General features: G+C 35.1%; 3 protein-coding genes across 5 annotated transcripts; 2 read left to right on the plus strand and 1 right to left on the minus strand.

Annotated features, from left to right (window-relative positions):
- Positions 1–32948: 32948 nt before the first annotated feature.
- FAM210B (family with sequence similarity 210 member B) lies at positions 32949–48974 on the plus strand. Its single transcript, XM_051976621.1, has 3 exons — positions 32949–33310; positions 44952–45124; positions 46026–48974. The coding sequence occupies exons 1-3, from the start codon at positions 33098–33100 to the stop codon at positions 46240–46242; spliced, it is 603 nt and encodes a 200-aa protein (XP_051832581.1). The 5' UTR covers positions 32949–33097; the 3' UTR covers positions 46243–48974.
- Positions 48975–58938: 9964 nt separating this feature from the next.
- Positions 58939–79075, minus strand: AURKA (aurora kinase A). The gene is made up of 9 exons (XM_051976625.1): positions 78667–79075; positions 73175–73224; positions 71669–71945; positions 70817–70871; positions 69405–69596; positions 67657–67795; positions 64527–64675; positions 62900–63074; positions 58939–59715 (listed from the first exon to the last, which is right to left on the minus strand). The coding sequence occupies exons 2-9, from the start codon at positions 73217–73219 to the stop codon at positions 59530–59532; spliced, it is 1218 nt and encodes a 405-aa protein (XP_051832585.1). The 5' UTR covers positions 73220–73224; positions 78667–79075; the 3' UTR covers positions 58939–59529.
- A 112-nt stretch (positions 79076–79187) lies between these two features.
- Positions 79188–91539, plus strand: CSTF1 (cleavage stimulation factor subunit 1). Of its 3 annotated transcripts, XM_051976623.1 has the most exons (7): positions 79243–79297; positions 80645–80804; positions 81903–82093; positions 82599–82876; positions 83275–83472; positions 84352–84742; positions 88487–91539. In XM_051976623.1, exons 3-7 carry the CDS (start codon positions 81925–81927, stop codon positions 88744–88746), a joined length of 1296 nt encoding a protein of 431 aa, XP_051832583.1. In that variant the 5' UTR covers positions 79243–79297; positions 80645–80804; positions 81903–81924; the 3' UTR covers positions 88747–91539. The 3 variants fall into 3 exon arrangements, with proteins under 3 accessions (XP_051832582.1, XP_051832583.1, XP_051832584.1); XM_051976622.1 differs by lacking the exon at positions 80645–80804 and having other exon boundaries at positions 79188–79297; XM_051976624.1 differs by lacking the exons at positions 79243–79297; positions 80645–80804 and adding an exon at positions 79313–79565.
- The last annotated feature ends 52640 nt before the right edge of the window (positions 91540–144179 follow it).

The following is a 144179-nucleotide window of genomic DNA, read 5'->3' on the forward strand; positions in this document are numbered from 1 at the left end:
AAGAACCTTAAAAAGGGGGAGTTGTTTAAAGATACTGATGTGAATGTATAGAGGATTCACTTATCAACTTTGATTTTTAAAAGATTTACAGACTATAGAATTATGGACCAGTAAGAGCAGATGAGTATAGAGGTGTGACACACAGTCTTGTTGAAATAATGTCTGCTGAGGCTGGCAAGAAAAGGTAACAAAAAATGGAATTTTACCTAAATTGGGTAAAAAAGTAAGCTCAAAAAAAGAAATATCTGATATTTAAAATGAATGGGGCACTCATAATGATGAGAGAGAAAGTCAAGATGTTCAGTCCTTATTTTGTTTCTGTTTTCTCTGTCCAGAATGATCAAGAATAAAAGTGGGTAAGAGAGAATTGATATCTAAGATAAGAAAGGCAAGAACAAAGTAGTGATGCCCAAAACATGAATTGCTTTGCCCAGGAGTCATACAAGTAATAAATAGCAGAGTCAGGGTTTGAATAGAGATCCTCTAACTACATATTCAGCATTCTTTCTACTGAATTAAGTGTAAATTTTACAAAAAGCATTCATTAAAGTGCCTCATGCTCCACAAGATGGATGTGCTTAGATGATAGCCTAATTAGGTGAAGTAAGGATGGGTTGAAGGGACAGACAAAAGTAGAGTTATATCTCCATGTCAACCGAAAGGATAACTCCAGTGGAGGGTCCTGGGAATTTGGGCTCAGCTAGGTTCTATGTAACATTTTTTTTAAACCAGTAATTTAGATAAAAGCATAGCTAACATGTTTACAGATGATATAAATCTGCTAGGGACAACCAGAATACTGGATGACAATCAGGATTCAGATTTTGATAGGCTAGATAGACCACTAGAACAAATGGAATATAATGAAATTCAACAGGAGTCCTTTGGAAGTTTAAACCAGCATTGCAAAAAAGAAAATCCGCTTTCTAAATATAAGGAGTGTTTCGGCTTCTGAAAAAAGATGTGAGTTTTTAATAGACCACAAGCCCAATACAAATCAAGAATGTGAACTAGCACTCAAGAAAGTTTAATTCATTCCGAGATTGTGTTAAAGAAGGCAGTAGCTTCAAGAAATAAGGAAGTGAACCTATCTAATTAAATAAAATAATACATGCTCCTCAATTTAGGAATGGCTAAATAAACTGTGACACATGATTGTGATGGAATACTGCTGTGATATAAGAAATGATGAGCTGATTGATTTAGAAAAATAAGAAAAGACTTGGACTTATGAAGGAAGATGTTATCTACCTCCAGAGAAAGAACTGACAAATAGAAGTATGCATAGTATGCATGCGTGTATGTTTATGGATCTGTATGTATATATGTATATACATATATATTCAAGTTTAATTATAACCTTTTCTGGGGGGAAAGAAGGAGAGGGAAAAAAATAACATAAAAAGTGCACAACAGAGAACGAAAGAAAACCTAGAAGGAAAAATTAGGTAGCTTTGAAAACAACATGTAGCATTCATTGCATAGGTTTTACATAGACTGTATATATTGCTGAGGCAATTGGAGTTAAATGACTTGCCCAGGGTCACACAACTAGGAAGTGTTAAGTGTCTGAGGCCAGATTTGAGCTCAGGTCCTTCTGACTTCATAGGCTTTATTTTTAAATTTTATTTTATTTACAATAGGATCTATTACACAGGTATTTTATAGGTTTTCATGAAATGCAAATTTGTTGTTTTATACCAAATCCTCTCATGTTCTACTATGTGTGTAGAAATGATCTTTTGGGTTTATTTGGTTTTGTAGTTATGTCTAAAATGAATAAAAAAGAAACAAGAAGTGAGCAGCTTGCTCAGACCACATCTCAAGTGTTCGTTCAGTTTGGTTCATCATATTTTAGGAAGAAAGTTGATAAACTGGAAAATGTCCTGAGAAGAACCAGAATAATACCTTGAGTCCACACCACATGAGGATGAATGGAAAGAACTCAGAATCTTTTAGCTTGGGGAGAAGGAGGCATGGGGGAGAGAAGAATAGCTGTGCTCGAGTATTTGAAGAGTTTTCAAAGAGAAGAAAGACTAGGCTTGTCCTATTTAACCCAGAGGGCAAACCTAGCAGCATCGTATGAAATTTGCAGAGATAAATTTAAACTGTCCAGGAAGAAGACTTCCTCACAATCAGTGCTTTCCAAAAATGAAACAGGCTGCCTGGAGAGAGAGTAAATTTCATCTTGTTCCAAGTTTTCAAGCAAAGCCTGTATTACCACTTGTCCAGTAGGATGTAAAGTCCAGTCTTGTTAGTTAGGTTGGGATTGGGTAGTATCTGAGGTTCCTTCCAATTTTGAGATTCTGTGATTCTGTAAACTGAATTGATATGCATTGAATCAAACTTGAATTCACAGGAAGAGACATTAATTCCCCTGACCCCAGAAGGGAGAAAGAATCATAAGATCAGAGGATCATGACATGATAAGAAAACAGATCTAGGCACAAATCTCAGGGGTCATCAAATCCAACACTTAGATGCGGAAACTGAGACCTTAGGTTGATCAAATGACCTTGTTTCAGATCATAATCTGGGGAGAATATATAAGAATTCCTATAGCTTTTTTTTGTTTGTTTTTTTGGTTTTAAGTTAGAGAAAGTTTACATCTGACGACCATAATCACAGTAAAATAGAAAAAGGAGGCATTATTAGCTGAAAAGGGTAGAATTCAGCCTCTGAGGATCCAAGGAGGTTATGACCCAGATGCACATAAAAAATTGCCAAACAGTAGTGAGGACCCAGCTGAGGAGTAGCATGAATTTATAGTGAATAATAAAGAACCAGTGGCTACTGGGTACAACAAGCATTTTCAATAACAACTGGCTATCTTTATTCTGTTTTTGTGGTACAGTTCTCTCCATATGTTTAGAAAAACAACTCACACAGACTAACAAAGTGGCTATTGACTCTGAGGTGAATTAGTAAATCTGTTTCCTTGGTAACTGAGAACCAAGGATTTCTTCTCAGAAAAAGTTCCTTCTCTAGTTCTGCAGTCCCCCTTTCCCTCCAACACACATACACACACACACACACACACGCACACACACACTCAACAAGCCTGCTCAATTCCCAGTTCTATTTTTCTGTTAGAAAATAATTCATCGTCAAAATGTATAAAAAGTGCTTCATAAATCTTAAAGCATTACTTAAATGGTAGCTATCATAATTGTAGGCGGTGTTATTATGTGGTTCCCAAAATTAGTCACTTTAGCATATGTCCAGAACTTGGGCTTTGTTTCAAGAAACAGATGAGTGTTGTGGAAACATCATGTAGTGGAAAACTGTACCAGATTTGGAATCAGAAGACAGGCTTGAGTCCAGCCTCTTCCACTTACTTGCTATTCAACCTTGGGTACCTAATATAGTTTGACCTCAGTTTCCCCATCCCCTTCTGCCCAAGTCTGAAAGAAGATGAGACTTGTGATTGGCTATGAGTATCCTGAGCAACACATAAGGCTGCTTAAAGAGTATTTTTTTTTGATGGCTGAAGGATTTAGAGAAGGATTCAGGTTGCCTCAGCTCTGCAAATGTCCCTTGACTTCCAATATTTACAGTCCTACAGACTGCTAAAATCAGACTTCAAAATCTTCTCTCATTTTGAGCTGAGATTTTATCTCATTCTCAACCAGAGAACTCATTCAAAACTATGTTGCTTGTTCTAATTTAATCTGTATAGATTAATCTGAGTAGTTTTCCAGACTTCTGTTTACTGCTTACTTTGATAAAGAGATTTACTAGTTATTTAAGATTATCTTCTATGTGACCAGTGTTGGTTGCAAGTTAAAACATTAAATATAAATTAAGCATTACAATTATCCCTTCTACATTATGACTTTCTCCAACATGGATCTGAAATATTGCAGGTTGGCATAAGAAATTAAGTGGGAATTTGAGGGGAATTTTGTGTAAGCCACAGATAACATACAAAGACCAGCAGACAACACAATAAAAAAAAATTTTAGAAACTCAGAAATGAATTTTTCCAGCTCACAAGGACACCATTTCCCTAATCCCCATGATGTGGAAGCGTTAACTGTACTATCTCCTAGAAAACAAATAGGAAAATAACTTTTTATTTTGAGCCTGTTGTATCCCTTGATTACTAATATTTGAGATGTGGTTTATAGATATAATTCTAGTTCAGTACCAGCAGCATATGAGAGACAATTTAAATTTGCTAGAAAAAAACATTAAATTTTCAGTGTGAGTATTTACACTTCAGAAAGCTGCAAACTAATCAAGACTTGATTTATTGTTTTGTTTATTGTCTATAATTAAAAAAGTTATGAAGAAAATATGAATAATGCAGATTAAACTTTAAAATGTGGCACACATACTTTCCACCTTCCCTAGCCAATTACTAAACATTTACCAGCATATCCCTCTGATCTCTCTCTCTTGGAGATAAAAGAGAGAAAAAAACAAGTAGCCAGTCCAACTTTCCCTAATGATCCCCACAAAGATGGAAATAAAGATCTTCTTTGGAGAGAGGTGGAACAAATACCAGATACCTATTCCATATCATAGATAAGATGTCATTATATTTAGACAGCCAGTGTATTATGTATGCTCCAAAATGGACATAGTTTTGTAGATGTATAAGTTAACCCTGGCAAACAGAATTCGATACCATTATCTTGTAACATTAAAATAAGAAGTTGAAATTTAGTATTGACAGGTGAAGTGAGAGTGACTGTCCTATGCTATCCTACAAATCCTATACCTTTTATCCCACTCACATCTCTAGTACTTCATATGGCCCTAAGTCTTTCTAGCTTTCACCAAAGGTATCTTTCCTAGGAATAAACTCAAACTTTTTTTCTTTGAAGTACTTTTTTGAAGTTTCACTGCAACATTGTTCAGCATAATTCTGCAACATTTACATCACTTTTTATTTCTTTCCCCTCTATATCAGATGCACCAGATGAGAAAAACATCAGACACAGAATTCTAGGGACTAGAAGAATATTATTTGCATAAATTGAAAATGTCTGATTTGTTTTCAAAACATTCAACCTCATCAGTTGAAGTAATGTGGTTTAAAATGAAAAGCTGTTAGCACCATAAAAAATGCTCTAAATCACTTTTGATTAGAGAAAAGCAAATCAAAACAATCCTAAAGTACCACCTCATACCTATCAGATTGGCTAACATGTCAGAAAAAGAAAATGATAAATGCTGGAGAGTGGGGAGAAAAGTATACTAACGCAAGTGAATTGGTCTAACCATTGTAGGTGTGTATCCTCAAAAGATCAAAGAAAGGGGAAAGGACTCATATGTGTAAAAATATTTATAGCAGCTCTTTTTTTTTTTGATGGCAAAGAATTATCAACTAAAGAGATGCCTATCAATGGGGAAATAAGTTGTGGTATATGACTATGATGGAATTCTTTTGTTCCATAAGAATACACACACACACACACACACACACACACACACACACACACACACACACATTACCCTGAAAGTGATGGCTTCAAGAAAAACTCGGGAAGATTTAGTGAACTAATACAAAATGAAGTAAAATTAAATAAAAGTAAAATGAGAAGGTATTAAAAAACAGTAACAAATAAACTAAACTTGGCAAAACCTCTTAAGTCAACATTCCCCCCTATATACCATAGATATTTAAATATATGTATATTTTTATATTTGTGTGTATATATATGTTCTCACTTATTAAAAAAGAGGGGGAAGGTTAGATGAGGTGACTTTTAGGGTTTCTTCTAGCTCTAAATCCTATGATTCCAATTCAGATCTTCTGTCATAACTGATTACTAATTTATGACTTTGAGAAAGACTCCAATTCACTACATCTCATTTTCCTTAACTACTATACTACTTTGCATATTATCTATGTTTTCATAAAAGTAGAGACTTCCCTCCTCTGATGAAGATCTCAACTCCTTTATCCCTTTATAGAAAGTCTTCATTTCTGTGGCTCCAAACACATATATTCCCCAGTGAGGAAAGAGGGAAACGCATTTATAAAGCACTATGTTTCAGACATCGAAGTGCTTTTCACAATTATCGTTTCGTTTGATTTTCACAACAAGCCTGGGAGTTAGATGCTATTATTATCCATGATTTACAGTTGAATAAACTGAGGCAGACAGGGATGTTGCTCATCCAAAATGAAACCCAGATCATTGGTTGTCCTGTTTCTTTTTCAGGAAGTTGAATCATGCAATTATGTGAGGAGATTCAAGAAGTCATGAAGGTGGGAAGTTGTCCAGGAAGAATTCACAGATTTAGGCCAATTTTCAGCCAAGCAGCAAAAGCTTTTTGTCACACTTTGTGGACCAAGTTCCTAATGAACTGGCAATTAACAAGAGGAAAGGGAGGACCTTTTATTGTAAAGGAATAACCTAGGCTAGAGGAAGAGTCTGACATCCAAACCTGGCCTTCCATTTGTGTACAGTAATTAAAGGGTCAAGATAACCTTGTCAATGCAAGGAATTCAAGAAGGGTTCACTTAAGGACAAGGTAGTCCTCCCTGGGGTCCACCTAGACACTGGATTGCTAGCAGAGACATGGCCTTTTGCTGGGATCTTATTCACCCTATGACATGACAGCTATTTCAGAATACTCAGAGCACTCAAGAACTTTCCAGGTTGCTCATGTGACACAATCACCTGCAACCTGGCTCTGGTGACCATAAGTAAATGGCACGGCAAAGAGCCTCCCAAAACCAGCCCTGAACTTTCTGCATAAGTGGCAGCATCCTCTCTGCTTTTTTTTTTTTTTTTTTTTTTTTTGGTTTGTTTTTAACACTTTTTTAAAATTTGTTTTTAACACTCATTTTTTTTTCTTTTGCATTCCAAATTCTCTTCCTCCCTCCAGGCTGTCTCCCACCCATTAAGTAGGAAAGCAAAATAAAAAAAATATATATATATATATATACACATATATTTTTAATTAATGGGGGAAAAAAGGCAGGCAGTATTATTCCATTATGCATGTAAAGTTGAGGTTAGCAGATGTCAGAGTCCATTTTCCCCCTTCCTTCCACATCTCTTTCCCTTTTCTTTCCCTTCCTACCTGGTCCCTTAGATTAAGCAAGTTGCTTAAGTATAGAAGTAGTTGTGATGTTATACGTGTGTGTGTGTGTGTGTGTGTGTGTGTGTGTGTGTTTAAGGAAAATGCCACTACTGAAAAAAAGAAACCACATTTCTTTTAAACTATCCAACTCACCTATGTGTTTTTCAGCACTCGATTATTTAATTTATTTTGTACTCAACAGAAACTAATAAAGTTTAAGCAAACTTTTAAAAAATGGAATATAAATAGTCTGATTTCAGAGAGGTTGAAGAATTTAGCTCAGAGACAAGATCTGATTACATGGCTCCCACCCTGCTAGGCAACTAGCTCTCCTATTTAAAAAAACACAATTCACTTTAATGAAGTTTTTCCTTGCTTCTCTTAGAAAGAAAGTTCATTATCATGTTCTGTTCTCTTATAGCCTTTATTCAATTATATTCATGATGCACAATTAATTATCTGAGAAAATGTCACATTGGTCATCCACTCTTATGAATATGCAACACAGTCCGTCATTCACAGAAGATTTGGCATTATTATTAAAGTGTTCAGTGCTTGAATTATCTTTCACTTTGATATTTAGGTTCTTTTCACAATTGAAAACTGACCTTGGTATGTTCTGTCTGTTTAGGTGTTTGCTTTACCTCCCATCTCTAAAACCAACAAATACTGTGGCCTACTTGCTATTCAAATATTTGGGATTGTCTCCTATCTTCATGTCTTTTTATAGGTTGTCCCTCCATTGTCCAAAATGCACTTCTCCCTTACTGTCTCCTAGAATTCTTGGCTTTCTTCCAAGTTTAGGCCATGTGTCACCTTCTAGGAAAAACCATTGTGGAGCTTCTAAGTAACTAATGTTTTCTCCCTAATTGCTTTCTACTTACTTTAAGTATATACTTACTTAGCATGTCTATATATTGTATCTCTCTAGTTAGTAGAATGTAAGATCCTTGAGAACATGCACTATTTTATTTTTGCTTTGTATTCCTGGTCCTAGCAAAGTCTTATAAATAATGTTATTCAGTCACTTCAGTCATGTCTGACTCTTCATAGCTCCATTTGGAGTTTTCTTGGCAAAGATATTAGAATGATTTGTCATTTCCTTTTCCAGCTCATTTTACAGATGGGAAAACTGAGGTAAATAGGAATGAATCTTCCTGATTCCAAGGCCAGGGTTTTTTGCACTATGGCACCAGTTAATTGCCTTATAGACAGTAGATAACTTAATAATTGTTTAATAAAGTATCATAAAATCAGAGTTGAAAAGAACCAGAGACAGCATCCAGATCCCACCATCTTCTATATCCTCTATTGGATTCTGGATACTTCCGCTTTCTCAGCAAGGGGAAAACTACTAGATTTAAAAGCAATGGGCCTGGGTTCCTATCCTAACATAGCTGTGTAATCTTGAGCAAATCCCTCAGTCTCTCTGAACCTCAGTTCTCTCATCTGTAAAATGATAGTTAGACCTGGAAAATCTCTAGGAGGCTCTTCAGCTCTAAATCCATTACCTTATGATTCTCTGAGGTCATCCATTTAGGCAGCACTAATTATGGAGTATCTCTTCATCAGGAGGTAATGAAAGTAGCAGTGAATTTGGAACCAAAAGGCCTGAGTTCAAATGCCAGCCTTACTGCTACTTAATTTTGGAGGAATCCCTTCTATGTAAAATGAGAGGTTTGAGCTAGGTGGGTGATCTCTAAGCTCCCAGATCTAAATCATATAGACTCATCATCTAAACTTTGTATCTCTTCAAGTGCATATAATCTCTCAATATTTGTGTAATTTGGGGTAAATCACTGAGTCTCCTTGCACCTCTCTTCACAAATACAGAATGAGGCATTCTAAGATCATGGCATCCCATTATTGACAGCTATGAGTGTCTTTGGAAGGATTCCCCCCTCAGGACTAACAGATGAGAAGAGCTGTGAACTCTTTCTTTACATCTTCCAGATCTTGGAATGCCCAGATTCCCAGGGCAGAAGAATTGGAACAACCAATATGGCTGCTCACACTGTTTGAATGACTTAGAGGCACTGGTTACAATCTCTCCAGTGAGATGCAGAACCATCAGGTCTGACCAGATGCCTTGCCAGAGATGCTCCAAACTTTGTCCCCTGACTTAGGCCCTGAAGGTACTGGGGCACTGCCATCTGACCTATAAATGGACCATGAGGACCCTTGCTGCACCTATAGCACCACTGGACCTTTCCACTTGCCCCACCAGTGAATTCTCTGATATATTATCTTCTCCAATTAAGCACTTAGCATATAATACTAATTATATATGATAATTAATAAATATTGTTTATTCATTCATTCTATTAAAAAAAAGAGTCAAAGTGAAGATAACATCCCTATGGTGATGTTCTCTAGGAGCAACTTTTTCTGGAAGTTATTGTATTGTTCTCATCCAATCACAAAACACTAATAGGCTATGGATTTAGAACTGGAAGGTGCTGAAGTCAAACTTTCTCATTTTACAAAGGAGGAAATTGTGGCACAGAGAGGTTAAGTGATTTGCTTAAGGTCATACAGCCAATACATTGCAAAGACAGAATTCAAACCAGCATTTCTGGCTCCATATCCAACCATCTGTCCACTGCCTCCTGTAAGATCCATGAACATTCAAAAGATATCAGCCTACTTAATCCATACAGGAAGAACCAAGTCAATAAAGACTGCTGATGGCCCACTGGAGAGACTTACATGAATTGATGCTGAAATGATGGTGAAATGAGCAGAACCAGGAGATCATTATATACTTCAACAACAACACTATATGATGATCAATTCTGATGGACCTGGCCATCCTCAGCAATGAGATGAACCAAATCAGTTCCAATGGATCAGTAATGAACTGAACCAGCAAAACCCAGTGAAAGAACTCTGGGAGATGACTAAGAGCCATTACATAGATTTCCCAATCCCTCTATTTTTGTCTGCCTGCATTTTTGATTTCCTTCACAGGCTAATTGTACACTATTTCAAAGTCCGACTCTTTTTGTACAGCAAAATAACTGTTTGGACATGTATACTTATACTGTATTTAATTTATACTTTAATATATTTAACAGGTATTGGTCAACCTGCCATCTGGGGGAAGGAGGAGAAAAATTGGAACAAAAGGTTTGGCAATTGTCAATGCTGAAAAATTACCCATGCATATAACTTGTAAATAAAAAGCTATGGAAAAAAAAAAGAATGCTGATGGCCCATATGATGACATGCCTTGGGGTGAGCACCTTATTAAGTTGTTACATCAGTCCATACAGAGTGTCCCAAAAGTCTTAATGCAGTGTGAAGCAAAGCTTAAATCAGCATACAATAAATGTGATGTGAGTTATGAGACCTTAGAACCAAACCAATCTTCTTGCTTTCCTTGCTTTCCTATTAAGCATATTACTTGTATCCATAAGTTCTTTATTCAAGTTTGCCTGAAACTACAGCCTACTGTTCATACAAAGCAATATTTAATACTGCAGTGTGGTGCAGTAATTAATACACAGCAACAACAAGACTCTACAATGATCAGTTCTGATGGACGTGGCTCTCCAACAACGAGATGATTCAGACCAGTTCCAAGACTTTGGGGACATCCTGTGTGAAGGCACATGGTATAAGGATAATACCTGGAAGAGGAGTTTTTTAACCTAAATTTCTCTTGGAAATTGTGCTGTGTTTTAGTGATTCTTATGTTGAATCATAATCTGCCCACGGTAATTTCCCCTAATTGATTCTAGCTAATTTCTCTAGAACCACCAGAGTAACAGAGAATTGAGACTTACTTGAATATGGTGCAAGGTTTTCAGTCAGGAAATCTGAGCTCAAGAATAAGTTTTACTTTCAACTAAGAGATTATGGGCAAATCACGTCTCTCTAGAACTCAATTTCCTCATCTGTAAAAAGCACAGTTTGACTAAATAATCTCTATTGAATTTCATAACATAAACACTATCACACTGATTTGTATTACAGGCATCTGTGCACCTGTTCCCCTTCTCCACTTTCCTGTAAGTTTCTCAAGGCCAAGGATCACATCTGGTACAACCTCATGTCTCCCACCAGATTCAATTCAAATTCAAAATACTCAAATTCATTGGATAAATGAATTAATTAATGAATGATGTAAACAAAATGCATGCAAATAGCCCGAAGGTAAAAGTACTGAGACACTGGATTAGCCCAGATCTGGGATTCAAATAAGAGAAACAACATCTCTGACTACCCAAATCCAACTACAGTGTTTATTGAAAATATACCCACACATGGGCAAAAATGTTTGTGGCAGCCCTGTTTGTAGTGGCAAGAAACTGGAAACTGGGTGGATGCTCATTAATTGGAGAATGGCTGAATAAATTATGATATATGAATGTTATGGAATATTATTGTTCTGTAAGAAATGACCAGCAGGATGATTTCAGAGAGGCCTGGAGAGACTTACATGAACTGATGCTGAGTGAAATGAACAGAACCAGGAGATCATTGTACACGGCAACAAGAAGACTATATGATATCAATTCTGATGTACATGGCTCTCTTTAACAGTGAGATGATTCAAACCAATTCCAATTGTCCAGTAATAAAAAGAGTCATCTATACCCAGAGAGAAGACTGTGGGAACTGAGTGTGGTTCACAACATAGCATTCTCACTCTTTTTGTTGTTGTTTGGTGGCATTTTATTTTGCTTCTCTTTTTTGTGCAGCACAATAATTGTATAAATATGTATACATATATTGGATTTAACATATATTTCTACCATGTTTAAAAAAAAAAAGAAAATACACCCATACCTAGTGGTACATATGTGTGGAGAGGATACAAGGATGTATACTCTTCTGACCAGATTCATTTCTGTCCAATTTCTCAGCTATCTATTTTGATCATGTAGCAGTTCCCCCCAAAACCAGCCCAGTCCAAAACTACAAACTAGATCAAACGGGCAACTGTAATTGGGAAAAGTACTATGTTTTACCTGGACATGTTTTTACAAATGTACCAGTCTAGGGCAAATGGATCCCAGGCACCTTTTAAATTCATACACAGAAGTAAGCTAGATAAGGATGCATATAGAGTTGGTAGAGAAATTCATTTGATATTTATCAATCATTCTAGATATTTCTGTCTACCTGCTTTCTTCACCCTTTCCTCTGTGGGAGAGGATCACCAGTCAAAGGAAATAGCTAGAATGGTTGATGAAGCCATAAGAGTAGCCAATCTGGTTTATTTCTAATAAGTTTATTTAGAATTGGCTGAGATTGTTTTTAAACCCAACTGAGGACATTTGTATAGGATACTTGTTCCCACTGTTTACTCCTGAATATGTAAGAATATGAAAAACAGTGTAAAATAGTGAATAAAAAGATCATTTCCTTCCTCTAGGCAGGAACACACTGGTTGTGTGAGTTATTTAATTTCTAAGTGCTCTAGGTAAATCTCTTAAGACAATAAAAAAAATCAATCAATAAGCAATTATTAACCTCCTAGTGCAGTACCAGACACTACACTACTAAGTGGCAAATTATTGGCCATACTGGTTTGGTAAGAGGAATTTTCTCAACTGTGAATTCTCTGTACAGGTGAAATCACACAACCATCTGGAGCTTGGTGGTGCAACGTATTAAGCAATGGGACTGCAATCAGGAAGACCTGAGTTCAGATTCTCACCTCAGATGATTACTAGTTGTTATGCTAAGCAAGTAGTATCAACACTGTTTGCCTCCATTTCTTCATCTGTAAAATTGGAATAATAACAGGATGCCTGCCTCCTAAGTTTGTTGTAAGGATCAAATGAGATAATATTTGTAAAGCACAGTACCTGGTGTGTAGTAGGTTGCATATATTTATTACTAATTACTATTAATTTACCAGCAGAGAAGCTGGATGAGGCTTATAATAGGCCACAGTGTTCAGGAACCATTTTTGGACCTTATGTGGGCCTTGACCTCTCCCAGATCAATAGAAAAAGGACCCGTAGTTGCACACTTATACATCCTTTTTGTATCTTTTATGTTAATAAATCACAACCAGTTAAGTTTCTAGTGAATGTGAGTTTAGTGCCCCCCACCACCGTGTCTGTCTGTCTCTCTCTCTCTCTCTCTTTCTCTCTCTCTGTCTCTTTGTCTCTCTGTCTCTGTCTCTCTCTGTTTCTGTCTGTGTCTCTCTCTGTGTGTCTCTCTGTCTCTCTCTCTCTCTCTCTGTTTTGGTCTCTGTCTTTCTCTCTTTCTCTCTCTCTCTCTTTCTCTTTCTTTATCTCTTTCTCTCTCTTTCTCTATCTCTTTCTTTCTCTTTCTCTCTTTCTGTTTCTATCTCTGTCTCTGTCTTTCTCTGTTTCTGTCTCTGTCTCTCTTTCTCTCTGTTTCTTTCTCTCTCTCTTTCTCTGTTTCTGTCTCTGTCTCTCTCTCTCTCTCTCTCTCTCTCTCTCTTCCTCTCTCTCTGTGTGTCTCTTTCTCTCTCTCTCTCTCTCACTCTGTCTCTGTCTCTCTCTCTGTCTCTCTCTCTTTCTCTCTGTCTCTGTCTCTCTCTCTCTCTCTGTCTCTCTCTCTGTGTCTTTCTCTCTCTCTGTGTGTCTCTTTTTCTCTCTCTGTCTCTCTGTTTCTGTCTCTGTCTTTCTTTCTCTCTCTCTTTCTCTCTCTCTGTCTCTCTCTTTCTTTCTGTCTCTCTCTGTCTCTCTCTCTTTCTCTCTGTCTCTCGCTCTTTCTTTCTCTCTGTCTCTTTCTCTCTCTCTCTCTTTGTCCCTCTCTGTCTCTCTCTCTTTCTTTCTCTCTGTTTCTCTCTCTTTCTTTCTCTCTCTGTCTCTCCTTCTTTCTCTCTCTTTTTCTTTCTCTCTTCTTCTTCTTCCTCTCTCTTTCTTTCTCTCTCTCTCTTTCTCTCTCTCTTTCTCTCTCTCTCTCTCTCTCTCTCTCTCTCTCTCTCTCTCTCTCTCTCTCTCTCTCTCTCTCTTTCTCTTCTTAAACAAACTGACACACACTAACTACAGTAGTAGAGGGAAATGATCAGAATAAAACACCTTGGACACAAATTTACAAACTACAAGTTTTTACAGCAGCTATATGGAAATGCCATGTCCAGCCATCAGGTGGCATCTCTTTAAAATATACCATATTCTCAAAACATCAGAGAGGAAAGCATGAGAACCACTTAGAGCAATGCAAAGAAGAAAGGCTCATTTTTGGAAGAAGGAAGTCTCAGTGTGAACCTCATCTCTGCTTCTTATTATCTTTATTTCCATGACTAATCATTTAAATTATCTGGGCCTCAGTTCCCTCATCTGTTGGATTAAATAACTTCTAAGGTCTCTTTTAATTCTAAAAATATTTCTCCTCCCTACCTCAAACTCTGTAGCAATCCATCTTCCCCACGGTAACCAGAGCAAACTTCTTAAAAGACAGACCTAATCATGTGTGACCCCTCTACTTGGTCAACTCCAATGGCTCCCTACTACTAGCATCAAATATAAACCCCTCGGCTTGGCATTTAAAATTTCTTTAACCCAGCGCCTTCCTGCCTTTTTAATCTTCATGTGTATTTTTCGTCTCTATGGAATGAGTAATCCAGATAAGCTGGGCTGCACATTATTCCTCATATATCATTATCGAGCTGCAACCTCAAAGTAATGAGCTCTCTCTTTACTTCTGCTTCTTGGAATCCCTGGTTTCCTTCAAGACTTCATTTAAGAGTCAATCTCTGCATTAAGGCTTTTCTGATGCCTCCAGATTCTTCCTAAACCTTTTGTTGTTCTCTCAGCATTGTCCAGTCTCTTTATACCTCAGGACTTTCCCATATGCCTACTCGGATCTAACTCCCCTCCCTTCACAATCTCTATACTTAAATTCAATTCATTGTTCTACTCACAAGAACCCTTAGTCCCCTATCTTAGTTCCACTCATAATGATACATATATATATTACATATACATATGCATATATATTGCTATGTGTATATATATTTCTATATACACACAAATGTACATATACATGTAGATAATGCAGATATATGTGCTTTTATATATATATATACATATACATATTTTGGCATTTATTTTTGTCTTTTTAACCCCAGTACTTATAACAATGATTACACATACTAAGCACTTAATAAATGCTTGTTAATTTTGTGCTTTGATTTCATAAGGTATCACTAGAATCCTAGTGGCAAGAATTGAGCCCCTGACTTTCCCTGCCTGGCCAACCCTTATCCCAATAAATTCTACAACACATTGTAGAGACAATTAGGTAATGAAGTGGCTAAAGCACTGAATTTGGAGTCAAAAAGCTTCAAGCCCAAATCTAGTCTCAGACACTTACTAGCTATATGAACCTGGAAAAGTCACTTAATTTCTAACTGCCTCAGTTTCCTCAATTTTAAAGTGAGGATAACAATAACATCTACTTCCCAGGGTTGTTGTAAGGATCAAATAAGATATCTATTACTTGCAAAGTATTTTTCAAACTTAATGCATTATATATAAATGCTATTTTTTTGAGATTCTATACCATGTAGACCTGATATTAAATGGCAATAGAACAACAGATTTCTAACAGAACGATACAATGATTAATCAATTAGTGGATTATCTACATGAGACCTGAAAGAACAAAACACAAAGACAAATACCAGGATCTTACATCTTTTTCCATGTGAACAGTGGCAACTCTTCAGTCTAGTAATATTAATAGCAAGATCATAGGATTTTAGAATTTTAAAAGACTTTAGAGATCGTCCTCCACATTTTACAGAAAAGGTATAGAAGGTCCCACAGCCAATATGTGCCAATGGCAGTACTCGAATCCAGCTCTTCCTTGCTCATAGGTTATCTAGGATATTCCATACTGCCTTTCACATTTTCTCACGTGAATTAAAGTCAGATTTCTGATTCTAGGGCTTCTGACTTCAAATTCAGTTCTTTCTATTCAATTGCATCACACTAAGAGCCCCACTTGATGTGTGTTACTGATTTATTTAAAAGAAAAAAGAAAAACATTTAGTGAGTGGGAAGAGAGAAACAAGAAGAGTGTGACCTACCTCTCGATTGGGTACATTCTGTTGCTACTTCAAACGGTACAGATTGACTGATTTATTTAAAATTAACAGTTGATTCTACACTAGAATAAAAACTGTTCAGGTACTGGAACAAGCTACAGTAAATACATCTGTTGTTTTAATCTGCCCCAATTAATGCAGTTTTCTATTTTCTTTGGGCAGCCTGTCATAAACACCACAGGAATCCTTTTCCCCCAGTGGTAAGTATCAGCAGAAATTATCCTAACTAGCATAAAGCAGGCAATTAAATTTGTAATGGAAAGGCCTAGGACACCTTTTATGTGAGGATATAATAACAATAACTTTGGAAGGGAGCCTTAATACCTGGTCTCCTGATTTATTTTGAGGTAGAGTGACCTAGCAACAGTGGAAAATATTCCACTTCCAAACAAAAACTCGATTCCCCTTGACAATCTATCAAAACCTTCAGGATCAGAATTTGGTTTAAAAAAAAAAAGTTACAAGTTACAATTAGAGCCCAGATATCAAGGCCAGGCTCTCCCACCTGCCTGAGGCACCATCTGGTTCTCAAATTAAAGTCAATTGGCTGCATGAGGTAGTTATTAAGACAATTTTAAATTAAACACATTTTCAATTCAATTACTTTTATTTTCAAGGCTTATCCAAATGATTGAGTTGCTGCTGCTGCTTAGTCATTTCAATCTATTTGTGACTCCATCTGGTATTTTCTTGGCAAAGATACTGGAATGGAATGGGAAGGCCATTTCCTTCACCTACACAGATGAGAAAACTGAGGCAAACAGCTTTAAACGACTTGCCCAGGATCACACGGCTGGTAAGTATTTGCAGCCAATTTGAACTTAGGAAAAGAATTCCAGGCCTGGCATTTTATTTATTTCTACTACCTAGCTGCCAGTGATTGAGGTAGGGCTGCCTCAAATCTTTTTTTTTTTTAAATAGTCAGAATTTGTTTCAGTCCAATTCAACAAACGTTTGTTAAGTGACTTCTATTTCAAGACACTGTACTGCAAATACAAATTATTGTTGTTCATCTTCATTCCCTAAGGAAATACAAATATAAAATATTCCTTAAACTCATTTAGCTTACATTTTACAGCTGTAGAGAAGATAGCCAGGGAGGGAATACTATAAACATAGAGTAAATAAAAGTAAGGTCATTTAAGAGATCACTGACCCCTAAGAAGTCGGGAAGGCTTCATGAAAGGGGAGCTGCCCTAGATGAGATTAAAAAAAAAAAAAAAAAAAAGAAAAGAAAAGCATTTTAAAAGATCAACAAGAAGGGAATATATACATAGCACAGAAACCAAAAGATCGAGTAACATGTAATTAAAAGAGAATAATGTAAAATGAGGCTGCAAACATAGGTTGGGCTGATTTAGGAGTTTCTTAAATGTCAGACTAAAGAGTTTTTTTTATTTATTTTCAGCATAAATTATCTACTTTAAGGGTAAGAAGAGTAGCTAAGCATGTTAAATGCATTTTTGGAGGCTTTTGAATTTATTTTGTGTCCTTAATTAAGATAATTTCCCAATTTATAGGAGTGGATGTTGATTTAATTTGGAGGATTTTACAAAATCATCTGAAGACTATGTCTACCACTTCATTCTCAGCATCCAATATTAGTAGATGAGCTACAATTATTTTCATGGTGATCTTTTTGCAATAAAGTTTGTTTGATTGTGCATATTTATTACAAGGGTATTGCTTTTCTTTTTCAATGAGGGGAAGTTAGAAGGGAAAGAAAATCAATTTTTGTTCATAAGAATGAATTTAATTTAAAAACATTATAATGGTAAAATGTAATGACCAAATTTCCCTTGAGATAATGTTTCTTATTGTCTTTGGAAATGCAATAAAATCCAATTTACCAACTCCTTTCTTTGCCTCTCTAAGGAATACTTATGAGCATTTAACTGTAACTTCCTTCTTTCTTCTAGTTTTGGTTTTAGCAGAAATGTCATGACTGATGTGAATTTAGCTCCTCCATCAATAAGTCCAGTTTGGAGTATTGAATAAGAATTTAACATTTAAAACACCAATATCCAAATTAAAGTTTATCAAAGGTTCAAAAACTGCATGAATCTTTGCATCCTCTGTTCCTTCTTTTATCAATCTGCCACCATTACTTCAGTAGTAAAAAGAGGGCAGAGAGATTTGGGATCCATTTTAAATTTTTCCTTTGTTTCATGGTTTGACATAGCCAAAACCAATAGGTGCTGTAGCTCCCCATAATTACCTAAGATGGTTCTTGGGCCAACCAACTTGATCTGTTGCCAGGGTCATATTCAAAGCTTTTAGTATATTTAGTAGAATGGTCCATCATTAAAAGCTTCTGGAACTTAAAGTCACCTCCACATAACTGATGGAGCCTCAGAGAGGGTGTGTTTTTTTAATTTCTTATAATAGCTTTTTCATTTTCAAAATACATGCAAAGATTGTTTTCAACATTCACCCTTGCAAAACTTTATGTTCCAAATTTCTCTCCCTCTTCTCCCCTCTCCTCTTCTAAAGAGCAAGTAACCCAATATAGGTTAAATATGTGCAGTTCTATACATATTTCCACATTGTATAGAATACTCCACAAGAAAAATCAGATCAAGAAGGAAAAAAGAAAAAAATCAAACAAACAACAAAAGAGGTGAAAATACTATATTGTGATCCACACTCAGTCCCCACAGCCCTCTCTGGATGCAGATGACTCTCTCCATCACAAATCTATTGGAATTGGCCTGAATCACCTCATTGTTGAAAATAGTCAAATGGAAAGTATGTTTTTGATCAGTTGTTTCTCTTCTGGTCCAACTCTTCATGACCCCATTTGAAATTTTCTTGGCAAAGATACTGGAATGGTTTGCCATTACCTTCTCCAGCTCATTTTACAGATGAGGAAATTGAGGTGAGCAGGGTTAAGCGATTTGCCCAGGATCACATAGCTGGTAAGTATCAAGGCTGGATTTGAATTCAGGAAGAAGAGTCTTCCTGATCCCAGGCCCAACTTGTTAGCTACCTAGCTGCCCCTTTCCCTTATATAATTGAAGGGAAAAAATGACCTTGTGTTGTCCTTTCCTTTTCTAGCCAACCTCAACTCATTCTAAACTTTAGTAATTCTGATTCTATCCTTTTTTAAAATAATAACTTTTCCTTTTAAAAATACATGCAAAGATAGTTTTCAACATTCATCCTTGCAAAACCTTTTGTTCCAAATGTTTCTCCCTCTCTTTTCCTCTGTTCTTCCCCTAGGCAGCAAATAATCCAAGATGTTAAACTTGTGTGATTCTTCTATCATGCTTATCATGCTGCACAAGAAAAATCTGATTCTATTCTTAAAGGACCATGCTTTTCTTTTCATTCTCTGTTTCTTGTGTTACCAGAAGAATATTTTCCACTGAGTTCATTTGATAGATAACTGTTGCTGGATAAATCTTTCACAATGCAGAAATTCCAGAGATTAAAATTTAGGTTTTATTATACGTAAGCATAGATTCATAACTCAAAAATTAACTTTAAGCCCTGATCAGGGCTTCTAAGGTGTCTTTTCAGGGAATTTTACATCAGAGAATCAGCAAAATTAATTCCTTTTCACATTGCAATCTCATAGGTTCTTCTAGGCTTGAAAAGTTTGATATGAGAGATAGAATCAATCTCATATTTCTTTCAATGTCATCAAGATTGAACAAACTAAATTAGAACAAATAAATCACCAGATTGTTACAAATTAAATACCAAGTTTGCAAAATCCTACACTTATTAAACTACAAGGTTACAGTTTAAAGAAGGCACAAAGGGTTAATTAGAGGAAATTAATATATCACAAAGACTACCAAAGGATCTGATCCCAAGAGATTCTTCCACAAATTAGATTTGTGGTTCTTCTCTCAGAAATTCCAATAAAATCTTTTCTTCCTTTCCATGAGTCAGGTTAGTAAAGCTTGGTTGGCCAAATCTCTAAAAGAAATGACTTTGAGAACAATTTGGAACTGTGCCCAAAAGGCTGTAAACCATGCATGCCCTTTGAATCCCGCAGTGTCTTTACTGGGTGTATATCCCAAAGAGATCATAAAAGAGGGGGAAGGACCTACATGTGCAAAAAAAAAGTTTTTAGGAGCTCCTTTTGTGGTGGCAAGGAACTGAAATGGTGGGTGTCTATCATTTGGGGAATGGCTGAATAAGTTATGGAATGTGAATGTAATGGAATATTATTGTCTGTAAGAAATGATCAGCAGACTGATTTCAGAAAAGCCTGGAGAGATTTACATGAATTGATGCTGAGTGAAATGAGCAGAACCAGGAGTAACACAGTAACAAGATTATGTGAAGATCAACTGTGATGGACTTGGCTCTTTCCAATAGTGTCATGATTCAAGGTAATTACAATAGACATTAGAGTGGAAAATGCTATTTTCATTCAGAGAAAAAATATAGAGACTGAATATGGATCAAAGCAATGTTTTCATTTTTTTTTATTGTTGTTTGCTTGCTTTTTTGTTTTTTCTTTCTCATGGATTTTTCCCTTTTGATCTCATTTTTCTTGCACACACAACAAATATGAAAATATGCTTAAAAGAATTGCACATATTTAACCTATATCAGATTTCTTGCTGTCTTGGAGAGGAAAAGGTAAGGGAGGGGAGACAAAAATTTGGAACACAAGGTTTTATAAAAATGAATATTGAAAATTATCTTTACATGGATTTGGAAAAATAAAATACTATTTGAAAAAAAAAGAAATTACCCTGAACACCAAATAATAAAATCCAATGAAATGAAAGAAAAAAAACTCAACCCCTACACTTGCTTGCAACTTCTATATATGATCCTAAAATTTATGCTAATTGGCAAAATATTCTCTGTATTTTATCTCTTCAGAAAATCACTCTTTTTCTTCCTTATTAGAATTTGTGTTACATGATGATTAGACTCAATTTCTAAGGTTTCCTCCTGCTTTAATATTTCTGTTATTTGGATTGTTCTAAGTAAGATCTTCTATGTCCTTTGAGCTGGGAAATTCTCTACAATTCCTCTCAATTTCCAGCCAAGATTCAATGTGTTACTCTCTGCTGCCCCCAGCTGGTAATCCTTAAACATTCCAATCAATTTTTTTTTTTTTTAAGGTGAAAAAGCAGACTTTACAACTCTATACTGGAACAGGTAGATGGGGCAGTGGATAGAGTGCTTTTTTAAACAATAACTTTTCATTTTAAAAATACATGCAAAGATATTTTCAACATTCACCCTTGCAAAACCTTTTGTTCCAAATGTTTCTTCCTCCCTTTTCCTCTGCTCCTCCCCTAGGCAGCAAATAATCCAAGATGTTAATGGTGGTTCTTCTCTCAGAAATTCCAATAAAATCTTTCCTTCCTTTCCGTGAGTCTGGAGCTGTGTGACCCTGTATGACCCAGCATCTAAATGAACTGGAAAAGGAAATAGCAAACAGAAGAAAAACCTCCAAACAGGGTCACAAAGGTTCAGATACAACTGAAAACTACTGAACAACATAATAATAATTTTATCCATTAATTTCAAAACTCTCCTTCTTGTCTGTGATTCCTTCTGAATTTTCCCTTCTGTATGATTTTGTAAAAATGTTTTAACAGCCCATCTAACCTTAGAAATTAATTAGGTATGTGATCCTGGGCAAATCAATTAGTATCTTTTTACCTCAACTGTAAAGTGGGGGTTATAATTACACCCACCTCTCAGAGTTGTGGTGAGCATCCAATGAAATAATCAGTTAGCACAGTGCCTGACATATAGTGAAATTATATAAATACTTATTTCCTTCTTCTTTTGCAGGGGAGGGGGGGAGGGAGAAAGATCATTATAGCTGATCCCACCTCTCTTTTCCAGTTCTTCCAATAAAACTCCCCTATCCTACAAATCTCCTTGGTTTTCACTGCATACTTAAATCCAAAAAACAGTTATCTACTTAGTTCATATCGGCAAACATTAAACACCCAATATATAGAATATAGAATACTGTGATAAAATTTGGGACTGACACAAAGTTTTTAAGTAAGACTTGGTCTCAGCCTTTAGGAAATCACTTTTGGCAGAAATAATAATTCACATTTTTATAATACTTTGAGAATTATAAAGAGCTTTTTTCATTATAACCCCCCCAAAAAAAGAGATTGAACAAATGTTATCCTCATTAAATAGATGAGAAAACTCAGGCTCAAGAGAGGAAAAAAATTGCTTTCCAATCCCTTACAACTAATAAACAGTATAGCTAAATCATAAATATTTAGGATTTAAAACTTAGAAACCACTTTCTAGTCCTTTTAGTCTAATCCCCTCAATTTAAATATAAAGAGACTGAGAAAGTTATTTTTTTTCAAGATCACACAGACTATAAGCAGCAAAGGCAGAATTCCAACCCATATCCTTAATTTTAAAACTTACTACACAAACAGGGCTTGTTTTACATCTTTGGCAAATCTTCAAGTTTATTTTTTTCTTCTATTTTTTAATGTCAATCTCATCTTGCTACTGCTGCTGTTTCTACTAAAAAGAATGCCACTGCAAACCTCTGCTATGGAAAGGAGGATTGATTCAGCAGAAGGCAGTTAGATCAAAGCTTCTTAAATTGTGGGTCTCATCACCCATGTAACTGTATGTGGAGGTGGCAAAAAAAATTTAGTAAAGTAAAAGGTGTCAAATATTCCAACAAGATTTAATTATTTATGTAAAATTAAACAAGCACATCCATCTCATTAATGTGTACCCCTAATGGGGGGTGGAAGAGAAAGACCTGTGGCAGTGTGGGAAGATCTTAACACTTATATCTAAGGCTAAGCAGTGAACTGTAACCTTGACAATGAGGGATAATAGCGATAATGTACCAAGTTTGATTCATAACAGGACTTCATGACTTGAAATATTTCTGGGATTTTGCTATGGCTGAGAACATCCAGAAGATGAGCACAAAGGATTGTTATTTTGCTAAACTCAGGGCACAATTTGCTTGTTGGGTCTTAACTTTGGAGAAAAAAAAAAGGATGTCTTCTAAAATCTTGACAGGAAAAAGGGTCAAGATCACTGCATAGCTTAAAAGAAAAAGACAAGGCCTCCTATCCATAATCCTCAATCAAAGTTCTGTTTTAGATTTGTTTTGTTTACTTGTTGGCTTCCCAGGGATAAAGAAATTTGTTTTTTCCCACGGTTCCAAAGCAGCCTTGCGTGAGTGAAACCACATAGCTTCTAGTTTAGGAAACAGGACATCCAGAGGACACTGCAGATCAGCTTAGTTGTCTATTCTTTATATTTCTTTGAGAAGTAAGAATTGAGTATGAATGGAAAAGCAGAACTGAACTCTGTAAAGCTATACTGAGAACTGAGATTGATGGAATAGGAGGCATTATGGTAGCATGGCATGAATACTACCTGGAACTCCTTGGTGCCCCTTCTGCCACTAACCTTAGCTATTTCTCTTCCCTAACCCTAATTCTTCCTCTTTAAAATTAAAGGATTAGGCTAAATGGTCTCTAAATCTCTACTAGATCTAATATTTTATGACGTTGCAGGGGCAGGGGCAAAGGAGGAAAAAAACCATTAAATCCTGCCCATTTTTTCCCCAACTTTACAAAGGGGGCCAATATATTTACATTTTTAGGGCTCTTAAAATAGAATGGGAGTGAATCTTTCTGCTCCTGGTCCTGGCTCTACCACAAAATAAATGTGTTCAATGGGATAAGCATCGGCTTAGCCCTTGCCTTGAACCCTGTCCTGTGGAAAATCTGCCCAGCAACAAACTTTGCCATTTTTAAGACTCAGGACATATATGACCAGCCATGTTTTCATATTCTTTGAAACGTAGCACCACTCAAGCTTACCTGGCTTGCCAACCACATCTTGTTTTTCTATTCCTTGTGGTTAACTGCTAATTCAGCCTGTGATACCTGATCCAGAAATTGGTATAAATATGGGAACCTTTGTCTAGCTTGCTGCTTGTCCATTAAGGACTAAGCCCACACTGTCATTCACGTTAAAATCTGCCTTAACTGAGAAACTGGATGCTTCCAAAAATTCTTTTCCTGAGTGATCCCAACTCATCCTGACCAATCTTCATCACTTTCCCCCTTCTGAATATCAATTTTTGCTTCTGTAATAGGATGCTCTAGTGAGACTTTAGCAAAGATTAAAGGTTTGGGGGTGAAAAGACTGAAACATTGAAATATAAAGATATGGCCTTTAGATTCAAAATAAACATTCTATATGGATGGTCTAAGACTTGAATTGCTCAACTGCATATAAAGAAGTCAGCAATCAAAAGATATGAACAGACAATTTTCAGATAAAATAAAACCATTTCTAATAATATGAAAAGATGCTCTAAATCACAATTGCTCAGAGAAATGCAAATTAAGACAACTCTGAGATACCACTACACACCTCTCAGTTTGGCTAAGAGGACAGGAAAAGAAAATGACAAATGTTGGATGGGAGATGGGGAAACTGGGACACTGACACATTGCTGGTGGAACTGTGAATGGATCCAACTATTCTGGAGAGCAATTTGGAATTATGCTCAAAAAGTTATCAAATTGTGCATACCCTTTGACCCAGCAGTATTTCTAAGGTCTTATATCCCAAAGAGATCTTAAAGAAGGGAAAAGGACTCATATGTGCAAAAATGTTTGTGGCAGCCCTCTTTGTAGTAGCAAGAAACTGGAAACTGAGTGGATGCCCATCAATTGCAGAATGGTTGAATAAGTTAAGGTATATAAACATAATAGAATATTATTGTTCTTTAAGAAATGATCAGCAGGATGATTTCAGAGAGGCCTGTAGTGACTTGCATAAATTGATAATAAGTAAAATGAGCAGGACCAGGACATCATTGTACATGGCAACAACAATATTATATGACTAGCAATTCTGATGAACATGACTCTTTCCAACAATGAGGTGGTTCAGACCAGTTCTAATGATCTTGTGATGAAGAGAGCCATCTCCACCCAGAGAGAGGACTATGGGAACTAAATATGGATCACAACATAACATTCTCACTCTTTTTGATGTTGTTCACTTGCATTTTGTTTTCTTACTCATTTTCTTTCTTTTTTGATTTGATTTTTCTTGTGCAACAAGAGAATATATAAATATGTTTACACAAAAAAGAAGTCAGCAAAAGTTATAAATTTGTTTCTATGACACAAGCCATATTCCTATTTTTGTCCTCATTCATCTGCCTGAAAGGAGTCTGGGAAGTTAAGTGACTGAATTGGGACTGATCACCATAAACTAAGAAGGAAATACTTTTTTGGGAGAAATTACTTTGAATTAAGAAAAATTGTTCCAATGGAAAGGCTAGACCTTTCTGACCTTCTCATAGAGTTAATCAATCAATGAACATTTATCAAACACCTATTATAGTGCCAGGTATTGGACTAGGATAGAAGGAAGGAAGAAAAATTGCTTCCCTATAAGACTCATAATCTAATGGAGAAAACAATATGCAAACAAATATGAAATAACAAGCCACACACAGGATAAGTAAGAAATAATTAACTAAAAGAAGACCCTAGAATTAGGAGGGATTGGGAAAACTTTCCTATAAAACGTTTTTATGATACAGGAGCCACCTGCCAGTGGCTGCTGGAGGTTTAATTCAGACCTGTAGAACAGATCTCTTCATGTGAGAGGATGATGATGATACAAGGAGACTGAGAGGCAGTTGTATTTTCTGACCTCTCTCCTCTTCCCTCTGCCTCCAATTTATTTCATTACCAATCCACAAGGAACATCTAAGAAGGCTGCTTTGCAACTTCTTCAAGTGTTACGATTCACAACTGTGGAGGCTCTTGGAGAATTGACCTGCCCCTTCACCCACGTAAGGTCCAATAATTCCCCGTTTTTTGTTTTATGGAAAGGCAATTATTACACACACACACACACACACACACACACACACACACACACAGAGTATGGTCAGTTTGTACATTAGCTGTTATCTGAGTCTGCATGCTAGAAAATGCAAACAGCACTATAGCAGGTGTTGAATCTTGTAAGATGTTGTGGAGGCAAACTTTCAAATAAAGAAGAGGACTATAGTCAGAACAGGCATTTAAGTCTCTCATCAGTCTCCTGTCTTGGCTCTTTGATGAGTCTTACCGGGTCTCTTCTCCCTTCCCTTCCCCGAAGGTTACTGAAGGAACTCTGGGAGGATCCTAGTCAGGAAGCTCTCAAATGCTGTTGCTTTATTTCTTGTGTTTCTTATATCTTTGTTCTGCCACCAAAAGGTGAGATTTTAGCTTCAATAGGAAGGAAGCCAAGAGATAGAGATGATGAGGGAGAGCATTCCTTGCCTGACGGACAGAAAGCTAGTGAAATACTTAGTCATTCTTTGTTTTGAAATGGCTGCTTCATATTTGATCCTGGAAGTAATAAGGAGTCAATGGACTCAAACATTTTATAGTTGAAGCTTTGAGGGAGACAAAGGGGAAAGCCTCCTATTAATCAGACTCTAAATCTTAGTTTAACTGAAAGCACACAAGAGCACTTTATCACTCAATTGGTTGTTTGGTAGTTGTGCTTCATTCTTGAAGAGAACCAAAAATGACATCATTGTGTCAGGATCAAGGTACAGTGTGTCTAATTGTGGCTGATCAAAATTGTGTAAGCTTAAAAGACACAAAAAGTCAGGCACAAATAGTCCATATGGAGCCGACCCTAAATACGTGCATCTCTTATCTCTTTTGAGCCACTGCACTTCTGCTTTGCATATAAAGTACAGTGCCTTCTTCAATTTGGGCAAATCATACTGGGTGCTGTTTCCTAAATATCACCATTGATTCCAAAGTCCTTCAGAGAGATTTTGTATCACTTCTCCTGACATCCATGTGAGTTCTTGTCTTGGTGAATTCTCCATAAAATAGTCTTTTAGGCAAATATATGTTTGGCATTTGAACAATGTGCAGCTGGAGTTGTGCCCTCTGCAGTAGAATCTGAATGCTTGGCTTCAATGCTTGGCAAAAAAGGATCTCTATATTTAGTACTTCTCTTACTAGGTGAACTTCAGAATCTTCCTAAGTCAAATGGAAGAGAGTCATTTTCCTGGCATGGTACTGGGACTGTCCATGTTTCATATGTATATAACAATAAGGCCAACCCAATGATTCTGTAAATATTCAGTTTGGTAGACAATCTAATAGCTCTTATCTCCCACATTTTTCTTAAGAATTTCCCAAACACTGAGCTAGCTCTAGCAATAAAAGCGATAACCTCATCCTCTATGTGTACTGAAAAGTACACTGCCAAGGTAAGTGAACTTATTCATAGGATTCAAAATTTCTCCATTTGCTGTAACTGGTGGTTCCATATATGGATGGTGCTGACTAGTTAAGGACTTCTGTTTTCTTACTGTTAATTATAAAGCCAAAATTAGCACAAGTGACAGAATTGATTCATACTCTTATATTTCAGCCTCAGGAGTTTCATTGAGTGCACAATCATCTGCAAACAAACAAAAAAACAAACAAAAAAAAAATTGGTGTACCAACTATCCTTCTACTGTTGTCTTGGCTTGTAGCCTTTTCAAGTTAAATAATTTACCGCTAATGCAGTAGCTGACCTTGATGCCATTTTCACCCTCATTGAAAATATCTAACAACATTGCTGAAAATACCATGTTAAAGCACAAAACCTACTTCACTCCATTGGTGACTGGAAAAGCCTGAGAGCATTTTCCATTATCCAGAATCATACCAGTATGCCATCATGGAATTGGAGTATAATACTGATGAACTTCTTGAGCAATCAAATTTAGCCATGATCTTCCACCAACTCTCATGACTGAAAGTATCAAAAGCTTTGATCAGATTGACAAACTGTGTATAAACCTCTGGTCTATTCCTGGCATTTCTCCTGGAGTTATCAGGAAGCAAACACCATATCACCTTCCTTGGCCTTTTCTGAAGGGCAGGGTTTTCTGAAACCATACTGGCTCTGAAGCAGATGACCATCCGCCAGGTGAAGGATCAAATGATTAAAGAAAACTCTGGCAAGAATCTGACAAACAATGAGTAAGAGAGAGTCACCCCCTACTCAGTACCCTGATTGTCATGAAACAACTTGTTTTCTTTTCCTTTATGGAGGTCAATAGAGGCATCCTTGAATTACTGGAGAATTACTTCCTCTTCCCATGCAACCCAGATTTCAGTTAGATTTTATTGAGTAGTGGACTCCCTGCCTTGTAAATCTCATCTGAGTAATATCAGTACAAGGTGCTTTGCCACATGAGAGGAGCATAATGGCATTCAAAACCTCTTCTTCAGTGGGAACTTCAGATAGAGAAGGACTGACTTCACCCTGATCTGTTGAGAATGCCATGGAAATTATTTAACATGTAAAGGACTGCTTGCCATCTTGAAAAGGGGGTGGAGGGAGGGAGGGGAAAAATCGGAACAGAAGTGAGTGCAAGGGATAATGTTGTAAAAAATTACCCTGATAGGTTCTATCAATAAAAAATTATTTTTAAAAAAAAGACAGATATTATTTATCAAATTAAAGAAAGCTTTGTCAAAAAAAAAACTTATGATTAGAATATGACTGTGGAAGGAAATACTTTGTTGAAAAACAAAATGTGAAATAAAGAATTAGATTATAAAATAAATAAATTAATTAAAAAAAAAAAGAGAGCGAGAGAGAGAATGCTATGGAAATGTTCAGCCCATATCTCTGGGATCATGTCCTTATCTAATTAATATGACTTCGTCAGTATGTGTAGTTGAGATGCACCATAGATCTTTGGCCCATAAATCTGTCAGGACATCATAAAAGTATAAAAGCATAAAAGCACTTTGGATTGTTACTATCAGAGTAAAAGTGAAATTTCATCTGCCTCCTTGCTGAGCCAAAAATTTTCCATCTCTCTAAAAACTTCGCTTTCAATTTAATTTTGATGAAGGTAAATAATGTCTTCTTAAAGATGGACAAACTATCCTGCTGGTAATCCCATGGAATTCTCATTTTATTTATTTATTTATTTAGCAGTTTCTGAATTTTCCCATCATTTTTGTCAAACCAACTTTGATGTTTGCAAGAATTCTGGCCCAGCTGAGTAAATACAGTGCTGTACACCAAATCTCTGAAAGCTGTTCACTCCATTTCTTTCTGCTCCTTTGTTGCCAATCATGTATTGACTCAATTTTCATTCTAAGTTAGCAACAAATTGTTCATTCAAGGCGAAGGGTTCTAATCTACTAACAGTAAGTCTCATGATAGTTGTCTTGCCTTGAAGGTCACACTTTTGATGAATGAAAATGTTTATCTTAGAGGGGAAAAATATATGATCTGTCTAGCACTTGCTCCATAGATCACTTTCATCAGTCTCACATCTTGTCTGTCTCTTCTCCTTACAATGATATCGTCTATTAACTGCCTATATTTGCTATGAGAGTGCATCTACAAAGTTTTATTGCATTTAAATAATTGGTAAGCTGTGTTGGCCATGTGGTCATGAAATGCACAAGTCTTCACTAGTAAGTGACTGTTGCTGTTGCTATTTCCAACTTCATTCCTCCCAAAGACTCTCCACCATATGTGATAGTCCAGTGCCTACACTGTCTTTTCTTCTTTGATGATGAAAGCCTTCAGATCTTTATAAGATTTTTCTTTAACATCATCAAGGTTCATTATGTTGTGAGCATAATCCCTGATGGTAGTGACATGGTACTTTCTTGCAAGGAGCAATCATTTTGTAAAGAGATTGTCATTTACTCCTTTTGGGAAGCATACAAGCTTATTGACTAGATTAGTTTTGATTGCAAAACCTACACCAGCTTCATGGTGTTCCCTTTCACTCTGGCTACTCCAGAAAAACTTGTACTCAGCTGACTTCATCCTTCATTTGCCAGCTTTATTTCACTCAAGGCTGCCATTTGAATGTTATACCTGCTAAGTTCTCTTGTAATAAGAGCTGTTCATTTTTCAGGTCTACTGAATTTTGTGTTATCCATAAATATGTACACAGTCCAAGTACCAATGGTGAGAGGAATCATCTTTACAAAAGTTTTTATACTTTTTTTTTTTTTTATATTTTGACTGCAGGTGAGACTCCCTGCCTACTACATTAAGTAAGCCAAAATCAGGTTAAGTGAAGTAGACAATTTTAGGGCACCTTTTCCACTCCCTTCCTCACATCAGGAAGTGAGCCGTGAGGTCCTTACAAAAAAAAAAGTCTGTTCAGACACACAAGAGGCTACTTCAATTCAGTGAGAAGATGATCCTGTGGCATAAGGCACCTGTGTACAGAGTTGTGACTACAGATATTGTATCCACATTTGCTGCTTTATCACTTGCCCATCACCACAGGACTTTGAAGTGGGTAAAAATGGTAAAATGGTATGAGCTACATCTTTTGACTTGTGCTAAATTGGATTTAAGTCATATCTAAGTCTGACTTAGAGCTGCCCAAGTCAGACATCTGGCAATGACTTGGAATTCTTTGGCATCCTCTCTGTCTAATCAAGCTCCACAGGACCTGCTTCCACTGCTTCATAATCCATTGGAACAAATTGTTCACATCCATCTGTTGCACTAGGGAAGTCTTTACATGTTTGAGTAGATACTCTCTCCCAACGAACCAATGGGCTTAAGGCCCCTTGGTTACCCTCAAACTGGTTTGGCCTGTCTGCCAAAATGGTGATCGGGGTGTGGCTGCTGCACATGTGACAGCTTCTTACAGCCATAGGTGAGGGTTGGGTAGCAAGTGAACACCAAAGGTGGAAAGCAGTCCTGAAAAGAGCTCTGCAACTCTCACACCAGAGGTACTAGTCTTACCTCAATACACCTGAGCATTCAACTGCATTCATTAAAAACTGAGCTCAGGGAGTAGAATAGGTTAAATCACATAACTAGCTCAGCCCTTTCTGGCAGCTGCTGCTCCAGTGGCAAAGCCCACCAGTAACCCAACCCAATGAGGAGCCAAGCAACCCGTTTGAGCCAAAACAGCACCATATTGACTTATCCAAAAGAGATACTAAACAGAGGAGTGTACTTATTCATCTTTCACCCACTCTGGGACAATGGGAAATATCTTGAATCCCTTCAGAAAAAGAAATAGTATTGGAGTTCATCAGTTCTATAGTTGTGAACTGCCTCAGCCTTGAATGTTCTCTATATTTGTTCCTCACAATATAATCTCGATCCCAACAGATTCTTGCTTGTTTGAGGGAAAATGTGTTCCCCATTTTGGGGAGTGGGGGAAATACTTTGTAATTACTATGCTTACTATAATTTGAATAAACTTTTTTTTTTGCTAAAGAATTGAGTCAATTGGTTGATTACTAAGAGGAAATAGACTGATGGTAGCAGCTAGATGGCTGGACATGAAGTCAATAGGATCTGAGCTCAAAATAAGCCTCAGACATTTACTAGCTGTGAAACCTTGGGCAAAGAGACTTAACTTCTGCTTACCTCAGTTTCCTCAAGTGCTAAATGGGGACCTGGAGAAGGAAATGACAAAGCACTCCATTATCTTTGCCAAGAAAACCCCTGATTTTTTGTGAAAGTAAAGACACAAAAAGTCAGACATGGCTTAATAAGAATGATGATGGTTTGCAAGCTAGTGTATAATGTGGATTGTTTACCACTTATTACTATTGTTTGAATCTGGCTTTATGTGGCTAGAAAGTGGCATGTAAGTATTCTTTACAACCATCTGGCTTCCCTGGAGGTTTCTGAGGTCCACTTGATCTCTACAGTAAACTTTTTGGGTCAGACAGTTTTCTAACTTCATATATCTAAGTTTAAATCAACATTAACAAATGATAAATAATAATCCACCACAGCTAGAATTACCAGTAGGACTATAAGGGGAATAGAAGTAACTCATTTGAGAACACAATCTGCCAGTGTGTGGAGAGGAAAAGAGGAAACATACTTTTATAAAATTAGTGTTGAACTTAAAGTTTCATCAATTCTAAATGCCTTAAAGTGATGATAATAATAATCTAACATTTATATGGTGTTTTTGGAAGGTTGTAAGTGATATTATCATCATTTTACAGATGAGGTAACTGGGGCAAAGAGAAATTAAGTGACTTGCCCAGGATCATACAGTTGGTCAGGCCTTCCACGAAATTTGAATTCGTGCCTTCCGAATTCCCTTCGGGTGACAAGCACAGTATAATTATATTTAAAAAAAAAAAAAAAAAAAAGTACTGAATTTGTAAGTCACGAATCTGACTGAATTTGAAGGCCAGCCCTGATGCTTACTCTCAGTGTGATCTCGGACTCTCTCCTGGGTCAGCAAAATGAAGGTTTTTGGAGAAAATAGACTCTCAGGTTCCTTCCAACCCCAGACCTCCGACTTTAAGGCCACAGGAGTGTAGATATAGAAGGGACTTGAATCCCCCGTTCCCCCCCCCCCAACCTACAGAAAAGGAAACTGGGGGACAGAAAGTTGAGACGTGCTTGACCGGATAAAGCTCGGTCTGAAGCCGGAGCCAGGGAAGCTCATCTTTAATCTGACCTCAGACACGACCTGACTGTGTGATCCTGGACATGTCACCGGATTTCTGCCAGCCCAGGCTCCCCAATTGCATGATGAGGGGGAGAAGGCAAAGCGCTCCAGGATGTTTGCCAAGAGAAGCCCAAAGTGGGTCACGAAGAGTCAGACAAGACCGGACACACACAGCCAAAGCTGAGGGTTCTTTGCGCCCCACTTGGCATTGTTCTAGTCCTAACAAACTAAGGCTCAATGAAGAAAGTCCCGTTCTCCTCCCCTCAGTCAAAAACCACCCATTTTGAAAGTTCATAAGTCTTTCTAGAGGCACCTTCCTCAGCCGGCGTGGGTTCCCAAGGCCTCCTCCGTTTGCCCGGACCCCCGAGTGAGCCGGGACGGAGAAGGTACGGTCTCTTTAAGGGGGGAGGAGGGGACTACTGGGAAACACCCACTCGGCCCGGTTCCCGGGAGGGAAAAGGAGAGAAAGGGCCAGGAGTGACAGGACGGGGCGGGGCGGAGCGGAGTGGGCAGGGAGGTGGCCCCTAACGCTCCGGTTCACCCTCACCCTGCGGGCGGACACCATGGGCTGGCTGCTGGCCGTGGTCGCAGGCCGGGGGACCGCCGGGCTTCGACTCCGCCTGGGGCGTCTGCTAGGCAGCCCTCTCGGGGCCGCCGCCCCCCCGGCCCCGCGCTCTCCGCTCCTGCTCGGGCCTAGCCCGGTGCACGCTCAGATAAGCCTTCTTGGAAGCGGGGGCGGCCGGAGCAGCGTTCGCGGCAGCACCACCGGCCCCCAGGTGAGACCCTTGCCTGTCCCAGGCGCGCGGGCATTGCAGCCCTCTCGGCTCTTCTCTCCGCTCCCACCACCCCCAGAAGTCCTGCGTGCACCCGGTCCCCTCTCCATCCCTCCCGCGCCTCCGAGGGGGATTGCACAGCCCAGGCTCCCTGCTTCCCCCTTCCCCACCCCCACTATTTAGAGACGCGAAAGATAGGCAACATCTTGGGGTTCCATGTATCCAATGTTCGGGACGGACTGGAGGAAAGGGAAGAAAGAAATGAGCATTTATTATTAGTTCCCACAACACTCCTGTGAGGTAGAGACTGTTATTCCCATTTTACAGATAAGGCAACCGAGAAAGACAATATAACTTGCTCAGGATCGCACATAGACTGAGTTTCTAAAGTTGAATTTGAATCGGCATTCTCCTGATTCCAGACTTCCCTCTATCCTTGTTCTATATGGCTGCCTCTGAAGGAAAGGGTGGGGGTCGACTCTCGGGTGGGACTGCTGAAAGGCTATGGCTTAAAAAAAAAAAAAAAAAAAGGACTAGACTTAAAAAGCCAATGCCTTTAAACTTGTATTTATTAAGCACTTACGATGTTCTTGGTACTTTAAGGAGAAGGGAATGGGCATTTATCTAGTGCCACTGTGTGGCACTTTACTGATTTTTTTTCCCATCAGCTGTGCCAGTTAGTTGCTAATTAGGTTATTAATCCCCATTTTATGATTGAGGGAAACAGTTAAGTGACATCATCAAGTGTCTTCCCTTCTCTATGCATTAGATGCCTCATTAAAAGATTTCACCTCAGATCCCGTTCTCTTGGAGCTAATATAGTGGAGGCAGCATCAGGATCCAAATAACTTTGATATAAGAAAAAAATGAGATAAATGTGAAGGAGAGATGGAGGGAGTTCCTGGTCAGGGTCAGGATCAAGGAAAGTGTCAGACAGAATTCAACTGAGGATCATGGAGAGATTAACAGTAAAAGGTCCTAATCAGGAGAAAGCTGGGGAAAAAAGGGTAAGTTTCAACCCTTTCCACTTATCAGCTGTTTAACCCCTGAATAAGTGATTTATTTTCTGAGATCTTCAATTTCTTCCTCTACAATCACAGTAAAAAATACTTTTACTTCCTAGCTCATGGGATTATTTTAAGAAAAGTATTTTGTAAACTTTAAAACACTGTATCAATAAATGTATAATAGTATTGTTCTCCTCTTCACTGATCCTGAGATCTTTCAGAACAGAGCATGGGAATAGTAAACTGTTGCCCAGAATTACCTCCTAAGTTAGGAAATCTGTGTTTTAGTTCCAGTCCTGAACTAAATTCTCTACTATTCCCTCTTCTGATACACAAACTGAGCAGACTATGCTAATGACCCTGTGGTCTGCTCTGAACTCCAGGCCTACTATTGCAATAGGTCCACCTGCCAGAATTTGAGTTGAAAAGGGCTTTTGGTATCTAATCAACCTCAAAGAATCATTATTTTTTGTGTAGGGGAATTTAGTCAATTGTCTAGCCTTATAGATTAAGCTTCCTCCTGTCAGCTCTAGCCTTCAGATCCATGCTGATTAGAATGTCCTTCCATGAGAGGCTGGGAAAGAGTCGAAACTTTTAACAGTCTAGGGGAAAAAAAAAAAAAAAAAAATATATATATATATATATATAACATAATATAACAAATATATATTATATCATATACATATAATATAATAAATATATATTATATCATATACATATAATATAATATATATATATATATATAAATAAATGAAAGGCTTGGTTGTGATTGCATTGCTGAACCAAAGGGGAAAGAGCTTTTTTTGAAACTTTCATGAGATACTGTCCTTGATTTCAGAACAAACTGTTAGGAACACAGAGTAAGTGTTTTTAAGTTGTTCATTTCCCATCTGTACATTCCCTAAGTATGTAGAAAAAGGGGGGAAGGGTAAATGAGAGCCTGAAAGTTCCTGATAACACCTGCCTATCTTTGAAGCCCTGGACATTTGAGAGGGCTGTGACAGAGAGATTTGGCTCTAGATAATTCAGCTCCCTGGTGTGTTCTCTCCCTCTCCCTTTTCCTCTCCCTCTCTCCCCCTCCTTCCCTCTCTCCTTTTCTCCCTCTCCTTCTCTTTTCCCCCCTCTTTCTCCTCCTCTTCCTTTCCCTCTTCCTCTCTTTCCTCTCCCTCTCCCTCTCTCTCTGTCTTTCTTGCTCTCTCTTGCTCTCTTCCCTTCTCTCCCTGTCCTTTCCTCCGTCTCCCCTCCCTCCCCTATCTTCCCCTTTTTTCTTTCTTCCTCTCTGCTATACCCCCCCCATCCACTTTGCAACTGACTCTCCCAGACATATAAAACAGATCTTCCCTTTATTTAGAAGAGAAAAAGAGCTTTAACTAGTAAATACAGAATATAGAGTCCATACTGAAGAGTGCCTGTCTGGGATATGAATGAAATCAAGGAATTGAGTCAGATCTCCAAAAACACACTCCCAGCAGAGCCACAGCAGCTGCTACACTCTTGGTCAGAGAAGTGGAGGAGACATAATATAATGAGAAGGGAGCCAGACCTGGATACAAATCCCATTGCTGATGATTCCTAGCTGTATGATCACAAAAAAGACCCTTATCCTCCCCGTTTCCACTGTATGGAGTTGTCCTAAGGCCCATATTAGATGATGTGTTTAAAGGACTTTCTAGATATTAACATACTTTATAAATGTTATTAGAAATTGTTGTTAGTACTTTCCCTATCCTGCATATAGCTGCTGAATAAGAGACCTTTGGGCACATGTGCACTGGGAGGTCTTTTCAGCTTCTCCCTGTGCATCAGCATGGCTACTGTGATGGTTACCCAGCCTTCTCATCCTTCCTCCAACTTTTGCACCTCCTGCAAGGGAAAACTGATCTGTTTTACATCACAAAGTCCAACTCTCCAATGCAGCTACTTCTCAGAATATCTTTGCCCATCTTAGAGCTGTGGAATAGCAGAAGGGGATGGGGAGAATGTTTCACACCCCCTAGTGCTTCCTTTTAGTTTCTAAACAGGAGTAGAAAAGTGTGATACAATGGGGAGAGTTGCTTTTTTAGACTTGGGATCTAGATTTGATCCTGATTCTTCTATTTAGTATCTATATATTTCTAAGCAAGTCATTTTAGGTTTCCTAAGCCTATTTCTTCAGCTCTAAGATGAGAATATTGGACTAGATGACCTCTGAAGTTTCTTCCAATTTTAAGCCATGGATAATGAATAAATTGTATTTCCAGGTTGATTCTCTCTAAAAATCTAACACAGGATAATGGCACAAAGCCTAACTTTAGCATAACACCTGACATGTATTCAGTTCAATGAATGGATAATTAGTTTAAACAAAGCTTTGGAAAGCAAGTTTGAAGTAATAAGGAATTGAGAGAGTACAGAGTTAACTTCATTTAAATTCTAAATGTTGTTAGCCTTATATAGTTTTTGTTTGGTCCTGAGAAAAATTGCATAAAATGTAAGAGGAAAAAAATAGACTAAACAACTCTATGGTAATGAATACCATCTAACAGTTCTGTCTTTGCCAATGTTAAATGCCTATTAGAAGATAGAAGAGGGAAAATAAATGGGATTTTTAAAAAATCTCTTTCCTCAAAATCAGAGTTTCTTAACCTGAGGGCTTTGTGTATTCCTTGGAAATCTATAACTAGAGTTTTAGAGGGTCCATGGATTTAGGTGAGGAAAAAAGATAACGTTTTTTATTTTCATTCATCTTTAAATAAAATCCAGCTTTCCCAAAGTTAAAAAAAATTATTCCAAGAAAATGTCTTTGGTTTTCATCAAATAATCATAGGGGTCCCTTACATACAAAAAAAGGTTAAGAACCCCTGCTGTAAACCATCAAGTTGTCTATCATCCTTGAATTTTAAAAGCCTTGCTCTTAATTTGTAGGGACTGAAATAAAAATCCTTTGGGATAACTAGAACATCACGTATCAAAATTGTGCCAATTCTATAGTGAAATATCAAAGGAAGAAAGGGCCTTTGGAATGCCCTAAATATCATGTTAGACTGAATACTTCTGCACTTTTCTCCAGAAATCTAACTTTTATAAAAATTGTATGACTAAAATGGGTATTTTTTGGGGGGGTTTTTTGTTGTTGTTGTGTTTTTTTTTTTTTTTTTTTTTTTTGCTGTGTATAGGTATATATGCATGTTTTTCCCTTTCAAGGTCTTTTTTGAGATCTGTGGTATGTTAGAAGGCATTCTATATTGACATTAGTACATTATATTTGAAATGTCCTCAAATGAAACTGCAGAGTGAATTTTGGAATGGAGGGACAGTTTAATTTTAGTTTAATTTTACTTTGGCATCTACAGCAAAGTATTGAAAGAATTAAGAAAAAGTAGTTGAAATTCCAGTAGATTTGGGATGGAAAATATCATCCTCATCTAGAAAGAGGATTGTGGAGACTAAATGTAGATTGCATTTTGGTCTGATTTTTCTTGTGCATGACAAATGTGGAAATATAGTATATATGTAAAAGGATTGTACATGTTTAAACTATTTCAGATTGCTGTCTTGGAGAGAGGAAAGGTAAGGGAGAGAGAAATTTTGGAACACAAAGTCTTACAAAAATGGATATTGAAAATTATTTTTACATTTTATTTGGAAAAATAAAATACTATTGAAAAGAGAAAAAGAAAAAGTGATCCAAGCTTTGATTCTTTTGGGGGAATCTATTTTGGCATGTTTCTTTACCAACAGAGAAACCTTTGATATATCTTCCTTAATTTAAACAGACTAAGAAGAAAAATGGCCCTTATCTTCATTAAGACATGGGACTCTATTCTGAAACTATCTTCTGTGTTAACATAACTTGTCATTTAACTCATTCCTATTGCATTTTGCACCATCCCCTAAGAAATGAAATCCCCTTTTGTATGAACTTTAAGGTGAATAACACAACTTCTCTTTAACATTAGCCTGATTTAGTATTTAAAATATGTGGTAAAAAAAAGTTTAGTTGATGCTATCCAAGACTGGAATATAATGGAGGATTATATAATGGAGGAATTGTGGATTATGAGAGACTCAGTAATTCTGGACTCAGAATACTTTTATTCCCACAATTGCTGTTGCTCTGTTAACTGTTCACACCCCACATACTCTTGATTATTCACACAAAACAGATATTATTAAAACCTACCCCTGTGATAATATTCTTGTCTTCGACCATTATCAAGTACTCTTTGGATCACCTACTGGTTCCTAGGTTCTAGACCCAGAAGCTTTGCCATTTTCTAGCCATTATTAATACCTTTTATTGTTGTAGGTCTGTTGTCCCCTGTTAAAAGATTTGGTTAGATGGTGTTTAAGATCCTTTGAAGTCCTCAAAATCTGATTCATTGCTTAACAGTAATCGATCAAGTGATCAAGTTATTTCTTAAAAGTTAATATGTGTTAGGCACTGTACTAGTCTCTGGTGACCCAAATACAAGTTATAAAACACTCTGCACTCAATCTGGGCAATATGAGATTATAAAAACAGAAGGAAGTGGTTCCTGCTAAAGAATTGTTCTTTTCAGAAATTTTGACAATTCTTATTCTGGAGTAAAACGTGTGAGTATATAAACTGTCATAATATGTACCTGAGACCCTTTACTCTCAGGCTGCTTCCTCCTTAAATCATAGTCTGGAAGCATAGATGGAGGCTAGAGTAACCAGGAGTAATAGGGAAGGAGGAGAGAGGGGAAGAAAAAGGAATGAAGTAAAGAACTGAAGATAATGTAGAGACCAGTATTATCAAACTCAAATAGAAGATTAGGAAGTCACATAGTAGGGACAAGTAGGGTCTTTGATACCTTTGGTGATGGAGTTGGTATTGTTATTCATTATTAATTTTTGATGAGGATTAATGATTTCTGAAGGGTGATATCTTGACTTGCAAATGAATTGGATTTAAGTGAGGGAGTGCTGGACAAAGTCATCAATTCACTCCTCCAGAGCCATCTAGGTCCAGTGGCTAAATATGGATCAGGATGACTGAAGGTGATCTTAGATATGTGGGAGACTTTGGCCTTTTAAGCTAAAGTCTTTTCCGGGTCTCAGTTTGTCTGAGGCAACACTTATTCAGTAATTAAAGGCTAGCTAAGGAATTGAAAGAATACCTCACTTGTATCCCAAAGAGATCATAAAGGAGGGAAAGGGACCCACTTGGGCAAAATGTTTGTGGCAGCCCTCTTTGTAGTGGCAAGAAACTGGAAACTGAGTGGATGCCCATCAGTTGGAGAATGGCTGAATAAGTTGTAGTATATAAATGTTATGGAATATTATTCTGTAAGAAATGATCAGCAGGATGATTTCAGAGAGGCCTAAAGAGACTTATATGAACTGATGCTGAGTGAAATGAGGAGAACCAGGAGATCATTGTATACAACAACAAGAAGACAATCAATGAGATGATTCAAACCAGTTCCAATTGTTCAGTGATGAAGAAAGCCATCTACACCCAAAGAGAGGCCTGTGGGAACTGAGTGTGGTCCACAACATAGCATTTTCACTTTTTTTTGTTGTTGTTTGCTTGCACTTTGTTTTCTTTCCCATTTTTGTCCTTTTTAATCTGATTTTTCTTGTACTGCATGATATTTGTGGAAATATGTCTAGAAGAACTGCACATGTTTAACATATATTGGATTACATGCCATCTAAGGGAGGGAATGGGGAACAGAAAGTTTTGCAAGGATAAATCTTGAAAACTATGCATGCATATGTTTTGAAAATAAAAAACTTTAATAAAACGAAAGGCAGGAAGGAAGGAGGAAGGGAAGGAGAGAAGGAGGGGAGGAAAGGATGGAAGGAGGGGAGAGAGGAGAGAGAGGGAGGGAAGAAAGGAAACTCCAAATGGAGGATATCCTAAAAAAAAAAAAAAATCAGGTGTTCCACTCTAATACAGCCCAAGAAGGCTAAAAAGCAGGACAGTTCATTAGGTACTTCAAAGGTATGTGAGATGTATATAGTATATATGGTATAGGACAACTATCTAGCTCTACCCCCTTTCCTCCCATCAAAATGCCAAATGAATTGGGTCCATGCAAAGTTTGTAGAAGATGAGGAAGCAGATAGTTTTCTTCAAACACAACTATGAGAGAAGGCATGTCTAGATCATTTGCACAACAGTCATCCTTTCCACCATCTTGATTTATACATACTTCATGCTCTATAATCTTTTTTTATCCAGAAATTTTACAAGACTATAGGAACTCATTTCATTAAACACCTGCTGTGTCTCTATGCTAAATGCTAGGATTATTAAAAACAAAACAAAAAACAGGAGCTTACAGTTGGAGAATGGCTGAATAAGTTGTAGTATATGAACGTTATGGAATAGTATTCTGTAAGAAATGACCAGCAGGATGATTTCAGAGAGGCCTGGAGAGACTTACATGAGCTCATTTGAGCTACATCTTGTAAAACAGTACTGTCAAAAAAAGAGAAAGCATTAACAGCTAAGGGAATTGGGAGATGGCACCCAAGTGGAATCTTATAAGAAGTTCTAGATTCTGAGAAGTAGAGGTGAGGAGTAAACTCATTCTAGGCCGGGGGACCATTGTCTGCAAAAGCATGGAGAAAGGAGATGAAAGGCCAGGGAGCACTCTGGGAAGGGGAAAGTAATATAAATATCCAAATGTCCATAATATTTGATCATCTTGTTTAATAGAAATAAAACTAAGACCTCATCCTTCTTAGCTCCACTCCTTGCTTTTATATATAGATTTGTATATGTATAACTATATATAAATACACACCTGTATGTGTACAATGGATAATCAAAGAAAATTAAATGTTATGTAATCCATTATATAATAACTAATAATATATATTTTTTGATTTTCATTGATTATTCATTAGGGATATTGGTCTATTATTTTCTTTCTCTGTTTTGATTCTCCCTAGTTTATATATATATTCAGACCATATTTATATCATAGAAGGAATTTGGAATTGGTTTTTCCAAACCAAATATTTATTCTTTAAAGGTTTGATAGAATTCCTTTCTAAATCCATCTGGCCTTGAAGAATTTTTTGGTTTTGGTTTTTTGGTTGGGTTTTTTTTTTTGGGGGGGGGGGTTGGCTTTGAGGGTACATTTATGGCTTGTTCAAGTTCATTTTCTGTGATAGTATGTTGTTTTATTAAGTTGGGCATTTATATTTTTGTAAATATTCATCCATCTCATTTAATTGTCAGTTTTATTGGAAAATAAATTTGGTGAAATAGTTCTTGATAAATGTTTTCATTGTGAACTTTTAAAATATTTGATACTAGTAATTTGTTTTTTCCCTTTTTAAAAAAATCAAGTTAGCTAATGTTTTATCTATTTGAGAGTAGGAGTGGGGAAAAGCCTTCAAAAAACAAGCTTTTTTAGTTTTTTAATTCATTGAGTCTTATTTTTTTAATTTCAGTTTTATTAGTGTCTTCTTTGATTATCAAGACTTCTGTTTTGATATTAAATTTGTGTGATAACTTTTCTGGTTTTCTTGAATTTTTTTATTTACAAAACCAATTCATTGAGCTTCTCTTTGTCTCCTTTGATTATGAAAATGTTTAGAGATATAAATTTTCACTTAGAAGTTTACTTTGGCTTCATCCCTAAATTTTTATGTTTTTTTATTCCCATTACCCTTAATAAAATGATCAATTGTTGAAATTGTTCTTTAGCTAACTCATTCTTAGAATTCAGTTATTTATTAGTCATTTAATTTTAATAATTTTAGTGGCCCTTTTAAAATATAATTTTTATAAATTTTGTGATACACAAAAGATACATTTAATATTTCTTCTTTTCCACATTTACTTGTGAAGATTTTATGACCAAATAAGAGGTCAATTTTTATAAGTGTCTTGTATATCGAAAATATGTGTGTGCTTCTTTTTATTCTCATTCATTAATCCCCAAGGATCTGTCAAAATTTCAAAAATTGTTTTCAGCTTATTAACTTTTTTATTAGATTTACCTGGGACTCCCATTATAATAGTTTTGTTGTCTCCATATAATTTAATTTTAAAAAGTATTTTAATGTTATGTCATTTGACATGTATACATCTAATATTGGTATTAATTCTTTATCTGTTACCTTTTAGTAAAATGTAATTTCTCTCTTTTAATTCAGTCTGGTTTTACTGGGGTTTTTTAAATCTAAGATCATGCTTGTTATCCTTATCTTTTTCTACTTCAGCTGAAGCATGATAGATTTTTCTCCTTATTTTAACTTTGTGTACTTCTTTCTGTTTCAAGTATTTTTTATAAACCACTGGGTTCATTCAGCCCATTCACATTCACTGTTATGATTATTAATTGTCTATTATCTTCATTTCTCTATTTGTTTCCTTCCCCTCTTTATAAAGCAGATTTGTTTGTTTTGCTTAGAATTAAACTTTCCCTTAGTTTACCCTTCCCCTTATTTCCTCCTTTTTCATCTCCTATTTCTCTTCTATTTCCTTCTGGAGTTAAATGTATTTCTATATTCGTGTGTGTGTGTGTGTGTGTGTGTGTGTGTGTGTGTGTGTGTGTGTCTGTGTCTTCCATTCTTTAACCACTTCATGTTAGAGTGAGATCTAAATGTTACCTAGTCCCCCAACCTTTCCTCAATTTTTGTGTAGACTTCTACTTTGCATTCCAACTATGCATGATAATTTCCTCCATATTTTCTCTTCCTTTTTCTCTCTCCTGTATTTTTCTTCCCCTCACTTTCCATTTTTCATTTAGGATTATCAGATCATATCAAAACAACTCCTACACCCTCTATCTAATTATGACCTCTGATATCACTATAGAGTTCTGAGAAACACCAGTATCTTCTCTCCATTTGAAAATGAAAAGTGTAGGAGTTGTTTTGCTATGTTTTGAAAATACAGGGGGCAGCTAGGTGTGCAGTGGATAGAGCACCAGCCCTGAAGTCTGTGTGACTCTAGGCAAGTCACTTAACCCCAATTGTCTCAGCAAAAAAAAAAAAAGAAAGAAAAGAAAGAAAAGAAAAGAAAATACAAGTAATTTATGCTTGTTTAGTCTCTTATTATTGCTCATTATGTTGACTTCGTTATGTTTCTTTAGTCCTGTATTTATATATTTTTTTTTCTGTATTTATATTTTAAAGTTTCTATTCAACTACATTTATCAGAAATATATAGGAATTCTATAATTCAACAAAGGTTCAATTTTCCCCCAGTTTTGCCTGGTGTAAGGAGTATGAGAAGTTAAAATATTTCCAGCCAGTCACCACATGAATCAAGGAACTAGCTAAACAACAAATTTTCTGATAAAAGGGCCTGAACTGGCCCAAACCAGCTAGACTACATGATAAGGCACAAGCCTTTTGACATGTGGAATGAATGAATAAAAAGGATTGTAAATTTTTGAGATCCACAGTGCCTGACACATAGTATACTCTTAATAAAGATTTTATAATAAATACATTCTATATTTCATCTCTCAATTTGATATTTTCTCCACTTCCTTGGCTTTTGGGGATGCCCCAACTATAAATTCATAAAGCAGATTTCTTTCTTCTATAATGTATTAGCATCTTTTATTTTCAATCACCTTTAATTTCAAATGTATCCCTTTCTCTTTCCTCTCCATATCAAGCTATACCTTGGGATAAATAAAAAAGAAAGCGGTGGGGAGAGAATTTCCCAAATCCTGTAGTGATGTATGGTCTGAATCTCCCATTTTTCAAAGAAAGGAAGTGGCTTTCATAGGAATCAAATTTGACCATTATACCCACACAGCATTTAGCTTGGGGGGGGGGGGGGAGGGTGTTCTTTTCACTTATATTATGTATATTATTTTCCTGGTTCTACATTTTGACTTTCCATCAATTTATGCCAGTCTTCCCATTTTCCCTTGAAATAATCATTCTTACACCATAGAAATACCCCATTACATTCTCATACCACAATTTGTTTAATCATTTCCCACTTAATGAATATCTACCTTGTTTCTAATTTTTTACTACCATAAAAAAGTATTTCTCTCAATATTTTGGTATATGTGGAAAATTTCTTTATAGCTTTAATTGTGGATTATATGCCATAAGCTAGGTGGATTCAGGTGGCATAGTGAATACAGTACTAACCCCGAAATCAGGAAGACCTAACATCAGCTGCAGCCTGAGACATTTACTATATGGGTGACCCCAGGCAAGTCACTTAACTTATATTTACCTCAGTTTTCTCATCTGTAAAATGAGTTTAATAATTGCACCTACCTTCCAGGGTTGTTATGAGGATTAAATAAGATAAAAATCAGAAAATAGCACAATGCCTAGCACATAGTAAACTCTATTTAAAATGTATATACTATGTAGATAGAATATAGATACCATAATTTACACCATAAATGTTAGCTATTTTTATTATTATTAAAACACTTAGCACAGTGCCTGACACATAGTAAGCTCTATATAAATGTTAGGTAAAACTATTAAATTAATAAAGATAGAGCTAGAATCTTGATCTTCCCTGACTCTCAGTTCAGGGTTTTTCCACACTATTCCTGCTTTGTTATTTCCCAGAATTTTTGTGAGAATCAAATGAGATAATGCATTCAAAAGCCCTCTATGTGGGATTGGATATTATTACTAATTTTTTTTTTATTTCTAACCTTTCTCCCATTTGCATACAGGATCCAAAGAAAACAGAGAAAGCACTCCCAGATGCCAGCCCTGGGGATGAGAGCAAACAAAGCAAACACCAACAGCTGAGAAAGGTTTTTAAAGAATATGGAGCCGTGGCTGTTTGCCTGCATATTGGGATCTCATTAATATCTTTGGGAATATTCTACTTGGTTGTTTCAAGGTATGGCCATACCTTTTTTTTTATATCCCCAATGCTTTGCACACTGAGTACTTAATAAATGCTTATTGACTGCCTATTATAGCATTTGTCTCACATGGTTGTTGTGAGGATCAAGTGAAGTAATATATTTAAAGCATTTTGCAAACCTTAAAGATATATGTGTGTACATATATACATATATAAGCTGCTGTTATCACCACCATCTTCAATATTGGTTGGAAGAAGCCTTAGAAGTCATCCAAATTATTTCCTTCCTTTTATAAAGGGAAAAACTGAGACCTTATGATGTTGATTTGGCCCTGGGCAACATAGGAAGCAGAACCAGCCAGAATCTGAACCCGGGTTCTTTGATTCCAAGTCCACTCTGCATCCCACATTTCTACCAGATGGGACTTGGCATAGTGCAAGTGTACTTGCTCTAGATCAAACCCCCCCACACTCAACCAACTCCCATCCAGATGTTTGCTCTTTATTTCCAGATGTGCATTTTCTCATATTTCCTCTGTACTGCTTCTCTTAACTTCCAGTCTGTAACTATAAGATCTAGATTCCATTTGAATCTCACTTTTTTTCAATTATAAGCACGGATAATATCCCTGTACTCTTTTTCAGAGTGTTATTATGGGGCATAAATAGGATAATGTAATCAAGGTGCTTTATATCCCAAACTTACTCTATTCATATATACTGTTAAAATGAAAGCACCTCTCACATAAGCATATGTATAAACTGAATTCATGCTCACTAGCTTAGTTTTTGCTCACCTCGCTCTTCTCAACACTTAGCACTGCAGGAAATTCTTTTTCCCTCTGTTAAGTAACTTCTAATAATAAGTGTAATTCCCAAGGACTATAGGGTCCTGCTGTGATAATTACATTTTTTTATCTTTTTCTTTTTCCAGCGGTGTGGACATAACTTCCTTTCTCTACAAACTCGGCTTTGCAGAATCGCTTTACAATTCTAAAGTTGTCGCTGGCACTAGTACATTTGTGATGGCTTATGCTGTTCACAAACTGTTTGCTCCAGTAAGGATTAGCATCACGTTATTTTCTCTGCCATTAGTTGTCAGGTACTTTCGGAAGATGGGTTTTTTTAAGGCTCCAGGGAGCAAGCCTTGATTCATAAACACAGCATACAAACTTGTGTCTTAACTCTTAAGCATTTTGTGTGTGTGTGTGTGTGTGTGTGTGTGTGTGTGTATGTATCACTCATTACCATCCCTAGTTTTAAACTTGAAAAACAAATCTCCACTTGACACTGGATAATAAAAATTTGACATAAAAGAAATACACCCACTCAAAGACTGCAAGACTGAGATTCAATGACTTGGCTAAATCAGGACCCAGGTTATGATCCACCTCTTCTGGCTTCTGGACTAGAGGATCTCTGAGTTTCTTTCTGACTCTGATACTCTGTGTTGAGTGAATATCTATACCTCCTATAATGTCAGCAAAACTTAAAAAAAAAAAAAACTGATCCTCAAATAGAACCACTAGATAACTCAATGTTGCTTTTGGAAGGAGATTGATGAGTCTGCACGACTGAAGAAGGGAAAAGCAGCTGATCTCTGAGTGAGTTCAAAAAAAACAGTGATTGAAGCTTACTTTTAGAAATCCTGTCTTCTCTGATACTTGGCAGATTGCCTGTGGATAAATGTGGAATATTGTTTGTGCAGAACAGCTGCACTTCTATGATTAATGAAGGCAAATTTGAGGCTTGACACCATATAATCAGGATCCAAATTAGCAGTCACACTTTGGTGACACTCATTAGTTTTGTTTTGGAACATTTAAAAAACAGTTCCTGGTAATGTTTGCACTGATTTCCAACAGAGCACCTTGGAATGTAAACATTTCAGGATGCTGCCTTCCTTTAATTAAGTTTTCTGGTGGATCTGGGCCCAGCTGCTATTGCATTTCTTTATTCAGGCAAACTTGGGAAAGCATTTTTTCAATAGGAGCTTGGGCATACAGGGCCATTGAGCATCATTTATAGAAACCCTGAAATTAAAGGGATCATAAGCTTATCTGGTTTTGCTGGAATTGAACTTCTAACAGTTTTGAGTTTTATGTCCCAGGGGCTTTTCAACATTAATATATGACCATATGGAAAAACAGCCTCACAAAGTAGTAAATGAGAATTTGACCGTGACATTTGCTTTGAATTGTTCTTGTCAATGTTTAGGCAAGTTTGCGGCTAGGTGGTAAAATGAGTCATCATCTGAATTTCAAAGCCCACTTTAGACACTTAGCTACATGTTCCTGAGCAAGTCACTTAAGCTTTTTCAATCTGAGTTTCTTCATCTGCAAAATATAATAATAGTAGCAAACTCCTAAATAAGATGAGTATCCATGAAATATACAAAACAAATCATGAGAAAACTTTAGACTCTGAGGGAAAATTGTACTTTAGTTATAAAAATTAGCTTGCTAGATTTATAAATTTTTATATTTTGCAAACTTTAGCTCTCATTATTGCTGAAAGAACCATTATGAAGAGTTAGATGACTTTTCTTTAAAGCAATGTATCTTGCACTGAGGGATCTTAAATGGCAATAGATACTTGGTGTTCTGGATTTTAGGGAATTGTTCTTCTAAAAGTGGGTCCACTAAAATGGATAATTTTTTAAATAGTTTAAAACTTTGAGAATTAGACATTTTCTTTTGTAGAGCAGAAGCCTCAAACTCCTCCTTAAAGGCTTGGTTTTGCCTACCACAAAAGGGGAATGTATTAGAATAATTAGTGAAATTGTACTTTCTAGCCTTTCATTCCACTCCCATTTTACCTGCTTCACTACTTTCAAATATTCAGATGCTTGAAGGAGGACTGGAATTTTAAAATACCTTGAAGGACCAAGCTGATTGATGCACAGTATTTTTTGGTTTTTTTGTCCATAAAGCAAAAAAAAAAATAGTAGGTTAAAAATTTTATTTTAAAATAATCAAATTTTTGCAATAACTGATAGGCCTGATTCCAATGTTGAGGATTGTTGTGAAGCTCTGATAAGAATGTGAAATAAAGTATTTTATTTTTGAAAAACAGCATAAATCCTATTGTGGCATATTGTGCTTCAGAGCCCATCTATGTAGTAGTTACAGCCTCTACTAATGGAAAGCACAAATCTGCTGCATGCTTTGAAAAACTGTTGTGTGAATTTTTATGGCTGAAAAATGAAACACTTGGTAATCCACCCATCAGTGATGACTATATTCAGTCAGGTTCAATCTTCAGGTTCACACTCAAGAATTTTCAGCTGGATTGGTACTGCACTGACCCAGCCTTCAGAAAGCCAAGACCATCTTCACATCACTATGAGACATCAGGTGAAGAGCTGAGTAAATGAAGAAGAAAACTCTTAATTGCAATGGTGATTATAAAATTATCTCACCAAGTTTACTGCCATATTACTGTCCAAGCCACCATTCCATTGAATTTTAATTCTCCTTTCTATAGTCAATAAGTAGAATGAATAATCAAAAGGCTTTGGACTCTGAGGGGAAATTGTACTTTAGTTATAGAAATTAACTTGCTCAATGTAAAATTTTATATTTTCATAGTTGGTTTTGAAGGAAATAATGAAAAAAAAAAAAAAGCTAAACTTCAGTCTGCTTGTAAGAACAAACTAAGCTGTTTTTAAAAAAAAATTTCATCCAGTCAGTTATGTCTTTGGGGAAAATAGGATGTATAAACTATTTGAAATATGTATAGAGAAGGCATTTTTGTAAGGCATATTTTGTGTAATGAGAATATTTTTCATCTTAATAATTGTTTGACTTAAAAAGCAGTAGCAAAAAAGAAACTATATTGTACTAGGAGTGTTGCAGAATTATAATAAAATGTTTTATTAGAACCTGTCTGTTTTCTTATCTGGAAAGTTTGTGAGTTAGCCTCCAAAAATTAATTTAAATCTTATGAAAGCCTATGCGTCCTATACACAAATATTTAAAAAGGGCTGGGTTTGGAATTGGGAGACCTGAGTTGTAATCTTGGCTCAGTTGCTTACAACTAGGAGATGTCACTTAAACTCTGTGGACCTCAGTTTCCTCTTTTGTAAAATGAGAGGATTGGACTAGATGTCCTCTTAAAGTATCTTTTAATTTTTAAGCCTTTGCTGAGGGATAGCTAAATGGCAAAGTAGGTAGAGCATAGGCTCAGTCCTCCAAGTTCAAATCCAGCCTCAGATACTTAATATGTACTAGCTGTGTGACCCTAGGCAAGTCACTTAACCCCAACTGTTTTGCAAAAAAATAAAAAAATTTTTAAAGAATTGTGTTACATATATTGTATCTAGGATATACTGTAACCTATTTAACATGTAAAGGACTGCTTGCATCTGGGGGAGGGGGAGGAGGGAGAAAGGGGAAAAATTGGAACAAAAGTGAGTGCAAAGGATAATGTTGTAAAAAATTACCCTGGCATGGGTTCTGTCAATAAAAAGTTATTTAAAAAAAGAAAGAAAGAAAGAATTGTGTTACAGGTAGGGACTGGACCTGTGAGGTCATTAGTATAGGGAAGTCCTAGGTGAGAAAATTCCTCCTATCTGTCATTGTAGGTTTTTCTGCAACTTAACGTTTTAGAAAGTTTTCTGGCACAGTAAAAGGTCAAGGTTAGAATGTATCTAGTATGTGTCAAAAGCAAGACCTGAATCCAAGTCTAATTACTTTCAAGTCCAGCTCCTCATTCACTATATCATTCAGCACCATTTTTCTTCCTTTCTTTCTTCTTCCCTTCCTCCCTCTCTCTCTGTCTCTGTCTCTCTCTGTGTGTATGTCTATTTGTCTTTCTCTCTCTCCTCTCTCCTCTCTTTCCCCTCTCTTTTCCTTTCTTTTTGAAGCAGTAGGGATGACTTGAGTTGCCAGGGTCACACACCTAGTAAGTGTCTGAGGCAGAATTTCAACTTAAATTCTCCTGATTCTAGGACTAGTCTTGGCTCCAGTGTGCTACTTGGCTGCCTCACAATGCATCTTATATGCATAGACAAAAAGGTTACTTCAAATGGGAGAATTTCCACATTGTGATATTCTTCCTTAATCATTACACTATTAATCATCAGGTTCAATTATCAGAATAAATTACTCAATAAATATGTCACTCTCATATATATATATCACTATTCTGGACTTTGAGGAAAAAGAATAAAACAATTTCTACATCTAAATTCCAAGTTTCTGGTGGATTTTTTGTAGATAGCTGATGATAGCTTTGATATCACCACATGAATAGATTTGGAATTATTTCCTCATACATTTTTAAAGCAAAAATAGCAATTCATTGGCTTATATTATTGTTATCTGCAAATCATAGGAACTTTAGACAGCATGTAATAAGATCCAATTACAATTACAAGATTACAGTGTAAAATAACTGATAATGTCAATACAAGTAAAAAAGCATTTACTAAATCCCTACTATATGCCAGGCACTGTATTAGGGCAAAAGAAATAAGCATGTCTTATTCCTAATCAACTATTCCATAACAAAAAAGTTTATGGGTTTCTTAGGTAGAAATAAAGAGGTTTTTTTTTTCCCCTTCAGGTTTAAAAGTAGCTAGCCTTTCACAAGCATAACAAAATCTGTTAAGATAATTGGCATACAAGGCCTATTAAGAATTTAAGTAATGTATACCGTCATCTATAAAGTACAAAACTCTTGGGAGGATTAGAAACAATAATAGTATTTACTTAATGAAGCCTGGAATACAGCTGGCAGTCTGCTCCTTGTTGTTAGCTTCATGGCATGACTGAACATGTGTGAGCAAGTCCCAAACCTTCACTGACAAATGGCATAAAGCCTGGAAATTGACACAGCAAGCAAGACAATTAATAGCTTCTCACTTGCCTTCTCTACCTCTCCAAATAAATGCATACTTTATTATCAAAACATATTGTATGATTTATACCAAAATGCATATCAGTCAGCAATGGTGGGCAGCAGAGGAAATTGCGTGCATTTTTCAAATTCCCAATGAAAATATACCTATAAAACACCAAGAAACATCTATGTGGCAAAATGTCGACTAATTAAGTTTTCTTTTCCGTTGTGTCCAACTCTTTGGGATACTGTGGATTGTAGGGTCCGTGGTGAAGATACTGAAGTTGTTTGCTACTGGAAATGTTCTCTAATAGATTAAATTAAACAAAGATTAAGGGACTTGCCCAGCATCACTCAGCTACTGAGTGTCAGAGGCTTGATTTTCTTGATTCCAGACACAGCATTCTATCCATTGAGCCATTTAGCTACCCAACAAAGGTTTTTTTATTGTTATCCACCATCTTGTATGATTTTATCTTGTGCATGGAAAACAGCATGTAGGAAGAGAGACTTTTAGGCTGCATTCTATCCTGGATCCTTCTTTCTTTCTACCACTACTTAATTTGGTGATTTCATTAGCTCTTCTGTCTTTAAATACCATCTCTATGCTATTGATTCTCAAATCTACCTATACTCTCCAGGGAATCTCTAATCTTACTTCTCCAAATGCTTTTTAGATATCTCAAACTGAATGTCCAGTAGACATTTAAACTCAACATATTCAAAATTATAATCATTACTTTTCCCCTTAAACCCTCCCTCAACTCCACGCTCCCTGTTAAAATAACACTATCCTTCCAGTTTTCCAGGCTCACAGCCTAGGTTTCATCTTTTGACTCCTCACTATATATCCCATGCTCCCCATCGAATCTGTTGTTTAACAATTTTGCCTTTGAAACATCTCTCAAATGTGCTTTCTTCTCTCCCCTGATACTGCCTTCATCACCTCCCATCTATACTACTGATGTGACGTAATCTCAGAAATACTGTTTGAAGGGGAAATGTCCCATAATACTGGACTGAATTCTTATCTTTCACAAGCTTGCTAACTTTTAACACAGAACACAGAGTTCAAAGCAGAATCCATGCAGAAATCTATTTCCAGCTTTTACCTACAGATTTAGGTCTGACATACTCGATTAGTCCTGGGAGTACCCTCCCAATTTTCTTCCCTTTCTCTTTTGGTGCTCCAGAAAGAGGAAAAAAGGGGCGGGGGGATGGGAGGAAGAGGGGAGTACTTCTGTTTTACTATCCTGAGGTCTCTTCTTTTCCAGTTCTTGTCTTTCATTTTTTGCGGAGGCAATTGGGGTTAAGCGACTTGCCCAAGGTCTCACAGCCAGGATGTGTTGTGTCCGAGGCAGATTTAAACTCAGGTCCTCCTGACTTCAGGGCTGGTGCCCTATCCACTGCACTATCTAGCTGCCCCAGTTCTCTTTCCAGGGAAAATCCCAATTCAGAGCTAAACACAAAAGCTACCAGAAGTTCTGGTATGGCACCATTTGTCCATATAGTAACACAGAAATTTCATATTTTAAAAATTCTTTTCCCCAATTAGCCTGGTGATAATCTTCTTACCCTTTTACTATGCTCCACTCTCTTTGGTAAAATGTTGCTTCTACTCTTCCATCTCTTGTTTGGACATTGCTTTAACTCTAGCCTGTTTGAGCCCCATTTGCCAGTAATTGGTGTGAATATTGGACAAAGCAGTGAGTGAATTGAATATGAATGGGACCAGGCTAGTTCAAGTTTACATCTTGGAACTATTTCTTACAGCTTCCCTTTTATACCCCACTATAAGTATATTTTTCTGTTATACATTACTCAAATGCCAGAAAACCACAGAAAGTATAACCAAGGGCTGTGATGTTTCCTTGTTCTTTTAGTCAAGGTTTATCCTGTTTTTTATTTTCTTTTAAAAGATCCTCTGTTCACAAAATAAAATATATTTGGTCATTTTGACTTTATCTCCAATAAACCAAGGGAGCTCGGATATGCATTATTAGCTGTGAAACTGGCTTACCAAGTCCCCTTAAATTCTCCAAGGGGTCTCTCCTTGCTTTGGTCTTCCAAAGGACTTATAGCTGACTCCCCACAGGAAATGATGTAACTGTAATCTCAGAAATGCTGTGCCATTGCTCTAAATTGTCTTGATCATTTAAATTGTATTAAGTATATACTTTTTGTCTCCAAGATGGCTGGCCATAAGTATATTTTACACTTATTATTTTTAGATTATAATTTTATATTACCAAGATATTGACTTCAAAAAGGACACTGGCCTCCTGGCTATTCGAGGAACAAGTTACTTTATCTCTCAACTCTGGAAATTTCTCTTGCTGTCCTCTCTCCCCCCTATGCCTGGAATGCTTTTCCTCCTCATCTCTGCCTACTGGCTTCCCTGCCTTCCAGTAAGATCCAACTAAAATACGGTCTTTTAAAAGAAGCCTTTCCCACCCCCTCATAATTGTAGTACCATCCCCCTGTTAATTATTTAATCTATGTATAACTTGTTTGTACATTTCTCTTTTCTTACTGTCTCACCCACTGTGAGCTCCTTGAGAGCAAGCACTGTATTTTGTTTTGTATCCACAGTACTTAGCACAGTGCCTGGCACATAGTAGGCACTTGATGTTTGATTAATTGAAATACTTTTTTCCCAGTAAAGTACAGTGGGAGTTTGTATTCCTTCTCATATTTTTAATAATAGTCAAAAAACATTTATTAAACATCTACTATGTGTTAAGCATTGTTAAGCATCCAAATAAGAGACAATTCTTGCCCTCAAGCAGCTTACAAGAAGACAACACACAAAAGTATGCTGAAAAGCAGGGGGTGATGGGAAATAATATATCCTACCTGGGAATTGGTAGAACCCAGTTCAAGGAGTGTAACTGTCGGGGGAGGGGTGAGAGTGGGGAGAGAATGGTTAAGCTGTGAACTCTCTTTAAATGGAGACATTGGGAGCCATTCTTTACTCTGCTCTTCGATCAGAGGAGCAGAAAGTACTAAACATACTAAAGTGATGAGAACAAAGCTGATGTAATTTCTCTTCTTGTTACTTTATTTTTAATTTATAGATTAAAACAAGCATTCCATAGCACAAAAAGATGATCACACATGAAAGGGCAAATCTATTATGTACAACTTGCTATTCCTTTTAAATGTATAATAGTTATCATGTAAAATATTTTTTTCTTCCTCCTCCCATAGCTATTAAACAGACATGTATGTATGTAAAATCATTTTGTACATACTCCTGTTTATTAATTCTATAGTGTTTTCCCTCACACATCCTTTGTAATTAAGTTAGGTGTTTATAATAGTCAAAATGACTTGGTCACTCTGTTCTTAATATTACAGTAACTACATGTTCTCTTGGTTCTGCTCATTTTACTCTTCATTATTTTGTACAAATTTGTGTTTTTCTAAGATCATCAAGCTCATCATTTCTTACAGTGATATTCCATCACAATCACATACTATAATTTGTTGAGCCATTCATTCCCCAATTTACTGACATCCTCACAATTTCCAGTTTTTTGCCACTACAAAAAAAGCTGCTAGAAATATTTTAGAACACATAGGTTCTTTCTCTTTTTCCCTAATCATCTTTGTAAATAAAACTAGAAGTGGTATTGCTGGGTCAAAGGGTATAAGCAACTTAACTCTTTGGGTATAATTCCAGATTGCTCTACAAAATGGTTTAATCATTTCACAAATTCCACCAACAATAAATGTGTCCCAATTTTTCCACATCCCTTCCAACATGTCACTTTCCCCTTTAGTCATTTTAGCTAATCTGATAGGTGTAAAATGATGTTTTAATTTGCATCTCCCTAAATCAATAATGATTTAGAACACTTTTTCATATGACTATAAATTATTTTGATTTCTTTGTCTAAAAACTGTCTTTCATATCCTTTGATCACTTATAAACTGGAGAATGACTCATAGATATTACAAAGTTCTTTATATAACTGGGATATAAAACAGTTGAGAAACTGCCTATAAAAAGTTTTTCCCCAGGATTTTCTGCTTTCGTTTTGATCTTGATTACACTTGTTTCATTTATATAAACCCTTTTTAATTTAATGTAATTGAAGTTATTCATTTTACACCTCACTTTGATCTCTTATTATTTCATAAATTGTTTGCCTATCCATGGGTCTCAAAATTTTTAAAAATGTTTTTGTAAAATCTTTCTTAATATTTAGGAATGCAGGGATGGGCTGGTTTAACAAAAGGAAATGTTACTATTATATAACAATAGTAATAGTAAAAAAAATCATTTTATCAATAGGTGCAGAAAAAGCTTTTGATAAAGTTCAACTTATTTCTATTAAAAAAACTTGAAAGTATAGGTATAAATGAATTTTTCCCACAAACATTTCTTCATACTCATTTTTCCTCTACCATTAATGTTTTGAGGTGATACTCCTCATAATCTTATTGTCCTGTTAGGTTTTATAAATAACTACATTTCAAACGAGTGTAACTTTTAATTATCATCTATCTTTCCTTGGTAATTAAATTGTGAATTGAGGCAGTTTCTGGGACTCTTTTCATCTCCTCCTGAGTGTCAACTGCCATCAGTTCATCTTCCCCTAGAGATGGCAATAGTCTATGTTAATGTTTTTTACCTTATTTCATTTCACATTTTTCACTAATACCTTACTTGAACTATTGCAGTTGTTCACCATACCTTCCCATTTTTAAACCTTTAAATTGCTGTTGATTTGTAGTTTGCCTATAATAGTCCCATTGTCTCTCTGAATAAACACCTGATTTTTAAATGAGTCCCATATTGATGACTAGCAATTTTCTGTCTGTTAAGGTGGAATTAATTTAATTTTTTATATGGTTGTTTTGTACTCTCCACATTTGGGACGTTCAGTTTATCTTGTTAAAGGAGCCATATGCTTTAAATACTTTAAAGTTTTGGTGAAATCTACAAATTTTTCACCTCATTATTATTAATCGTGTACCATATTTCCCAACATTTTTCATGATCTCCTCTGAAATAAACACTAATGTATACACACATATATAAAGGCAGTTATCTACACGACAAAATAAATATCAAAGCATTGTTCATGGCTTTGTATATCTTTAATATCCAGCATAATTTTTGAAACAGTTGTTAGATTTGAGCAATTGTGAATTAGGAAGGAGTAAATCACTCCTGAAAATGAGATTTGGGCTTAATTTTTTTTGGGGGGGGCGGGAAGAGGGGGGAAGGAGGGAGAGAATTGAAGTCCAGTATCACATGCTAGTTAAGTACTGGACTAGAAAAAGATGGACTTGAACTCAAGTCCTCCTGTGTCCAGACCTGGTGCTTTATCCACTGTGCCACCTAGCTACCCCCTATATTAATTTTAATTTAATTTAAAATGTCTATTTCTCTCCCTTTCCTCTCTATTTGGATCATGGAGCTAAACCATAACATAAGGAAACTCCTCAAGATAAGCAATGAATGACATAAGATTTAAGAAGCCTCAATCCAACCTGTAACTGAACAGAAATCTCTTCTACATAATACCCCTATTTTGTTTGAAGACTTCAAATGGCAAAGTGTGGGATAGGGTAGGAGTGAGGGCAGTGAGAAGGGAGAAAAACTCACCACCTCTCAAGATAGCCAATTTTCACTTTCAAATAACCCTAATTGTTAGGAAGTTTTTCCTTAGTTTGGGTCAAAATCCACCTCTGTAATTTTCACCCATTGCCCCTCATTCTAATGAAACAAAAAAACCAAAATTAAACAGCACAAAACCAGAGATGCTTGGGATATGACATTAGAGAACTATCCTTCAACTACACTTCTCCCATTCTCCCACAGGTGAGATCTTTCCATGGGGGTGTTCATTTTGGATATGGACCCTGGCTGATGATGCTTCATTGCCCTCCTTGTGTGCTTCTGACTTTCGGGATTTCACCACCTTACCTTTTCTCCCAGTCTCTCCTTTTCAACTTTCTTATGTCTTTCCCTATTAAAATGTTAAATTTCTTAAGGAATTTTTGACTTTCTTTCTATCCCAGGTACTTAACAAATCCACTGGAACAAAGTAAATGCTTGTTCCTGCCTTCCAAATTAACTGAAGCATTAATTGCTGCCTGAGGTCCAATTATATAGCCAGTTGCAAATCCATAGCGTTATAATATTGTTTAGTTCACATCTTTCCGTCTTTTCCACAAGAATAATGAAATTATAAAATTACTTGCTACAAAGTAGTAATGACCTAATATCCTTGTCAAAAAAAGAAACTAAGTTAGTGTGGCATGACTTTCTTGAGTCCATGTCAGTTTTTCAGTCATTGATTTGCTAAATCAGTTGGATGCACCTTTAATTGTTTGCAAAGTCAACAATATTTCCAAAATCTGAGACATTCCAATTCCTAACAGTAAATATGAATAGAGATAACCTGCATAAGCATTAACTTTTTGGATCCTCCACAGTTTAAGTATAAATGGGTCTTGAGATGAAAAAGTCTGAGATTCATTCACAAACCATCCCTTTAATTATATTCAAGAATTCTCCCAGGAATTGCAACCTAATCTGTTTTAGTAACACATAATAGCAAATCACACTTGACACATTACAGTTTGCAAAATGTTGCAAGCCTTATTTAACCCTTACAAACATGAAGTTGCCATTTTCCTTATTTTACAGATGAAAAAAATGAAGCAGGATTCAAATCTAGCTTTTAATGCCTAGAACAAGAACTCCACCCACTATAACATGCTAATTTCTTTTAATGATAAGGGTTAACTCAATCTTGTTATAGTTGAATTCATATTTTCTCTTGTTTTTAGAACTCTTATCTTGCTCAAACACAAATTCAGGGCATTTATGTGGACATCAGAAGCTATGGACTTTTACTACAGACTCCTCTTCCTAGATCTTTATTTTTATTATTTTCTTATCTGTGTATGTTTCAACTAATTTTTTCTACACTATAGCTACTTTTAATGCTAGCAGAATATACAAAGTTGTCTTTCTGTCTCTTTTCAGACTAAAGTCTTAAATTTATACAACTTCAGATAAATAAATACCCTGTCCTCATTAGACATATACCACCTCTGATTAAGTACCTATATTCCAACCCAATATAGAAATCCAAATCCTATTCTTAGACTACAACACTCCTTAGTTAGGAGAGACTTAATTCCCAAATCTAAAGCAGTTCCTCTAAAGTTTTTAGCTTCTTGATCAAGACTTAGTAATCTTTAGCTTTACTATCTGGGTTCTTTCTGACAATTCACCATTAAGTGTATAATAATATTTCCATTTAACAATTCTTAGAATACATTCTACCAAACAAAATGACAAGATGACAACAAAAAAATTTGCTAGCAAGCTGGCATATTGCTGACAGTGACACCTCAGCAGAGTCACGCTGATCATCATCCATCACTTTTTCCTATGATCCTGACATAGGAATTTCACACCACTACTTTAAACTTTTACCCAAATTTCATTTTATCAAAATTCTTTAGCAATCATAAAACTTGTCAGTGAAAGCATTCCCTTTCAGAACTAAAATGTATGTTTGGTATAGTAAGAAAGAGTAACCAGATTCTTATTGAACCTTTAATTGCCATTATTGATAGCAATCAATAATAAAGCTAAAACTTTAGTTTAAAAGTTTGACTTCATTAGTCTAAGTGAAATTAACAACATTAAAATTTATTGAAATTCTTTTATTTTGTCAGTCAATATTTTTACCAAAACTTATAATCATGGTATAAGGTAAATTACTTTAGCAAATGATTCTGGTGCAGTTATAAAAACTTCATGAAGTGGTTACAGTAGTCTTTCTTTGCAACAGACATTATTCCTAAATATACGTAAGTAATGATGTTGTTAACTTTCAACCCTGAGCATTTTCCCTGGCTTGCTTAGTTATAAAACATAGTAAACCTTTAAGATATCTGTTGGCTGCAACTATAAGAAAAACATATCCTAATGAGATCCTTGTTTTTCCATTCATCAAGTACAAAGAATATACTTTGAAACAAGTCTTTATTTAATAAATTGGTAGGACAGTCAACATTCAAACAGAATAGAAAAGAAAATCAGTGTTCATAGGGTTTACTAGTTTTGTTCAGATTCAGACCACATGACAAAAGCCTCATCTGCCCAATAAATTAAAAAAACAACAACAACACTTAGGGTTATTGGAAAGTTATTGCACTGTCCTTTAAAAGACACCAAGATGAGGACAACTATAGTCCAACTTTCTCAGCAAATTCAACATTCTGTGTCTAGGCCATCTTAACATAGACTCTTTGGCAGCTCCTCTGTGTCAGCCTGCCTCAGAGGACTGAACCAGTATGCAACAGGAATTTTTATTTGCTTTTATTCCTTCAACTGTCTTATTGCAGAACATTTAAGTGTAGTTGAGTTTTCTCACTTAACTTACAGAACTGAAGAACAGAATGAGTACAAGTTAAGGTATTGATCATTCAAGTTAATTTTTTTTCCCTTTCAACGGCCCAGGGAGAAGGCAATTTCTCAAAACTACTTCCCACTTCAGTAGCATTTCTTGTATGGTAATATAGTAATCTTGGCTCAAATTTCCCAGAGGGTAAGAATCTTAAGACTTTACACTATTTGATTCTTTGCTTTTTCGGTTGCTTGGCGATTTTGAAGAATTTGCTATGATCCAAGGATGTTCAAGGAGCTCCTTTAGTGTCAGCCTTTGGTAAGGATTATGCTTCAAAAGTCTTGAAATGAGATCCCTAGCCCCTTCTGTTACAAAGTCAGGGAATTTATATTCAACCTAGAAGAAAAGCAGATCAATTCAAAGAGTATAGTAGAAATGATTTCCATCAACAAGTGTATATAGAATAAAGTGCCAAACACTGTAAAGCAAAATTTAGAATAGTAGGAATTTACAGCCTAGTACAAGGCTAAGATGCCAGAAAATGCTATATAATATTATGAACCTTTGTAAAGTTTATTGTATTTATAAAACAAAGTACTATGAGGCCTAAAGAGGGAGTTCACTACTTCTAAATATCATCTGGAAGAAGAAAGGGAAGAGAAAAGAAAACTTGGGGAAGGATTTCTGGAGAAGATAATTTTTTATTAGTTTTAAATAAGGAGTTCAGCAGAAGAAAATTGTGAAAAAATGAATTCCTGGTATAAAGAATAATACAAGCAAAGCTTCAAAAAAAAAAAAAAAACATTTAGAGAAAAGAGAGATGTCTGGTTAGGTAGGAGAGGATATGGAGGCAATTAAGTGTTGATTAAGGAGGCAAGTAAGTGTTGATTAAGCTGTAAAGGCAAGCTAAGGCAAAGTGTCACCAGATTGTGAATGTACCTGAATGCTAGGCAAAAGTATCCTTTATTCAGAAGATGAAAAGATAGACAGAATCCAGAAATTTTGAGAAAGAGTAACAAGATCTGATCTCTATGTAAGAAAGAATATTCTTTGAAAGACAGACTATCAGAAGTAGCAAGCCACCGAAGTAGGCTATTTTCATAATTCAAGTACATAGTGTGATAAGTTCCTTAGGGAAAGGAGAATGAGAACAGAAAAGAGTGGATGGATATGAAGCAAAGTACAGATGACAACAAAAGGAACTACTCAGAGATTATATGACTGGTCACAGAGAAGTAAGCCAAAGAGACAACCCAAAGTTCCACAAACAAGAGACAAGATTGAGGAAATGTGATTCTTTGGACACAAAGAATGAAATTAGGAGGAAGAATGTGTTATGAAAAAGATAATCTTAATAGATAAAGAAAAATCATTTAACAAAACATAGCACCCATTCTAAATAAAAACACTAGAGCGCATAGGAATAAAAGGAATTTTCCTTAAAATGATTAGTAGAGTCTATCTAAAATTATCAGCAAGCTAGGTGGCACAGTAGGTAGAGCACCAGCCCTGAAGTCAGGATGTTATGAGTTCAAATCTGATCTTAGACACTTAACACTTCCTAGCTGTGGGATTCTGGACAAGTCATTTAACCCCAATTGCCTCAGCAAAACCCCTCCAAATTCACATAAATAAAGCTAGATCTAAACAGTTGGAAAAATATCAACTGCTCACAGGTAATAACAATTATGCCTTCATTAATCTATTTATTCAGTGCCATACTGATCAAACTGCCAAGAAATTGTTCTATAGAGCTAGAAAAAATAATAACAAAATTCATTTGGAAGAACAAAAAGTCAAGAATATCAAGGGAATTAATGAAAAGAAATCCAAAGAAAGATGACTTACACCAGACATAAAACTATATTATAAAGCAGAAGTCATCAAAACCATTTGATACTAAGAAACAGAGTGGGTAGATCAGCAGAATAGGTTAAGTACACAAGATACAACAGTCAATGACTATAGTAATCTACTGTTTGATAAACCCATAGACTCCAATTTCTGGCATAAGAATTCACTATTTGACAAAAAAATTGCTGGGAAAATTGGAAAATAGTATGGCAGATATGAGACATACAAATCCTATATTAAAATAAGATCAAAATGGATCCATAAGGATGATACTATAAGCAAATTAAGAGAGCAAAGAATAGTTTACCTATCAAATCTTTGTAGAAGGGGAGAATTTCTGGCCAAAGAAGTACTAGAGAATATTATGAAATGTAAAATGTATAATTTTGATTACATTAAATTAAAATAGTTACCCAAACAAAACTAATGCAGCCAAATTTAGAAGGGAAGCAGAAAGCTGGGAAACAACTTTTATAGCCAGTGTTTTTGATAAAGGCATCATTTAAAAAATATATAAAGAACTGATTCAAATTTATAACAATATAAGTCATTCCCCAATTGATAAATGGTCAAAGGATATGAACAGTTTTCAGATGAAAATATTAAAGCCATCTACAGTCATATAAAAAGGCTCTAAATCACTATAAATCAGAGAAATGAACATTAAAACAACCTTGATATACTACTTCACAGCTATCAGATGGCTAAGATAATAGGAAAAGATAATGATAAATGTTAGAGGAGATATGGAAAAACTTGAGACACTAATCCACTGTTAGTGAAGTTGTAAACTGAGAGCAATTTGGAACTATACACAAAGGGCTATTAAACTGTGCATATCCTTTGATCCAGCACTCTCATTACTGGATCTGTATCCCAAAGAGAGGATACATAAGAGAGGGGAAAGGACTCGTGTGTGCAAAAATATTTGGAGCAGCTTTTTTTTTATGGTGGCAAGGAACTGTAAAATGAATGGATGCCCCTCATTTGGGGAATGGCTGAATGAATGATGGTATATGAATGTAATAGAATATTAGTGTTCTATAAGTAATGATAAGCAAGCTAATTTTTAAAAAGCCTAGAAATACTTACATGAACTGATGATGAATAAATTGAGGAAAACCAGGAGAACATTATACAAAATAACAGCAAAATTGTGAGATGATCATGCTAAACTTAGCTCTTCTCAGCTATACAGTGATCCAAGACAATTCCAATAAACTTGGAATAGAAAATTCCATCCATGTCCAAAGAGAGAACTATGATGGATGAATGTGTATTGAAGTATAATATTTTCACCTTTAATCAGTAGACAGAAAGGAAAAACGAAAAGACACAAGCAAGGACCGATGAAAAAATAAAAGCAAGGTACTAAAAGAGGTTCAAAAAAGAACACTGCTGCACTTAAGATAAAATCTTCTTAAGTAAAGAATGGCTTCTTATGGAATATCTCTCTGCTTTGAGTGAAGCTCAGGCAGAGAACTAAATGTGATTGGTAAAGAGAAGAGAGGAAAAAAGGAATGAGATCACAAGTCAACAAAGTAAAAATGGAAAAACTGTAAAATAAAAGAACTGGCAGAGGTTATATATCATGAATCTATAGTGGTGAAAAAGTATTTTAAGAATATACTATGTCCTAGCAGACCTAATTAAACAGTGAAGTGAAAAATCATATTACAAAAAAAATTACAATTTGAGTGATGGACTCTTTTCAGTTATGTTTTACCTTTGAAATGCTTCTGTAAGTTTCTTGATATGTTTCTGCCTCAAAAGGAGGTTTTCCTACTAGAAATTCATAGCATAGAACTCCAAGACTCCATAGGTCCACCTTTTCATCATGCATTCTGCCTTCAATCATCTCAGGAGGTAGATAGTCAAGTGTGCCACAAAGAGTTGTCCTCCTATAATTGAGAAATTAGTTTTAAAAAAAAAAGCATATTGCTGAATTCCATTTTCTTATTCACATTCATAAAATAAAGACTAAAAAAATCTTAATTTCTCAATTCAAATGAACCTTGCAAGTTTCCTAATGTTTTTGTAAATTTTATATATTCCCTTGTATCACAAATGCTAATTAGCTTGAATGACCAGCTGACCAAACACTGAGCAATCTCTTAAAGAGAGATTTTTAAAGCCTTAACTTTGAAATCCAAGAATCACATGAGTATAGCAGTCATTGAGAGTATTTTACCATAAGCTATCTATTGTACAATGAGGTCATACTAAAGCCAGCCCATTTATTTTTTCAATGCCAAACAAGTTTATATTCTAATTTCTGCTCTGCTGCTAGCTAACTGCATGACTTGTTAATCATGTCACCTTTTTGGGCCTCCTATTATAACCTATAAAATTAGGGGATTAGCCTAGAATTTAGGGTTGACAGAAACACGGCATAAAATACAGTGCTCTAGTCTTAGAATAGGAAGACTTCAGTTCAAGTCTTGCATATGGAATAATAGCTCTATAATCATGGCAAGAAAAGCATTTAATTTCCCAGTGCCCTGAAAGACTCTTTAAGATTCTATCTTAGATGAATTCCTGATGGGCATCAGTGGAAGAATTGTTAAACTAAGCAATTCCTACATCAAATGATGCTTCACATTTTCAACACACACACACACACACACACACACACACACACACACACACGACTAAAGGTTTAAGGTCATCTCCAGTTCTTATTTTGCACTTCATACTTAATGGTTACTACTAATGATGTTGTTTGAACAGAATTTGCTTTACCAATCATTACCTCAAAAAAGGATGCTTAGGAAAAGTTAAAATCTATGTCAACTTTGTTTAAAAAAATGTCAAATTGTATTCAATGATTCCTTGTTTGAGGTACTTCCAGAGTGAAAACAGAATCAAAAAATTCACATACCCTTTTTATGATTAAGAGGTTATATATAGCCTATTCAAATTCAAAATTTGACTATTTGAAGATTTTTTTTTGACTGTTGCAATATTAATCCTCCTGAAAATTTTATTCATTAAGTTTTCAAGTTAGATAATGTTCTTCCTTGTCATAGTGGTACTAGGCACATAGCTTAATAACATAATTTAATAATCCCCCAGTATACCAAGAACAATACAGCACAGTAAAGAGAAATCAAACACAGGAAGAAATGAAGTAGGTAATTTATAAAACTAGGGTCTTAGAAAAACTCGGGTTCCAAGTTCAGATTCTAAAAGCATACACATTATGTAAAATCTCCATGCCAGAGAGCAACTCTCAAATAGGCAACTTTAAGGAGTCTCACCCAAAGAAATCAGAGGCCCAGAATATACACAATCAAAGAAGGCTTGTGCCAAACAAATCAAGTTTAAGTCCTAGTTTAAAGTAATACTCTTACCTAGATGATGGAGCATGAACTGACCAGCCAAAATCTGCAATCTTCAGCTCACCATCTGATCCAAGTAGTAAGTTCTCTGGCTTAATGTCTCGATGAATCACCTTTTTTGAGTGGCAATATGATAAGGCATCTGCCAGCTCTGTGATATACTAATAAAAAAGATCATTGGGAAAGTCAATATTTAAATTATGTCAAGCAGTTTTAGAAACTTCTTTTGTGAAAAACCTCAATATTACATATTTTCAAAAATCTTGAAAAAAAAACTGATTAAAAATCATAAGTTAATCATAAGCTTCTTGGCCCATTTTTGTTAATGATTTACATATTCTTAAGTGTTATTTATTAGGAAAATGTACTAGGAATCATTTGATCTTTGATAAGGGAAGAGAGAGCATAAGGCAGTAACAGGAAATTAATCAAGTATTATATATTCCCCCAAATTTGGGAGAAATATCTATTTCCATCAATCCCTACTAACATCACAGGATTTTGAACTCTGTCAAATTTCAAATCAGGGACAAAATTAAATTTAAGTTGGCTGTTGCCAAGTTGTACAAAGATTTAAAACAAAGAAGATACTCCCCAACTTTACAAACTCTGAATTGTTACTTTCTAGGTAAGGTAGACTGAATACCCTTGCATTCAAATCATTTCTTGAAATGATTTCATTTTGAGTTGATTCAATTAAAAGAAACCTATATAAACTGCTTTGATTTTTCCTAAGTTAAAAACTTTATATATGAAAGTGTAGAGGGCTGAAACTATTGAATCGATGCACTGAGGTCAGGACTGCTGAGTACTTGAGGCTAACTACTGATTGGACAATACTCTATGGGCATATGCTTGGAAAATGGTCCTTCCCACTATCCATACTGACTCAGTGATTGGTGTATAGAGGATTGTAGGAGGTTCTAGGAGGTGGAATAAAGCTAGCCAGGGACACACACTCTTGGCACGGTCACAGAAATTCTGCTTTCATCCTATTCAATGCTACGTCTAAGACCAAGAATAAAGATGGACTTTTGCTTATCCTGACTCTGGCTGATTCTGGGGTGTCCTGGGTGCTAGCATGGTTGTCACATGAAAGTCTCTAATAAAGTCCCTATAATTATTCTGTTCAAATAGCCAATGCAGCCATTTTATTGTCTTTGGAGTCAGAAGATTTAGATTCAAATCAATTTGACATATTAACCTTCTGATTGGTCTCTCTGCTTTAAATCTCACAGCACTTCAGTCCCTCCTCTACTCAGCTGCCAGAGTGATCTTCCCAGGTTATAAAGTTACATACCTAAGGTACACAGCTGACCATGTCAACTCCACCTATTCAACTCAATGTCTCCCTATTAGAATCAACTATAAATTCCTGTTTAGCATTTAAAGTCCTTGATAATCTAGCCCTTTCATATCTTTCTAGTCATTTTATAACTTTACTCTTCCTACTCTATTATCCAGTTTCACTGATCTACTCATCTTTCTCCTACCCTACACTTGGTTTCCTATAACTGTGCCTTTGAACCAGCTGTCCTTCATGCTAGAATGTTCTTTACTTTTTTTTTTTTTTTTTTTTTTAATCTCCCTGGGCTTCCTTTAACACTCAGAACTCATCCCGCCTTCTGGGTAAAAAAACCTTTCTTTGGTGTCCCCAGCCCTCCATGCCAGGCCTTTTCCTTTTAGATTATTTCACATTTACACCATACATATAAAGTACACAATTAGTTGTATTTTGTCTCCCCATTAGAATATGAATTCCTTGAGGACAGGAATAATGTTTTTGCTTTTGTATCCCTAGCACATAACACACAAAATACATGATGTTTATTGACTGTTTTATATTTATATGCTAGAGATATTATATGTTATATTCTCTATCCTAGAGAAAGCTACTTATGCTCCCTGATTACTCCTCATATGTAAAATTGGGAAGGAAAATGGGAAAAGAGTTTGGACAAGATGACCTCTGGGGATCTCAAATCTTCTATGGCAACTACTTTGCCTTAGTTTAAAATCAAAACAAAAATCGAGATTCTCAGATTAGAGATTTAGCAATGGAAGATTTAAGAATTTTTTGTTGTTCAGTTATTTTTCAGTCATGTCCGATTCTTTGTGATCTAATTGGAAGGTTTTGGTTTTTTTTTGGTAAAGATATTGGGAGTGGTTTACTATTTTCTTCTCCAATTCATTTTACAGATAAGGAAAGTGAGGTAAACATGATTAAGTGTCACAGAAGTTAGTTGAATATCTGACACCATATTTGAGCTCAGAAGAATGAGTCTTCCTGATTCCAGGCCTGACACCTAGTTGCCCAGATTTAGGAATATTTAGCCTGGGAAAAAAGATCTCTAATTACTCAATATCTTGTGTCATGAATAAGAAGGTCTTTTTCATGTAAGAATGGGGGTTAAATTGTTCTTGTCGCCAGAAATGCAGAAAAAAGTAGTTAGATGAAAGATCCAGTCACGAGTTTATGAATTTTTTCCCCTTCCAATTAGTTTTCTTCAAGGAGAATGAACTACCTTGGAAAGTCCTCCAAGTTTAGAATGTTCTCTGCCTCATTCCTTTGCCTCTTAATTACCTGGCTTCCTTCCAAACTGAACTCAAGTCCCACCTTCTTTAAGAAACCTTGCCTGGTGCCCCCACTAAGGAACTTCCTTCTTTCCACCTTCCCACCTTATCCCCATCCCCCACCCAAATTTATCTTCCATCTACTGTTTCTACATTTTGTACATGACTAATTTATTTTTTATATTCCCAATGAGAATGTATGCTTGTTAAAGGCAAATAATTTTTTAACTTTTGTTTCTTTGTGTTTTCTGTTCTTAGCATTGTCCAACACATATTCGAGGCTTAATATTTTTGTTTGATGGAGAGGATTTTTACTGATGTACTAGTTGGAATAGATGATCTCTGAAAGCCCTTACATCTCAAATTCTGTGAAAATCCCATTATCACATTAAAATACTTAACAAATTGTTTTGGCTTACTCATCTAAAATAATTACCTTTTTTTGGGTAACTAAGTTTAAAATGCAGTTTATTCTATTACAATAAAAGTTATGTTGCTAAAGTACCTAAAAGAGGGGGGAAAAACTTTAGAAATTATTTAGCCACTTAGGCAATTAGCTAAAACTTACAGTAGCCGTTCTTTGTTCATCAAACTTTGAAAGCTTTTGAAGCTCTCTATAGACTTCTCCACGAGGTGCATATTCTAGAATTAGGTAAACTCTTGTGGCATCATGAAAATAACCATATAATCTCAAAATATTAGGATGCCTGCAACAAAGAATAAATACTCTTCAAAAAAAAAAAAAGTATCACCAATAAATGGAATCCCCACACTATTAGCTGTTTTTTCCTTTTAATAACGACACAGAATTTAGTATCCTAGCTTAGAAAAGATAAACATAAAATTGAGAAAATTTATTATTTTTGCTAGAATGACTTTGATACTTAAAAAGTCTTATGGTAGAAAGACTACGTGAAACCTCTAAGACTGCGATATGACATATATCCTTAGATATCCCTTAGAAAAAACCCAAAATTGTTTTTTAAAAACAATTAAAAGGTAGCATACTTTTAGTATTAATTTTTTTTTCAATCAACAAAACTCTAATTCATCTCTTTATCCATTTAAAAAGTAAAAGCCAATATAAATTCTGGCATTAAAAATGTCCAAAAAATATGTCAATCTGCACCTTGAAACCATTACTTCTCTCAGGACTTGAATAGCATTTTTCATTATGAATCCTCTAGAATCATGATTGGTCATTGCACTAATCCAGTTCAAAGTGTTTCAAAGTTGTTTGTTATTACACTGTTGTGGTTTTCCTGATTTTGTTCACTTTACTCTGCAATTTATACAGTTAAAATACACTAAAACTATCTCCTTCATCATTTCTTACAACAGTATTCTACCACATTCACATGCCATCATTTGTTCATATTAACACAACTAGTGAGCACACCCTTACCTTTAATTTCCAATTCTTTGACACCATAAAAAGAACTATTCTAAATATTTTTGTACATATGGGTCCCTTTCCTCTTTTATATCTTTGGTATATTGATCAAAATAGTATATTTTGGGGCAATTTCAAATTGTTTCTCAAAATAAATGAATCAATCCATAGGTCAATCAACAGAGCATTAATGTTTTCCCACAGCCCCTAAAACATTTGTCATTTTCCATTTTTTACATCAACTTTGCACATTTGATGGATATAAAACAGAACCTCAGAGTTGTTTGTTTTCATTTTCTCTATTTTTACACAACTACTGACAGTTTAGCCAAAAACTGTCCTTTCATATCCTCTGACCACTCATCAACTGGAAAATGGCTCTTATTTTTACAAATCTGAATTAGTTAGAAATGAAGGCCACTATCAGAGAAATTTGCTGTAATGGTTTTCCCCCTACTTATTTGCTTCTCTTCTAATTCTAGATGTACTAGTTTATGCAAAAAAATTTAATTTCATGCAATTAAAATTTTCCATTTTACCTTTCTATGATCCTCTCTTTGCTTTGTTTATTTGGGACAATAGATTTGAAAGGTAATTTTTTTTCCTTCTTCCTCTAATTTGTTTATTGAACCATTATGTCTAAATGACAGACCTTTCTGGAACTTCATCATGTTATACAGTGGGAAATATTGCTTTATACCTAGTGACCTTGAAATATTATTTACATTATCAAAGAGTATCTTCACTTTATTTTCAGTGAATTCCTTAGTCCTATAGGTATAAATGTGATTTATACATGATTTTTAGAAATAATAATTTAATAAGTCAAGGCATGCCATAACTTTTAGTGAGCCATGAATAAGACAGAACATGCATTAATTTTCTTTACTCTCCTTTTCTTACCAATATTCTATAACACTTACCTAAGATGAGACTGTATTTCTACTTCTCGCCTCAGTTGATGTTCAACTCCTGCTTTTTCCAGTTGGGCCTTAAAGAGTACTTTAAGAGCCAGGATAAACTTGCTCTGCTTCTCTCGTGCCAAGTAAACATTTCCAAACTTTCCTTTTCCCAAAGGGCGACCAATTTCAAAGTCATCCAATGCCCACTGCCTTCTACAAAGAGTATTTAAATGTTTCAATTTAGAGAAACAAAACTCCTTTCTTACAAATAAGTGGTATGCACATACATGATGCATTTTATACATTATGAAAAATACCACTATCTTAAAGGGGCAAATTATTTATCAACCCCGCCTGCCATAAGCAACAAGGATTTTTAACAATAATTACTTATGAACATCAAGGAAAAAGAATTATACACAAATGATTCTCTCTAGCTTCCAAGTACTTATAATTACTCTAATAATTATATTAATGCCAGAAGCTAAAAAGCTTTAACCAGAGACCTAGAAAGAGCCTCATGAGAGAATCCAACACCTAATTTTACAAATGAGGGTAAACAACTCAGCTAATGTTACACAGCTAGTTATTGACAAAATAAAGCATAGAATTCAGCACTGGACTCTCACAGTCCAGTGTTTATCATATAATGAAAGAACCTGCCAAAGTTAATTTAAATAACTATGCCATTTAGAGCTGAAGGAAACAAGTGGTCACTGAAATGTTCAACTTTTGTATTTGATAAATGAGGAAATCAAGGCCCAGGAGTTACTTAACCAAAGTAGCTGTGGCTGTCCCATGGTGTTTTTGGTATGTGCTTACTCCATATATCCCTTTTGTAGTCAAATCTTCTCTTTTCTATCTCTACAACATCTCTTTTATGTCTCTTTTGCTCCATTCACATAAGTACAATTGCAATTCAGGCCCAAAGCACTTTTCACCTCCACTAATCTAATTCTAATTATGTCCTCTAACTGTTCTCTCTCTTCCCTAATCCATCTTCCACTCAGTTGCCAAGGTGCTTTTTCTAAAGATTATTTCTGACCATACTTCCTATCTACCTCCCCATTCCTCTCAAGAATGAGTTGCAGTGACCCCCACCCCCTCCCTCCTTGTCCCTCTCCCCCTTTCCCCTCTTCCTCTCCTTTTCTCCTCCTTCCCTTCCCCTCCCCCACCCTGTCCCCCCTTCTGCCAACCACACACACTCTCTTTATTGAAGGAAAAACAATTTTGAATCATAGCTAAACAGTTTTTTGATTAAAAAAATGATACATTATTTAGTTGCTATTTCCTACAGGATGGTCACCTATGTTTGTAAACAAATTATAGTAATTATCTTCCCCAAATTCACTAACAGACATTTAAAGAAAAATGGATTATCCCAGCAGTACTCATTTAGCCTTAAAAAAAAAAAAAAAAAAAGTAAATCTTACTTTTTTGTTTCCTCGTTTTTCTGCCTTGGTGTCTCTCCCTTTCCAGGAGCACTTGCTATTTATAAAACAATTTTTAAAAGTCAATATATTAAAAAAAATTAATAGATTAAAATTTTCTTTGCTACTCATTACATATAGAATTTTTAAGATTAATGGGAGAAATAGGAACAAAGTTAGAGCCTCAGAGGGGAAAAAAGGAATTTCAGGAGAAATACAAAGTTAAAGCCTTAGAAAAACCACTACTATCTTAGGATCAACATCTGCATCATGGGATATTTAGAGAGTAAGCTATTTTGTTCTTGAATCTTTTAATTATCAGGCCTATATTTCTAACTGTATAACACTAGGAGATTTTTTTTAAAAGTCATCCAATTTAAGTGATTTCTAGCAAAGTTAATAGATTTGAGGAAAGGGGGGAAAAGATAAGAGAATATTATAGATATATATACATAATCTAGCCCTAAAAAACAAAATTTTAATCATGTCTATAACCACTTCCTCCACAACAAATTGCCATAGGGAAATATAGAAATCAAGAATATTGTGACACACCTGACTATACAACAATTCAATTATAAATGTCCACAAAGACAATTCAGTGACCATAACAGAAACATTAATGGATTTTTTACACAGAAATCAGCAATGTGAAATACAGGTGAAGAGGAACAGATAGCTATTATTGTCACTTTAGATTACAAACTTTAAATGGAAATAAGCATGTAATCTGAATATTATACTCACTCATATGAGAGAGAAATTTAAAAGATAATTCCCCAAAAAAATGATTTTTTTCTACACACTAACTATAAAGGATGAAGCTACCCAAAAAGCTTCAAAAGTCTTACATACCAGATACTGCTGTCTGAGACTGCTCAGTGTTTTGAGTGTTATTTGGTGGTCTTGATGTAGGAGGAATTACCGCTGCTGGCTGTAACTTCTGTGACTGTTGAGTCTGAACTGCTTTGTGACTAGAGACATTCTTTTGTGTCTGAGAAGAAACTAGAAGAGTATTTGAAGGACATAAGACTCGTTGAGCTTGCCCACTGCTTGCAGGTAACCGATTCTGAGAAGAAATATGCTGAGATACAGGCACACGTTTTGGACCTTCTCCAAGTAGAGTTGTTGTCTTTAATGTAAAGAAAGGAAAAGGTTTAAAATTATGCACTTAAGACAATTAGACATATCAGATTTAACAAAAATTTCTGCAGAGAATGATAGTACTGTTCCTAAGTGTCCTGTCAGGACAGATAGTATACTATTACATTCTAGATATTTTCTAATTTGTTTTTATAGGAAAAAAATGTTTTTAAAAATCCCTTAATTTTCCTTTGGTTAATAGGAAGTATATGTAAAAACTGATTATATGAAAAAAGTTGAGGCGCTAATTAGAGTAAGCTATTAATGTCATTTGTGATGTTAAAATGATGCTTCAAGTTTCTTCAATTTAATCAGAGAAATAAATGATTAGGAATAAAATTCTTTGGAAATCAGATAGTAATTATCATCATCTTGGCCCTGTCTGAAAACTGGGTGATTCATGATATAGTAAAAAAACATGCCCTATGAATTGGGAGACCTGTGTTCTGGTCCCAATTCTGCCATCAAGGAATTAATTAGTTTAATAATCCTCCACAAATCATTTCCAACTTAAAAATTCTATGATTCTAATTTCCTATGTAGAAATTTAGCTTTGCATACTGTAAAGAGCTGCTATCCCTGTCCTGATTTCAAGAATAAAGCATACATATAAACATAAACACATATATATTCTATTATAAAAAGAAAAAAAAAAACATAAGTAGGTCACATTTTAAAATGTAAATTAAGACTAATACTTCATTTACTTGTTTTAAAAAATTAGCTATATATTACTTTTTTCTCCTTTCATTGATGTAGTTTGTTCATAAGAACTTATGCAGGGTTCTTCCTCTAGTGAACATGTAAATATCATATTACATAGAAAATGGAATTGTATTGGGAATTCCTTAGATCTCTCAAATTTATATTATTTCCAAAAGCACAGTAGATGAAAACAGTCAAAATAAAATCTACAAATATTATTAAAAGAAAATGTACTGAGTGTGGTGGGGTGGGAGCAAGGGGTAGAAGTTACTGTTCAAGTTATTCTTGAAAAGCTACTATTCTACCCTTCATCACATTTTCCTCCAATCTGCTGACCTGCACAAGCAATGATAAATAAAACCACTTTCAACTTTAGAAACCCATAGATAGTTCAATTAAAATGGAATTAGTAAGTGAAAGAGCGCAAAATAGAATCACTACTATGTATCATTTTGTGGCTAGAGGTTTCATAACTGCTATTGCAAAAGTTTTGATGTTCTAATAAAGTTTTACCTTGTTGCTAGGTCCTGAAACACTGTTTTCTTTAGATTTGTCCATGTTGCCTAAGGGAAAAAAAGTTTAGAGACAGAAGAGATATAAGACACAACACATATTATACCTTACAAACCAAAGGGGGGAAGGGAGGAGTGGAGATGACAACACATATACTCAGTATAAGAGTTTTATCTGTCTCCTTCATGAGGGAATACTGTGTAAAAAGCATTTCCCAAGGAGATAAAATGTGCAATGGTACTGCTTATTTTTACAATTTCATGATAAAAGTTAATTTTTATAATGTAGTGGCAGATTTTAAATTTACAATGCAACTTTATAAAAAGGTTGTAATCTACAAAATAAACCCACATAAGTTATCAGCATTCTTATATATCACTAACAAAACCCAACAGTTAGAGTTACAAAAAGAAATTCCATTTAAAGTAACTACCGATTGTATAAAATATTTAGAAATCTATCTGCCAAGGGAAAATCTGAAACTTTATGAGCAAAACTACAAAACACTTTCCATACAAATTAAGTCTGATCTAACCAACTGAAAAAATATTAAATGCTCTTGGATTGGGCGAGCAAATATAATAAAGATGACAATACTACCTAAACTAATCTATTTAGCGCTATACCAGACTCCCAAAAAACTACTTTGATGACCTAGAAAAAAAGAAAAAAGTTCATATGGGAAAACAAAAAGTCAAGAATTTCAAGGGAATTAATGAAAAAAAAAATCAAATGAAGGTGGCCTAGCTGTACCAGATCTAAAATTATATTATAAAGCAGTGGTTACTAAAACCATCTGGTATTGGCTAAGAAATAGACTAATTGATCAATGTAATAGGTTAGGTTCAAAGGACAAAAGAGCCAATAACTTTAGTAATATAGTATTTGACAAACCCAAAGATCCCAATTTTGGGGATAAGAACGCATTATTTGACAAAAATTGCTGGGAAAATTGGAAATTAGCATGGCAAAAACTAGGCATTGACCCACACTTAACATTGTACACCAAGATAAGGTCAAAATGGGTTCATGACCTAGGCATAAAGAATGAGATCATAAATAAATTGGAAGAGCATAGGATAGTTTACCTCTCAGACCTGTGGAAGAGGGAATTTATGACCAAAGAAGAGCTAGAGATCACTATTGACCACAAAATAGAAAATTTTGATTATATCAAATTGAAAAGTTTTTGTACAAAGAAAACAAACGTAAAAAGATTGTAATCAAAACTAGTCACCACCGTGTTGCTCAATTATTCCATTGTTAATATGTGGTGTGTAAAAACCATTAGGAGTAGAAGGAATCATTTCAAATATATTAACTTTTTTTTTATTTTTATTTTTTTAAATAACTATTTATATATTTAAATAGTTTTTTTATATATTTATTTTATATATTAACTTATTTTATTTATTTAAATATATAACTTTCCCTTTTATATAGGCATTTTAAGGATTCCTTCAGGTATCTTAATATTTAAAAAGTACATCTTCACTCACCCATGCCCAAATTTAATTACTTTGCACAAAATTATATTTTCTAAGAACAAGTACATCTTTGATTTTTTTTTTCATTTTTATTCTTACTTCACTCTAGAATTATAGATTTCATAGAGCTCTATAAGACTTTAAAGATCATCTAGAACAATTCTCTCATTTTACAGATAAAGAAAAAGATTACTACTACTCAGATAACAAAGTAAATGGAATGGAAGTTGATATATGCTAAATATAAATTTAATGTGTGGATGTGGGCAGTTAGGACTTAAGCATGAAAGTAAGCATATGATTAAATATCTATCAAGTTATGGCAATAAAAGCTATAGGAATTAAAAGAAAGATCACTGTAGATCCTTAATGATGCTCCTTGAAATACAGACATGAAGAAAGGAGGAAAAGGGTTTACCTTAAATTGGATGGCAGGAACAAAGAGAAACAGGAAGAAACCAGGATACTTTGTGGAACAATCAAGAAATTTAGACTATCTAAAACTGGATCATTACCTTGGGGGAATGATGGAAAAGAATCTCACACTATAAAAAAAGCATGGATAGAGGTAATAATAACAGAATAAGTTTAGGTTTCAGCCATACAGAAACATCCATCAAACAGTTAAAGAGGTATACAGATGGAACTAGAAAGGATGCAAAGAAAACTAAGCCGAGGAAGAAAAACTTGGCTGGTAATATTAGAGTATAGGAAGAAAACTTTTAAGACTTTAAGATTGCCAAATATTGTACAAAGAATAGGTTAAGAGGTTTGAGAAAGGACTTAGTAAATGGAGACCTCTAAAAAATATAGTTTCATTATAGTGGTAGGAGTGAAAGTCAAATTTTAGAGAGAGCAAGAATTATTTGCAAGAATTTATTATTTTCAGGATAACTTAATAGTATTGTATTTTTAAACACCATTTGCTTAAAATATATAAGTACACAAAATGCTAGGTCCTACCACCATAACCCATATGCCCAATACCATGTATATCTGATATTTCACAATAGGGAATAGTCATCCTTTAATATCACTTTATGGTTCATATTTGTCAAGTTTATTTTTCCTAAATAGTACTTACAAACCTGAAAGATGACTCTATATTAACACAAATTTTGTATTACTTTGATAGTTTGCAGCAAAGATAAGTTCAAACATTATCTTTAAATTAAAAACCTATTTAGTATGTGTTTAGGATAAATACTTGCTCAACTTATAAATTACTGGATTTAGGAAATCAGCTTTTCTGAATCAATTTTCCATGGACAGAAGAGCTATGAAATTAATAAAATATTTGCATATATTATTTGATATGCTCCTCTTATCAACTTTGTGAATGAAGCAAGCATTACAAATGGAGAAATTGAGACTTAGAAAGGTTAAATAATTCTAAGGTTACATAAGGATAAGCTGGAACATAAAACAAGTTCCAAATGCAGTCTTTCTACTATGCTACATCTGTTCTCTAATTTTAGAGGCCTACTAAGCACAAAATGTATGCCTTTTATCATCTGAATTGTTTTTCTAAAATTATCAGCTTAAATGTGGCATTGAAATCTTGGAGGTGGCATGAAAAGCAAATACATTTTTATTAATCAAAATAAAAAAAACAATTTAAGTAAGCTTGGCACAATGGACATTAGCCAAAAAAAAAAAAAATTTTTTTAAAGCTAGAGCCAAGAAATTAGTTTTGAAATTCAGTAAATTACTAGAGGCAACGAGACTTGTGTCAGAAAAGACTTAATTTCAAATACACTTTATGACACCAGCTGTGAAATCATAAGAGGTGCTGGTCACTCTGCAAAACAGTAGGGATACAAAAAAATGACATGATAACCATTCCCAAGAAGCTTATATTCTAGGAGGAAGTTCATAAAATACAAATATATAAAGGGAATGCAAATAGTTAAATACAACATAGTTTGGGAACAACACATTTGAAGTTGGATGGTAGAAATGGCTTTATGTAGAAAGTAGTGATTGAGCTGCATCTTAAGAAGGGAGTAAATTTCAGAGGGGCAGTAAATTATAAAGGCAGAGATGGAACCAACATATGGATTTTCAAGTGTGACAGAATTTAATTTGGTTGGGTTCCAGAGTGAGGAGGGGAGGAGGGAAGGTAAAGAGAGAAGAGGGAGTAACATCAAATGAGACTAGAAAGATAATCATGAGGCATGGTTATAAAGTTTTAAAAGTGAAACTTTGTATTTGTTCCCAGAAATCAAAGAGAGAGTTTTGGAATTGACTAAGTAAAACAGTAACATAATTTGCAGATTTGTATTTAAATGAAAAGAAAACTTACTTTGTCAGGAGGTTAGATGACAGGAATGGGGAAGGATTTAAGGCATAGCAAATAGGAAACTATTGGGGCAACCAGGTTTCAAAGTGGAGTAGGAAAATGCATCTTCCTGAATTCAAATCCAGCCTCAGATGATTACTAGCTGTGTAACCCCAGGCAAATCACTTCACCCGGTTTGCCTCAATTTCCTCATTTGCAAAAAGAGCTAGAGAAGAAATGGCAAACTACTTTAGCATCTTTGCCAAGAAATTCCCAAAAGGGTCACAAAGAATCAAGGCAGGACTGAAACTCATCAGCAACAATCAAGAAACCATTACAATTATGTAAGTGAGAATTAATGAGGAACTGAATTAACCGAGTGGTTTATTTAGAAAAGTTTAAATGCAAGAGATGTTACAAAGAGAAAAATGGTAATATTTGGCAACTGATTGTAGAGGAGATAGAAAATGTTAAGTAGAGGAATAACAACAAGGTTACAAAACTGGTAAACTGGAAGAATAGAGGTGCTTACTCTAATGGAATCCTGTATTATCCATTTTAAATGCAAAGTACTTTATAAATAATAAACGTCAAACATTTATTATTACTAATTGTCATAAAGGAAAAAAAACTATATTGTTACATTCAAATCCATCTTCTATTTCAGAATGCTATTTCCTCCCAATTTTTCCAAAATAGCTCTAAGAAACAAATTTTAGAATTTGAATTCATCTGAATTAACTCAGAGGACAATGACCTTAATCTCATCATTTTAAAGATAAAGCAATTGAGACCCAGAAAAATTAAGGATCTTCCCCATGGTCATATAGTTAATAAACGGCAATGGCAACAGTCAAAACAAAGCCTCCTCGTTCTTGGATATTCTATTCACTACAACATGTATTTTGTTGTACTCCTAATCATAAAATGCACATAAAGCAATTATCTGAAAAGCTTCAAATATCTAGTATTATGTGGTATTAATAAATGAGCACCAACCAAACAGTTGTAAATTAGGTAGGATCCTAGAGTTATTTTTCTACGCTCACCGGATTCCCAATTCCCTTTCCCTATCTCAACATCCAAAATAAGGCCTTGCACAGTAAACGTTAATTGGATTAAGTGGTTAAAAAGTTATCTATAGACTTGATGAATAAGGTCGGTAAAAATGAAAATGGAATAATGTATGACAAAGGCCATCAAACTCGAATATATAGCCAACTTCCGTTGGATATAAAATATCCATATATAAGAAGATATCCTTATATTTCCCAGAAGCATATCTGCTTTCTTTCTATAATCCTAGAAAGCCTTGTCTTAATCCCACTCTAATAAATTCTGGAAAGCAAAACCGTGGATTTGGTTTTACCCCACTTCCCCCACCTTTCCGGGTGTCCATCATTTCCTGCCCAGTGTAGGGATTTAATAAATGTTGAATAGAATTCCATCACCTCCCCTTCACATACACCCCTAAACACTCCCTCCCCTGCACCATCATCATAAGAAGGGCCTTAGGAGATTCACAATTTTAAACGCTCAAGAAAAACAGCTCCCAAGGCCCCTAAGGCCTTCTTCTGTCGAGCTCAGCCTTTCCCCTCTCAAAGGGCCCGACTCTCTTCCCCAAATCCACGCGACTCCCTAACATTGCACTCATCTTCCATGCATCCCAGTTCCCTCAACAAATACTTTTCCCCAGAAAGAGTAAACTCCTGGAGGCTACAAACCTCCTTCCTGCCTTAAGCCTGGTCCGTTCAGAAGGTTGCTGGAAAAATAAGACAATTTCTACCGTTTAAATTCAAATAGTCCCTCTTTTAAATACACATTTACGTCCAATGCAAAACGAGCGCTGATTGGACGCAGTCCCGAAAGCGTCTCCTCCTATTGGTTACGAGTTGGTCCACCTCGGATAGACGTCCGAGACGCTGCGCAGGCGTATAATAAACACATTAGGGTTCCCAGGTACAATATCACTAAGTTGTCTAATCTAACACGCTGTGATTCTGGGTTTCCCGCTAGTCTCCAACATTGGGACTGATAATGAGCTCTAAATGGAGAAATATTTATTCCTGAACGTCCCCACAGTTGCTAACGGGATGAACCCGGAGCAATGTCATGAACTCTCCCTCAGACTGACATGCCAGGACCAAAAATGGCAGCCGAAGCGGAGGAAAGGAAAAGGGTGGGACTCAGCACCGGCTTGTCCTATAGGTATCGAGGCGCACGAACTCCAGCCTGCACGCATGCGCCGTGGGGGTGGTGCTAGGAGGCTCGTTCGAGCCTTTTGCCACCATTTTACAAGCTCAGCTCTTGGCGCTACTTTAGTCAGGCGGCAGCGGACCAGTTTCCGGAGACCAGGTATGAGCACCTAGCCGTGAGCCGAAGTCACAACTTCTGCAACGCCGGGGTATGGGGGGTCCAGGATGCCGGAAAAAGGGTCTGGAGTCGTACGTGCGCTATCTGGAAGTAGGAACCGAACGAGGGGGCGTGCCGGGCCCGGGGAGGCCGGGTACGTGAGAGGGTCCGGGCCGAGGCCTGAGTCCAGAGAGGCCCGAAACCGGCCCCCCATGGTATCCTCCAGAGTGGTTTCGAGACGGGTCACACGAGGGGGCCGCAGAGCGGAAAGGTAGGGGCTGCTACGGGTTTGGCAAGATTAGGGAGGAAGCTGCCCCGGGACCCGGCATGGTCGAGCCTTCCCGCCTCATTCGCGGCCCCAAGCAAATACCAACCACCCCAAACTTCGTCTGTTGTCGGGCCCCTTGCGCATTCCGACAGATGTAGACTCCGTACTTAACGTTGACTCCCCCGCCGGTACCCAGGGAAGTAGTTTAGTCCAAAGCTTCGTAAACTGTGGGTCGCGACCCCATAACTGTATGTGAGGGTCTCGAGAAATTTGGCAACAGTAAAAGAAAGTAACACATTTTCCGACAAGATTTAATTCTTTTTATAAAAGTAAACAAGTATATCCATCTCATTAGTACGCGTTTGTTTTAGCCTTTAATAAATGGTAAATTTATGCTCAGACAAGATAATTTTTTAAAAATAAATTTATATTTTATTATCAGTAAGCGTTTGATTTATAAATCTACTTGTTATGATTACATATTTGTAAAAATTTCTCAGGCGAAAAGTGTCCAGGAATGGAAAAAATTTAAGAAGCTCTGGTTTAGTTAACAGGAGGCATGTTATGATTTTAATATTTGAATTGAAGTTCCTTCTTACCCATCACTACCATCATCATGCCTGACAGATATCGTTGTGTACTGGGAAGGAATTGGGGATAGAAATCCTAGATGGGAATTAGGAGTTCTGCTCCTTGGTGCCTCTGAGCCCTTTGCCAAGGTTACTTTCCTCTCTCTGGGCCATAGTCTTAAAATTTGTCTGACAGATGTCTATTAAATTCTTACTCTGTGCTAAGTGTGCAAAGACAGAAATCCCACTATCAAGGAACTTAGATCTTACTAATTTGTGACAGTAACCTGTAAGGTGTGTGATTTCCTGTGGCTTAAGATACCCTGACTTAAGAGAGGAAAGAGAATCATGATGCTGGTCCAGAAAAGAGTCATGTTTCCTTGTCTGCAAAGTGAAGCTTATGACTTCTCATAATAATGTTTTTAAATGGGTAAAATAAGATTGCAAAGAAAATAATTATGTTGAGATGCATTTGTCAAAGGTCCTTCCTAACTCGGCTTTCTTGTTGTTCAGTCATTTTTTTTTTCAGTCCTGTCCAACTCTTCATGACCTCATTTGGAGTTTTCTTGGCAAAGATGCTGGAGTGGTTTGCCATTTCCTTCTCCAGCTCATTTTACAGATGAGGAAACTGAAGCAAACAGGGTTAAGTGACTTGTCCAGAGTCACAAAGCCAGTAAGTGTCTGAGGCCAGATTTGCACTCAGGAAGATGACTTCAGGCCAAGACTATCCATTGTACCACCTAGCTGACCCCAATTCAGTTTAGCACAGGACAAAAAATGGTAGATTTGAATTCAGACTGTCAAATCCTTATTTTGTCCATTGTATATCACTTCTGGACCTTGGACAAGTAACTTAATCTCTCCATGGCCTCAGTTTCCTCATCTGTAAAATGAGGGAGTTGGTCTAGATGGCCTTTGATTTTCTTTCCAGCTCTAGGCTTATGATTATGTTCCTACCAGCCTTAATTCTCTGATCTAAACGATCTTAGGATCCTGGCCATCTAATTTTTCCTCTCCAAATATACCAACCTAGGGTTGTCAAAATCAAAACTCATAAACCTGCCATAATTTTCTCATTAGTAAGAAGTAATGAGCAAAACCATCCAAATACCACCCATAAATAAGCTACTTCTCCCTCTTAATAGATTAAAACCCATGTCAACTTATTCTTCTTCCTTATTTCATCCTCTAAAAATCTTTTCCATTTTCCTCTAACCTGGGATGATCCCATGTCATCTTTTTTTGCTTTTCCCAGATGGTCTCCTGCCTGAAAGTAGCCTGAGGCATATCTTTTTACCTCCCCTTAGTAGTACCTTAACTTGACTGCCTACCTACCTGTAAACACTTTGCCTAGGGGATAGGGAAAACTCCCTATTTTTCTGTGTAACTGTAACAGGGGTTCTTAACCTTATTTTCTATCATAGTCCCTGTTAGCAGTATGGTGAAGCCTTAGGATTTCTCAAAATAATGTTTTTAAATGGGAAAAAAAGATTATAAAGGAAAAGAATTACATTGAAATGTAGTTTTCAGAATTTGGTGAGGTTTTGATTTTGGTTTGGTTTGGTTTTTTGAGAATCCCTGCTCTTTATCATTACCTTGAGATGAGTAAAGTGCCCAGTACTACAGAAGTTATTCATCTTTACTTAAATGGTGTAAGGGCTTATCTTAATTTAGAAACATAAACTAAGTATGTGAAACAAAAAAAGATCATATTTTGGTTTTGTGGGTGTTGTTATATTTGTTTTCAGTTTCTGGCTTTCTTCATTTGCAGGTGAAAGGTGATTGTCACCAAAATGTATAGGACAAAAGTGAGCTTAAAAGATCGCCAGCAACTCTATAAACTGATCATCAGTCAACTGCTCTATGATGGGTATATCAATATTGCTAATGGTCTCATCAATGAAATCAAGCCTCAGTCTGTGTGTGCACCCTCTGAACAGCTCCTTCATCTCATCAAACTAGGTATCTTGCGATTTGGAGCATGGGTTTTTTAGATGTGCATTTGAATGTATATTTATTGCTCTAACTATGTAACAGATAAGAGTATATTACTTCTCGAAGAATATTGTGAGAACTGAGTTCCTGTAACTTTTTTTAAACTTGGTTTGATGGTGATCATTGTAACTGATTCCCAAACAAGGGGTAAAAGAAAACAGGTTAGAGAAAACAAAGTATAAACAAAGAAAAATAAATTCTCAAGAGTATTACTATCATGGTGGCAGACATTTTGAGCTCTAAACGTCTCCTACCCCCTGTTACTGGGCATTATCACTAAGAATATCAGAGAAGAGCTTTAGAGAAGGAAGAAATAATTTCATGCCAGGTGTGTTAATTCTTTTTTTTTTGGTTTTCTTTTTATCCTTATTTCCTTAAGTTGTCAGCCAATAGTCCTTTTTATTCCTGCAGTTTGGGAGCCCATAAATTTAAAATTTTGAAATAAATGTTTTCCCCTAATATTCTCTTTCAGGAATGGAAAATGATGATAGTGCTGTTCAGTATGCAATTGGACGTTCAGATACAGTTGCTCCAGGCACAGGAATTGACCTGGAATTTGATGCAGATGTTCAGACCATGTCCCCAGAGGCTTCAGAATACGAAACTTGCTATGTCACATCTCATAAAGGACCATGCCGTGTGGCTACTTACAGTAGAGATGGACAGTTAATAGCTACTGGATCTGCTGATGCTTCAATAAAGATACTAGATACAGAAAGAATGTTAGCAAAAAGTGCTATGCCAATAGAGGTATGGTCATAATATTTTTACCAGATGGAGCCATACTTTAAGACATTTTAAATAATTTTTTTTTATTTTTTGGCTAAAGTTCTGACTTCATTTATAAAAGGATCCTATCATAGTATATAAAGGATCCTCCCTTTACTAAAATAGACTGACACTTTCCCTACTGTTACTGAGATTACATAGCTTGAACCCAGTTTTCCTGACTTCTAAGTCCAATAAAAATAAGGCCATTCCTAAATAATTGTGTCATACTGCCTCACAGATAGGTTTTAAGATTGTATAACTTGTTTAAGTGTGTGTGTGTGTGTGTGTGTGTGTGTGTGTGTGTGTGTATACACACATATACATACACATATACATTCTGCTTTTCTGGATATGATTTTTTTCCCCTTTGCCTCTAGGTGATGATGAATGAGACTGCCCAGCAGAATATGGAAAATCATCCTGTCATCAGAACTCTATATGATCATGTGGATGAAGTTACATGTCTAGCTTTCCACCCAACGGAGCAAATTCTAGCATCAGGTTCAAGGGACTATACTCTTAAGTTGTTTGATTATTCCAAACCATCTGCCAAAAGAGCCTTCAAATACATTCAGGTTGAAAAATGTTTGATACTTGTTTTGGGTGCATATATTTAAATATTAAGTACACTGATGACAGAGGCGTCCTTTTTCCCCCTCAAGTGATTAGATAATTAAAAGCCATCCACAGTGTCCAACCTTATATAGGTTCAGCAAAATACCACAAAAATTCATTTTCATTTCACTTTCTCATATTGATAAGTACCATCATTAGTAATTAGCCTTAAGAAAAAAAAATTTTTAGAGGCTGGAATCTTAGCATTTTAAAAATATTATTTCTATCCCCATCATCTCAACCCATCTTCTATGTACTATATAAACTTAACTATAAATTAGGTTCCTCGCTACAAAGAGACCAGAAAATTGGTTCATTTGAAACCACCAAACTCTTTCTGAAAGGTGACATCAGTCTATGACTAATCAGGAAATTAATTATAAGGGGCAAATAACATAATATTCACTTAGTAATTCTTTTCAAAATGATCAATACTCTATTTAAATTTTGGGAAGTAATGGGACCAACTAAGGAAATGATTAGATTTGGAATATATACTTAGAGTTGGAAGGGATCTAGAAAGTTAGTCCAACTTCATTATTTTATGGTTAAGGAAACAAATTGAGAGGCGAAATAACTTGTCAAAAATCACACAGCTAGTAAGTGGGAGTGTCAAGGTTTGAAGCTTATTCCACTTTCCACTGTCATAACATTGACTGTGTTGTACCAAAATACTTTCTATATCTACCAACCTAATTTTACTCAATTGGATAGTCCTTTGCCTACAGTAGTGCTTGGGAGAAATTGTTTAATGAGTTTCGTTCTAAAGCAACATATTTCCCATAATTAACATATTTGTGTGCCACCTAGTCACATAAGTCTAATGTTCTCTTTAATAGGAAGCTGAAATGTTACGTTCAATCTCATTTCATCCTTCTGGAGACTTCATACTTGTTGGAACCCAACATCCAACCCTTCGGCTTTATGATATCAATACATTTCAATGTTTTGTGTCTTGCAACCCTCAAGATCAACACACTGATGCAATATGTTCGGTTAATTATAATCCTAGTGCCAACATGTATGTGACTGGTAGTAAAGATGGCTGCATCAAATTATGGGATGGTGTTTCAAATCGTTGTATTACTACTTTTGAGAAAGCACATGATGGTGCTGAAGTCTGCTCTGCAATTTTTTCCAAAAATTCAAAATACATTCTTTCAAGTGGAAAGGACTCTGTAGCTAAATTATGGGAGATTTCAACAGGACGAACATTAGTCAGATATACAGGTATGTGAAAATACATAATATCACTATCTTATGTTTGTCATGTGTTTTAATGTTTCAAAATACTTTCATATTATTTTGCTTGAGCTACACAGCAACCCTGTGAGTTTCCTGATACAAGTATCATGTCCATTTTATTTTTTCAAACTTTTTAACATTTCTTTAAAATCTTGCATTCCAGATTCTATTCCTCTCTCTCTCACTCTCTTCCTTCCCTCCCTAAGATGCAGTTAAATTATAGGTTGTACGTGTGCAATCATGTAAAACATTTTTATGATGATTCAAATAAAAGGAAAAAAGAAAGTGAAAAACAGTATCCTTCAGTTTGTATTCAAATATCAGTTCTTTGGGAGCAGATGGTATGCTTCATCATTAGTTCTTTGGCATTGTCTTGGATTCTATTGCTGAAAATAACTAAGTTATTCACAATTCTTCATCAAACAATATTGCTATTACTGTATAAAATGTTTTTCTGGTTCTGTTCACTTTGTATCAGTTCTTGTAAAGCTTCCTAGCTTTTTCTGAGATCATCCTACTTGTTTCTTCTACACAATAAATATTCCCTTGCAATCATACATAAACAGCTTATTTAGCCATTCCTCCAACATTTGGACATTACTTCACTTCCCAGTTCTTAGCCATCACTGAATGATGAACTGTAATATTTTTTAACACATAGGTTTTTTTTTTCCCCTTCTTTTGGGTATCTTTGGAGTTTAGACCTAGTAGTGGTATTGCTGGATCAAAGGGTACAGTTTTATAAGTTTTGGGGCTTGGTTCCAAATTGCTCTCCAGAATAATTGGATCAATTCATAATTCCACCAGCAGTGTGTTAGTGTCCCGGTTTTCCCACTTCTCCTCCAGTGTCCAACATTTTCCTTTTCTATCATTTTAGCCAATTTTATAGGTGTCAGGTGGCACCTCAAAGTTTTAATTTGCATTTCTCTAATGATTTAGAGCATTTTTCATGGTTATAGATAACTTTGATTTTTTTGAAAACTGCCTGTTCATATCTTTTGACTGTCAATTAGGGAATGACTTATAAATTTGACTCAGTTCTCTATATATTTGCCTTTATCAAAGAGATTTGTTTTTTTAAAAAGCCCCCCATTTTCTGCTTTTCTTATAATTTAGGTTACAATGATTTTGTTTTGTGCAAGGGGAGGGTGGAATTTAATTTTATGTAATCAAAATTACTTATTTTACATTTTGTAATGATTTCTTATTTTCTTTGGTCCTAAATTCTTCTCTTGTGTATACATCTGACATAGTGTTCCATGCTCTCTTAATTTCCTAATGGTGATATCCTTTATGTGTAAATTATGTATTCATTTTGAACTTTTCTTGGTATGTGGTGTGAGATGATGGTCATTCCCTAATTTCTGCCATATTGTTTCCCAATTTTCCCATTAGTTTTTTCAAATAAGAGGTTTTTTTTCCACAAGTATAGAACTTTGGGTTTATCATAATACTAGATTACTATGGTCATTTGCTATATTGTAGTTTGGACCTAATCTAGTACCCTGATTCACCTTTCTTAGTATCAGATAAGTATCTGCTTTATAATGCAGTTTTGAGATCTGGTGGGGCTAGACCTCCTCCTTTTATATTTTTTCCTTTAGTAATTCCCTTGATATCCTTGAGCTTTGGTTCTTCCAGCTTAATTTTGTTGTTTTTTCTAGCTGTAGTTTCATTAGTATTGCATTGAATAAATAATTTAGGTAGGACTGTCATTTTTATTATATTGGCTCAGCCTATCCATGAGCAATTAATATTTTTTCCAGGTGTTGATCTATCTGTGTGAAAAGTGCTTTATAGTTGTGTTCATTTAGTTTCTGGGTTTGTCTTGGCAGGTAGACTCCCAAATATTTTTACATCTTGCAACTTTGCGAAATTTGTTAAAAATTTTAAATAGTTTTTTAGTTGATTCTCTAGGATTTTCTAAGTACATCATCATAGCATCTGCAAAGAGTGGTGGTTTTGCTTTCTTATTGCCAATTCCAATTCCTATAATTTCTTTTTCTTTTATTGCTACAGCTAATTATCTAGTATAATATTAAATAATAGAGATGATAATGAGCACCCTGGTTGTATTGATATCCATTGTATAAGTGAGAAAACAGAAGAAGTGATTTGCCTAAGACCACACAACTAGAACATAGCAAAACTATACTGGAGCATACTTTACTCTGTAATGCCATTGGTTAGATCATCTAACTACTATAATTAAGATAATGATCCAAGACAGTTCCAAAGAACCAGTGAAAAATGCTCCACCTCCAGATGGAGAACCTAATGAATTCTGAATGCAGATTGATGCTTGCTTTTTGTTTATCACTTTATTTTCCTTGCTCCCCCCTCCCCCACATGATCAATATGGAAATATATATTACATTATTTTACATTGCATCGATATCATATTGTTCACCCTCTTAATGGATAAGGGAAGGGTTAAGGGTGAGAAGGAAGGAAGGAATTTGGAGCTTAAAATCTTAAGAAATGAATGTTATTAATATATTGTAACAAATTTAACATGTATTGGTCTACCTGGAATCTAGGGGAAGAGCGGGTGCGGGGAAGGAGGGGAAAATTTGGAACAGAAGGTTTTGCAAGGATCAGTGTTGAAAAATTACCCATGCATATGTTTTGTAAATAAAAAGCTTTAATTTTAAAAAATCATTAGAAAAAAAATTAATGTTAAAAGGGGGGGTGAGGAGGGTTACATATAGAATTATAGTTTTAGAGCTGGAAGATACCCTTCAGAGATCAATTTAGTCCAGCCTCCTCTTTTAAGTTAAAGAAACAAATCCAAGGTGATTGTGATTGCCCAAAGTTAAGCGTGTACTGTCAGAACAGAAGTTGGATTTGAATCCAGATCCTTTTAACTCCACTGCTAATGCTCTTTCCATTATGCCACATTATTAGAATTGAATTCTGCTCAGTCTAAGATGATATCGCTCATTTTAAAAACTTGGTAGTGTTTTGATTCTTTTCTATGAAATGGAGCAATCAGAATCCAGAAAGTACATGAAGTATTGAAATATGACCTTAAATTTACTGAAAGTATGAGTAACCATTAAATAGCTGATATAAATAACATAAAGTAATTAGAATACTTCAAAAGAATTGAATAAAAAATTAACCAATAGGAGGAATAGTGGAAATAATCATCTAGCATCTGTATCACATAATAGTGTAATTTAGTATTTAGTATTTAATTCTGCTTATTTTCTAATAAAATACGTGCAGGGCTTTGCAGTGTTTCTGCATAGGACTCTTAGTTGAGTTGTTGGTAATCATTTATCCTGTGATCCTCATTTTGTAGATGACCATATAATCATTATAATCCTTTATATTTTCAAAGTACTGAGATCATTTTATTTGTTTGGGTATTTATTTGTGAGTTTTTTCGGCCAGCAGGGTGCAGTATTTCATAAATTGGCCAATTCTTTTTGTAGTACATTATTAGTATTGTGCATTCTGATTATGTATGTTTATCATATCATTATATATCATTAAAACAAAGTTTGTTGTTTTACAATGAATAGCTAATTTTTTGGTGGTAGTGATGTAATTGACCTCTTTTGCCCTATGAGAATATTTGAAAGAGCTGATTAACTTTAATTTATAATTTGGAAATGATGAGCTTTTATGGAATTAAAGTGCTTTAGCTCTTTGATCAAGTATGAAGTTATTTCATGACAACTTAACACATCTTCAGAAGCTTAACAATCTAATATTTTACAGGTGCTGGCTTGAGTGGACGACAAGTACATAGAACTCAAGCAGTCTTTAACCACACAGAAGATTATGTATTACTTCCTGATGAAAGGACAATTAGTCTTTGCTGCTGGGACTCGAGAACAGCTGAACGAAGAAATTTACTTTCCCTGGGGCACAACAATATTGTTCGTTGTATAGTACATTCTCCCACCAACCCTGGCTTCATGACTTGCAGTGATGACTTCCGGGCTCGCTTTTGGTATCGGAGATCAACCACAGATTAGAGATTCCTTCTTTGAATATTATTCTTTTCTCTCCTGCTCCCCAATTTGCCCTGTTACTTTACATAGTATATATATATATATATATATATAAAAAAACTTTTTAAAGTATTTCTTAATTCATTGTACCATCTTATGGCAATCGTGATGCCAACACTAGAACCTTCCTGAATTTGTACAAAATTCTTTTTTACCTTGATTTAGAATCATGGTGGAAAAAGTTGGAAATGCAGATATATATATGCAGTTGTTCCACATTCACTGATTATTACAGTGTGATCATCACTAAGTACAGTACTTATCATTTGCTCACAATAATTAATCCTTTTTTATAAGGAAAAATTTTTACATTTTTTCTAGTTCTTGAAAAATCTGTCATCAAGAATTTTCTTTTGGCCTAATTGTCATCTAATGCACTGTTATCCCATTACCTTGAATTACTTTAGGGAAAAAACAACTTTGTTAGCTGCATTGGTGCATTGGTGGTCCTGCATTTCTGAGAACAAATAATTGTGCCATATTTAAGACCTCTTTTAAAAATAGCAATTCTACCGGAAAATATTGTTCTAGTAATAAAACTCAGATCTGCAATACCTAAGCATTACATTTTTTACTTCATTACAACGAATTTTTGTCCAAGATAGATTTTAATAATACCATCCATGTGAAACTTTTATCTGTAGTTTTTGCTTTTCTTTGTAGTATCTTTAATAAGGCTATAGTATGTGACCATGGACTACAAGTTGTGATATCAACATGTTATTAATATCTGGAATACAGTAAAAGTTAGGCATTAGAGATTATATTAATCTCTGTAAATTACAAATATTGATTGGTCTTCCTCATGAAACATTTAAATGATATTTTTCAGTTATTTTTCAAATGAATCTTAACTATCTTCATCGTAGAGGCACATAATACCTACCTCCTATCTTTAAAGATTTGTGCAGTTAACCAATTCTCTCTTTTTTTAAACCTTTTGAAGATAATTTCTACTGATTTAGTTAACTGTATTAGCAAGATAAAATACTAATGTTGACCTCACTATTCTGTCTTCCAACTAATTGCTTCAGTTTAGGTTGTCCCAAAGATAAAGTGACAATATACCAAAGTATGGGGACATAGAAAAATGCTTTTGACCAAAAAGTATTTTACAAATATAGGCAAACTTAATCTTGTAGGAATTAAAACTTGAGAACAAAGTCCCTACATAAATTTAATATGTTATATAGCTTTTTGTTTTAAATTCAGCTTTGTTGGATATGGTAGTACTCCTAAACCACTAAAGTGCTCATTTAAGAATCATTTCAGACAAAACTGGTTTGCTTTAAAGCATTTCTAATATAGGGTTGCAATAAAATCACAGAGGTCTTGTTTTTGGATTGGCATAGAGTTCCCAAAGATTACACTTTAAGAAACTACCTTCTGTCCTCAAACTCAATAACTCAAGGTTTTGTTTTAAATCTTGGTGTGTAAATATGTAAATTAACTATCATCAATAGATATTCTGAAGGATTTGAAGCAAATATATTGCAAAAAAATCAGAATCCGGAACTTCTGAATTATTTTTAAAATTTTGCTTTACAAGGTGATTTTTAAGGAGAAGATGTAATTTATCTTCATTTTTGCACTTCTTAAGGCATAACTACTTGAACTGGATGATCACATTGAACATCTAACAAGTTTATTTGAATGTTCAGGTTCATAAATTATAAAATTTCTTGAATTAAAATGATTTGAATGTCTGCACTTCTCGAAGCTTTATGTGCTTTGTTGAATCTGATCACAAAATATTTTTAAATATACAGATTCACTGAAGAGTTTAAAATATATCAATATTCTGAAGTCATATAACTACCAGGAATTATTTTATGGCATGTGTCATCATGATTTATACCACATAATACTAGCATTCAACTATTGAATAATATGCAACCAGGATATTACTGTCATATTACATTTTTTAAGACTAAGAATAAGTTTCATTTGTATGATTCTGTTTTGAACTCAATCACTTGAAGAAATTCAGTTGGCCAATATTGTAGAAGCTATATTTGTTTGATACTTTCACTATTTTTGTTACATAAGTATTATTAGTACCTACATCAAATTTTTTTAAGTGTAGAGGAGACTGGCCCCAAACATAGATATTTTTGCTACAGCATTTGGGTTGGAAGTATGGAGAAGTGAATGGGAATTGTAATCTTTCTTATTTGCCGGAGATGTTATATTGAAAAGTTATATAAATATAATATCAAGTCTCAGTTCTCTATAAAATGAAGCCATTACCTAGACAGTCCCTATGGTCTTTTTCAGCTCTATTATGTATGTAATAAACCATGCTGGGAAGTTCTACTGATGGCAAAGTCCTTCCTTACTTTAGATGAGTTTATGGTTACTGTGACCAAACTTTTAGAAATGAGTCTTTGAGGTTAGCTAGGCTATTTTGTTGCACATGACTCAGGCCTACACTGAAGTGTCACCAGTTTAATATTGAACCTATCACAATTTGTGTCCAATTAGAATAACTTCCAAAAACTCAGTGTCATACTTATAGAGGCTTTTGGAAATTTCAGCAGAGGAGTATTTGGTTATATTACTTTCTACCTATCACTCTTTAATATGTTTTTAAATGTCTTCTTTCTTCATGCCTTCGATCTCTTTACAGACAACCCACCAACTATGCTCTTAATCTTTCTCTTGGTTTGTTTGGGGTTTGGAGTTTTGTGGGTTTTGTTGTTGTTGTTTTTGTTTTTGTTTTTTTTTTTAATATTAAATGCTTGCTTTTACAGAAAACCCTTCCACTCCTTTACTCTCATCTTTTTGATAGGTGAAAAATGACAGGAAATTTTAACTTTTTTTTTTTTTTCCTGCTCTGTGTTTTTTTCCCCCCCATCATTTTCCTATGTTTCCACATTCATCCTTTCTGTACTCTTCTTTCATATTCGCCTTAATCCCATCCTTCCCTTTCCCCAGCCATTGTTTTATAAACGTTTACTATTACTTTTTTATTCTCTCATCCATGGGATTAGATTAAGAAATCTAAATTTCACAATGATGACTGAAGGGTCCTTATCTACTCAGACAAAAATCAAGAGAAAGGGGCTACCACAGAGAAAATACTTAAGGTTTTTGTTTTTGTTTTTGTTTTTTGTTTTTTTTTAGGACCTGACAACTCTGGATTTGACCTATAATATTCCTGTAAGTTTTTATTTTGGTATTTCTTTTAGGAAGTAACCAGGAGATCCTTTGTTTCTAGATCTTTATAGTTCAATTCCCCCAATCCCCTTCTCCCTCCCGCCCCCAATATAATTTCCTTAAATATGATGTTCAGGTTCTTTTTGGAGGTAGAAAGAGGGTATCATACCTTTTAGGTAGTTTAATGATTCTTAATATTTTTCTTGCTGATCTGTTTTTTAGGTCAGATATTTTTGATAACTTTACACTTTGTTTTCTACTTCTTGTGTCAGACTGTTAATTCTTGTTCCAGTTCTTTTTTCTATAATTCTTATCTATTTTCCACCAGCATCCTGATTTTCTTTCCAATTGTTTCTTCTAGCACTTTCATGGATGAAATCATTTTTAGTTCTTTTTTTTGAACCCTAATTTAATCTCTTATAAGTATTTTAATTGATCTTGTGGGAAAGCACTTTTTCCTCTGAAGCTTTTCTTGTAGATGCTTTAGAATCATTTTGTTCTGGGTTTGTGTCTTTTAAGTCTTGTGTTGCCTTTTTTTTTCCCTAGTAAATTTATTTATTTTTAATACACATTGCTTTATGAATTATGAGAGAGAAAAATGAGCAAAAGGGAAAAACCATGAGATATTTAAAAAAAAAAAAAAAAACAGAAAAAAAGAAGTGAATATAGTATGTGTTGATTTGTATTCAATCTCCTTAGTTCTTTTTCTTGATGCAGCTGGTATTTTCTGTCCAAAGCCTATTGAGATTGATTTGAATCCTTGAACCACTAAGAGGAACCAAGTCTTTCATAGTTCATCATCACACATTCTTATGATGATGTATACTGTATACAGTGTATCCCTGTTCTGTCTCTTTCACTAAGCATCAGTTCATGTAAATCTTTCCGGGCCTCCCTTAAATTAGCTTGTTCATCAATTTTTTATAGAATGGAATTTTCATGCTTTACCATCACTTTGATTTATATTTCTTTTCATTCTTCATGACTGTTGTTATCCAGCTCTGAGGAATGATTAACATCTGTTTCTAGTCTCTGCACAAAGTCAAACCCCTCATGCTGGTTCTTGGCCTCTTTCTGCTCTGGTATATAGCTTTTTTTAGTGCTCACACTAGAAGTTTCCACCTGTGCTGCTGGCTAAACCATCAATCTCCCAATATTCCCACACCTTCATCTGTCTCCTTAGGCCAACCTAAACCAGAAAAAGGATAGTGACTTTTTTTCTCTTGGGTTTTCTGATCAGGATTTAATGTGTTATGCTATCTTGGTTTTTGTTTCTGATCTCTGAGAAAATGGCTAAAGGATTTTTGTAGACTGGTTTGACAATGATTGTAAAACTAAGAAAAGATGTAAAGCACTAAGTGACTAAAATTGCTAAAAGGAAAACAACAAAAAAAGCACAAAATACTGGATGGATTTTTAAAGCCACCAGATTTCCTAGAACTATTAACTTGCAATCATTGTTCTTATTGTACCACATTACTTGTTTTTAATGAGGAGCTTGTAAAATCCCAACAATATTCAAAGCTGGCTCTTAAGAATTTTTGGAGATAAAAATTTCTTGGTTTCTTGATAAATCTGGGAAGTTTGAATTTTTCAAAACTACTTAGAGATGTAAATGATTCTTTGACATTGGGAAAATACTTTTATAGAGAATTTTTGCAAAGGGACTATAAAATTCTCCCAGACCAGTCAATATCTTAACAGAAGATCTACTGATGCTCAAATTTTTATGCTTTCAAATAACAAAAAATTTACAAATATTTAGTGGTATAGGGCCAAGCACAACTTTGTGAAGGAAGACATTTATCACTGACCCCACTTTACAGGCCAGAATACATGACTTGGGTGATGTGGCTTTACTGCAAGGTCATACAGCTAGTAAATGTCACAATCAGAATTTGAACCTAGTACTGATTCCAAAACTATAGATCTTACCACTAGATCATCATTCCTTTTTTTTTTTTCCTCTTTTCCTTTCTTTTCAGTATTGGGTGTATATCATGTGTAGAGACTAATCTGGGAGCTAAGAGAGTTTAGAATGGGAACTTTTTATAAAGTAATCAGTGACATAAACATGATCCATGTATGAAATTGAATAAATAAGTAAAAAAAAAAAAAAAAACAGCATCTATGTGTGCTAGAACTACAAATATAAAAAGTTTCTGCCCTCAAGTCAAGAAAATGCCTGAGACTAGGGAGAGAAGTGAAATATGACTTAAGATTCCCAGAAGAGAGGGCAGTTGATACACAAAGCAGAGCATCAGGGTCCTATGGTCAGAGTTCCAGAATAATATGCTACATATTTGATAAGTGTAACCAAAATAGAATTAATTGTAGAAACAAGTCGAATGCTTGTAATATGCAAAACATAAAGCTCTACACATTTTTTATGCTTAAAAACCAGTATAAGCAGATTCCCCTTTCCCTTAACCCACACTATCAATAGATGCTCCCTTCACTTTCAGATTTACTTAGAATAACTAGAGATCTTTTGCCTCGTTGCCTATACACAGATTTACATATATTTGGGATGTATACATACAATTAGATACCAATAGTATCTAAGGCTGGCCCATGGACATTTTTGGAAAAGAATGAATTATAGGAAAATGCTTGAACTGATCTCCCAATTGTATTATTCTTCCTCACAGATAAACAAAAACGAATTAAAAAGTCTAAGCATGAAAGGATTTCTACATATTAAACAATCATTTGGACTTCTGATGAATAATTTAATTAGAATATAGCCTATTCTGAAAACTTTGGCCTTGTTCATGAATATTGTATTGATGAAGTTATAAGAAAAAATTAAGAGAAAAGGGAAAGGAATGTTCCTCCAAAAGATGATACATTGAAACATTATCTGCTACTTTACTGTTGCTTTATGCTTGCTCATAAAGTATTTCTTATATTTTAAAAGGATCCATGAAGTCATCACTGTGGCAACTCTGCCTCCTGTGCAACTTGATAGGTTTTCGATAAACATTTACATTTCTACTGTGTGCCAGGCACTAAGGATACAAATACAAAGAAAGCAACAGTTCCTATTCACAGGAGCTTACATTATCGGGAGAGGCAAATACACATGAATAAATGGCATAAGTAGAAAGTTAATAAATACAAATGATCATCCAGTTGTACCCAACTCTTCATGACACCATTTGGGATTTTCTTGGCAAAAATAATTCATTTTAAAGAGGAAGTTGGAGCAAGTGGGTGTAGGTGACTTGATCAAGGTCACACAGTAAGTGTCTGAGACCAAATTTGAACTTGGAAAGAGTCTTACTAACTCAAGGGCAGATGCGCGAGATCCATTGTGTTATGCAGCTGCCCTATTTTTCTAGTGATAAACATGAAGGGCAAGCACTAGCAGCTGGGGAGGGAAAAAAGAAAGGATCAGGAAGTTTCAATTGAGTGATAAAAGTCAAAAGCAAGATTGCAGAGTTTAGATCCGAAATGAATGCAGCAAGTGTAAATGGCTTTTTTGGAGTTTGAAAAAGGAGAGATAGATGACATTAGCTTGAATGGATTGTAGCATGTAGTGAAGACTGGGGTTTTGTTTTTTTAAGGTTGGAGAGAATTTGGGGGAAATGGAAGAAAAGTAAGGAAAAAAACAGTTGATAGAGCTTGAAGATTTAAGAGGAAAAAGATGAATGATTGAGAATGCAATATACTGGGAAAGAAAGGAGCAAGAGGGATCAAGTGAACAATGAAGGTTTAGCAAGAAGGACCAAATTCATTATCAGAGATTGGGAAATAGGAGAAAAGAGTAGGAGATGATGTAAAAGGGATATGAGATAAAGAGAAGGGGAGAAGAGGAAGCTCACATTGAATGGTTTCAGATCATTGATTATAACCTGAGCACGTAATGAGAAATGGAAGGATTAGAAGAGATTTAAATGAAATGGAATGACAGATTTAGGAGGAATGAAAATGATCAGAGTTTATGTAAATATAGGGGTATGTCAGAGTTTCCAACAGTAGAACATATGTAGATAATATTGAAATCTAAGTGTAAGGGTGGAGATCATTGAGTTAGTTGATCAATTACCTATATTTTAAAGGATAAGAACTTACACCTGTAACCTAAACTAAGCGAAAATATTTGTCAGAGATTTTTGTTTAGGCAGGTAAGTGGCATACTGGATATAAAGCTACGTTTGGAGACAGGATAATGTGAATTCCAAACCTGTCTCACTTGTTATGTCAACCTCTCCTAGTCTTGGTTTCTTATTTGTAAATTACTCAAGTTCTCTTGACTCTTGGGTTGGTGCACTGTCCACTGTGCCAGCTAGCTACCCTATGACTCATTGTTTTGAAGAAATAAAATCATAGTTCATGAACAGGTTTCCTCAGAAAATCTGAATACTTTAAATGTTACTACAATTCATCCAATAGCTTTCAAGGGGTTTTTATAATTAAGATTTATGTATTCTCACAACTACCTAGTGAAGAAGAAACCATTACATAATTTTCTCATCTTTTTTGTTTGTTTCTTGATATCTCAAGGAGTCATTGGTTTCCATTGCTATGAGATTCTTAATACTTACTAGCTGTGTTGAACTTCACTTAATGCCATTTGCCTAAACAACAACAACAACAAAGCCAGCTTTGGAACTGAAACATTTGCAGTAAATAATGAAGGACCCTTTCAAGAAGTGGGTATGGGGTGGAGTGGTAAGGGAAGAAAACAGCTTGTTTTTGACTAGGCTTCTCTTATTTCCCCATACCTTAGAAGATTTGGACTTTTTCATTTTTATACTAGCAGTATCCCTAGGATAGCAACACCTGGAATCAGTAAATTAATAAACATTTAATTTCCTGCTATGTGCCAGGCACTGTATTAAACAGAGATACAAAGAAAGGTTAAAAGATAGATCTTGTTCTCAAAGAGTTCACAATTTAATGGGGAAGTCCCCCTCTAGAAGTTGGCACTTAACTTGAGCCTTAGAGATGAAGAGTTGAAGGTGAGTAGAGAGAGCATTCCAGTTAAGGGAAATATTCAGTGCAAAGTCCCAGAGGCAAGAGATGCCTCTTGTTACTGGGTTAATAACAAGTAGACCTGTCTGGCTATGTAGATTGCTATCTTTCCATACCTTCGCATCCTATATTAATTTCTGTTCATATTTTCCCATAAACCTTCCATAAAGGATCTACCAACACCTTTGAGACTTTCTTTTGTTCTTTAAATGTTTTGTAGATGAAAGTACAGAATGGAATCCCTCGTCTTTTTTTATGCTTCATTCTTGTAACATGTCCCTACTGATGTCTTTTTTTTTTTTAACCATTTTTTTTTGCATATAAGTTATCCTTTATAATATGCTTTGTTCTTGCTCAGCCTATCTTTTAAGACTTTACTTTGCCTTTCAGAAAACAGAAGAGAGATTATTCTGTCTAGATTTGAACATTAATATTTAATAGTGGGAAATTGGATAGAGAGCATGGGATCAATGATTTAATATTTGTGTAATGTTCAGGGTAGCTTTCTGGAGGTTTCTAGAAGGGCCTTGGTCTCAGCAGGGTAATCACCATCAGGATGGAGTCTTTATTGGATGGAGTCTAAAGTCTTTATTGTCTCCTTCACAGTTTGTTTCCATCACAGTTTGTGTCTGTCATAGTCTGACTCAGTTCTTTCAGTCCTTACAATTACCTTACAATTACATCATTACAGTTTACTGGGTATAAATCAATATCTAAAGTGATTATATTATTATATCAAACTATAATGATTATATCATATCAAACTAGAATGATTATCATTATCATACTAGATATATGTGAACTAGAGAACCATTATATCATCAATTCTACTGAATGAGTTAACACCTTATTTCATGTATACTTCTCCAGAGTTCCAGCCCTCAACATATTCTACTGAATGAGTTAACACCTTATTTCATGTATACTTCTCCAGAGTTCCAGCCCTCAACATATTTGCTTTTAATATTTCCCATCAATTTAATCAGTGTAAGATACTTTCTCTAAGAGTACAGATTATAACTTTTCCAAGTCTTCTCATTCTTTCCAATCCTCATCCTTGTCTTTTTGAAAATTACTGATTCACATTATATACTGAAGGCCTTTCTCTAGCTCTTCCAACAGTTCAAAAACACCTATGTGATATTTAGAAGTATCCTCTATCCCCTTCTCTACTCATCAAAATTGTAAGATAGAAGAAACAAAATCTAAGAAATATAATACTAAAAACATGTAGAAAAATCAAACACTATATTACTAATCATAATATAATAAAAATTATTTTCAATAAAAGGCCCTTTGAGATTAAATACCATAATGCTAAAGAACAAATGAATCATAAAATAAAGTATAGAAATAATAGAAAACCTCAGAATTGAGCAATGGAAGCCAATGACTCCTTGAGATACCAAGAAACAAACAAAAAAGATGAGAAAATATGTGAAAATGTTAAATATCTCAGAAAAACTAACCTAGAAAATGGGTCAAGGAAAAATAATTTAAGAATTATTACCTGAAAGGCATGGTAAAGAAAAAAGAAAAAGTCTGGACATAATTATCAAAACAACTGTACTAGAACCAGAGGGTAAAATAGAAATTGAAAAAAAAATCCACCAATCACCTCCTGAAAGAGATCTCAAAAATGGAAACTCCCAGGAATATTATAACCAAGTTTCAGAACTCCCAGGTCAGGGAGAAAATAAAGCAGCTAGAAAGAAACAATTCAAATATGGAGACATAGCCAGGATTGTATAGGATTTAGTAGCTTCTACAATAAAGGTATAGAAGGCTTGGAATATGATATTCTAGAGGGCAAAGGAGCAAGGATTATAACCAAGAATCATCCACCCAGGAAAAATAAATATAATCCTTCATTATAAAAAACAAATCTTCAATGAAATAAAGGACTTTAAAGCATTCCTGATGAAAAAAAACAAAGTTAAATTGAAATTTTTATTTTAAAATAAAAAACTCGAGAGAAACATTAAAAGGTAAATAGAAAAGAGAAAACACAAAGGATTCAATAAGATTGAGTTTACATTCCTACACAGAAAGATACTTATAATTCTTATATCACTATTAAGGCAGAAGTATGCATAGACAAAGTACAAGTGCAAAAAAAAAAAAAAGCAAATTAAAAATCCCCAATTAAACACTTGAAAATCTTAAAAACCAAATAAGAGATTAATAAAATTGAAAGTAAGAAAACCATTAAACTAATAAGCAAAATTAGGAACTGGTTTTATGAGGGGAAATTATTAAAATATATACATTACTGGTTAATTTGATTTTTTAAAAAGTAATAAGAAAACCAAATTAGCATCAAAAATGAAAAGGATGAAATCTTTATTACTAAGGAGGAAATTAAAGCAACTATTAGGAATTATTATATCTAACTATGCCAATCTGACAATCTAAGCAAAATGGATGAATATTTATAAAAATATAAAACGCCCAGATTAACAGAAAAGGAAATAAGAATACTTGCCTATCTTAGGAAAATAAGCCATCAATGAACTTCCCAAGAAAAAAATCCTCAGAGTTAGATGGATTCACAAATTGATTCTACCAAACTTTTTTTTTTTTTTTATTCTAACACCATATAAACTATTTGGAAAAATAGGCAAAGAATGAGTCCTATCAAATTTTTCTTAAGACACAAATATGGTACTTACACCTAAACCAGGAAGAGTTAAAAAAAGAAAAAAACCTGTGGCCTAATTTCCCTAATGAATATTGAAGGAAAAAGAATTAAATAAAATAGTAGGAAAGACATTACAGCAACATAATTCAAGGATCATACACTATCACCAAGTGGAATAACAGGAATGAAACTCTTTTTGTAGTGACAAAGAATTGGAAACTGAGGGAATGACCATCAATTGAGGAATAGCTAAACAAGTTATGAAGTATGATTGTAATGGAATACTATAATGCTATAGGAAATGACAAACACAGGATGACTTAAGAAAAATTTGGCAAGACTAATAAGAATTGATGGAAAATAAAGTGAGTAGAACCAGGAGAAAATTTTACATAGTTACAGCAATATTGTATGATGTTCAAGTTTGAATGATTTAACTATGCTCAGCAAAAACAATTCCAAAGGACTTGTGATGAAAAATGCAATACATCTCCAGAGATAGAACTAATAAATTCTAAATGCTAATCAAAGCATACTATTTTTCCTTTCATTTGGGGGAGGAAGAGTTTGTGTCTTCTTAGACAGCATGACTTAATATAGAAATATGGTTTACATGATACATAACCTCTATTACCATCTCAAAGAGGGGGCAGAGGAGAGGGAAGGGAAGAAGGGAAAGAATTTGAAAATCATTTTTATATTTAATTGGGAATAAAATAAAACATTTTGTTTAACAAGAAAAAAATTCATCAAAGAAAATAGCAATATTAGAACAACAAAACAAAACTTAAAGAATACAACAGGGGCAGCTAATTGGTGCAGTGGACTGAGCACTAGCCCTGCCTGAGTTCAAATCCGGCCTCAGATACTTAACACTTCCAAACTGTGTGACCCTGGGCAAGTCATTTAACCCCAATTGCCTCAGCAAAAAAAAAAATATATATATATATATATATATATATATATATATTCTGGGGGAAAATTACATGTCTAAATGTTATCACGAGAAAACCAAAATGAATTGAGCATGCAATTTTTAAAAAAAGAATTGAATAACAGTAAATAAATCCCTAATCAATAAAAATGAAATTATTAAAATTAAAAGCAATAAGACCATTGAAAATGGTAAGTTAAACTAAAAGATCTTTAAAACAAAACTATATATATATATATATATATAGCTAACCTGATTTTTTTAAGAGATTGAATTTAAAAAGAACTCTCAATAGCAGTAGAAGAAATAAATTACTTTGCACAATTATTTGTCAACAAAATTAATAACTTATGAGTACTTATAAAAATCTAAAGTGCCCAAATTAACAAAATGAAAAACAAATTCAATAACATAATAGCAGAAAAAGAAATTAAACTTCCAAAGGAAAAAACTTTAGAACCAAATGGATTTACAAATTAATTCTAACAAAAAGTCAAAAAAATTCTAATACTACATAAATTATTTGCAATAACAACAAAAGGAATTATCTCTCCAATATCTTTTTATGATATAAATATGATATTGATAACAAGAAGAGATAAAGTATAGAACACTACTGACCAAATACATCTAATGGAATATTGATGGAAATTTTAATTGGAAAATTTTAAATAAAATATCAAGAGCTATAGTAGCAAATTAGGAAAAGTATATACTATGATCAGTTTGGATTTATACAAGGAATATAAACTTATTTCAACCTAAGGAAGAATATAATAAACTTAAAAATTAAAATAATAAAAGCCATCAATAGATGCTGAAAAGACTTTTTGTCAAGATAAATTATCGATTTTATTACAAATTCTAGAAATTAAAGGAATAACTGGATCTTCCTTTAACATAGTACATAGCATTTCTCTAAATCCAAGCGTAAACATATATGTAAAGGGGAAAAAAATGGGAGCCTTTCTCTGGTGGTCTTTTCTTTTCTAAAATATGATCGTTTTCTGTGGAGCAGATTTCTTGGGGAGGTTTTCTGAAGGCAGCCTTAGTTTCGGTTCAAAATAATAATCACTTCAAATACAGCCAGGAGTTATTGTCTCTTCCAAAATAGCCCAGTTAGTTTTCTTAGAGGCCTATCTTTTTCCTTGGTTCCAAGAGTTCTTGTAGCTTGTCCTTTGTTGCCTCCAGCTCCCTCCTCATTCTTCGTTTTGCCCAACTGCAGTCTCTAGCTTGTCAATCTCCCGAACTGACTGACTGACTGAAACTCTAAGAGCTTCTTATATATGATCTCTTAACGGTGTGAACCCAAAGGTTGACTCCTCCTCTGAGAGAGTGGGATTGTGGATTTCTGACTTGTGAATCTCCCGAACTTGTGAACTCCAATGTGTGAATGTGTGAACTCTTAAAGGTGTGAGTTCTAATATGTGAGCTCTAATGTGTGAATTCTCCCAAAGGTGTAAATCCTAAGCACACAAGCATTGTGTCCATCAATTCCAGTAAGTCAACACCTTGTTTCAAATTCTGGCCCATAACATCTCCCACTTTCTTTTGATTTAGAACATAGGTGGTCATGACCTCCCTCACTTCTCAAGGAGGTGAGAACTCCCAAAAGAAGGTGATCACGCCTTCCCTGACTGCTCAAAAAAAGGAAGTGAAAACACCATAAAAAGAAGGTGGTCACAACCTCCCTGACTTCTCAGGAAGGGAGATGAAAACACCAAAGGAAATGGGAAATCAAATCAGGTTAGTGGGTTTCTGAAGGGGCTCACTTGAAACAGGTATACATAAATCCATTAATATGGGAGGCATTACACATAATTACATAAGCACATAGCAATACAACACAGGCTAGTAGTAATGTAACAAATAACATGAATCAACATGAGAATTTGTACATTTCCATAAGTCCTAGAAATAGTCCAAAAGGAATCCATTGTCCATTAGTTCATGTGCCAGAAATCCAATAATTCCTGCAAGCTTTGAAGTACTTCAATAGTCTCATCAACAATTTTTCATCTCAAGGAATCCAATGATTCCTACTAGTTTTCAAGTCCTTGAAACAGTCTCATCTTGTGTTAGGGAATCCAATGATTCCTGAAGATTTTAAAGTTCTTTTAACAGTCTCATTGTCAGCCATGTTCTTTCAGTGTCAGATGTTTCTTAAATCTTCTCCTTTGTTTTTGAGGTTTTTCTCCTTTTCTGTCTCTCTCCAGGTCTCGTTGCCACCTATCTGTTTCCTTCTCTATCTGTAGGAACACAAGCAAACCCTCTCTCCCAGGCAATTAACCTATTTAATTCCCTTCTCTTTACCACTTTTGGGATTTCTCATCATCATCTGGCAATTACATTGGAGCTGTTTGCACTGGACACTGGCCTCTTGGATTAAAAAGCCTGTATTCTCCCCAACTGTAATTCTGATTACTTTTCTGTTGGTTGATCACATCAGAGTCCTAAACTTCTAAAGACTCTCTGGGTGTAACCTCAGCTGCCATCATGCCCCATCTATCTTTTGTATATCTTGGAGCTGGGCCTTGCCTCTCATTTCCTTGGGTCAATCTGCATTCTGAGGCCCAGTGGAAGCCTCAGTTGCATTTTGGACATGGGGTTTTAGGTTTTCTCTCACCCTGTCTTCTCACTCCATCTCCATATCTACAATGAGCTCTCAAATGTCCAACTTTTCCAAACTGAAAACATTAATGAGTTTCTCTAGAATTCCTTTGCCAAGAAGGACCCTGTCTTCCCATGTTCATCATAGTCTGGGTATAATAAGAACTTGTTCCCACTGTGGCACAGCATCTTATTATCTCCTCTAAAGGAGCATTTTTGTCTAGTCCCCATATAATTCTTTTGCAAACCTCATTGGCATTTTCCTTAGCCAGATGTCTGGTCATTATTTCTGTGGCTACATTATCTCCAATGGTTCTTATTATAGCTGTCTGCAAACGTCCCACAAAATCTGCAAAAGGTTCATTGGGACCTTGCTCTATTTTTGTGCAGGCTTTATTTCCATCTTTCTGTCCGGGGAGGAAACCCCAAGCTTTTATTGCAGCCTTTGAAATTTGCTCATAAATTACCCTGGCATGGATTCTGTCAATATAAAGTTATTATAAAATAAAATTAAATTAAAAAGAAAAAGAAAAAAAAGAGAAATTTGCTCATACACTGATATGGGATAATAAATCTGTTCTGAATTCTCTCCACACTGACCTTCACCTGTTGGTTGGTCAAAAGTGATTTGTACATAAACTCCTGTTTGCCTGTTGTGTTGGGCTTTTCTCCTACATAATTCATGATACTCCAAAAGCCACAACAAGTTTTGTCCAAGTTCTAAACATGTCCTAGATAGGGATTTCCAATCACTCGGAGTTAAGATTTCATAAGACAAATTATCTAGTAACATTTTAACATAAGATGATGTAGCCCCATAAAGAATAGAACCCTTTTTTAAATCCTTAATTTTTTCCAAATTAAAAGGAGTGTATCTTCTCCCTTTTTGACCTGAAGTCAAGCTCTTTGATCACAAGATATGCATTTATAAAATCAGATACATTTTGTCCTTCATTTTTTGCCTTAATTAATGCCTTTTCTAATCTTGTCAGGGGCTCCTTAATAGGTAGTTCTGATTGAATTACAGCCTCTCCCCCTCCTTCTTCTTCTTCCACCCATGAAAGGTTAATTGAGGGGGGAGGGTCATAAGATGAGGAATGATCTAATTTCTCCTGCTGTGAATCTGATTCTTCATCCTTTTCACCTAGTTTAGTTGGCACCTCCCCCTCCTGCTCTTTCTTCTTTTTCCTTATTCTAATACTTATATAATTTCCTAAAGCCAGTTGTATTAAATTATATGTATTAAGTGTGTCTTTGGAAATTGAGTCAGGTCCATTTTTTTGGTAGAATTGACAAAAATCCTCTCCTACTAATTTCCACTCCTCTAGATCCAATTCTTTTTCCATAGAGAAACAAGGACATATGTGCTTTACAATTTCTAAAAGTTCAGTGATCTGCTCCAAAATTATAATCAAACCTTGGCTTTTCATAACTTTGACAATGTTCTCTAAACATTTTCCTTGAACAGAAACAGAAGGCTGTTTTCTAAGCATCTGTTCCATCTTAGCTGAAATTCTACTTTAACTCTTTTAACAAAATTTCTTTGTTGTACTCACCCTAATTTCTGGGTTGAGGATACTTTTCCACTGGATCAGGATTAGAGGCTTTTCCACTGAGATCAGGGTCCTGTCAGTCCCACATTCAGGCACCAAAATGTGGTGGTGTTCTTTTTTTTTTTTTTTTTTTTCTTCTATATTATGATGGTTCTCTGTGGAAGCATGTTTTTGGGGGAGGTTTTCTAGAGGCAGCCTTAGTTTCAGTTCAGATCAATAATCACCTCCTTCCTTGGTTCCAAGGGCTCTTGCAGATTGTCTGCAGCTTCAGCCTCCAGCTCTCTCTGATCTTGGTTCTCTCTCTCTCTCAACTGACACTCCCCTCTCAATCTTTTCAACTGGACTCTCCTGACTGAGCTCAGCTGTTTTTATGCTCTTTTAGAGATGTAAACTCAAAGGTTGACTCCTCCTCTGAGATGGGATTATGGGAGGTGTGAATTTGGATATCTCATACTAATCCCTGAAATCTCCCAAAAGTGTGAACTAATGTGTGAGCTAATGTGTGAACTCTCAAAGATGTTAAATTAAGCATTGTTTCTATCAATTCCATTGAGTTATCACCTTGTTTCAAGTTCTGGCTCATAACACCTTTCTAATAAGATTAGAGATAAAGCAAGGATGCTTTCACCACTATATTTAACATAGTGCTAAAAGTGCTATTGATAGCAAGAAAAAGAAATTGAGAGAATAAGCATAGAACAGAAAAAATTATCATTTTTGATGAAGATAGGATGGTGTCCTTAGAAAACCCTAGAGAGTCAACTAAAAAATTAATCAAAATGAGAGCAGCAAACTACAGCAGCTCAAAAAACAAATCCTCAGCATTGCTATATACAACCAGCAGGATGAGCTATAAAGAAAAAATTCATTCAAAAAACTAGAAAAGCTGTAAAATATTTGAGAGAATATCTAATAAGACTCACGCAGCATAGATATATATATATATATACACACAACAATAAATATAAAACCTTTGAAGAAATGTAGACAGAATAATTAGAAAAACATTAATTGTTCATGAGTAATTCAAGCAATATAATAAAAACTTAAAACTACATAAATTAATTCACTTATTCAATGCTATGCCAGTCAAACTCTTAAAAGAATATTTTATGGACTTAGAAACAATTACAAATATTGACAAAATTCATATGGATGAATAAAAGGTAAATAATCTCAAAGGCAGCAATTTTTTTTAAATAGAAAGAAAATAAATCTATCAGTATCAGTTCTCAAATTGTCTACAAGGCAGTAATCATGAAAATGATTTGGTACTGGGGAGAAGGTGCTGGGAAAAGAAAAGGAGAGATGAGAGAAAGAAGAAAGGAAGAGGAAGAAAGAGAGATGGGGGTGGAAGAAGAGAAACTTGATCAGAGGAATGGATTAAGTATAATATGTCTAGAAACAAACACAATAGTATAGTGTTCAATAGAATGTTAGATTTTTACTTCTATTGGAGGCATTCTTTTGCCATTCTTGGTATTGACAGTGTTTAGCACAATTTCTGGCTTGTACTAGATATTTAATAAATGCTTATTGACTGACTGACACAATACCTCAATCTCTGGGAAACATCTGTGAAAATTGGATAGCAGTCTGGCGGAAAATAAGTTTAAACTAACTCTTCACATTATATACCAAAATAGGCTCTGACTGGATATGTGACATGGTTATTAAAGATCACATAATAAAATAAGGATTGGAAAAAATTATCTTTCAGATCTATGGAGAGGGAAAACATAAATAAATGATAGAGAAGATTATACAAGATTAAATGAATGACTTGGATTATACAAAATTCAAAAGTTTTTTGTTGTTTTTTTTTTCCCCCCACAATGTAATAAAAATTGGAAGGGAAATAAATAACTAGGAAAAACTTGGGTTTGGTGTAACTTAATTCCCATTTATGTGATTTTTTATATATTTTAAAAGATAACTTTAATTGCAATTTCAATACTTTTCTGCATATTTTAATAGCCTCTGAACTCTCATTTTAAAGGATATATTTCATTTTTCCAGTTTAAAAAAGTAATTGCTTTAATCTATTTTATCCAGTATTGATTTATTGTTGATTGTTTTGATTGAATTGAATGTTGATTGATTGATTATCCTTTTTTCCTTCTATTATGACATATCACCAATTAGACCATAACGGTTCTTTTAAAAATATCAGTTTTGGATATACATATATTTTGTAACAAATTATACTGCTAAGAATTAGGAAAGTTTAGAAAGTAATAGTAGGGGGCAGCTCAGTGATGCACTGGATAGAGCACCAGCCCTGAAGTCAGGTAGACATGAGTTCAAATCTGGCCTTAGACATTTAAGGCTTTTTAGCTGTATGACCCTGGGCAAGTCACTTAATCCCAGTTATCTCAGCAAAAAAAAGTAATAGAAGAATAAACAGGAATAGTAAGGATAGATTGAGGTAAGGGATAGCAAATAAGTAGGGCTTATTGATTATTTAGGGGGAGATGAGGGATATGGTTAGATTTAACTAGAGGAGTAATAGTAGGAAAAGGAATTAGAAATGGATTTTTAACTGGAAGGATTAAATTAGGAATTTACTAATATATTTTGAAATAGCTTTCCAATAATCCAAGGCTGGCCAGATTGAGAAATACTACATTGTCTACTAGCATCTGGCTCGGGAAGGCTATAGAGTATACTGTACTATAATGCACTTATAGTGCGAACCTTAGCAGGACAGGATCCAAGTTAATGATGTATTATCTAAATAAAACACCAATCCAAAGTATGCAGATTGGATGAAGAAGTTGATGATATGGAACTCTATTAGTAAGCTGAGACATAATACACATATAAATCATATAACAAGTTATGCAGTATTCAGAATGAACTGCTGGGAAGAATATAATGAAAAGCAAATTTGTCTTTTTATTAATTTATTTATACTGAATAAGTAATCTATATAATGATTGAGTTATACCCAAATGATGTTGTTTCTTTAGATTTTATATTACATTCATATTTCCTTATAAAATATATGTGATCAAACTACTTTTAAACCCATTTACTTAAATATTAGCTGCAGTCTGCACAGTAGCTACACCCAGGTGAAATTGTCTCAGCAGTTGAGGGCTAAACTAGATTAGACTAAGGGTAATTAATGGCTCACAAATTCATCAGTGAGCTAGGGAAATGTCTACTTCAGGCCTGTAAAGACTCCTTTTTGTCCCCCTTACCCCAAATGGGGGAACAAGAACCATTTGTTCCAATGACCATGAGGTTAACTGAAGCACGAGTGGTGGAAGAGTTAGAATTGGATTACAACCTGATGCCAAGGTCATCTGCTGCATCCTGAACTATCACCATGACTTCTATTATATCACAGGACCTCAGTGATTCTGGAAAAGAGTGAGACTACTGACTTTATGCATCTCTGCCTCACTTAAATTCACTTCAGACACAAGTCAAGCTACTTCCCATCATTATTTTCTGTGCCCTGACCCCAATATCTTGATATAATTGGTCTTCTTTGAAAATGAAGGATCAACAAGTTGATAAAGTAAAAATTAGAAGGGAAATGGATAATTAGGAAAAATCTACTCAACTAGTTTTTCTGATAAAGGTGTCATATCCAAGATATATAAAGAACTGGTTCAATTTTTTTTCTTTTTCTTTTTAATTTATTTTATAATAACTTTTTATTGATAGAACCCATGCCAGGATAATTTTTTACAACATTATCACTTCTGTTCCGATTTTTCCCTTCCCTCCCTCCACCCTCTCCCCTAGATGGCAAGCAGTCCTATATATGTTAAATATGTTGCAGTATATCCTAGATACAATATATATATGCAGAACCGAACAGTTCTCTTGCTGCACAGGGAGAATTGGATTCAGAAGGTAAAAATAACCCCGGGAAGAAAAACAAAAATGCAAATAGTTTACATTCATTTCCCAGTGTTCTTTCTTTGGGTGTAGCTGCTTCTGTCCATCATTGATCAATTGAAACTGAGTTAGGTCTCTTTGTCAAAGAAATCCACTTCCATCAGAATACATCTTCATACAGTATCGTTGTTGAAGTATATAATGATCTCCTGGTTCTGCTCATTTTGCTTAGCATCGAACTGGTTCAAATTTATAAGACTAAGTACCATCCCCCAAAACATAAATGGCCAAAGGATCTATGAGGCAGTTTTTAAAGGAAAAAAAATCTAAACTCTCAATGATCTTATGAAAAAATGTGCTAAATCACTCATAATTAATGGAATATAAATTAAAGTAACTTGAAGGTTCTGTCTTACACCTATCAGACTGGCAAAGATGACAAGAAAGGAAAATTACAAATGTTGAAGGAATAGGAAAACAGGTACAATAATACACCTGATAGAGTTGTGTATTGGTCCAGCCATTTTCAAAAATAATTTGGAACTATGCCCAGGAAGCTTCCAAACTGCAACTTTTTTAGTTAGCCACATCACTTCCAGGGATAAGGCCCCGAAGACATCAAAGAAGGAGGAAAAAGACCCATATATGCAAAAGCATAGCAGAGTTTCTTTTTGTGGTATATATTTTCAAAGAATTGGAAACTAAGTGGAGTAAAGAACTGAAAACTTGGAGAGGTTGGGGGAGAGAAGTGGAGTGCTTATCATTTGGAAAATGGGTAAATGTAACCTCCTCCTCAGAGGTTACTGATTGCCAGTCTTGACTAATCCCAGGGCTTCAGAAATCCCTGGTCATTGCCTCACCGAGCAGTGTTTTTATGTTCAACAGAGTCCCTGTACACAGCAGCTTGCGAGCACAAGTCTATATTTCACATGATCACATCTTGCACTCCTCTGCATTCCTCTGCACTCCACCTACTTCCTAGTCCCCACTACTCATATTGGGTCTATGAAGTCTCACACACACAGCCAATAAGAGAAGAGACGTCTCTTGTTGATGATGAGTCCTCGAAGCAACTAGAAATCCCACTCACGAGGAGGTACTTACTAGAGATCACATCTGGATACCTCAGCCATTAAAGCCTTTTTTACTTCCTCACTGCATTATGCGAAGTTCTTCTCAAGACCCTTACAGCTAAACAAATCATGTATAAGAATGTAATGGAATATTGTGCCATGAAAAAATGATAAAATGGACAATTTCAAAGAACACTGAAGAGATCCACATAAAACAAAATAGAGCAAAATGAACAGAATTAGGAGAACAATTTATATGATGACGACATTATAGAGAAAAAGCACTTTGAAAAACTTTAGAACTCGGATCAACACAGTGCTAAACCATGAGTACAAAAAAAAAAAAATGAAACATGTCTCTTGCCTCCTGATTTAATATGTAAAAAGAGACATATGTATTCAAACTTGGTTAATATAGGAATTTGTTTTGCCAACCTGTGCAGCAATATATGAAGGGCTTTATTTTGGACCTGTTTTTTGTTTTTAGTTTACTCACTAATTAGTGGGGAATTAGAGGGAAAGACAACAAAAACAAATTATTCTTTATTTTAAAAAATGAAAACAACAAACTTTTTTTTTTAAATAACTTTTTATTTACAAGTTATATGCATGGGTAATTTTACAGCATTGACAATTGCCAAACCTTTTGTTCCAATTTTTCCCCTCCTTCACCCCACCCTCTCCCCTAGATGGCTGGATGACCAATACATGTTAAATATGTTAAAGTATAAGTTAAATACAAAATAAGTATACATGTCCAAATCGTTATTTTGCTGTACAAAAAAAATAGGGCTCTGAAATAGTGTACAATTAGTCTGTGAAGGAAATCAAAAATGCAGGCGGGCAAAAATATAGGGACTGGGAATTCTATGTAATGGTTCTTAGTCATCTCCCAGAGTTCTTTCTCTGGGTGTAGCTGGTTCAATTCATTACTGCTCCATTTGGAACTGATTTGGTTCATCTCATTGCTGAAGATGGCCAAGTCCATCAGAATTGATCATCATATAGTACTGAACAACAAACTTTTAAAAATGAAACAGTACATAAATGGAAAATCTTATTCTTAGGTTTAAAAAATCAACTTCGTAGCACAAGACAGAAGAGAAATGCAGTCTGTGTGAGAAAAGACAGAGAAATCTTACTGGACAGCAATATCAACAAATCAACAGTATGACAAAGAAATAAAAAAATATGCCATCATTCTAAGGTAGGTAAGCAATAGTGTCCAGGGGGAAAAAAGGGCAGATAATAATCCTACTCTACTCTTTTCAGACAATAGCTAGAATTTTGTGTTCAGTTATAAGCATCACATTTTAGGAAAGACACTGATAAAATGAGGAGTATCCAGAGAGATAGTCAGGATATCAAAGGATCACACCATATAATAATCATTTGAAGGAAGTAGAGACGTTTATAGGAAGAAGAGAAAATTGAAGTAGAGCATATAGAACTATTTGAAGGAAAAAGAAGCAATTAGATTTATGATTGGCCTCACAGAGCAGAATGAGGATCAATGTAAGGGAGTAACAGTGAGCCAGTTTTTGGTTCAATAAAAGGAAAACTTCCTAAAAATTATGGCTATACCAAATGAAATAGACTGATTCAAGAGGCAATGGATACCCTTTCACTGGAGTTATTTAATCAATCAGTAAACATTTTTAAAGGGCCTACTATTTACCAGACACTGTGCAAAGTGGTAGGGTTACAAAAACTATCAAAAGATAGTCTACCCTTAAGGAACTTACAGTCTAATGGGATAGACAACATGCAAGCAAACATATACAAAGTGAAATATGTAGAGAATAAGTAAAAAATAATAAAAGGAGGAAGGCATTGTAATTAAGAAAGGTTGGGGGAAAATTCCAGTAAAAGATAGAATTTTAGTTGAGACTTAAAAGAAAGCCAAAGGCAGCTAGCTGGCATAGGAATAAGAAAGACATAAGGTCAAATCCTGCCTCAAACACTGGCTGTATGATCAGGGGCAAGTCATTTAATCCTGTTTGCCTCAGTTTCCTCATCTGTAAATTAGTTGGAAAAAGAAATCATAGTATCTTTGCAAAACAAAACAAAAAACAAATGGGGTTGTGAAGAGTTGGATATGACTGAAAATGACTGAACAACAACAAAAGAAAGTCAAGGTCAGTAGATGAAATGGGGAGGTTACATTTCAGACATTCGGAATAGGTAGAATTATTGCCTGGAGCTGAGAGAGGGAGGGCCTTGTTTCTGAAACAGCCAAGAGGCCAATATTATTGGGTCGAGGAATTGGGGGATATGCTATAAGAAAACTGGAAAGATAGGAAGGAGTTAAGTTATAATGGTCTTTGAATGCCAAACACAGCATTTTGCATTTATTCCTGGAGTCAAATAGGAAGCCACCTGAGTTTAGTATATGTGTGTGATGAAATCTGATCTGAATTTTAGAAAAATCATTTTAGTGACTCATGAGTGTACTGGAGTAAGAAAAGACTTGAAACAGAGAGACCCACCAAGCAAAGGCTGGATGTCTTCTTATATGGAATGTTAGTGGAGAACTCTTGTTTAGATAAAGGATGAAGTCAATTGTCTCAAAGGTATCTTCCAACTCTGAAATTCTGTGATATACTTCATGACAATGGCAAACATTTTAGATGAGCATGTACTCTATAATTTATACATCACTTGATATTAATAATGAATCATTGAAAAAAATTGCTTTCAATGGTCATGACTGTCATATTTTCTATGGTTTTAACTTGCATTATAGAGGAGAAACTTAGAGTATATTTTCTTTTATCATGTCTCTCTCTGCACTTGATCAGGACTTGTCCCTGTAGAGAGCCACAGGCAGTGGGGGAACTCTGAGTGAGATATAAAACCCTTCAGCCCAGAGGGAACTTGCTGACAATGTCGTTTCAGCTCTCACTCTCCCTGAGAAGTGGAGGGAAAGATCGGGACCACCTGTGTTCTATTTGAAGCAGGGATACTTACAGTAAAGAGATTCATTTACATATTAATAGCAGGGTACTTACTTGCACAGTATGCTGTGGTGATATAATGGTACTGTAGTTGGCACTTGCTCAGTGTGCTGTAGTGATGTAATTGTACTAAGGTATTTGGGGGCTGAGAGGACTTGAAATAAACAGACTCCATCTTTGACCATCCCAGCTTCATCACTCCTCCACTAAGACAAAGGATTCAGGCTAGTCCTGAGAGAGCTAGGATGGATGGTACATTTTGGCACCCCAGCATGGAGATTTTAGAAAGCATAGTACATTTTGACACCCCAACTTGGGGACTCTAGAAATCACACTACATGTCTCTCTTCCCAATTTTATATTCTTCAACCATTGCCTCTTTCTCGTATAATACCTGAGTAAATACTGAGCAGTAGAATCTAAGTGTCATGCTTTCATAATTGATGAGCACAGCTCAACCTAGAAATGCTGGAAAATATTTCTTCTCCTTGCTCTGTTTCTATGCCTCTGGACTTAGTCAACATGCTTCAACTGCCTTCTCAAACTGCAATATCCCTCTGCTCCTGTGGCCCCTCTTTCTATTGATGACTTATTCTCAGAATGCCCATTTTGAAAAAGGGTCCAGGGGTTAGACATTTTCCACTCTTTCTTGGACAACTTGTCTCCACATGGATAAGTTCTTCCTGTTTCCCTGTCTCTCCTCTTTTTTCATCTCCCTTTCATGTGTTGTCTTCCCCAATTAGAAAGTAAGCTATTTGGGGGCAGAAATTTTTTTTCCTACTTATTTTTTTCTTTTTGTATTTTTTCTTACTTGTATTCCCACTGCTTATCACATAGTACATAGTAAGGCCTTCATAAATGCTCATTTTCATCTATAAGCATTCTCAAAATAATCTTGCTTAAGTATATATCTGAGACCAGCCTCTCTGCAAATTAATTATCTGTTAACATTTCTGTAAGTATTCTTTATGCTCTCACTGTTTTGTTGAAACAATATTACTCAAAAAAAAAAAAAGAAACAATATTACTCAATTTTCCATCCTCCTCTGAAATGTTTTGTAAACAAGCTTGTATGCAAAACAATTTTAATCTTAACTGTCTTATGTCTGCACTTGGCAATAAAATAAAATGTTCATTGGATAAAGCTGTTTCTAAGTTCTTATAGTTTCCTTGTACTTGATATTTCACATCAATTAATCTCTAATAAATAGTGATAAATACAATATCTTTATCATGTAAATAATGGGAAAAATGATACCTCTTTGAAAAGATTCAGTTAGAATTGCTGCAATCACACACAAATCTTATTTTCATGTTTATTTTTTGTTCCAGGTTGGTTTTAATTTATTCCTTTATTTCAACCAGTTATAAACCAAACTATACACTGAAAACAGAAAGCTGACTCAGAAATTATTCCAATGTTGATGACCAGACACTTGCTGTTTGCTAAAATATAATAATTTTCACTTTTTGGAATTATTACTTAATATTTTTACATCTAATGTTTTACAACTTTCTTCCTCTAGGAGGTATTCATGATTTGTAAATATGAGGCATCTGAAGCATCTGTAAGTCTTTTGCCTCTTTCATTTCTTGAACTCACATATTTTCCAACATAATTTTCATCCTGCTGTTCATTTTTGCTTTGCTATTTTAATACATATTGATTTCTATGATTGGCTTTTCAAACTTCATAGTCAATGTTAGAATGGTTGTAGAAAGATAGATACACTATTGCATTTTTGGTGGAGCCATGAATTATTACAACCATTTTTGAAAGCAATGTGGAATCAGATAACTAAAGTGATGAAAACATACATTCTCTTTGATGCAGAGACTTTGCTGTTAAACATATATTCCAAGAAGTCTTTTATAAAAAGAAATCCTCCATATAAACCAAATAAGTAACATTTTTTTTTTTTTTTTTGTGGAAGCAAAGACTGAGAAATAAAATGGATGCTTGAAGGCTGAAGAATGGCTAAACAAATTGTTGTACATATTGTACATGGAATATTACTGTGCTATGTGAAATGATAAATATACATTGAGAGGCATAAAAAGATTTACATGAAATAATAGAACAAAGTAAGACGAATCAAGAAAATAATATACATAATGATTAAAACAGAGTAAATGTAAAGAATGACCACCACAAAATAATTAAAAATAAAATGTCATAAAATTACAAAGAACAAGCATGACCACAAAGAAGAAATGTGAGAAAACACCTCCTCCCACTCCTTTGCAGAGGTGGAGGAATTTTCCATTAAAAACAAAACAAAACAAAACACTTTATTATATGGGATGGCTCTTTGGAAGGGAAATGTGGAGGAATGTGGAGAACTTAAGGTAATTTAATAACAAAAGATACCAATAATATTATATTAAAAAAATTTTTAATCTTTATTTTCTACAACAGATATTTGTAGATAAAGTATGGTTTGGTCTTCTTGCTTATGTTCATCATGAGCCCTACGAGGCAAGATGCCCAAGTATCCAGTGAAGTGATGTTACTTCTTGCCTTTGGGCATATGATAAACCAACTCTGCCAGTTTCTCTCTGTGTTTCTATATCTCTGTCTTTCTTTTTCTCTCTCTATATCTGATTCTCTCTGTATTTCTGTCTTTGTTTCTATCTTTCTTTCTCTCTGGCCTTTTCTCTTTCTATCTCTTTGACTCTGTTTCTATATCTCTCTTTTAATCTTTTTGTCTCTAACTTCAGTTTCTGTCTCTTTAATTCTGTTTCACTGTCTTTCTCTCTGTCTGTGTGTGTGTCTCTCTTTCTCTCTATCTCTGACTATCTCTTTGTTTCTCATTTTCTAAAGACATTAACAAAGTCACATGAAACAGGCAGGTATGGATGGATTCTGATCTGTATCATTGGAAAAAAAAAAAACAAACATTCCCATTGATGAGATCACAAATCTCTTTGAATATTTGAGTACTGGGGTTTTTTTAATGATCCAATAATCTTACAATTATGAGTACCTTCTGCTCTCTTCCTACAACTTCATCAGTATAACTATAGAAGAGGAAGGACACAAATGGTTTCATGGGCTGTCATGGCTAACATATTCATCTTATAGTGGTCAGTCTTCTACCAATGAGCTTTCTTGTATTTAAGTGGGCTGGAACTTAGACACCAGATATGCAAAGCCCATATTCAAAGCTTTTCCGGAATAAGAACTTCCCAAATTATTCCGCTGATATAGCCTTTAAGAGCTCAGAACCACTTCCATGATGTGATGATGATGATGATGATGATATAGTTAACATTTGTTAACCAGTATTTATTAAATACCTACTATGTGCCAGGTACTAAGCTAAATGTGCAAGATACAAATAAAGGCAAAAGACAGTGCTTTCTCTCAAAGAGCTTATAAATCTAATGGGTGAGACAACATGTGTGAAGGTTAACAGAGGCAAACAACAATGTACAAAGATAATTTTGGGCTAATTATCAGAAAATAAAGCATTAGCATTAAGTAACACAAAGTTCTTTAATGTTTGCAAAGCACTTTACCTAAGTTATGTCATCCAACCCTTTAATAATGCATCAGAGGAGGATTTTTAATGTAGAGTGCCTGTAAAGTTCATCTTTTCTTCTTTTCAGTGGAGAAAGTTTGAAGAAGTAAGTCTGATTCATCTCACCCGTAGTGTGAAAACTTTTTTCACTGAGCTATCTGAAGTAGGAACTTCTGTGGAACAGTCGGCTGGCTTTTTTTTTTTTTCTTTCATTGTGTGTGTGGTTTTATGAAGTAAGTTTGTGACTCTCAATAGAGTCAGACAATCTCTGCTGTAGACAGAAAACCAGTGAGGAGTGAGTATATATGACTTTATACATATTCATCTCATTTTACACTTAAGAGCAGCTTTAGAAATATTGTTTTTGGGGAGACTCCTTTCACCACCTTCCTGTGTTGTCAGATGACGCCTTAGAAGTACACTTTTGAGAAGTGACATTGCCTAATCATCCATCCTCCTCCTTAACCCACTGTGACTGTCTGTCATACTACAAGAGGCACTATTTGGCATGACAAACCTTAAAGAAACCAGCAAAATGAACAGTTCTCCAGAGGTAAGTGAACTCCAATTATTTAAATGAGAAAGAGGAAAAAGAAAGGGAATAGCCCTTCTGAATAGGACATGGGTACTTATAATTTGGCTAAATGTAATAATTCATCTTTACCACAAAAGAGATACAAATGCTCTAATGGAACCAGGAGGAGTCATGGTTTATTTGGCTATCAGCTTAGTTAATTAAGACCATCTGTCACTTAATGTGAGGGACACCTGTGCTTTGCAATTCTTTGCCAATGATTCAGCCCCACAGAAACCATATGAAGTAATAACTGAATAAGAGAATCCTTCCCTCTTAGCTGTGTGTCAGATAACAGGAACAATAGCATTTCTCACTCACTCAGTAGTCATTTGGCAAGTATTTATTCAGCCTTTGCTATATACTCAACATTGTGCTCCCAGATATCATCTCCTAAATTCGCCTAAAATTTCACTTAGGCTTTTAGGAATGACTATTCCAAATGCTTCCCTGGCCCACCTTCTATGTGTAAAAGAACTTTTATTTCATTTAAAGCCAGTACCTCACAGTCAAACAATTACTCATTCTCTGGCTGGTTCATGTAAATTAGTTATTCTTTCTAATTGTAAACTCATTGAAAGGCAAAATCAAAAAGAGACAATCTGATGTAACCCCTTAACCTCCATTTGCCTTAATTTCCTCATCTGTACAATGTGGATAATAATAACACCTACTTCTAAGGATTGTGAGAATCTAATGAGATAATAATTGTGAAGGGCTTAGTATAATATCTGGCACATACTAAACATCATATAAATATTGGTTATTATTATTATTATTGTTTAGAAAATTATCTAGATTTAGAGTCTAGAATTTGAATCCTTTCTCTGATAGAAGGTTCATGATTACAGGAAAATTGTTTTATCTCTTTGAGCCTCATTGTCATAATTTATAACATAATTATCCTTGTAGTACTTTGATTCATGGGGATTTTGTGACGATAAAAATGAGATCATGGATACAAGGTGTCCCAGAAATCTTTGTTCAGTTTTAGGTCATGGCTTTTGGAACATTCAGAATAAGGCACATTGAAAATCTTGTAAGTGACAGGCAAATATCAATCACTGTTCTACTTTAAAAAAAAAAAAAATCTCTAACACCTAACCCAGTGCTGAGTACCTAGTATATGCTTAATAAATATTTATTAGCCAATAGCTTCTTTTTGAAGCCACAACTCATGATTCAGTGCACTACTTTTTTTTGTTCTTAATGTTTATTGTAAACTTAATCATTTACAAAATATTAATCAATTAATAAACTTTTTAGTAACAATGAAAACAAATGTGTAAAATTTTATGTAAACCTTCAACAAACTAAAACCAAAGAAACAATGCTTTTGTTCTGTGTTCCATTCCAAGCCTGCTACTCAACTATATTTGGCTCTTAAATATAGGCATGTACATGAATGCCTATATACATATGGGGATAAAGATATATATGTCTATGTGTGTGCATTTGTTTGGATCTATTTTACTATTGTAGAGAACCCCTTCCTGGTAAAGAAAGTGCCTTTCCCAATGTAAAACTATAATCATTCTGCAACTTTCAGCCTTAGAGAGCTACTTGGAGCAATGAGAAATTAAGTGACTTTTCTGTCTCTGTCTACTCTGCTACCTTACTATGGAATCACTAAGTCTAAAGTTATAAATAGTTGAACAGACTATATTACATATTACTAGATTGCTCTTTGAGAAGTTTACCATAATCAGTATTCAGATTAATAATTCGTTAGTTTTTATTTTAAAAATTTTATTAGAACCTGTTTTCCTGTAGCCTACCAACATTAATTTACCATTTCTGGGATTATTTTGTCATTAAAGTAGACATAAAGTGACTTCTTAAGGTTGTCTTCATTTTCATTTCTCTGTTTATTAGATAATTTAGGTATCTTTTGCTACATCTTCAAATTTTGTATTTCTATCTATTGCTTTTTATGAGAAATCTCTGAATAAAATCAGGATATTCTCACATATTTACCTCTGCGGGCTTCAGTTTCCCTATTTATAAAGTGAGAAGGTAGAGATACTTTGCAACCTTGAGCTTTTATGATTTTAATTGAAAAAATAATTACTTTTTTGAAAGTTGTTATAGCAACAGAGAGGATATTACTCATACTTAAAGAAAGGGAAGCTCATAGCACAAGTTTTCACATTTTCCATAACTTTCAATTCTGTATTTGTTTTAATTAGGAGTTTGAAACAGTGACAACCAAATGAACACAGTTTCAATTTTTTACTTGAGTGCATAGAAGAAATACTACAATAGCACTTTATATTTATTGCTATAAGCATAAATAGATACAAGTCTAATCCTTGTTAACTTTATTTATGTGAATCACATGCAAACATCTCATGGCTGCCCCAATTATCTAAATAGTAGTGATGCTTCAAGTGTGTGGATGACAAGCATATACCAAGAAGTCAGATAAGTCCCTCCCTACTCATGCACAGGGAATTCCTTAGACACAGGCACAAAAGAAAAGCTGCTTAAGGTTAAGACAGCAATACTGTGGCAGCTAAGTGATGCAGTGGATGGAGCACCAGCCCTGAAGTCAGGAGCTCCAGCCCTGAAGTCAGGAGCTCCTGAGTTCAAATTTGATCTCAATACTTCCTAGCTGTGTGACCCTGGGCAAGTCACTTAACCCCAATTAACTCAGCAAAAAAACCCAAAGCAAACAAAAAAAATGATTGTCTTTAGATCAGTCATCATGGTGTGGCTGCGCCCTTGGCATGGCATAAAGAGACTTTCTTAAAGTCTCCATAAAATTGTATCTGGAGATCCTCTTAGGAGCAACACTTACCAGAGCTCCCTTCTGGGGGCAAATCTAGGATCATTCATTTGTATGGGAATTTAGATGCTGTGACCTTTCCCTACTGGTAGCACCCTCATGGGGCAGCTAGGTAGTGCAGGGGATAGAGCACTAAGCTTGGAATCTTGGAGATTTATCTTTATGAGTTCTAATCCAGATCAAGCACTTCCTAACTGTGTGACCCTAGGCAAGGCACTTAGCCCTGTTTGCCTCAGTTCCTCATCTATAAAATGAGCTGGAGAAGGAAATGGCAAACCACTCCAGTAAGCAAACCCCAAAATAGAGTCAGATGTGACACCTCAGCAACAAAAATGGCCATATGAGACAGCAACTTTGTAAGTTCCAAGCTAGGAGTGAGCCATGAGCCAAAGCCTAGGGAACGTTTACTATCTTGCTTTTAGGAGTGAGTGTTCACCCCAACTCTGATTATTAGAAATCTTGTGAACCATGATAGGTATAGATTAAGGATTCTTCACTTTTGTAGAACTTATAGTCAGACATGATCAAAAGGTCTGCGGAGGGAGGGGAAAGGAAAGCTGTATAGTGTGGACTTCAGTTCACAGAGAGAAAGACAGTGAAGTTGTTGCCTTGTGTGAGCAATTTCCTAGGTGCCTTCCTAGGTAGCCACAAAGGATACTTTGAAAAGAAATGACTTAGAAATTGGTGATTAAAATCTCTACTTCTGAAAAAACTGCTAAACAACCCCTCAAAAAGAGGAAGGATAAATTACAGATCAAAAAAATAGAGAAAAGAGAAAAATTAGTTGAAACAAATTAATAAAGAAAAGCTGGGTTTGACTAGATACTATCAAAAAAAAGTTAGATACTGTTAAAAAAGTTTGAGAGAGAGAATTTTTGGGTAAGCAATCATTTTATTAATAACTCTAACATTTTTATTAATAAAAGGAATGGTCATTTGGTCATCTTTCTTGGACCAAAGATGAGTCATGGAGATGGGCTCACAATTTATATGCCTTTGAAGGAGTGAGTATTTCTGAGAATGGTAATCAATTTTGATTGATTAATAATTAATAAGAATGAATATTACAATAAGAAGTGGACCTATTCTAATGAGAAACTATGGGATATAACTTTGATTATGAAATTTACTTCAAGTTGCCCATACTTGAGAAATCTAATCAAAGAATTTATCCCCACCCATACCTGAGTAAATAGAGCATAACAAGCTGTCATAATTTAGATCAAATTAGATCAACCTAAAATTGGGTGGAGTCTAATCATTAGGAGAAAATTAATCCTATCTGTCACCATTCTCTCCTGCTGAGGCTTAAAAAAAGGAGGGAGGATTCTAGGTCTCCCCAAATAATTGGTTGTTAATAATAATTTCTCTCAATACTAATATAGGAGGCATAAAAAAATTTTTTTAAACCTTCTTACCACTGAAAAAGAAAAAACAATATCATTATCTTCAAATAATTTCTATATGCTGTGCTTTCTGTTATTGCTTTAATGTAAAAAATTAAAAGAATAATTTATTTTACCACAACTACTGAGGTTGATTCTATTCAATTAAATGAATTTTTACTAAATACATATCGTGTATCAGGAATTGCGTTAAGAATTGGGATACAAAGACAAAATACAAAGTTATCCCTGCCCTTGAGAGACTTTCCTTCTATTAAGGAACACAACATGTACATGTAGAAGTAAATGGAAAATTACAGAAATGGGGCAGGAGGGAGAAGGGAGAGGGAAGGACAAGAGGGGGTCTCGAAGACACAGAGAAAGGAAACAGAGAGAGAGAGAGAGAGAGAGAGAGAGAGAGAGAGAGAGAGAGAGAGAGAGAGAGAAACAAAGAGAGACAAAGAGAGACAGAGACAAAAGTAGAGACAGAGAGACAGAAGCAGAGATAGAGGAGAGAGACAAAAACTAAGAGGCAGAGAAAAACAATTTTTTTTGCTAGGGTGGGGTGGGGTGGTGAGACATAAACCTAATATGAAGAGCAGTTTTCTAACAATAGAATGGAGACCCCAGAAGGGCTCCACAATAGGAGAGTAGAGAAGAATGGGATAAGGAAATACTATATACAGGAGACTGACATAGATGGGTATGAGGGAACAGAAAATAGCGGTCAGAAAAGGAAACTTTAATCTGGGTAGTCTATCAAAATTAAAGGGATACTGGGTAGAGTCATAACTAAAAAGGCTGAAATAAAGGGTAGAAAACAGATGTCTAGTTCCTAGTCTTTCCTGAAAGATAGGATGAAGACAGGAGTTATTATGCTGTACTATATTATACTGTATTACATTATGCCACACTTACCTTTAACCAGCTTAGTTTAGACCAATATTCACTCCATGTAGAATAGATGGTCTCCTCAAGAAGAACATAAAACTCTGCTTTCACAAAAGAATACGATTTTCTGGGACACATTCCTCCCCTCCATTAAAACCATCTTCAAGCAATTTCTCCTATAATTCACATTACATGAAAAAAAGTGTATGTTACCTTGGTTCCTGGAGGAGTTTTTAAACTGGTATGCTTGTGGCATTGTGTCTTGCATATAATAGGCATTTAAATGTTTTGTTTGTTTTCATTTAGGAAGAGCCTTCTGAGCCGTAAAACTGTTCTAATAAATATTGGTATCTTAAAATGAGTATCTTATTTCACATTTAAACCTAGCCAAAAAGCAAATGATCTTACTTGATTAACACTAAGGAAAAAACATTATTTAGATCCAGGAAAGGAGATCATGTCCATAGAGCCTATTAAATAGCAGTCTTGACACAGAGTAGAGTGAGGGGCATAGCAGCACACCATCATCAAAATGAGTGAAGTAAATTGCAATGATTGTCAAAATTCAGTAATCTCTGGTTTTGATTCTGTTTCTTGATGAGTGGGTACTTCATATCAGGACCCAGTTTTAATTTAAACTTTATTCTAAATCATATTTCTGGTTTCTGCCTTTGATCTGTTAATTCCTCCTTGATAAGTTGCTTCCAACTCAAATACTTATTCAAATTTAAATCTTTCTCAGATTTTGTTTAGGCCTAGTCTTAGATCTCCCTGCTAACAAGCTTCTCTCTTATGCTTTTTTATACACTGGCTGATCTCAGAATGTTCTTGATACTGTTCTAGTGGCAGTGCAGAGAGTTGATGTGAGAATCAATGTGAGAATCCCCTCTTTGGTTGGAGGCACAGGTCCAATGTAAAAAGAATCCACAAACCCGAAAAGTTTGAACAGCAAAAAGGAAGTTTATTGGCACTGAGAAGTCAGATTTGCTAGGAAGGCAGACTTCTCAGTGGCAAAGTCCTTTAGAGAAATAAAGGTTAGCACTGAGAAGAAAATGTCTTCACAGTGGGCAAGAGTCCTGGTAAGTAGCTGTGCCAAGAGGAGAGGTCCCTTGACAAAAGCATAATTCCTACCCCAGACTTCTGCAAAGGTTTGGAGTTTAGAATTGTGCTTTAAGGCTTCCAGTTGAAAAGACAGCCAATGCCCTCAGGCCTAGATACTTATCTTGGAGTTTCAAGCCACTCAATATCAGGCCCAGAATGAAATTCCTGAAGATCCAGCTACCTAAAAGATCAATGAGAGTGGAGTAAGATTGGGGTGAGGTGTGATCTGCCTGAGCTTTTCAGTTGAATGAAGCCGATTCATTTAGGAAAAGATTTGTCTGCAAAATATGTCTTCTCCTAGAGTCTAGGAGACCCTGAATCAAAGAGGACACTTTCAGAGTGATTATTTTACAGATTAAAGGGGACACAATTTCAGAGTTCACTCACATCATTCTGACCCATGTATTTCTGTATTTTAATGAACTTTCCTTTTAGACAGTTTTCTACTATAGGCAAACTATGTTTTTTCTTTTCCCTGTACCATTTCCTTCATAGTAGGTTCTTGGTGCCTATTCTGTATTCCCTAGACAGAGTTCAATAAGACAGGAAAGGTCAAGACAAAGGCTTTAAATGAAAAACCAAACAAAATGTTTGATGTTAACTCAATATGCAAGGAGCACCTTTTGTGTGCAATGCCCTGAACTTGGCCACTGGGGAAGATGCAGAGATAAATAAGATGTTTGGTTCTCACCCTCAAGGAACTTAAAATAAATGAGAAAAATGAAAACTTTACACAAATAAACATAATAGAGTTGAATTAGCACCAAGAAGAGGTACAAAAAAAGTATGTAAAGTCAGAGATTATCTTCAGGGTAAGGCTTCTGGGATGATTCATGGAGCTGATAAAATTTCAACATGCAGAAGTGAGAAGAAAGTTATTCTTTCTTGGCATTATAAGCATAAAGAAAAACATTTCAGAATATGTTGGTAAGGAAAGGGGGCCAGAAAGATTTGAGAGAAGGGAGTATGAGTAGCTTAAGATTGGACAGAAGTGTGATAATAATATTAGAAAGGTGGTTTGCAGTCCTGCTCTAAAGAGGTAAGGAGTTTGGATTTCATTTTTTAGCTGGTGGTGGGGAGGGCAATTGAAAGTTTTTTGTTTTTTGTTTTAATGTAGAAGTGATATGATTTGACCTAGTACTGATATATATTCTGGTTTAGAAGTAGAAAAATTAGTGAAGAACTTACTAAACTAATGTAGGGTATAGAGATAACAAAGGATTGTACTTGGGTAATTATAGTAGGAAGAGAAAGGAGGAGATATGAAAAGTGATAAAGAGATAGAATCTAAGAATTTTCAGAGTATTTAAAATTTGGTCAGAGTAGAGATGTCAAGATGGTATCAAATATTTCTCTTCCTCCTTCAGAGTCCTATTTTAATTTTAGCGTTTCCTTTAGGAGTGAGCTTTTTTGAGTTGTATCTGCACAGTAAATACCTGTAACAGTTCTTAAGGTAATAGGGGAAATACTTTTCAATTATCTTTTTTTTAAAAAGAGGAAAATAAAGCTTTGAGGGAAAAGAAACAGTGATCCCATATTACGCTCTTAGAGATTAGAGAGTCTAATAGTAATGTTTCTGTCTTGAAGCCATTGTTATAGGAAACAGAATGATATACTTTAGCAGATCAAATCTGAATGGTCATCCCATGAAATCAATAAGCTTGAAGGTATTTTGCAAAATAGGAGCAGATTTGAATGGGAGGAACCATGATGGGGGAAAAGTCACAGGGATGGGACAGGGGACAATGGCTGAGCTTCTGCAATCTTTCGTGGAAAAATATGCAACATTAGCACTTCCTGTTTCTGAAAATGTCTGGGAGAGTAAGACTTCTCTGACTCCCCAGTTGTAGCCTGACCCTGATGTGACAGTCTCTATCCCTTTTGATCTGAACTCCGCTTGTCCTAATATGGAGTCCTGAAAATTATTCTATTTCTTCCTTGTCTGTTAGCCTTGTATTTGCACCACTCATTAGAAATTTGTACAACTTCATTAGAAGCTGGTACAAAGACCAAAGTCATTGGTTTGACCCCTATATGAACTTGGTTCACTTGGTTCCAATTCTTAAATCTTACCCTTAAGTCTAGGTGGCCTTCTTACTTATTTATGACTGTTCAATCCCATTACTGTTGCTATATGAGAAAAATCTTAAATTGCTTTACACAGAATCACTCTCAGAACTAGAAGAGACTTTAGAAGCCATCTAGGCCCACCTTGACTTGAATAATTATTTCCTTTTCAGAATAACCAACAAATTGATACAAGTTTTTACTAGAAGACTAAAAGGGACCTTCCAGAGTTAGCCCATTCTTTTTAATAGCTCTGATTACTGGGAAGTTTTTTTTTTTTTTCTTTCACATTATTGTTTTGGTTTCATTTTCTATCCATTGCTCCAATTTTGCTTTCGGGGATAACTAGAAAAAATCTGACCCTTCCTCCCAGGGATAATCCTTCCAGCATCTGAGACAGTTTTCTCATTCCCCTTGTGCTACTACAGATTAAATACCCCCAATTCCTTCAACAAATACTTATATGACATGAATGTTAGGTTCTTTTCCATCCTGTTTGTCCATCTCTGTGTTCTCTTCGACTTATCACTGAGCTTCCTAAAATGTGGTATCCAGAGTAGAACATAATACTCTAAGTGTGAACCAGCCAGGGCTGAATAGAGAAAAAAAAATCTTTTCCTTGATCCCTCAATAATCTGTCTCTCTTAATGCAACCTAAGACTACTTAGTTTCTTGGATACTATTGACTCATTTAGCTTGCAATTCATTAAGTCTCTAGATCTTTCTCAGATCAACTTTTTTTTTTTCACATCCACCACCATTAGGAAGTTCTTCTTTCTACTTATATGCAGACTCTTTCTTTATAATTTGAGTCCTTAACTCATTTCTGAATGTAGGGGAAGAATAGGCAGTTGTCTAAGAACAGTAATTGTCTAAGTTCAATTCAATTCAATTCATTTGGATAGGCTAAAATGGTGTGAAGAGACTGCCAAAATATGCAACAATGAGTATTCACACTAATGACACTATTGGTCTTTTGTAATACTGAAGTGAATGTATTTCTATTCTCTAAACTTAATAATCCAAATATACTACTACTACTTTCTTAGACTCAGTATACACACACACACACATACACACAGACACACACACACATAAAACACATATACACAAAACCTGAGAAAGACTGATAAATGAAATTTCAGAGAAGGAGAAGCTAAATGACAATAGAATGGGGAAGAAGCTTCTGTAATAATATGGTAATTTTTGAGTCAAAATGATAAAGGAGGAAGAGACAAGAAACTTGAGAGGAAATAGAAAGGAGGAAAACAAGAACCTTATTTTAAAGACTTTCTCTAAAGGTGATATGACAACAACAACTATAACAACAACAAACCAAACTAAAATTTATTTAGTATTTTTCAAATGCAATTCATTTAAAACCTTATAACACTTTCAAGGTAAATGGTGCGATCATGATTATCCCCTTTTTATTATATAAGGAAACTAAGGCTCAAGAATACTAATTAGCTTTCTCTTACAGCTATCTGAGGTTGATTTTGAACTCAGGTTTTCTTGATGTCATATCCAAACCTACTCCATCCCCTTTGTCATAGAAGGAGACATAAGATAGGAAAACAAAATTTCCAAATTAGTGATTTAGATCACTATTTGAAGAAAAACTATTAAAATGCTTTTATATATATCCAAAAGCCAAAGGATAAATAAGGTTTATATAAATATGGAAGATTGTCCCATAGCATTATTTTTATTTTATGTGCTTTTTGTTGTCTGGAATCTGTTAACACTCTTTCCTGGGAGGGAGGAGGGAGAAAAAATAGGAATAAAACTAAGGATAAAAATAATTTGCTTATACAGTGCTTTAAAGTTTACAAAGCTCTTTTCCTCATGTCAGTTTTATAAAGTAGGTAATTTAAATATTGTCCCCATTTTACAAATGAAGAAATCTTAAACAATAATAATGAATATTTGTATAGTATTAAAGTTTTTAAAGATGGGGTATCACAATTAAATCTCATGACAACCTTGTGAGTTAGGTATCTCTTGGTATAGCTATTTTGTTGTATAATCTTTTAAGTCATGCCTGAACTTCCTGTGACACCATTTGGGTTTTCTTGGCAAAGATACTGGATTAGTTTGCCATTTCCTTTTCCAGCTAATTTTATTTATTTATCTATTCCTTTATTTGTTTGTTTGGTTTTGCTGAGGCAGTTGGAGTTAAGTGACTTGCCCAGGGTCACACAGCTAGGAAGTGTTAACTTTCTGAAGCCAGATGTGAACTCAGGTTTTCCTGACTGCAGAGCTGGTGTTCTATCTGCTGCTCCATCTAGTTGCCCCTTCTCCAGCTTATTTTACAGATGAGGAAACTGAGGCAAACAGGGTTAAATGACATGCTCTCAGATCAAGTAAGAGAATGAAGCCAAATTTGAATTCAGATTTTCCTATCTGAAGATCTGATACTCTATCCATTGTTCCATCTAACTGCCTTGTGGCAATGAATTGACAATAATACTTTAAAAAAATATAAAATACACCCTGGCTTCCTCTTATGTAAAATGAAAAGGTTGGAATAGATGGCTTCTCAGCTCACTCTAAATTGATGATCTTAAATAATCAGTGATTTTATTCATCTAGGGAATTCCCCAAGTAGAACTTGTTCTAAAAACGAACACAGACTGGTTCTTTGGGAGCTGCTTGAGGCCCTAAGGGATTAAATAACTTGCACAGGTTCACATAGCCAGTAATTATCAAAGGTTGGGCTTGAACCCAGATTCTTCCTTCTTGAATCTGAGGTCAGTTCTCTGTACATTATATCAACCTTTCATCCCGTGATTCTAATAAGAAGGGAATAATGCATGGGTAAACTAATTTAATTTAAGCTGTTATATATACATGTATGCATACACACACACACACATATATATATATATGTTATATATAATAACACATTCTGTTATATGAGGGAAACCTGGATTATAGTTCTAAGTTATCACAATCTAAAGTAAGTCATTTTCTTATCTTTGAGCCTCAGGTCCTTAAGATGAAAAATGAGAGAGCTGAACTAGATAATCTCTAATATCTCATCTAGCTCTAGCATTCTGTCTTCTGAGATCCTTTCCAACTGTGATATTCTATGTTCTAAAGTTCCTTCCAGTTACAACAGCCTTATTCTAACAGTAATTCTAAGAGGCCCCAAGAAAAACTCCAATATTTAGGCATCAAGGAAAGTGTTTTATTTTCTGCTGTTGATTCCTGGAAATTTTCTTTTCTGGTCAAATTCATTTTCCCTCAAGTTGCTTGATGGCATAATGCCTTCTGTGATTTCAAGTGTTCCTTTATGGTATGTCCTTTCCACTTGAGTGGTAATGGAGAATTTGAAGCATTCACAAAAAAGGAACTTGGACTCAATCCAGGAGGGAAAAACAATAAATTAAAGTTACATTTGTTCACAATATTCCACATGAGTCCAGGGATATTTTTAGAGCTTTTATTGTTCTTTTCCATCCATCATGATATAGTGGGAAGCATATTAAACTGAGATTTGGGAGACCTCATTTCTAGTACCAGTTCCGATATTAACTCACTGGTAAGCTTTTTATGACATTACTTTTCTTTGGATCTCAGTTTCCTGATCTAGAAAAACTAAGCATAGGTTGAAATGATAAGCTCTTTAATATCTCTTTCAACTCTAAGAGTCTGTAAATTTAATATTATAAGCTCAATTTATCATGAGCATCATTTGCATACACTTGACTAGGAGCCAACCAGAATGTTAGAATTTCTTATGTAACTAGCCCCATTCATTTCCCAGTGGCTGTTGATTTCAGACTGTATCTCCCAATATGAACAGCTGTAAAGACAGCATAGTCCAGGGTGCAACCATTTGAGATTTCAAACCAATCCTCACAGAATTTCCAGTGCAAAGTAGTGTAGGAAGCCTTCCCCATTCGAACAGATTTCTGCTGGGATTTTCTGGGAGATGGAATAGGCACCCCCCCCTTTTTTTAAGTGGGGGCAGGATGAAGGTCAATGTAAGTACCCAAACTTATTTTTTCTGACATATTTTCGAGAACATTTTGAATTGCCTGGGATAATTTATTTATAGAGTTGTGTTTCAATTTTTTTCTTTAATTTAAGGAAGAGTATAATGATTTTTTCCATCACTCAGAATGATCTAAAATTGAGTGGTGCCTTCGGTAAAACTGAGTTGCATATTATTCAAATGTTTGGTTTGATTAAATCAGGTTTTTAAATACAAATATTACTAGGGCTTGAATAAAACTTTATTGTACTGTAAAATGGTTTCAGATATTCTGATATTCTGATACTTCCTATCTATGCGGCCACATGGAAAGAAAGGCAAAGTCTCACTGAGACTTAGGTTCCTCATTTATACAACCTTACAATGAGATAATATATGTAAGATGCTTTTGCAAATTTTAAAGAGCTAGATAAATACACATATTATTTATCACATATACATCTAATTATGCTTTTTATAATTCCAAGAGAGGAAACTGAGTCACAAATAGAATAATCTTTTCTACGTTGTTTAACAAGTCTGTGTTAAACTCAAAGAGGACAACAGAGTTTTACCTTTCTGTCCTACATTTGAATTACTTGATTTTTGAATAGCTTTATCAATGCAATAAATTGTATTCTATCCTAAAGTACAAGATACAAGAAGTAACTATTTAGCTGTCACCTCATTAAAAAAATATAGCAAAACATTCTAAATATAACAGTGAAAGAAATGCAGATTGCTGCAACAATCCTGAGTGATCAATGCTATTCTGTGAATACCATAGTCCTCTTTGTTTGACATAAATTTGCCATGACAAGGGAAAGAAAAATAATTTTAGATATTACATATTTCTGTTGGTTTCTTAAGACAAAAAAAATCAAAGTAAGTACATTTTTGAAGGAAAATAATAAAATATCACATTCTATCCAATTTAAGTAACATTCAGTTCTTCATTACTAATTGAATTTTACCTTTAAATGCAGATATTAAAATAGACATATTGAGATTCTTACTGATCTGGGACAATTCAGATTCTAAGAAAATTCAAGAGAGGAGTATTCTTTTTCTCTTAGAAAATTATTCCAAAGATGAGGAAATAGGAAGGGGAGAGAGAAAAAGACAGAGATAGATGAAGACAGAGACAGAGTCAGACACCAAAACATAGATAAAAGTAACAAATGGGATGGGTGGGGATGGGGAGGAGGGTGTTTGAATAAGAACAAAATCTTCAGAGAAGATTGAAAATTCAAAAAAAAAAAATCATTGTTTAATTCTTCATTTTACTGATGACTTGTCTAGGGTTTCTTAGTGAGCTAGGTTATGGTATTCAGGACTCCAGATCACCCTCTGCCATTGTACTTTGAGAGAAAAGAAAAAAGAAAGGGGGAAGATATGGAGACTAAGGGAGAGGAAAGAGTAAGGAAAGGAAGATAAATGAATAAAGAAGGAGTGAGGGATGTAATATAAATGGATTGCTAAGACTGTTGTTGTTGTTATTTGTCTCTCATTCTAGAAGAGAACCATGACATCAAGGAGGTCACAAGGAATTGAACTGGATTTGAGAGGGAGAGCAGTGTAAGGTCACCTGTCTCACTTTCCCCTTCAGAGCCACCTGAGTCCAGTAGCCAAATATTGATCAGGATGACTAGCCCTCTATACATTGGGGGACCTTGACCTTTAAGGAAGGGAAAGAAGATAAATGAGAAAGACTGAAGTAAGAAAAAAGGTCTGGCAGAATTCCTGTTAGATATATAACCTTAAATGCTTTTGAAGAGGAACCAGGAAATGGCTGGATTTCCTTCTCGAAATATGTTTGTAACTCAGGTCCTCCAATCAAACAGCCAATAAGAATCTATTATATGTCTATTGTGTGTCAGGCACAGCTAAGGGCTGGGGATGCTAAGAAGGGCAAAAAATAATCTCTACACTTAAAGGGCTCACAATCTAATGGGATAGACAACATGCAAACAAATATGTATCAGTAAATATTGTGCAAATAAATAGGAAATAATAGAGGGAAGATCTTAGAATTGAGAGGGATTAGGAAAAACTTCTTGTAGTATAAAAGGTAGAATTTTAGTTGTGACTTGAAGGAAGCCAGGAGAGACAGGAGACTCCCCTTTCAGCACTTTTTCCATTGATCTTGCCAAGTTTTATTTCCAAAGAGTTGAGATTTGCTGAGAAAGTTGTTCTGTGTCCCATAACTCAGGGGTCATGATCATTTTGTGAAGTCTGAGTAGAAAAACATGGAGTAATCATTAAAAGTAATTTGTTTATTAGCTGAATACATGTTGATCTGAATCCTGAGAATGGCATTTGTTCTGGTTGTTGAGTAATTTTTCAGTTGTATCCCACATTTTGTGACCTAATTTGGGGTTTTCTTGGAAAATTATTAGAGTGTTTTGCAATTTTCTTCTCTAGTTCATTTTAAAGATGAAAAAACTGAGGCAAAGCGGGTTAAGTGATTTGACTAGGATCACACAGTTTTCTGCATCCAGATTGTAGCTCAAATCTGGAATCTAGGCCCAGTGCTTTATTTTAGCTATCACCGAGCCGCCAGAAAATGGAAATATACCATTTAATTCCCATAGAAGCACCTTATTAGCCAATTCTTATAAAGAGAAACAACCCCCTCCCCATACCTCATACACTTTTTGTTTTTAACCAGAATGACCCTCTTTTCCCAGAAACATAGAGTAGGGATAATCAATACATTTGTCAACATTCTTCATAGCATAATTATTCTTAATCTTCTGCAAATTTTCTACAGGAAGATGTATTCCAAATATTCTAGCGATTGGCACTATTATAACCTTATAAATTTTTTGAGAGGAAAGAGCTTTGTAAATCATGAGATATTACATAAATGTGAATTATGGTTATTTAAGGTTTACTTTGAATAACAATAAGATAACCCTGAGTGATCACAGGTGATTTATTATTATGACACTCAAACATATTTATTGATACAAGACATAAAACACTTGACCATATCTATTGTTAAAGCCTAATGAAGTCTTTAAAAAAGAGATTTTTTAAAATCTTCAAGCTTTAGCAGTCTATAAGGAATTCATGATGCAGTTGAGAATATGCTGAATTTATAATTTGACAAAACTGCTTTAAATACACTTAACTCATCTCATTCTTAACTACCTGCCACTTAATTACCTGTGTGACTGTAAGCAATTCACTTCTCTCTCAATTTCTTTAACTGTAAAATCAAGCAATTGGACTAGATGATTTGAGCTCTCTTCAGTTTCTAAATCTATTATATATATAATCTATTTCTAAATCATTTGAACCTTTGATACTAGATTAGACCAGGTAGTGGCAGAATTAACTGTTTGAAAGGAATATAAAGCTATAAAGCAGATAATTGAGAAATCAGAAGGAATCTGGTTTGGGAAGGCTTAGGAAGGCTCTTCAGAGGGAGCAGAAGAGTAATGGACTGGGATGATAGACAAGAGTTTAGGTCTTGGTTTTGCCATCAATAGTTGTATGATCTTAGGAAGTCCTTTTCCTCTTGAGGTCTCTATTTCCACATTTGTCCTTTCCAGTGCTAAAATTCTATATTTTAAAATCTGTCCTGTGTAATCAATAGACAAGTCAGTCATTCTCTGATCTGAAAAAAAAAAAAATTTTTTTTTGCTTCTCTAATATCTCCCTTTTGAGCTCATGAAATATTCTGCAGAAGGTTGCCCATCAAAATTCCCCAGAGAAGTAATAGTTCCTCTGGGTTTTTCCTCCTTCTCCTCTTCCTTTTTTAGGGCATGTAAGTAGGAATAGTGGAGATAGTGAGAGGATTAAAAAAAATACTTCAGAACTTTGCCTTGCATATATTATTTGGAAAAATTGCAAAAGTCAGCTAATGCAAACAACACAATTTTCTGTGCTTTGATCTTTCCTGGCCTATCTTCATATTTACATAATATAAGTTATTCCCAAATACATTGAAAGGAAGACAAAATTTAATGAAGATAATCAAAGGGCCCTACACAGCTGCCTCCATCAGTATCCCCTGGTGCTATGAGCCTGTTTCCGGTTCTCTGATAAGAATGAGATGAGTCAATTTTTCATTAATATTAGGAAGGAACATTTTTTGAAGAGTTTCCAAGGACTTTAGGGATTACTCTGACAACATAAACATGACCTGCGTTTAACATACATAAAAAGAATTGTAACCTTAAGTATCAATAGTATATATGGCTCACTATTTGTGACATTTTAGCTTTGAAAAATAATCTGTATAAAATAACTAAATAATCTGTCATTTAAAGGAAGTAGGAAAAAAACTCATCATTTTTTCTTGAAAGTCATGGTGAATTCTTGGGACTGATAGAACTTGTGAAAAATTAAAATTCTGAATAATGATGTCATGCCAGAAATACTGATGATGAGCAGGAAATTCAAGAATTTACTGATGGGATGGGAACTCTCTCCACTAAGGCAGATTTGGAGCTCCCTCTTATTCACTTTCATGTCAGAAAGAAGAACTTTGATTCAAAACATGCCATTCTATTTCATATTAGATCTAAGTATTTTAAAGGAACTTTAAAGATCATCTTTCTAGAAGTTTCCTCCCTCCTCCCCTTTTTTGGGGAATGCATTGTCCTTCATTTGTAGAATGTTCCTTATCATCTCCACTTCCTTCAAGACCCAGGTAAATCCTTCTTTCAGGATTTTGTTACAGAATGGTTCAGAAAACATTCAGGAAGAAGGCTACTGAAGGAGTCCTTCCCAGTTCCCAGTCTCCTTCCTCAAGATCACCAAGAGTCTGTTGAGGGATATTACCAGGGCAAAGAATATTGAGCTATAAGCAAAAAAAGTTTGATAACCTTTGGTTTAAATAAAAAAAGAAGAAAAATAAAAAGGAAGACAAAAGTGACCAGATTTTTTTTTTTTTTTTAATAGAAAGAGAAAGGGCAGCTAGATGAAAGCGTGGATAGAACTATGGAGTCAGGAGGGTCTGCGTTCAAATCTAATCTCAGATACTTACTAGCTGTGTGACCCTGGACAAATCACCTAATCCCAATTGCTTCCAAAAAAAAAAAAAAAAAGAAAAGAAAAGAAAAGAAAAGAAAAAGGGAATAGGAAAAAGGAAAAAGGAAATAGAAGTGAGAAAGTCCAATCAGCTGGGCAATGAAAGAATGTTCCTATGCTTTAAGGCCTAGGTCTTTCTTGAAGATTTCCATGATCATTTTAGCTCAAACCAATTTTCCCTTCTCTGAATTCCAAAAGCACATCTTGTCTGGACACTTCTTTTTGCACTTATATCCTATTATATTGTTCTTTAATGATCTGATGTGTGCATTTTACCTATATATTTTCTTTTTCAGCATGGCATAAATGTCTCCAAAACCTGGCCTAATGGTCAGACTTTAGGGCTGATTAATGATAAAACTAGAGACATTAGAGGCCCCACTGAATCCCATCAATCTGTTCACTTACGAGAACTAAAATAAAGGAGACTAAGGAAGGGCTCATATTCTCACATCTCCATTTTTACTTTTAGGGCTCTGTCCATAGTTGAAACAAACTTGGGTTTTCCAAGTAAGTAGAAGAAAATTGTACTTGTAAATTGTCAAACTAAAGCACTCCCACTCTTGTAGAATCATTGTGGGTAACCACAACCACTAAGGAAATAGACCAAAGGGGGGAGGAGGGGAGGAGGGAGAAAGGTGCTTACCATTCTATTAATAGTGGAATAAAGGAGAAGCCTGAGGTCATAGCTCAAAACAAGAATGAAGTGATAGAAAGCAACTTTCTAATGTTCTGTTAAGGACTTAAAACATTTGTTGGTTCTTATTCCTTTAGAAGAAACAGAGGGTTTCCCCTTTCTCTCCTTATTTCTGTTCATGCCCAGAATAGCACCCCAGAAGAGAGATACCCACTCATCATGCACATTTTTCAGCTCCTTTGTTTCAGCTGCAGATCAGGACTGAGTCACTTCCTTTCTCTGGGCCTCAGTTTCCTCCCTAGATAAATGAGCAGCTGAGTGCTTCTAAGTCTAAATTTCAATGATCTTCTATAATTCTCATACCAGGAAATTTTCCTTTTATGTATTTTAATGACTGCTTTGCTACTCCTTAAATACACATCATATAGAACCAAGATTGCCAGAATAGCCAACTTTCCGCTCATTCTCATGCTCATACTCAGCAAGATCAGGAAAATGAGATGTTTTGAGTAAACCAGGATACTATATAGTGTCACAACAACAAGATTATACGATGATCAACTGATGGACATAGTTCTTCTCAATAATGAGGTGATTCAGGCCAATTCCAATAGACTTGTGATAGAGAGAGCCATCTGCATCCAGAGAGAGGATTATGGGGACAGAATGTGCATCACAACATAATATTTTCATCTTTTTTGTTGTTGTTTGCTTACATTTTGTTTTCTTTCTCATTTTTTCTTTTTGATCTGATTTTTCTTATGCAGCATGATAATTGTGGAAATATGTTTAAAAGAATTGCACCTGTTTAACATATATCAGATTACTTGCTGTCTAGGAGAGGGGGAACATGGGTAGGGGGGAGGAAAATTTGTAACATAAGATTTTGCCAAGGGTGAATATTGAAAACTATCTTCGCATGCATTTTGAAAAAGCCATTATTATAAAAAAAGAGAAAATTTTAATGCGACTTAAGATTTATTTTTTCTGGCAGGGTAGTACAGAGATGGGATACATTTTTGTCTATTCTCTTCCTTATTTGGGGGGTCTTTTTGCTACAGAATCATTTCAGTCATGTCCTACTCTTTGTGACCCCATTTAGGGTTTTCTTGTCAAGGGTACTAGAGTGATTCATCATTTCTTTCTCCAGTTCATTTTACAAATGAGGAACTGAAGTAAACACATTTAAGTGACTTACCTAGGTCATAAAACTAGGGTCATAAGTCATAAAACTAGGGTCATAAGTGTCTGATGCAGGATTTGAATTCATGAAGATGAGCCTTCCTTATTCCAAATTTAGTGGTTTATTCACAGGGCAACCTAATTGCTCCCTTTCCTGCTTTACCACACTCTAAAGAATTAAAATACAATAAATGAATTCTGATTTTAAAAGATGTGTGCAATTTCATCAATTATCCTACTTATAGTTTAACCAATTAATTCACTTAGCAGTAGTTAATGAGTACAAGGATATACAAGGCATTACGATAGGCTCTATGAAGGATTTTAGTCAGACTACCTTATTTAAAAAAAAAAATAGGTGAGAGACAGGAATGGTGTAAATGTAACAGTTGGATTTGGAGCCTCCTCCCTGCATTCCAATCCTGAATCTGACACTTAACTAATTATGTGTCTAGAAAGAAAGTTACAATGTGTCAGTTTAATCATGTATAAAAACTCATTATAATACTTAAAGCACTGTTCCTACAGTTGTTTTGAGCAAAGTACTCTGTAAATCTTAAGGTCTTACATAAAATACAAGCTGTTATAGTGTAGATATGGCATGTATACAAATAACTAAAACATAAGGCATTATGTGATAAAGAACAGTATGAATGATGCAAACCAGGTGTTTGAACTTGCAATCAGGAAAACCAGCTTTGAATCCTGCTTCGGATACTTTTTAGCTATGTATACATACACATTCCCCTGTGTCTGTATATAAAATCTTCACCCTTCATAACATATATGAACATGTCTGTACATGTGTATACACATGTAAATATGTGTGCATGTAACACCAACTTCAAATCCTTTCTCAAAGAGACCATAAATATTTTAAGAGGAATGAAATCTTGGATAGGTTGACTGTCATTCTACTCTGTGTGAAAGACTGAAAGTTTAATTGTTGCAGAAGAGATTGTTGACTGTGGTGGTTAAAGAGAAGTTAAAGAAAAAGAAGATAATTTATTTCCTGAGATAATTGAATTTAACATTTATTTTATCTTTATCTTAACAAAATCAGGAAGAGAATTATTCAAGAGACTTTAATTGATATCTTGAGGGAACTGAAGATTGAAACTGTGTACCCAAAATTGATAAGTCAGCAGTTATAGTGATAGAGGTATTTGAGATGTGATCTATCTCATATCTCAGATAGTGTAAATAATTGCTTCTTTCTTTGTTTTACTGTCTGTTATACTGTTAATAAATAATATAATCAGTAACTATGGACATTTAGGCCTAATAAATAAGTTGATTTGATATAGAAATGAGCACTAATATTTAATAAACTGGAGTGGAGGACCTGAGCTAATTGATTAATCAATAAGAGGAGATATTGCAACGTTATTAATGTGAAAATTAAAAAAAAAAACACTCCTTAATTACTTTAGAATCCAGGATGAGAATGAAGAAGGAAGATGAGCTATCAGAAAGCAGAAAGGATGCTGATATGTCTACCTGAATTACACATAGAATATGTGTAATGTAATAGTCTTTAGCCTAGACTTCCTATTGATTTAAGAGATATATGCCTAGGGATGAAAATTACATTCATGATCACTAAAAATGAAGAGAAGATTGCCAAAGACTGAGTTCTAAAGACATGTATGCATAGGAGACAAGGCATGCACGATATGCCTATAGAAACTAAGAAACTGAAATAACAATTAGACTTCCTGAAATTATGTTATTCAACAAGCATTTATTAAGCACCTATGTGCTTAGTATGTACAAGGCTCTTACTGAAAATAGAACTGCTATAAGATCCCTAAGATTAACTAGGAAGCTTAATAAGAGAACTGAAGAAAAACATAAAAATGGAAATGAGAACTGGAAGAATTTGAAAAGACAAATGAGAAATGATGATGTAAAATATATACAGAAAACATTCTTAAATTTTGGAGGGGCTACAGTAGAACATACCTGTTCACTGTTTATGAAAATGACTCAGAAATTCTGTGCGACAAGAAGTAACTTCTATATGTTACGGAAATTTAAAGGAAAGATAGATGAATTATGGCTAGAGTGGTCATACAAGGCTTCATGGTGAAGGTGGCATTTGAGCTGAACCTTTAACTGATGGATAGGATTTCAAGGACTAAAACGGGAAGCCATTCCAGATCGAGGGAAGAGAATGAGCAAAAACATAGAGCTGAGAAAGGTGCAGTCGAAGAATGAAGAGTAGTTCATTTGGCTAAATTATAAAGGAATAGTGAGAGGCTGGAAAAAATATAGAGGCAAATAATGATGAAAGCTTAGTTAAGGAATGTATATTTTATTTTGTAGGCAATGAGAAGCTGCTTAATAAGCAGCTTTTTAAAAAGAGAAATGTCATGGGACAGCTAGGTGGCACAGTGGTTAGAGCACCAGCCCTGAAGTCAGGAGGACCTGAGTTCAAATGTGACCTGAAACATTTAACACTTCCTGGCTGGGTGACCCTGGGCAAGTCACTTAACCCCATTTGCCTCAGGGAAGAGAGACAGAGACAGAGAGAACCATCATAATCAAAGCATTGCATAGTATAAAGGAGGATTGTTTTTCTTCCCAGATCAGTTGATGAAGTGGTGGGTTATAATCACAGATAATGAGGTATGAATTGTAATAACAAGGTAAGTTTCTTTTACCAAAAAGTTAACTCCTTTCTCTGACAAAACTGATCACAATCTAGGAGGGGCTTTAAATAACAACCCTGAACATAGTTGGCTATGAAGCATTTTTGAATCATCACCACTGGTAGCTCTCTTTTGTCTATAACCATTGGTTCTCTTCTCTGCAGCCAGGGATCATACTCTTTGAAGATGATTGTCTCTAATGCCTGTTTCTTTATATGCACGTCAGTCTGGGAAATGTTTCTGCTTCCTCAATCATAATTCAAACCATCTTGAACTAACTCTTCATGTACTGTATCTCCTAGATGAATGGCAAATTATTAGACACCATGACTGATGGAGGTGGTGAAGGAAGAGAAATTCTCCTAGCAGCCATCCCTCATCCTGTTGGATGACACTCTTACGAAAGACTCTCAGATAGAACCGACTCCAGTTGCCTGACTGTGGGTCCAGAGCAGGGCATAGCAATTTAAAAGTTCCAGGGGCATGGCTAATTTTAAACTTGGCCATTGTCATTTTAACATCACCATCCCTGCTCTTTCTAATTCAGTTAGAGAAAGGTGCTCATATTTAATAAAAAGACAAAAAAGTGTTAACTCATTGTTAATCCATTAGCACCACTTTTGTGGTTAAACTCTCTCTACACTCCTGAACTGGGAGGAAAGAAACCAAATCTCTCATCTACTACTAGAAAGATTACTCTGCTGATGTGGGCTGTTTTTTGTTTGTACTCCATTAAGGCAAGTGATGCCACAATATGCAAGTGAATTGGATTTAAGAGAGGGAGAGCTTTACAAAGTCATCAGCCTCACTTTCTCCTCCAGAAACATCTGGGTCCAGTAGCCAGATAATAGATCTGGAGGACTGCAGATGGCCCTGGATGGGAGACCTTGACCTTTTTAAGCTAAAGCCTTTAACAGGTCTCAGTTTGACTGAGGCAACCGTGATTCAATGACTAAGGCTAGGTAAGAAATGAGGCAGAAAATGGCATCTTTTACCTATTCAAAAAAAAAAATATATATATATATATATATATATATATATATATATATATATATATATATATATATATATATATATATATATATATCTGGGATGGGAAAGCCCTCAAGGTTTCTAGTCAAAACAGAAACAATTGTTTTTTACATTAATGTAAAAAAACAATTGTCTCTATTTTGTAAAATGTAAGAAGACTGGAAAAAATGAAAGGGACTAAGTTCTGAAAGGCTTTGAATATCAGAATTTTATATTTGATCCTGGAGGCAGTAGGTCACTGGAATTTATTGAAGAATAGCAGGGAGAGTAGGTAACATACATGATCAGATTACAGAGATTATTTTATTTGATCCTCACAACCCTGTGAGAGAGGCATTTTCATAACCCTCATTTTACAATGGAGGAAACCAAGACAGACAGTGATAATCTAGGGTCAAGCCTAGGATCAATCAGCTTGTATTGATGTCTGAGGCTGGGTTTGAAATCAAGTCTTCCCTGCTTTAAACCTACTGCTTTCTTTCCACTGAATCACTTCGCAGCTTCAATTTTTGATGGTTCAAAAAGCAATGTTAAAAAGACATCTATCATGTAGTGTTGTCACATGAGTGCTCTCCTATCTAGGCTGATGAAGTTTCTCTTGGATGGTTCTTAGCCAAGGATTTCTTCATAGCCTTCTGATTTCACCTCTATATATCTTTGGAGATCAGTCGGTTTCAGGTCTGTAAAAAGTTGAGATTAGGCATCCTAGGGGTCACAAATTTCTGCCTAAATATCTTCCCTAAGTCATTGTATTTTACTGATTAAAAAAAAAAAAAGTTTTCCTGGAGGCTGTAGTATTACCTAGTTGATCCTTTCTGACTAGTGTTTGAAACTGTTTACCCAGTGGTTAACATAGTTCATCCTTCCATTGTTGAATATACCAATTAGGGAAATGCTGATTAGTTAGCTGATAGTAGGCTATGGTCAATCAAATTAAGGCAATAAGAAATGATCAATACTGGACAATGTTGAATGTTTAAATGGCACCATAATGTGATAAACTGAGACCCAACCAGTTTACTAGTCCAATATAAGGATTTTGTTGTGTCTTATAATATTAGTTTTTCTTCTCAATGTTATAAGAATTACACAACAATATTAACACTACTACTAATATTTTACTAAATATTATTAATGATCAATTATCTTTAAATTAATTAATTTAATACATGCTAACAATAGCGAACATTTATATAGTGCTTACTATGGGCCAGGCACTGTGTTAAATGGCTTACAATTATTATCTCATTCAATCTTCACAGCAGCTTTGTGAGGAAGATATTATTACCCCCATTTTACAGATGAGGAAACAAACAGAGGTTAAGTGATTTGCTCAGGATCATGTAGCTAGTAAATATCTGATGCTGAATTTGGACTCAGGTTTTCCTAACTCCAATCCTGGCACTCTCTCTACCATGATGTCACACACAGATGTCATACATCTACCCTTAAAGAACTTAAAAAGTTTTTCTAAGGAAACTAACACACACACACACACACATACACACACACACAAGCTAGAAGTGAGGTGAAGGTTGATAAAAAAAATACTTTGGAATACACTTCAGGATCTTTGAAATCTGGGGGTGCTACCAGTTATTTGTGGTTGAATATAGGCCTACCCTGACTTTTCCCTTTTTTTGGCTGTAATAAGATACAAAGCCATAATTAGAGCCAGGTGACTGGAGCTTTGCCCTAAGGCACAAACATTTAGAGGCTACTAATAGTATTTTCACTTTTTTCAAAAACAACTGAACTTAGCACCTAATTACTAAGAATATTGAATTAATATAGGAAGCTATTAGATGGCACACTTCCTTCTGCTGGCACCTCAAGTTTTACCCCAGTTCACTCCTTCTTTCCCCTGCCCCTCGCCCCACTTCCTGTCCTATTTTTATTTAAAAGGCAGCTAATATGTTTGATAGGGGCCCTCAGTTCTTTTCCCCCTTGTTCTCTTCCTCACATTTCAATTGAATTTGTTTTTAAAAGTTTATTCAGAATGGGTTTTATGTTTTTATGAAAGAATTTTTCAAAAACCGATCTAGGGGAAGTAATGAAATCCTGGCCTATCATTTTATACTAGCAAATACTTTGCTGGATGGGAGGAACTCTCTACCAACTAGCCCTTCTAAACATCTACAGTATAATGGCAACTGCTGTACCCAAGTTCCAAATATCCAATCCTAGTACTTTCTTTTTTGATAATAAATCTACATATTCCTTGTCTAATAGACCATATAATACTTCTTCATGTAACCCCTGCAGTTTTTAGTATAGTGATGAATAATGATAATTCAGTTCTTATAGCATTTTCCTCAGATTAACATTATCAGGTAGATTAATATTTCATAGGTGAGGCTATGGAGAATCAGAGAAGTTAAAGTTGTTTAAAATCACATAGGTAGTAAGCCTAGCTGCTGATACTTGAACCCAAGTCTCCTAATTTAGTGCTCTTTTTTTTTTAATATCATAAAACATTTTAATGAGTGTACAGTTTAAAATTAAATATATTTCTCAATGTTTTCATAATTATTCAGTTTAGTAACAAATACGTTTTCAAATATTTTAATAAATATACTGCTTATTTGGTGACATGTACCAAAATTTCACCTAGAGTGGAATCTTGTTTGTAATATGATTTTTATATAATACTGATAGAAATGTAAATATTTAAAAGTCATCTATGTCTTAGAATCAAGACTTGAGTTAGTTAACACATTCAAAGCTAAGAAATATATTAATAAAATATGCTAATCCTCAAGAGAGAAGAAGAGATTGTAGATGGCTTTCTGTAACAGCTGTGAGATGAAAATGGGCTGGAAGGACAGAAAGAGCTCATTGTTCTGTGCCCATCACTGAGGAGGTGGTCTTGCAATCCACAATAAGTCATTTCTATCATCTGCCACTGTTCGTTTTTCCTGATGCACTTCAGACCAGCTGTTCCTTTGTAGCAATTGCTCTCAATAAAGGCACAAAGTCACATTTCCAGGGCACGTGTTATCTTTTCTGTATGTTCTTTGTGGGCTGTAGTCTTTCCCTCAACCCACTTTGAAATGCCTTTCATGGAAAATTCGGTAGTTGGTTTGGGTTTGTGGTTTTCTCTTCTCCCAGGATGTATTTATTGTACAATGCAGATGTTAAAATCATGTTCCTTTTTAGTTTTCTATCATGTCCACTGAATTGGCCTAAATGAGAACTCTATTAGACCACACTAGTCCTCAATTGTTTGGGAATTGGTGACCCTCTTTGTAGATAATACAATGACTTGCTGTCCACTTTTGAGCAATAAGAATAAGAGACTAAGAAAGGAATGGGAGATCAGAAGCCACTTCATTCCATTTGTTAACTGGTCACTATTCTCATTTAAAAAAGCAGGAGGGGAAGATAAGAGACTGAAACAAAAGTCTGAACTGTAAGTCTGGGATTACTCAGAGATTTCAAAATTGATTAATCTGTTTTATGTTTTATTTCAGTTACCCCTGATTTTTCTACCTCCCATTACTAAAAACAATTAAGACATGTGAACACTTATTTGTACATGGCTGCTTCATTAACATTTCAACATGAAGTAATATAGACTGATGGTGCAAAGCTGCAATTTCAGTGAAATTTGCTTTTGATATCTTTGGGTTCCCCTCTGTGCTTTTTTTGAGTCTCCTTTCCTCCCCCACCCCCCCATTTCTGTGGCCACGAAAAGCCCTGATAGGCTTCCTGTTTTGGTGGACTACTTGGTGAACCTATTCTCTTTCTGAACAGTCTCTGGCTTAAAGCAAAGGTGGCACAGTAGACAGAGTACTGAATCTGCAATCAAGCAAAACTAAGTTCAAATCTAGGCTCAGAAATCTACTGTGTGAATCTGGCCAAGTCAGTTTTCTCAACTGTAAATAGAGATAATAATATTACCCACCTCAAAGCTATGCTTAACACAGTACCTGGCACATTTTTGTTCTTCAATTATTTTCAATCATATCTGCTTCTTCCTGCCCCATTTGGGAAGAGAGACATTTCCTATTTCCTTCTCCAATTCACAGATGAGAAAATTGAAGCAAACAGGCTTAAGTAACTCATCTAGCGTCACACAAATAGTAAGGGATCTGAGGCCAGATTTGAATTCATGAAGTTGACTCTTCTTGACTCTGCCTGACACTATACACTGTGCCCCCTATCTTCCCCTACCTGGCACACAGTAAGCACTCTATATGTGTTTATTCCCTTTCTTTTTTGTACTACCCCTTCACAATTCTGCCCAACCTATTCCTCATGCATTTCTCCCTGCTATTCCCTAAGCTTACAGAGTTCTGTTTTCTGTGTTCCTAGTTAATCTGTTAAGTAGAGCTGTGCTAAAATGTTAATAGAAAATAATGACTCTATGCCAGGCCTGCTTACATATAAATACTTATAGTGGGACTCTTAATCTCTTAACTCAAAGGTGAGCCTATCCACAAATTGTTCCCTCTTTCATTCATCCATGGGCCTAACCCTGTGCTAATAAATTAATAGTTTCTCACAAATTTGGGATATTTTCCCCTAAATTATGGCCTGATGAAAAGAGCACTGGCTCTAGAGTGAGAGGTCAGGACCTGATTTGAATGAGAGGACCTAGATTTAAATCCTCTGACATTTACTATATATATGAATTTAATCTCTTTGGAACTCTCTTCTCTCATCTGTAAAATGAAAGATAGGACCAAAAGGCACTAGGTCTATGATTCTTTGACTACTGTGAGATTTTCATGGATTGCTATTTTTGTCTAACCCTGAGCTAATGAATTAAT

This window comes from Antechinus flavipes, chromosome 2 (assembly GCF_016432865.1).
Source record: "Antechinus flavipes isolate AdamAnt ecotype Samford, QLD, Australia chromosome 2, AdamAnt_v2, whole genome shotgun sequence".
NCBI classification, from domain to species: domain Eukaryota; kingdom Metazoa; phylum Chordata; class Mammalia; order Dasyuromorphia; family Dasyuridae; genus Antechinus; species Antechinus flavipes.

Excerpts from the sequence above, each read along its gene's own strand:
- AURKA (XM_051976625.1), bottom strand. The coding sequence starts at position 73,219 with ATGGACAAATCTAAAGAAAACAGTGTTTCAGGACCTAGCAACAAG. Across the intron at positions 63,075-64,526 it reads GTTCATGCTCCATCATCTAG|GAGGACAACTCTTTGTGGCA; the intron begins GTAAGAGTATTA and ends TCTCAATTATAG. Across the intron at positions 59,716-62,899 it reads CTTACAGAAGCATTTCAAAG|GTTGAATATAAATTCCCTGA; the intron begins GTAAAACATAAC and ends CTTTTCTTCTAG.
- CSTF1 (XM_051976622.1), top strand. The coding sequence starts at position 81,925 with ATGTATAGGACAAAAGTGAGCTTAAAAGATCGCCAGCAACTCTATAAA. Across the intron at positions 83,473-84,351 it reads GAGCCTTCAAATACATTCAG|GAAGCTGAAATGTTACGTTC; the intron begins GTTGAAAAATGT and ends TCTCTTTAATAG. Across the intron at positions 84,743-88,486 it reads AACATTAGTCAGATATACAG|GTGCTGGCTTGAGTGGACGA; the intron begins GTATGTGAAAAT and ends AATATTTTACAG.
- FAM210B (XM_051976621.1), top strand. The coding sequence starts at position 33,098 with ATGGGCTGGCTGCTGGCCGTGGTCGCAGGCCGGGGGACCGCCGGGCTT. Across the intron at positions 33,311-44,951 it reads GCAGCACCACCGGCCCCCAG|GATCCAAAGAAAACAGAGAA; the intron begins GTGAGACCCTTG and ends ATTTGCATACAG. Across the intron at positions 45,125-46,025 it reads TTCTACTTGGTTGTTTCAAG|CGGTGTGGACATAACTTCCT; the intron begins GTATGGCCATAC and ends TTCTTTTTCCAG.